This window comes from Paracoccidioides lutzii (assembly GCF_000150705.2).
Source record: "Paracoccidioides lutzii Pb01 unplaced genomic scaffold supercont2.28, whole genome shotgun sequence".
Taxonomy (NCBI): Eukaryota; Fungi; Ascomycota; class Eurotiomycetes; order Onygenales; family Ajellomycetaceae; genus Paracoccidioides; species Paracoccidioides lutzii.
Genome location: NW_015440974.1, coordinates 160,636 through 300,178, shown reverse-complemented (window position 1 = coordinate 300,178; position 139,543 = coordinate 160,636). Strand labels below are relative to the sequence as shown.

The window sequence follows — 139,543 nt, the reverse complement described above, 5'->3', positions numbered from 1 at the left end:
AAATCTCTTTGTATTGCTAACTACTATATAATAAAATATTAAAATTGATGAGAAAAAAGAAATATCATAGTCTGTTTAGATTATAAATAACTCATATGATCATATGACTGATTATAAATAATTCATATGATTATATAACTGAATCATAACTGATCTGCTAGATTATTATTAAATATTTAAAGTAATTATATTGATAGTCTATTTTAGAAATGCTATATACTACTGTATGATGTATTAATTCATAATAAAAAGTCTAGACTTTAACATTTTCTCTTGAACTAGCTACTGTATAAACTAGCTACTATTCTACTCAAATTAATCATATTCATCTTCTCTGTCAATCTATATTATTTTTCACTTACTGTATCTATTAAATTCTTTTCTTATTTTACCTATAATCTGACTGACTTTTTAAAATTTCTTCAATATTTGAAGAAATTATTATAAAAAATACTTAAGTTAACTAATTTATAAGTAAATTTTTTATATTTTTATTTTTACTTTTATCTTTATTTTAGTCTTATTTTTATTTTTATTTTTTAATATCTTAATACATTTTTTATTATATTTCTATTATTTAATACTTGTAAGATTTAAGTTTTTAAATTAGTAGTATTTGATAATATACTCTGTATTCTCACAGTAGTGATATTGATATTTATCAAATTATTCAATGATGACATTCATAGCAGATGAGTTAAAATGAGTTATAGTGATAGTGATATAAGTAGTTAATTGATTTATCAATTTATTAAAATTTAAATTCTGAATAGAACTTTATTTGATGATATAAAAATTATTTAGTTTTAATCTAATAAATTTTTATTATTAGTCTCTCAGTTTTAGTATAAATAAATTATGATAGATATTCTCAACTCAATTTTTATCTAAAAAGATAAGTTTTATTTTTATATTTTAAAAAGTTGTAAGATAGATGTGAAAATTATTATTTTTAAGCTGTAAATTTTTTAACTTCTTAGTGATTTAAAGATATTCTTTTATATAATATATAGTGTAATATTAAATAAGATTTTTTTATATAGTTGCTGCAAGATAAAGATTTTTATTCAATGATTTCAGAAAGTCATATACAGTTATATTTAAAGATTGAAAAATTCTTATATAAAAAAGTTTATATTTCTTATTTCAAAGCTCAATTTTTAAAAAAACTGTGATAGAAGATGCTATTTGTTATTTGTTAAGAGTATCTTTTGCTTGAATTAAATAAGCATTTGCAAGAATAGAGCTCTTTCATTTCAGATAATTAACTTCAGTAAGAATAACTATATGCTTTTCTTTCAACTTGATTTTTACATCTTTGCAAAATTTATTAACTTTATTTTGATAGAAATCTTAGTAGTATTTAATAAAGAATTTGAGTTTCTTTCTAGTTTTTATAAAAGTATTTCTATCTGTCTGTTCTATCTTTTCATATATTTTATCATCATTTACATTATATTCATATTGTTTTTATTTGTATTCATTTTATCTCTTTAGCCAATTTCTTCTCTAGGTCTAGAGGTAGATGTATTATATTCATCTCTATTTATATTGTTGCTTGCAGAGGTATGCAATGATTCTGCAGTTTGTGTTCTTAAAGATATCTATTATTTTCTTTTGATTCAATTTTTTACTTATAATCAAAGCTTTCAAAATAATTATTTTTCATCAAATACTTGCTGCAATTCAGTGATGCAGTCCACATGAGACATTTTATATCTCAGATAAAAGAAGAAGAAAAAGTAGTATGCAGAAGGCTCTTCAAAAAAAAAAGAACAAGCTATCTGAATCATAACCTGTTGGATGTCTGAAAGTGGTTGTATTGGTTAGCCTATCTCAGGGATGCTATATAATACTGTGCAGTGCGCTAGTCCATAATAGGAAGCCTAGGCTCCAACATGTTCAAGTTTCGGGGAGTTGGATTGCACGTAGGTCGGTCTAGTTATAAGTATAGTTAACTGGCTATACTGCCTGCTAGCTTTGTGGAGATCCACCTTCACCCTTAACAATCCAAAGAATACGCATAAACCATCAAGTTAGTTACCTAAAGATAGGTGTTTGATTGGATCTTCCAAGTTTTGCGTTTTCTGCCGTTGTAATTTTCCCTAGTTACCACCCTTTTCACCATACCCTAAGATTCATCATCACAAACTGTCACTGGAACCAATCTGTTATGAATGTGCCCAGATATTTAACTCACCAGAGCTTCAGGATCTCTACAGTAGAGCTTCCAAAGACAAAGAGCCATGTTTATATAAAAACACTTATGCAACTATGAAAATATATATATATATATATATATATATATATATAATATAATATAATATACGAGCTCTAGCATGGCTCAGCCGTGTACGACGCGCCTCACAAACTCCCCGGGGGGAGGGCCAAAATTGGCAAAAGATTGTCATCGATGGATCAATGCTACGACGTGCTCATTCTCTCTGCCAATGGCAAACGTTAAAAAAGAGAGATAAAAGGACATATTAACCAGCTGAACTTCTCCTCGCTGTGTAGAGTGTTTGGCTGGTTGATGCTCTCTCTGGTTCCGATTTTAACATATTCTTCCGTCCTTTTGCTCCGTTTCTTTTCTCTCTTTTTTTTTCATTTTGTTTTGGTGCTTGATGCAAGCCTCGTCTCCTGTGTTGCGCGGAATAGCAGATTTCGATTCCCCTGGGGTTTGTTTTGATAATCAAGCACTGGCGAGCTGTCTATCTTTTGCCAAAACATATCGAGCCACAACCAAGCCAATATGCGGTTCGATTGGGAAGAATTGAAAAGACGGGTGGTTGTGTAAGGACACTATCCATCTCCCATCTTCCTTCCCCCCCCAATTCATGAAAGGAACCTCTCGCTGAGCAGTAAACGGAGAGAAACAAAGTCCAATTGACGAAAACGCCTATTATGAAAATACCACCTGGTGCAACCGTGATCTGATTCCGATTCCTCCAGAGAGGAGAACATGGGGAATCTGGGGGTATTTCGGTATTCGCTTTTCTCATGTGTTTGTATTTTACGGTGACGGTGATGCGTACTGCAGCTCTCCCCATGGACAAGAGATATCCTAATCGCTGCAATGGACTATCAGGATACTGGACGGTATCAGGCTCATGCATTTCCGCGTGGACGATTGGAAGTACGTTGCTTGCTTTTGGCCTTAGTCCACAGCAGGCCATTGGATGTGTGGTGGGTTGGTTTAGTGTTTATAATGCTGCCCTTTTGGCTGCATAGAGTTTTTTTTTTTTTTTTTTTTTTCCTCTCTCCTCTTATTTCTATGAATTATTTCCACCATGGTATGGGAGATTCTCATACTCGATTATCCACGATATTAACGTCTCTATCAGGTTTCCGGCGGCATGATTACGGGAATCCTCGCGGTGGCCTGTGGCTGGATGGGAGAACGTCATCATATCGGATTCACGGTTGCGTCACGGTTTTCATGGGGCATGAGGGGATCATATTGTGAGAAACTCCCTGTTGCTTTCTGGTTTACATTCTTGGAATATATTTAGGCCAGGACTAATTTCCGTTTTTCTTTCTTGTTGGGTTACAGTCCCGGTTGTTATGCGAGCTTTTGTCGGATCGATGTGGTTTGGCATACAGTCCTACTGGCATGTAGTTCTTTTCATCCCCCTGAATATTGTCTTCTGTTATGTAGTGGATGGAGTCGTTGAACTGACCATTACCCCCTCTATGCTTGTTTATCTCAGGGGTGGGCAAGTAACTCGAGTCCTCATCGGGGCGGTTATCCCGGGTAGGCAGGTTTTACTAGGGCTTTCCACGGGACTTCTCGATCATATATCTGATGAGATTGAGTTGCACACTGGTTGATATCTAGGATTCGCACACATGAAAAACTTCTTCGCAGAGAATTCCCATCTGGCAACCAATGACTTTATCGGCATGATCGTCTGGTACGCGGCCTTCATACCACTTGTTCTCATCCCTCCCGAGCGCTTGCAGAGGCCGTTCGCGATTTCGTTTGCCTTGTTCGCGTCGTCCTGCATTGGGCTATTAATATGGTAAATTCTACCGCTTTTAGCCCTCTTAAAATAGCTGTCACCCCTCTCCTTTCCTTTCTTGACGCATCACAGGGCCGTCAGAAACGCAGGCGGTGCAGGATCCATGTTCCGCAAACCCGCCAGCACCCCATCTGTCGGCTGGGGAATGCTCTATGGCATCAGTGCTATCCTAGGAGGATGGGGTGCTGGAACCCTGGGCCAATCCGACTGGACTAGATACGCCAATCGGTCCATGGCGCCCACGCTTTCGCAGCTCGTAGCTGCACCAGTTACGATTGTGGTGACTGCGTTGTTGGGCATCATCGTGACGAGTGCTGCGAACGATTTGCTCCGCGAGATTGTGTGGAATCCTATATATTTGCTTACAGCTATACAGGAGGAGTACGATTCGAGTCCGCGGGCGAGGGTGGGGGTGTTTTTTGCGTCGGTGGGGATGGTTGCGACGCAGCTTGCGGTGAGTTAAATATATACATATATATATATATATATATATATTTGCCCTTTTTAAAAGGTAGTTCTCTAACGTTTGGGATGTTCTGCTTGGTCATGATTGTTATTTTTGCAGATATCTGTTGTCCTGAATTCAGTTTCAGTAGGGATGGATATGGCGGGCCTTTGCCCGAAGTATATCAATATCATCCGTGGAAGCTATATAATGGCTTTATTTGGATTTTGTTCTCAGTATGTATATTTGAAAAGAATTCCACCTTGTGTGCTATCAGTGCAAAGACAAGCACTTTCAGCGCCCTTCCAGCGAATGACCAATTTATATAAATGAACTTCATATTCCAGGCCCTGGCAACTCCTCGCGAATTCCACGAAATTCCTATCTGTGCTGTCAAGCTTCGGCATCTTTATGGCTCCCATGACGTCCGTGATGTCTCTCATACCCCTGTTGACAACATAACAATCGCTGAATCTAATCTGAGCATTTCAATATAAACCAGCGGTATCATGCTAGCCGATTACCATCTGATACGACGGCATAAACTTAAGTTAAACGATCTCTACACGGGAGATGCAAATGGCATATACTGGTATTGGCACGGTGTCAACTGGCGTGCTCCCGTCGCGTTTGTAGCCGGCATGTGGCCATTGTTTCGTGAGTTTTTATCACAATATTTCTTAGCTCAGACAACATTCCCCCCTATTCCTCAATGGATCGCGTCACGCATACACCTTTTAAATCTACATATATTGCTTCTTACTCTTTATCTTTTACCTACCTCCTTTTATTACCTCTTTATATTGCGCATCAACTGTTATCTTGTGCAGAATATCCATATCTATACTTGTCGGCTAACACACCGACCGTAACGCCGTCAAACCACAAAAGCGGGACTCATCGCTTCTGTCAACAATACCACACACCCTAATCTGGCAGGTTGGATCAAACTCTTTAATTTAACCTTCTTCGCTGGCCTGGCTATCAGCTTTGTCACTATGACGGGAATCTGCTACATCTGGCCTCCTCAGGGGCTGGGGGAGGAAGCACCGTCTGTCCACATCCATGTGCACCCCGTGGATGAGGCGGGCTCTGGTTCGGGCTCGGGTTTAGTTGATATGGGGGAGAAGTAGGGGGATGGATAGGGATCCGGGTTTGGATGTCGGAGAGAGAGATGGGTGGAAGGGGAAGTTGAAAGGGAAGGCGGGCTGTCTGTGCGTTTGTAAGTTTTAACACCGTTTTAACACCTATGCTCGACTCGTTGTTTGGCGTTTCTCTTGAATGGGAAGGAAGATCTGCCAGATACATTACGAAGCCCAACCCGGAAAAGGAGATGAGCGAAACCCCCTACGCGGCGGGAAGTTTGGCGGAGAGGGAATCGGTCACATCCAAATTCCAACTTTCCGGGAGTTCTTATTCCAAGTAGGAATATAATCGCAGTGGTGTCGGGGCAGTTACTAACATGGATGTACCAATGTTTTACGCAATCAATGCAACTGTCCTAATAACAACTCCTCAATCAGTCAAGGTGAAAAAAAGTACGTGGAGTTAACCCAGCTATTTGCTTCCCCCTTTCCTCCAATAGTTTGTCGATTCTCTTTTTTATCATTCACGTCCCATGCCCGGGGCAGTTTTAGCTATTGGCCATAAGTTTGCCCCGTTCCAAACACTCACCCAGCCGATCATTTCCAGCTAGGCCTCGCACTAGTAGTCTCCGAAAGCACTTCGTTGTTTGTATATCTCTGTGGAGAATATATCGCGGAGTTTGCTACATAACGGATTAATAAACAGGCAACTGGTTGGAATGATATTTCTTGAGCTCCGAGAACTCCCGACCAACCCATTTGTGGTTCCTTTTGTGACTGGCGGGCGCGGGATGCTGGAAGAAATGGGAAATGTCGGGATGACAGTGCAGGCAGCCGGTTGGTTGGTTGGGGACCCCAATCTGCATGATACTAGCGACTAGTTAATAATAATAGTTAGTGATGCAACCGGGGCACACGTAACTACCAGGCTTAACATGGATCTTAGGCACAAAAAAAAAATATTAAAATAAAATATGAGAACGGCAGAGGTTGGACACGTAGAAAAATGTAGCAGCTAGTTTCGGTTGCTATTTGTCAACTGGTAGGGAGACGGGGTGGTTTGCTGGGTGGATTGGACAATTTGAGTAGATTTAAAAGCCTAGTTTACTGTAAAAATTTTTTTGACAAAATTGCTTTGAATTGGCCCGAGATAAGAGTGGCCCCAAGGCCCTAGGTGGTTTTGCTATTTTATAATTAGATTATTATTTATTTTTGGCTGTCACTGAATAATGAATATAACTACTGTTTGGCCTGACGAGTGGGTATAAAATTATAAGCCCGCGGATACAATCGTGCCAAATATATATATATATATATATATTATATTATTTTTATTTATTTATTTGAGATACGTATCCTCAAAAAGCATACGGCGAGAGGAGGCGAAAGAAGGGAGGGGTAAGTATTCCAGAGCTTGGACAGGTTGACAGTGATGGCTATATATCAATCAAACCCCTATCACTACGGATCTCATTTATTTATTAGCCCCCCCCTGGAATCTGCGAAAAGAACCTATTGCCAAGAAGATATCTCATCGTTGCAGACAATTTTAATTTTAATAAACCTGACCATCCTAGCACTGCCGGAGGACGTGAAGAGCACCCGTCGGCAGCTGTTGATGCTTTCCCCACCTCTTGGTTGCCGGCTGTGTGCAGATCTGTTGGCACAAGGCATGGCGGAGAACGGTTGGTAATTCCCTTTCTCCACTCGTGCTGCTTTCCTTGGCTTTGGATCCCCTGCTTGACAGTGGTGCTGAGATTCCGATCTTGGTTGCCCGGGAGGGGGGAGGAGGTGGAAGGAGGGGGGGAAGCCAAGGTTGTAAAATAAGAGGCGGAGGTCTGCGCCCGATGGTGTACAGACGCAGATATATGCTGTGTGTAAGTCCGTTGTCGTACGGAATAGTAATATTTTACTTCAGAGAGAAGACTGAGAAGATTGAGGGGAAGTAGGGGCCTGGAGGACAGATCTGAACCCCTGGATCATAATTGGTGGTAAAGGGATGCAGGCCCAAGTGCGACTAGACGGGCCAAGAAGGTTCTGGAGAGCTCAGTATTGCCGTGAAGAGATCCCGCTGCAGCGGGAAGCACGCCAGATCTGGCGCGACGTAAGGAAGAAGAAATCTTCTGGTGATGTTTCCATTCCACATATGGATATTTTGGAAGACGGATCCTTCTCGGTGCAGGAAGGATAGGTGCATGCCAAGTATTATTAAAGATGCTCATTTTACTTTTGATGAACCTGCGAATTGGTCAACAAAGCCAAACCACATCCCATTCATCCATGATTCAGTCGCCATTCCACGCCGACATCGGATCAACGGGAGCCAGGCATCTGTTTTATAGATTTGCTCCTCCACCACAACGAAGACTTGAGCCGACTCTTGGCGGTGGAGATTCTTTTCTTAATTATCCCCCAGAGATATTCCGGGTTCCATCTCGTTCCGTTTTATATTCGCAGATCTGACATAGAGGATGCGCTGTTGTTGGGTCATCGTGGCACGGATGGATACCACAAGGCTAACCTTTTAACAATAGGGGGGTTCATACCTTCATCGGAACTGTTGAACGACGCCTTAACCGAGGTTCATTCAAGGATATCAATCAGCTTGGTGCCTTTTGCGAATAGTCGCATCCCGTGTCGGCCGGGAAACATAGCAGTCCTTCCGCTCACGGTTGGCCATTTCATTCCCGGATATCCCTCAATTGGCATAAAATGGCATTTCTCCACCGGAAGATTCTAGAAAGGACAGCCGTCAAACAACAGTATTTATTTCTTCTTGTGATAGCGCAGCATTTTAAATAAATAAATATATATGTTAAGCTCGTTAACCTGAGAAATAATAAGGCGGGGGGCGGGGCGCGGGGGGGGGGGGCCATCCCCCCAGGGGCCACCCCCCACCCCCCATTCTACCAAGGGAGGTTTGCCCAAGCATGGGGTGCATGGAGACCCGGACCTGCATGACATGCATGACATGCAAAATGCGAGACGCCGGACACGGCCTGTTGCAAAGGTGCACCTTTATGGCAGACGCGATGGCGGGCAATGCCTGGGGTAATAGGTTTTCTTTTCTTTTCGCCTTTCCTCCTTTTGGCATCATTGTTCTGGATCAATCGGATTGCCCAAGGGAGAGGGGAATGTGAATGTGGCGTGTTGCTTGAGGACGTGCATAAATGTGATCATAGCTCCCGTTCTCTCGTTGCAGCAGCAAAGTGATTTTGAGCTCTTCGAGGAAACCCTACCTCTCCGCCGCCTTTGTGGGCTTGAATTAATTGAAAAGAGCTGGTTCGCTCGTTGAAGGTTTTTGCTAAATATTTCGTAGGCGAAAACAGTTTGCGTGTCACTGTTTTCTGTTACTTGGAACCTCGAGTTTCATTTTATTCAGATACTTTTTAAAACTATTATCAGATTTGTGTTCATCGAATTATTTCTGCAACTCAAGAGATGCAAATTTCTTACTCCCAAACACCATCAATCCTCTGCTGTTCCCCTAGACTGGATTCACATGCTCTTGGTGACAAATATGTACGTAATAACGATAATGTCCATCCCGCCTATTACCAGTGGCAGTTTGGTTCCGGCTTATCATTCGACAGATGATTTTTCTTTTCTTGTCTCTTTTTTCCTCTCCCTGCTGTCTGGCCAGACCAGAGTTTTCACCTTCGGGTAAATGCGTGATTCTTCCGTCAAGGTGCCCAGCTGGGGGGTGGAAACTTCCCACTCCCTTCCGGGGGACCGTCACCCCCTGTCCCGGCGTTGTTACTGTGTGGCATGCCGACAAACCTTGGCTCGATTCTGCACAGTTACCTCCCTCCATGCGCTCTCGGTATGTTGAATGGTTTGAATATATGCCTTTTTCCTCGCTTGGTGTGCTGCAACGTTTTTTTTTTTTTTTTTTTTTTTAAACTAACCCTAAGCTAGGGAAAATTTTGTCAAGGCTGTTTGTTCAATAACCTTCTGGGTTTTACCAGTTAGAGCGCTCTCCCTGGCTGTCTACCACAAGTATGAGTGTTCATATTTTAAAAAAGCATATGATGGTTGCCAAGCAAGTTGCTTGCTCCAACCCCCCTTGGTTCTCTGGCAACCTTACTGCGGGGGGCTCCGTTGTCGGGGGGCCTATTTAGAGGTTGCTTGTCCAAGGCTGGCTGGCTGGCTGGCTGGCTGGCTGGCTGGCTGGCATGCATTCCCAAGTTTGCTCCCACCCATGCGAGCCAAGGTTTTGGGCAGATCTGATCGACTAGGTTTGTGGCTCGCAGAGCTTTCGGCTCCATGTCGCAAAATGTCAGGTTGCTGATTGGCGGGTCGTGTTCCTTATCGCTCTGATTAGAGTGGACAAAGCTTCGACAAATATCTTTCTCTCATAATAATTCAACCCACATCATCTCCATCATCTTGATTGCTGTCTCGCCCGAAGGAGGGAAGTTATCATAGGTAATAGTGAAGAAATCCGCGGAGGGGTAGTGAGATGGCCTTTTTACCAGGTTCGGTAAATCTCCGACATTCCGATTCCCTCTCCTTGTTGGTAATTATTCTCGCGAGCCTAGCACGATGGCATAGTTTGTCATCTGTTCCCTCTCCGCATCTAAGAGTTTTTTTTGTTAGTAGTGGACCGTAGAACCGGGCCTTGGAAAGATGTAACAAATATCCACACAACGAAGAATTGCTCACACCCGAAGATTGACGGGGAACGTAATGCTCTTGCCCAGTTTACCGTGGACAATAATAATTGCCGGACGTTTGTCCATTTGGCTGGCTCGTTCCATTCCGCTAGAGTAATACTTTTTGCCACTGGGAATCAATCCATGGATGTTGATCGGAATCCACACTCCACATCTCATTGATATTTACTTCTTTTTATATTTCCGCGCGGCTTCACCCCTCCTTAACCCGGTGGCTGATTTCAAGTTTCGTCTCTTCGTCTCCTTCTTCTCCTCCTTCATCTTTCTTCTCTTCCTTCCCCTTCTTCTTCTCTTTCCTTACACCATCTTCCCATCTTCGACCCAACGCCCCGGATAGCCGTCACACAATTGACATCACCAACCCATCACCTGTGCAAAATCAGTGTGATTTATTCGCTGGCCTGTGACGATATCGATCAGACAACCTAACCGTGCTCTCTCTTCCCTCTCTTATTTCTTGGACGCATTTCTAGAAAGTAAAAAGGAGCGAATCTCGAATCTATCCCAAGGGACAGGATAGAATCAGAAAGATATTCCGGAATAGATCCCTCTGTTAACCTGCTTAACAACGTAAACCCCAGATCATCTTGGAATATTTCTTAAACCCACTGCTAAGCATTCTCTGTCGGTCACCGACGGAAGAATGGGTTTCTTGGAACAAATCTGTGGTCAAAACATCGAAGAGCAACAGCCGCACGAGTATTCGGAGTACAAGCCGGAGAAGGGATATGGCTGGGCAGAGACCTTGCCCCTTCGGCAAGGTCTCTATAACCCTGAGCTGGAGAAGGATGCTTGCGGTGTAGGCTTCACGGCGTGAGTTGCATGTTCTCTTCTTTTCTGTTCGGATAATATCAATACTGACTGTCTGGACAAGCCATATCAAGGGGAAGGCGAGTCACAAAATTGTTAGCGATGGTAAGTACCTCGACGACCACATTCCTTTTGATGTAAATGGCGAAATGGTCCTAACGTGTCTTTTTTTTTTTTTTTTTTTCTCTCTTTCTCTCTTTGCCTAGCCCGGAACCTCCTCTGCAACATGACCCATCGTGGTGCAGTCGGTCTGATGCAGAGATGTGATGGCGCCGGAGTAATGACCAGCATCCCACACAGTTCTTTGTGAGCACTTCCCTCCAATGGGCCAGTACGCCACGGGTAACCTGTTCTTCAAGCCCGACCCTGAAACACTAAAAGAATCCATAGCTACGTTTGAAGAGCTGGCGAAAGAATTGCATCTGCGAGTGCTGGGTTGGCGCGATGTCCCCCGCGATTCCACCTTGCTTGGTCCTGCTGCGCTGTCTCGCGAGCCCATCATCATGCAGCCGTTTCTTGTGCTCCAATCCGCCTATGGCAATGGGAATAAGCCTGAGACCACGGATCCGCAGAATTTCGACGAGCGTACCTTTGAACGCCAGCTCTATGTCCTGCGGAAACGAGCAACCCATGTCCTAGGCCTTGCTAATTGGTTCTATCTCTGTTCCCTCAGCAACCGAAACATCGTCTACAAAGGCCAATTGGCTCCTGTTCAGGTCTACGAGTACTACCATGATCTGGTCTCCGTTGACTACGAAGGCCACTTTGCGTTGGTACACTCCCGATTTTCTACAAACACTTTCCCCTCCTGGGACCGCGCTCAACCCCTCCGCTGGGCTGCACACAACGGTGAAATCAATACTTTGCGCGGTAACAAGAATTGGATGAGGGCAAGAGAAGGAGTGCTACGATCTCATATTTTTGGGGATGACCTAGACTACCTCTACCCGATAGTTGAGGATGGTGGCTCCGACTCTGCCGCCTTTGACAACGTGCTTGAATTGCTCACTATCAATGGAGTTCTGTCTTTGCCAGAAGCTGTCATGTTGATGGTTCCCGAGGCGTGGCAAGACAACGCTGCCATGGACCCTGCCAAGGCTGCTTTCTACGAGTGGGCAGCTTGCCAGATGGAGCCATGGGATGGCCCCGCGCTCTTCACATTCTCCGACGGACGTTACTGTGGTGCTAACTTGGATCGCAATGGCCTGCGACCTTGCCGATACTATATCACGGACGACGATCGTATCATTTGCGCATCCGAAGTTGGCACAATTCCATTTGAGCCTGAGCGCATCATTGAAAAAGGGCGTCTCCAGCCTGGAAAAATGCTGCTGGTCGACACCATCGCTGGAAGGATCATTGACGACACGGAGTTGAAATCTACTGTCGCTAGTCGCCAGGATTTCAGATCATGGGTCGATAGCCAATTAATCCGACTTCCAAGGATCCAAAAGAGCCTGGAGGAGCAGAAACTTAACCTGTCTTACACCTTGGATGATGCGACAGTCCAGGGTGATGTGCGACTCAAGGCATTTGGCTATTCCTATGAGCAAGTAAGTCTCATTTTGGGACCCATGGCTGCGGATTCGAAGGAAGCTCTCGGATCTATGGGTAACGATGCCCCTCTTGCATGCCTAGCCCAGCAACCTCGACTTCTATATGAATATTTCCGTCAGCTTTTCGCGCAGGTTACCAATCCCCCAATTGATCCCATCCGGGAAGCAATTGTCATGTCTCTAGAATGTTACGTTGGCCCACAAGGGAATCTCCTCGAGATGGATTCTTCACAGTGCCATCGTCTACTCCTTAAATCTCCGATTCTGTCCCTAAGCGAGTTCAACGCGATCAAAAATATGACGGTTATTCACCAGGACTGGCCTGTTAAAACAATCGATATTACGTTTGAGAAAGAAAAGGGAGTTGAAGGTTATTTAGATGCTCTGGATGATATTTGCAACGCTGCAACTGAGGGTATCGAGAATGGCGATAAGGTTCTTATCCTTTCTGATAGGGCCACCTCCGCCAATCGAGTACCCGTCTCTTCTCTACTTGCCACTGGTCTTGTTCACCATCATCTCGTTCGCAACAAGTGGCGATCGCTGGCGGCCATCATCGTCGAAACTGCAGAGGCTCGCGAAGTCCACCACATGTGCGTCCTGCTCGGTTATGGTGCTGATGGTATCTGCCCTTACCTAGCTCTGGAATGTATCCTGAAGATGAACCGTGAAAACTTATTCCGCAAAAAACTCTCTGACGAGAAAATTATCGAAAACTACAAGGCCTCGGTTGATGGTGGTATCCTCAAAGTAATGAGCAAAATGGGCATCTCGACTCTTCAAAGTTATAAGGGCGCTCAGATATTTGAAGCCCTAGGAATTGACGACAGCGTAATTGACCGCTGTTTTGCTGGTACCGCTAGTAGGATAAGAGGTATGACGTTTGAGCAGATCGCGGAGGATGCATTCGCCTTCCACGAGAAGGGTTTCCCATCGCGACACATCACGGAGATCCCCGGCTTGACGGAATCAGGTGAATATCACTGGCGCGATGGCGGCGAACCTCATATCAATGATCCTGTTAGCATTGCCAACATCCAGGATGCCGTGCGAACCAAGAATGACAAATCATATGAAGCATATGCCCGCTCGGAACATGAGCAAATCAAGAATTGTACACTCCGTGGATTACTTGATTTTGATTTCGAACAACGTATTCCTGTCCCAATCGATCAAGTAGAGCCTTGGACTGAGATTGTTCGCCGTTTCGTGACCGGTGCTATGTCTTATGGCTCCATTTCAATGGAGTCTCACTCCACTCTTGCTATTGCGATGAACAGACTCGGAGGAAAGTCCAATACTGGTGAGGGCGGTGAAGATGCAGCACGTAGCAAGCTTATGGAGAATGGCGACACCATGAGATCTGCCATCAAGCAGATTGCTTCTGGTCGATTCGGTGTCACATCGAATTATCTTGCGGATGCTGATGAGCTTCAAATCAAAATGGCTCAGGGAGCCAAGCCTGGTGAGGGAGGAGAGCTTCCTGGTCACAAAGTATCTGCCGAGATTGGCAAGACGCGCCACTCCACTCCTGGCGTCGGCCTCATTTCGCCACCACCGCATCACGATATTTACTCAATTGAAGATCTGAAACAGCTCATCTATGATCTGAAATGTTCAAACCCACGATCTCGTGTTTCCGTCAAGCTTGTTTCTGAAGTTGGCGTCGGTATTGTTGCGTCAGGAGTAGCTAAGGCCAAGGCGGATCATATTTTGATCTCAGGTCACGATGGAGGCACTGGAGCTTCTCGATGGACCGGAATAAAATACGCTGGGCTTCCGTGGGAACTAGGTCTAGCAGAGACTCACCAGACGCTAGTTCTTAATGATCTTCGTGGCCGTGTTATCGTTCAGACTGATGGTCAACTTCGAACCGGCAGGGATGTGGCTATAGCTTGTTTACTGGGAGCAGAGGAATGGGGTTTCGCAACAACTCCTCTCATTGCCATGGGCTGTATTATGATGAGGAAATGCCATCTTAAGTAAGAATTTCCCTGCTCTCCCCCTATTTTATCCTTGCTTGGGTTACTTTTTCCAGAACAACCCGTCATAGAAGTAGTGCGAGATTCAAGATGTTCTTATTTTGTTTCAACAGTTGGAATATTTTCATGGCTAACCCTCTTTATCAATATAGTACTTGCCCTGTTGGAATTGCAACTCAGGATCCTGTCCTCCGGCAGAAGTTTCAGGGTACCCCTGAGCATGTTATCAACTTCTTCTACTACATCGCGAACGAACTACGAGCGATCATGGCCAAATTAGGCATCCGAACTATCAACGAGATGGTGGGTCGAGCTGACCTGTTGAAAATGCGAGATGATCTCCCCTCATCCAAAATGGAGAATATTGACCTCTCTCTCATTCTCACCCCCGCCCATTCTCTTCGACCTGGCGTAGCGACCTACAACGTTCGCAAGCAAGACCACCGCCTCCATGTTCGTCTGGATAATAAGCTCATTGCTGAGTCTGAACTGGCTCTAGAAAAGGGCTTGCCATGTCGCATTGAGTGCGATATTGTTAACACTGACCGCGCGTTGGGTGCTACTCTTTCATACCAGATTAGTCGTCGGTACGGAGAGGCTGGTCTCCCTCAAGACACAATCCATGCAAACATCAAAGGATCCGCTGGTCAGTCCTTTGGTGCATTCCTTGCGCCTGGTGTGACCCTGGAGCTGGAGGGCGATGCCAATGATTATGTTGGTAAAGGATTGTCCGGAGGCCGTTTGATCGTTTACCCACCACGCAGCGCTGTTTTCAAGGCCGAGGAAAACATTATTGTCGGAAACGTTTGCCTATACGGTGCCACACTTGGTCACTGCTATTTCCGTGGTGTAGCAGCTGAGCGATTTGCTGTGCGTAACTCCGGTGCTACTGCAGTAGTAGAAGGAGTCGGTGATCACGGTTGTGAGTACATGACTGGAGGACGTGTCCTTATTCTTGGGTCCACTGGTCGAAACTTCGCAGCGGGAATGTCTGGTGGTATCGCCTATGTCCTCGATGTGAATCAGGATTTCCATTCTAAGATCAACACGGAAATGGTGGAAGTTTCTGGGGTTGAAGACCCAACAGAGGTTGCCTTCCTACGAGGCCTCATTGAGGATCACCACCACTATACGGGCTCAGAACTGGCTGCTCGTATCCTTCTTGATTTCACTAGAGCACTTCCCCATTTCGTCAAGGTCTTGCCCACCGATTATAAGCGAGTATTGGAGGACGAAGCAGCCAAAACTGCCGCTTCCAAGAAGGCTGAATTCAGTCTTCCCATATCGTCCGGAAATCCTGCAAAGAAAACCTCCCAGAAAGTCCATGAGCATCGTGACGAGCCCAAGAAAAGTGATATTCTGGATATTGAAGACAGTATCAGCGACTGGAAGACAGAGAAAAAGCGAAATGCCCTGATCCTCGACAAGACCAAAGGCTTCATGAAGTACCAGCGGCGTAGCGAAAAATATCGCAACGCAAAAACTCGAACTCGTGACTGGGCTGAGCTGAGCACACGACTGACTGAAGATGAATTGAAGTACCAGTCTGCTCGTTGCATGGATTGTGGTGTTCCTTTCTGCCAATCTGATACTGGATGTCCCATTTCAAACATTATCCCCAAATGGAATGAACTTGTCTTTCAGAATCAGTGGCGGGATGCTCTTAACCGATTGCTTATGACAAATAACTTCCCTGAGTTCACAGGACGTGTGTGCCCAGCTCCTTGCGAGGGTGCCTGCGTTCTTGGAATTAATGAGGACCCTGTTGGTATCAAGAGTATCGAGTGTGCAATCATTGACAGAGGTTTTGAGATGGGTTGGATAATTCCCACTCCTCCACCAAGTCGTTCTGGCAAGACCGTTGCAATTATAGGCTCAGGCCCCGCCGGACTTGCTGCAGCGGATCAGCTCAACCACGTAGGGCACAGCGTCACCGTTTATGAACGTGCCGATCGCATTGGCGGCTTGCTGATGTATGGTATTCCAAATATGAAACTCGACAAGAAGATCGTTCAGAGGCGCGTTGATTTTATGGCGGATGAAGGCGTCAAATTTGTTGCCAGCACAGCTGTAGGACCAGGGGAGGATATTTCTCTGCAGGAAATACGTGCCAGGAACGATGCTGTCGTGATAGCCACTGGAGCTACAGTTGCAAGAGACTTGAAGATACCCGGCCGTGAGCTTGGCGGCATTCATTTAGCTATGGAATTCCTTCACCGGAACACCAAATCCCTGCTGGACTCCGAGTTATCTGATGGTCAATACATCTCTGCCAAAGATAAACACGTCATTGTCATTGGCGGCGGTGATACAGGTAATGATTGTATTGGTACCTCAGTCCGACACGGTGCCAAGTCAGTGACCAACTTCGAATTGCTACCTCAGCCTCCTCCAGAGAGGGCTCGTGACAACCCATGGCCCCAATGGCCACGTATCTACCGCGTCGACTACGGTCACACTGAGGTGAAGACTCATATGGGAAAAGATCCTCGTGAATATTGTGTGATGTCGAAGGAATTTGTCGGTGAGAACGGTGTTGTTAAAGGAATCAACACCACCCGGGTCGAGTGGACTAAGAGTGCCTCTGGTGGCTGGGACATGAAGACGGTGGAGGGGAGCGAGCAGTTCTTCCCAGCAGACCTCGTTCTGCTCTCCATGGGCTTTTTGGGACCTGAGGATAGGCTTCTTGGAGATGGGATCGAGAAGGATGCTCGGAAGAACGTCAAGACGCCTCCCGGTCAATATTCGACTAATGTCCCAGGCGTTTTCGCAGCTGGTGATTGTAGACGTGGACAGTCTCTGATCGTCTGGTACGTCTTCATTCCATTTTCTATTTTTTTCAAAGGAGGGTTTTTAGCTCACATATTTTCAGGGGTATTAATGAGGGCCGTCAAGCTGCCCGTGAAGTCGACTCATACCTTATCGGTACGAGTTCTCAGCTTCCTGTAACTGGGGGAATTGTTCGCCGCCCTGCAATTGACGCTGTCCCTGCTGTGCAGGCGCAGGCCGTCGGCGCGTAGAGCTGGGGTCAGTAGTGAGCTACACTCTCTGGGTTTATCTAACTTCCTTATCCTCCTTGTCGGGGTCTTTAATGGCGTTTTAGATGCTCTCGAGCCGTCAAGTCTCCCACCAAATGTACATTTTATCTTCTCTATGAGCGGACGCGACTTTATTTCTTTTTATTTATTTTATTTTACATTTTATTTTTTTGCTATTTATTGAAATGCCGAATATACCCGCCACCTTTCCATGTTTTTTTATCATGAGCATTTGTATCCCATTACTGCGTTATTTCGTTTTGAATTTTCTTCCTTCTGGTGGCATTTGTGACCTCAATTCAATCGTTCAACGTCTTTTACAGGTCGTGGACGGAATTTTGCTTGTGTCATAACTTTCATATTTTGTTTTGCATCTTTGAATCCACATTTCTCTTTTTCAGATTTTCTTTTGATGTGTCCCTTTTTGTAGCGGTTTTTGAGTCTATTCAACCCTGGAAGTTTTCGTTCGGGAATTTCTGCAAAGCATCGATTCAGAGCCGGAGGCGAATTGTCTTACCAAACCATTTATCGGCGCATGCCCTTGGATAACGTTTAGTTTCAGAGACTGTGGGGTTTCGTTTTATTTTATTGTACACACAGGGGACTGGCTGGCTCTTTCATGGCACCATGGTTTTGTTAATAAATAACAGGATCTACTGGTAGCTGTGGATGGTTAGCTTTGGATTCCGCATGGCTTTATTTCAATCTCTTTCACGTTATTCTATCTCTTTATGTCATTTACAACATTGCTTTCAGCTTCCAATTTTAAAAGTTATTGATTTTATAATTCTTTGTTCCAGGCAACTATTGTTAGGCAGCGCTAAAGGTCTATATTTATTTCATTTCGTTAATATTTGTTTGTGATCAGCTCTTTTTCCCAGCAAGCGCATAGTCCGATGTTAAAGAGTTCCCTTCTATACTGTTTCTAGAGTTGGCACTCAGTTTTAAGGGTTCGAACTCAGTAGTTGACACCAATCCAGAACGTAAGCCTTGATATTGGGCGTTCATATAGACAGAACATGAGCCCAAAATCCTGCTAGGCTTCCCGGGAGACAGGAAAGCGAGGAGAGGCAAAGCTATGCCCTAAATTTGAAGATTATAACGGGTGCAAAGATTCACAAGCTGCTAAACTAGTCTCCTGACACCGATGGGTATACTGTGAAGGGTTCTATTACGTTCTCGGAAAAAGCAAAAGGGAAATATAAATAGATCAAAAATAAATATTATACAGCACACCATCCATCAACATAAAATCTCGATCATTCTGTCTAGAAAAACTTAAATCCCATCATGCGAACCACACCAATATAAAACATTCTCAAAGCTCCTTTGCAGCCTTCTCCCTTTCCATAGCAGCTTTCATCATTTCCTGTTCCACCGCTCTCAGGTCCCCTTGAAATGCATCCCTCACGGGCTCCGTCCTGACATCCCATACATCCTCGCTACTGGGGCCAGTCTTATACTTGACAGCTTTCTTTCGGTAGCGGTCAGCTATCATTTTTGCTTTCTCCTCATCAGGGTACGAGCGGGTACGCATGCAAAACCAGAAATCAGACCAGTGCTCGCTACAAGAGCGCAGCTCGCCGTACCGGTATACGTTGACCCACTGACCACCAAACGACTGGCAGAAGAAAGCGTAATCGAACGCAGATCGGCAGGACATGGTTGTTGGATAGAGAAATTCAGGGGATATGTTTGAAGGTGTTTCGGATGTTTCTGCATTAGAGGTGGAAGAAGGCGAGAGAGTAGAAGGTGTATTTGTTGAGGATAGGTTGGTGGGGGGAAGTGTTGTTGATGATGATGATGATGATGATGGCGGCGAATGTGAGGATCGTGGATTATTATTCACATCTTCGAAGCCCCTTAAGAAAGATTGGAGCTCTGCTTCGGCGGGTTCATCGCGACTGGAGGGTTTAAGGCGAGCAGAAGGAGTGAGCTTAGAGTTCTCCGTCGGGGCAAGCGAAGGAGTTTGTGAAGGAGAAGTTTGGGTAGAAAGAGTATGTGCCGGGAGTTTCTCCGGATTCAAAGAGGTGTTCCACCACCAACCCATTGTCTGCTAGGAATGCGATTGTCCAAATTATGAGCTGATCAAGGGCTGCACGAGCTTTTGCTATGAGGGGGTATGCGGAATCGGTATATCTGAGCTTCAGACAATTAATTTTTCGGTGTTAGGAATATCAGCCCAACCAAATCGATTCTATGCGCCAAGTATGAGGATTTATGGGTGAGCAAATATGGGCAATCCCCTATCGATATCGGATTGAATAGAATACTTGGGCTTTCAGGGAATATCAAATCTGATATTCAAGTTGCGGTTCAGCCTCGAGGTTATTCGCTTCGATTGATCTAACGAAAGGAATAGAATTGAGGTCATGTGATATTCTTAGACCCCTTAGATGACTCAGCCCATTACGTCATAGTTACTGCAGACGTCCAAACTAATAGTTAGTTACTCAACAACAAGCCTTGGAAAAAAAGGCTGCGCAAGAAAGACAGCCTTGATACATAAATCGTAAAGGATGGTGGTGAATGTAACAACAATGAGCTATTGTATCCAGCAAATCTCTGTTTGTCTACACTATGATAGGTGCTTTGGGGAGGACGTGTCTGAGGGGGGTTGGCCGACTTCCTACGACTATCAGGCTGTCCAGGCTGTTAAGCACTGATTTATATCATGTCCCTGTGCATTCCCGAGGAGATGAATCCGGACATATTCAAGCAGGCCCAAATGAATCCATAGTCTATGTTGACAGTATGTATATATCTATCCGCCATAGGGATATGAACCACATCTCAGAGACTGATATATCATCGCCTCAGACTTATTTCCCCTCAAGCTGAAATGGCTACGTCCATTTTCTTTTGCCAGTTCAGATTCTTCTGTTTCTAGTCTCATTAAGAGGTGGATAAACAGACCTGATTTCGCTGTCGCGAATCCCGAGTCAGTAATCGAGAGAGCATTACCACCTGAGTTACGAATAGAAACTACAGAGATTATTTCTCGCTTTGACGAGGGTGGTGCTTTTGTTAAATTTACCCGTGAGCCTGGCGTTAGCGCCACTGAACTGGAGCGTCGACTGAAAGAGCACCTAAAAAAGAACCCTATCAGACCATGGTTTAACCCGTTTGGAGCTACTCGGGCTGTGTTGGTGCGAGGTCGACCGTGGATAGAGGACCTTTATCGTATTCCTAGCTGGAGACTCAAAGTTGAATTTCTTCCGACATTTCCTGAAGCGTCTGCGGCAGAATTGACCCAGGAAACACTTTATTCGTTGGCTAGACGGTACGGAAAATTAAGGGATATCGTGGTCCAACCGTCGAATTCCCAGGTTTTGCCGCGCTACGCATTCATCGATTTTCAAAATCTTCGATATGCGATAACAGCTAAGAATTGTCTACACGGATATAAAGTCTCAGAGGCTGAAGGAGGAGGAAAGTCAGGAACTCTGCTTAAGATAACCTATGAAGGAAAAGTAAAGGGGAAGTGGATACGGGATTGGCTATTCAACCACCCCAGGATTGTAATTCCCATTCTTGCGGCCCTTTTAGCTACTATTACAGTTATCATATTCGACCCCATTCGAACGTTTTGCATTAAAATTCGAATCAAACGACCTCTCCATCTGGATGACAATATGATCTGGCAATGGGTGCAACGACAAGCTAGCAAGGCGACTGATATCATTTCATTTCGACGCCAGCATGCAGAGTCTGGAGGACTCAAAGCAGTATGGGAAGATCGGAAAAGTGATATCGAACTCATCAAAAGCTGGTTGCTCGAAGCTGCTAGTACCTTCATTATTATTCAGGGACCACGTGGCACAGGAAAGAAGGAGCTCATTTTGGATGAAGTTTTGAAGGATCGCAAATACAAATTGGTCATAGATTGCAAGCCCATTCAAGATGCTAATGGTGATAGCGTTACTATCAGCGCTGCTGCCGCCGAAGTTGGCTATCGACCTGTGTTTTCCTGGATGAACAGTGTCAGCAGCGTGATAGACGTGGCCATACAAGGAACTACTGGTGCAAAAGCTGGCTTTTCGGAAACACTTGATGCTCAACTCGGGAAGATTTTGCAAAACACCACCAATGCTTTGAAGCAAGTGGCCCTTGAAACGAGAAGACAGGACGACAAAGACGTCAATTTGAACAACGAAGAGTATCTCGAAGCTCATCCTGAATGCCGCCCAATTGTTGTCATCGATAATTTCTTACATAAGAAAACCGAAAAGCCAATGATCTATGATAAACTGGCCCACTGGGCTGCAGCCGTAACGGCATCCAACGTTGCTCGTGTAATATTTTTAACTGCAGATGTTTCAGCTTCCAAACCACTGAGCGAAGCTCTTCCAAATACTGTCTTCCATCAATTATCATTGCGAGACTGCTCTGAAGACGTTGCGAAACGTTTCGTCCTTGAGCACATTCGAGCAGACACCGAAGGAGAGAAAGAAGGCAGTGGTAAGATAATTAAACATATGGAACAGCTTGACGCTTCTATCCAAGTACTGGGCGGACGCCTCACGGATCTCGAATTCCTGGCTCGCATGATTAAGGCTGGTGCAATGCCAAAAGGTTTGTGACTTCTTCCGACATTTGCGATTCATTATTATTACACTTGCTAAACTGGGACCACAGATGCTGTACAACGGATCATTGATGAGTCTTCTGCTGAGATATTAAAAATGTTTATTCTTGACCTCCCGGCCAAGGGTAGTCACCCCTGGACCGCAGAACAAGCCTGGTATCTCATAAAAAAACTGGGGGAGACTGGTACAGAAAATCTGAGATACAATCAGATTCTTCTTAACCCGCTGTTCAAGAGCGGTGGAGAGAGTGTGATTCAAGCCCTGGAACAAGCAGAGCTTATATCCGTTACCAGCATTAACGGCTCTCCATCAACCATCAAACCAGCAAGACCGGTGTTCCATGCCGCCTTCAAACAACTTACCGATAATAAATCACTGAGTAGTCGATTTGGCATGGTAATACTCTCACGGCTGATCGCAATGGAGAACGAGAATATCGAGACCTATGAGAAAGAGCTACAGGTGCTCGGGTCCCTCCCTAAACAGACAAGTGAGACGGGACCCCGGATCCGTTGGTTGCTGGGTAAGCTCAGCGGTTCTCAGACTAGAGTGGAGGAGTATGAGAAATCCTCTTCTTTACTGAAAAGAGTTCTTGATGTGGAGCATTAAACGCGACGACAGTGGTAGGCTAGTATGTAATTCTTGCCTTCCTGTCTACGAATCTAGGCGTGCGAGCTCTCTTTGTGAACGTAGTTCGCTCATTTTATTTTTCTTGACACTTTACACCAATATAGCTGTATGTTATCTCAATCTCTAATTTTAATGGATTCCATTTCCTGCAAGAAGCATGTATCAAAATTCCATAGCCGTAGGAGAAACTTGAGTAGTTCCTCCAACCCCCTTGCTCCATATTTTTAACTTGGAAAAAGAAGAAGAATAGTAAAGGGGTGAGGGCAAAATGATACAAAGCTGTAGCCAGTAATGGCTGAATATATCATAAGTAGCTGCCTGGTAATACCACCACTTCTCCCTATTCAATCTCCTCTGCTCGTACGCATAGGCCATGTCAATCAAGGCCTCCAAGTTCAATAGCTCGATGGCATTTGTCGGAATTCCAGAACGTTTCCCTTCGAGGACGAAAAGTTGGCAGGCAGAAACGTAGTCCGCACCACGCAACTATAGGGAAGTGGGAAACAACACCAACGGCTGGCTTAATACCGACAACATTGCTTTTCTCACTGGGACTAAAAAGGCTGCGGCTTGTCTAAGAGGGGGTATTAACGGAGGTCATGGTGTGCAGTGCCTCTGTCCCTAGGGCAGCAAAGGATAACCCGAACATCTGCCGCCACACTGCAATCCCACCTGAGCTAGTTACCACTCGGGTCTTGATTGCGAAGGTAAGCAGCAGTCACTTGGCCATCATAAGCTTTCTTCAGCCTTGCTGCAACCGTCGAGTCTTCATGAAGTTTTGCACCCAGAAGTGCATATGAACCGGTTAGGAGCAATGCAGTTCACAAAGGGGAAGTCCGCTACCGGAGAGGAATTCCCAGGAAGTATACCCGTGGTATTCGGCTGGCCAGCAACACCAATGTTGCCCTCTACCACGCAAGGGCCTGGAAAATATGGAGTCAACGTTGTGTCGCAGGTTGCATGGGAAAAACATTCAAGGTAACAAATCCGCAAAGTTGTCACATACTTTGCTCGGTCCTCATCCAGTCTCTTCACAATCGCAATGGTATCGAGATGAACTTTTTTAACACCACCTGTAAGCTTGAGTTTTACCTTCGCGATCCTTTATCATATACACCGGTTGCCGGAAGTACATGTAACATAAAGTATTCATGGATTGGTCAAACATGTTTGGCAGGACTGAGCAAAAGTTGCCCAAGCTATATTTAATTCTTGCATTCATCATCATGGGCGGACATTGAACGCGCTGTTTTTTTTAACATTTTGGCCAGAAAAACTGGGTTTAGTTGTAAGTTTGGCCCACTGCTTTTTTAAAACCGACCAACCAAACTAACCCTTGTCACCTCAAATCTATTGTAACCACATAGTTAAAAAAAGGATGTTGGACCCTTCCGTTACGGTGACCTATTTTCCACCATATAACTACAGTCGTTAGTTGTAGTTAGCAATCTTTGCAATCGATCAAAGCTTGCCATTCTGCCATAACAGCTAAACTACCTAACTAGTCAGTTAAACACGTATTACTCTAATACATATCACCACAAGTCAACGCCAGGGTTAGGGGCAGATTAGGAATATAATTAAAATTAGGGTTAAGAGCCTAGAGAGATGGGTGTTGAGTTGGGGCCTCTTGGGGTTGGCAGCTGTTAGCGATCAGCTAAGGGCCGAACTCAACTGGGGCTCACTCACTCGGCCACTGAAGTGGGGCTTAAAACCTTACTTTGACATTCAACGATCATCAGGAGTTGTTAACTTTACACGTTACAGCAATTATATAAACACCGTTTAATCCCTTGGAAACATCAGTATGTTTCGTTATTCTCCTCCTGCTCAGCCCTATTACACTATGTCCTTGTAAGCTTTCTGATTGGCCTGAATGTGGCTTCTCCCATCCACCACCACATCTGAGCTGATGAACAGACAGACAGTGGATAATCAGCCTGCCTAACAGCCCCGGACCTGTAATCAGCTAATTCTTTTTTTTTTTTTTTTTTTTTTTTTTTTTTTTTATCTATTTCCTTGAATCTATACTTCTGCCTTGTGAATGTTGAAGAATTATATTCCTCCCATGGAGGGGATGATTATATTCCCTTTTCTGACAGCCGGAAGTGCTCGAAAGTTCATCTCTGAATCACCTTTCGAACTTCTCATAGCTTCTGTGATATTGCTATGTATGATAACACGAATATGCAGTGACGTTCGGAGCCGTTTTAGGGATATTCAGACGAGCGAATCATGGAGACCTAAAACCATTCCATATTGGATCCCTTATTTTGGGCATGCTCTGTCCCTGGGACTCCGTCGTCGGAGTCTACTAGAACATGCTCGGTTAGTTTTATCTATCCTATATTGTCTTCGCATCGCGTTGCTAAAAGTATAGATAGAGACAACACTGCCGAACCCGCCTTTAGCCTCTATGTGTGCGGCCAGAGACATAACATAATAACATCCCCATCATTGGCGAAATCTCTTTTAGTGGAGAAGAAATCGTCCATCTCACCAAATTCTTTCATTAATCATGTCATGGAGCACGCCTTTGGAGCACGCAGAAACTCAAGGAAACTCAACCGGGCCGCATTCGACGCCGAATGCAGATCAATGGAATTTCAAATGCAAGAACCTCATGCATCCGACTGCTTGCAGGCTACTATTCGAGAAATTGAACGAAACATGCCAAACATGCTCTCATTTTGCCGAAGTATAGTCGATCAGTCTCTCTGGGAGCGGATGAGCAGGGTGTCCATCGTTAGCAGTGACGGCAATAACCAGGTTTGCGAAGTAAATCTTTACGCATTGGTCCGGAACTTTGTCGCTGTGACCATCATGACGACCATCATGGGTGGAGACTTTATGGAGGCCCTTCCCAATACTCCAGATGATCTTTGGAAATTTAACGGTAATTTCAACGCCATTGTGCTGGGCATTCAACGATTTGTTCCCTTCCCAGGACTCCCAACCGCATACCGATCGCGTCGCAGACTTCTACAAGGAATGGAGGCATTCCATTCTGCCTTCGTAATCGCAGAAAACGGCCACGATCCTGGCTTCGACTGGCGTGAAATGGATAGCGTCTCTGAGTTCATTCAAAGTCAGTGTAGGGCATGGAAAACGGCCGGGCTTTCAGTTAAGTCAATGGCTTCGGAAAGCCTAGCGATCTTATGGGCTATGAACACGAAAGTGAACACAATCGTATTTTGGAACCTCATTCACATCCTGGAGGACAGACAATACTATTCTCGAATAATGAAAGAAATCTCTCCCTACTCCCGCGCTAGCCGACCAGGTGCTGAGGAGACAGGCTTCCGGCTACCAGAGCCCCCACGATTATCGCTGGATGTTGATCGCCTTGTTGATTCTTGCCCCTTACTGAAAGCTGCCTACTACGAGACGCTTCGCCTACACTCTTGCCCGATAACTTACAGGAAGATCATCAAGGATTTTCAATTGACTGAATCCGAAGCGGATGCGGATATGGCGGGTCGGAAGCCGCAGACATACCAATTCAGGCAGGGGGAGTTCATCGCCGTACCTCACAGTCTCCACAACACAGATTCGCATTACTTTAAGGACCCGCATGAATTCAACTCGGAAAGATTTCTGGCGGAGAAGAGTGTGGACATCAACGAATCGTCAGAAAAGGATGCAGAAATTACAAAACAAGACCCTTCTTCCATCACCCAACCCAAGATTGCTCTTCAGATACCAGAAACGTGGACAGCAGAGAGCGGGAACGAAAATTCTATAAGCACGGATGGGAAATTTGCGGAACGTACCACATTGGCATTCGTTGCTGGTCTGCTGACGATGTGGGATATTGAGCCTGCGAAAGGGATGGGGTGGAAAATCCCCAAAAGGAGAATTGGTGGACTTGTTTATGAGCCAAAGACGGAGATTAGAGCGAGGATTAAATCCAAAGTGGTATGAGAGGATAGAGGACGGTTTCTTTTCCACCCCCCAACCTCTCTTCATAAGCTGTTCACTTTCATAGAGTTCTTCCTTATTTATATTTTTGCGGTTGTCATTTAAGAGCTACCAAATGGGGTTTATCGTCGATTCATGGAAAGAAGATGTCACTTGGGAAAATTTTTCCGCTTTTACATATCTAACCGTCCCTCGAGTGATTTGAACGTTAAGAGTGAACATTTTACGATAGACGATCTCTCACCCATTGATTTACGGGTTAGGAGTACGTCTTCCACACCTGCGAAACTAGCACATGGAGTCTGAAAAGCTGCACCTGCAACTGGCATCTTATCTGGCCACACCACCCGGATCGACACTGGGATATGTCGTCACGAATGATCATGAACGAATTCCGGGACAGAAGAGAACTGGTTTCCAGCTGCCCAAATTATGTAGTCACGTCCGACAATAGGGTGCATAACTCCGGGGGAACTCTTCTCCAGCCTGATCATGACTTGAACACAAAAACCGTGGTCTATCAATACAAAACGATCTTCAGTCTCATGAGTTATCTGAATATCAGGCCCCCGATATAGGACACTCTAATGCTCAGGGGTTGCAGTTGAACGTGGGTTTAAAGAAGTTGAACATTTGGTTTAAAAGTTGGGGCCCACTTTTCGTAAAACCTTGATCCGCATCACCCCAGCCTTTATGTACACTCTGCACATAACGTACTTCACCAAGCGGCGGATTCTCTCCGAAAATCATCAAATATTCAATGTATTCAACAACCAACACACTTAAATATTGAAAATGTTAATAAATCAAGACTATCTTATAGTTGAATATGGCTATTTATCAGGGCAACTGTGAAATACTATGTTAATAGTCCCACAGCCACTGCAGTGTGATGGAGCTCGCTGATGAGACATAGCTTCAATGAGCTTCAATCTGTATATCAAGCTGCTGAACATGCCCACGATCTTTCTTTATAGATAGAATAGTATCCAGACCTAGTTTAGCATGTCTCTGTGTCTTTTCTTTGTCTTCCGCTCATTATCCGCTTGTAGAATCTTGATTTCTTGATGAAAAAGAAGATTTGTATTCATAGTTATTTGTGCAGCCTTCTCAAGATGTCAAAGATGAGATATTGAGCTACTAGATAGCTGTTTCTTCTTATTAAAATTTCACTACAAGTGATGAATTTTATGATCAAGCTGATAAGTGATTTAAGATGTTTGAAATACTGAAGATATTGAGCTCTCATTATTAATTAAAAATAATAGTAATGATGTTAATATATATAGTTGAAAGATATTTTTTCATAAAACTTTCTCTATATCTAATGATTTAAGCCCTGCTTTAGCAAATTCATTATAGATATTTTTTTATAGAGATTTTCTTATATGCAGATAAATAAAAAGAAAGAAAAATATTTTTATTAATATAATTATTTTTGCAATTATTATTTCTTCAATCAACTTTTTATATATGAATTTTAATATCCCAATAACATCAACATCTAGTAATTGAAGAAGATGAGATGTTGTTACGGCACAGCTGCTTGTAATATGAATTAAGGTTGATTCACTCCCGCTCCAAAGGTTGATCTGTTCCAATCGCCAACCACCTCTATATATTCAGCTGCTCGTTCATTCCATATTCTAATCCCCAGTTTAGTATTCTCATCACAGTTGCCTAGTTAGATAGATGAATTGAAGCTTTTGTCTTGTTATCATCTTGACTCTAGATTGAGCCATTATATTTGTGATCATTTACATATGTTTCTGAATGTGATTTGATATTAGCAAATTATTTGCACACACAGGTTAGTTTCAGAAACCTTTATATATCTTTGAAGTTTTCATTTTTGATATATATATATATTTGATTTATATACAGCAATGGCCAATTGTAAAAATGTGAAGAAATGATGTGTTGAAGATATTTGAGTTGAATATTTTGATTATTTCAAAGAGAATCCGCCGCTCGGTGAAGTACGTTAGTGTATGTGTCAGGATATCTCAATAGCTAATGTTGCATCAAATTGAGCTGTATAATCTCTGCATTCATCTTCTAAGTAACTGCTAGTAAAATAGGTGTAAAGAACAGAAGAGAATGTGCGCATCTGACTAAGCGACTAAGCGAATAGTTACATGGATCATTGCCAGATCCCTATTGCTCAATCTGTTCCTGAATGCCCCTTTGATTACGTATATAAGATTTCCGGGGCTGTTTAGGCGCTCTTGTCCCTATGCCGCATGCGGTCCTTTTCTTCTCCAACTTTTCCATCAACTGACGATCTAACCTACAGCGATGGAAGTCAATAACAATGGCACGCTTGAGCTCATTACTCCATAGGATATTGTCCGGTCGAAGATCCCCATGGATGACCCCTAACGCACGAATTCCCTTCGTCGACCTTGAGATTTCCTGTTGCAGCAACGGCCACCGCTCAAGATTTGCGATGCTCTCACCTCCCCAAGCCATCAGCAGCATATGGCGGATGGGGCCGAAGCCATGTAGGAAGTAAGTCTTCGCCAAGTCAATAGAGCCAAGGAAGACAGGGACAGCGACTCCCTGAACCGTCTGTAGGATCCGATATATTTCAGCTTCCCGTGAAACCTCCGCCCAGAAGGCGGAAGTTGTTCCCTTTCCAGCTACAGTATAGCCGTGCTCCGCACAGGTCAGCTTAAATATCGCCCCGTATGTTCCCTGGATACCCAGTGGCGAACAGTTACGGTCAAGATTATCATCTAGCTGCTGGTTGAGCAAGCGCAGAAGGGACGCATCATTAATACAATGCCTTTCAACATTTTCTCCGTGCTGGTGCCGTGCCACGTTAGGACAATTGTGGTCTAAAAGGTCACCGGAGCGGAGACCACGCAAACACCGTTGAGTGCAGAATTGCGCGGCTGCCTGTCGGAATTGGGGCCCTTGAGCATTGCGCGAGTCGGACCGACCGGTCCTTTGAGTCGGCGGAGACGACGTAATCTGGCTAAAACCTCGCTTCCGCGCTGGGGCATTTTGATTTGAATCGGAATCAGAAGAGTCTGTTCGTTCCGTGCTATGACTCAGATCGGGCGGCGAACATCCAGGTTGGGACCTAGTGGGAATGCCACGACGCACAGGTGTTTGCGTAGGGGACGACGGTAGATACTCGGACCCGGTATACTCAGAGCCGCTGTACTCCGAATCTGGAGGTGCCTGCCGTAATTCCTCTTCTGGTATTTCAGATAGGGTGTAGTCAAAGCTGGTCTTCCATATGTGAAGCTGCGCCCGCGCAGCATTCCGCCACTCCTGGTCACGGGGGGGGAAATCAAAACTCATCAGGCAAAGACACAGCGCTCTGGCAATTGCGGTATTCGGTTGGTCAAAGCCCCTGTTATCATCTATACCCAGATCCAAATTTGGCTCGCACAGGTAATAGTAAAGCGTACTAGGGTCGTCGTATGGGACATGAAGCAGGATAAACGCCAGTCCGTTGGTCACGTACGCATACGGAATACCATCTTCTATCATGGTATGATAATGCTGGACTACCGCAGATCCTGATATTTGTTGCGCATTATACTTCAATTTCTCTTCTTTGTCGACAGGTATGGTCCGTGGCTTGACTACAGTTTCCCAGAAATTCATGGGCCGCAGGCCAACTCGAAGATTTTCTACAGAGAGCTTGTGAGGTGGTTTATATTCCACTGTTGTGAGGAGAGTATTCATGTTGTTGTCGAGCCGATGGATGCAGAACTGGTCGGGTCTGGTACGCGGCGAGTCAGATTGATCCGTATCAAAGTTGTCCATCGCGTTGGCATGATTCTCAAACCGAATTCCATCACCAAGACAAAACTCATTTCGAGCCTCAGGTATTTTACATAGCTCATCGATTATATCCACAATGTGATCTTCCACGGCTAGACGCTCATAGGTCTCAAGGTCCCGCTCACTACTGAGTGGGCGACGGCTTACGCGTCGGGAAACTTCCTCCAGCGCAATAATAGGCGGAAATGGGCGCTGTTCAGCTCCTCCAGCTGGCCCTAGATAGTTGCAGACAGAGGTGTAGATGTCTTGCTGCTTGGCTGGCAAGTCGACCCAAGGGAGGAGCTTTGTCGGGCAATATTTTCCCTTCGGTGGCTGTATTGCTCCCTTTGTAGAGTGGGATGGTTCTGCAACCCTCAACGGTATAGAAAGTAGAGTATGGCAGGCACGAATAAACTCGGGAAGGGAAGTTTGAAGACTTCGCCCCTCTGCATGTCTGCGCCCCTCCTCTGCACGTCTGTGTTCCTCCTCTGCATGTCTGCGCCCCTCCTCTGCACGTCTGCGCCCCTCCTCTGCATGTCTGCGCCCCTCCTCTGCACGTCTGTGTTCCTCCTCTGCATGTCTGCGCCCTTCCTCTGCATGTTTGCGCCCTTCCTCTGCACGTCTGTGTTCCTCCTCTGCATGTCTGCGCCCTTCCTCTGCACGTCTGTGTTCCTCCTCTGCATGTCTGCGCTGCTCTTCCGCACGTTTCCATTCTTCTTCTGCTTGCAGAAAGAGGGCTCTGTAATCAGGTGAATTGCTGTTGGCCATCGTAACTCTTGGTACAATTCTGACAGGCTGATGATCGAGTTTCTGCTGTAAAGAAGTTCCAGAACTCTACTGAAGTTGTCAGTGATTATGACCTGAAATGGGCTCCGACGGATGCCTATCACAAGAAGACTTTCCTCTGTTGCACTAGACCCAAAAGCTCCTTGAAACACCCAGCCCTCTTGTCGGATACAGTGGTGAAACTCGCAAGGAACTATCTAAGCAGATCAAAATAATATTTTATCAGATCAAAAATCTATCTGATTGATCATTCTTATTGTTGGCATTCCTGACCTTTTCAGAATTCTAGGGGGTTTATATACATGAAAATTCTGATGACCTAGGCCCAAAACAGCAATTTCAACCACAAGCACTAAATTGCAGTCATGTTCGTAAGTTGCTTTTACCAATTCAATACCATATCTACACTCGTTTGGCTGCATGATACATGACGCCCAAATTGGAACAGTAATCTTATTTTTCTGATCATGATACTCTCGCTCTGCCATCTTTTCTTGCTTTGATGTGTTAACAAGATTCATATTTTTTCTAAGATATGACACTGGATTACCAATCCATCTTCCAGAGCGTGTTGTCTTCTGCTCAACCCAATTATCCCTTCGTCACTTCCAGTCTTTTGTCCAGCGGCCAATCACCCAAGGTCACGAAAAAGCCTTCTCTTGGTCAGCATTTCGTATCAGCTTGGAGTGGCGAGGTGCAGCTGCCAAGCCGGTGGATGTAGCAACCGTGAGACCCATCCAACAACAGCATCGATTGAGGGGCTGGGGTGATATCATACGAAATCGCACGTCCCGGCCTAACCACCCGCACCTGGCCTACTGTGTACATGCACACAACATCCACCATTAACCCATTACAGTGACATCCATGCGGGTTGCTGGCCACGATTAAGCCACTCGCCGGCCGGCTAGTAGTTGGGTGGCTGGCTGTCCACCAGCTAATCGCCATCTGTCGTAGGTTTTTTTTTTTTTGGCCCTCATTTTTGGGCCCTCATTTTTGGCCCCCCCCCTTTTTTTTTCTTTCTTTTTTTTCTTTTCTTTTCTTTTTTTTTTTTTTTGCACTTTTGAAATGGTAGGGGGGATATGAAGATCAGCCGTTGGAGATAAACAAAATGGAACCCCTGAATCAACAGCTCAAGAATCCGGAAGCTCCTAAAACTTAGTTAACTATTATATAACTAACTAGTTAACTAGTTTAGTTAGTTAACATCCGTGAGAGATTGGCAATAGCAAAAGGCCAACAGCGCCTGGTTTGAGGCGGGTATCAATCTCACCGAGAGTTTTAACGGATTCCGGCAATCGTCCGAGATTGCTTGCCCATGTATGACGGCTGGACCCCATCCGCCTTGAAGTGTATCTGTCAGTTGAATGCAGATACATTTAGCCACATTTCCACAGCATATGAGTTCGGAGAACGGAGGGAATTAGTCCACTTGGAAAGAAGTTGTGGATTCATTGCGTTGCACAGATTTTATTTCGGATGTTGAAATTAGTTAGGGTTAAATTTCCGAAACTGAACGTTCCTATGACTAAGCCACCGGGTATGATCACATCTCGCGTTAGTTAGTAGCCCAGAAGGCGACGCGACGAGGTTGGGATTGAAGTTCAATATCGACATCACTACTACGGAGTACATACGAACAACGGGACGATAACGACGACTTTGAGCACAAAGGATCCAAGTGAATGGTTTCCGGCATTTTATACTATCCGGATTCTTGCCTGGAATAATTCACCCAACCTGCGCAATCGTATGCTACGTATCTCTCCATATGGCTTCAGAAACGGTCCGGTTGAGAGGAAGACCAGCCCGTATGTGTCCCGCATTTCCCAAATTGCAATTGAAATTGGCAGAGATATGAAGCATGTCCTTCCTGTTTAATATCTCAGTTCTAATAAATTCTTTTCTCTATAGATACTCCGGGAACTACTATTCTCAGCTATACGCCTAATGGCCGACGAGTCATAACCGCTGGTTCCAACTCTGCCATTCGAATATTTACGATTGGAGAAAACGATGAACCAAAAACAGTTGATGATGGTGTGGATGGGCGATTGGGGATTGTTGCAACCGTATGCTTAGTGCCTTTTGCTTAATCAGGGGACAGGATGCTTGACATATAGTGCTAATTGTCCCATCGATTGCGAGGTAGAACGATTCGTTTATCATGGGAGGGGAGGACGGAACGGTCTGGAGATACGAATTAGAAACAGGTCAGATGGATAAATTGCTGGTCCGCTGCGCGTTACCCGTACGAGACTTGTCACTGTCAAAGGATGGGGATTGGGTGGCCGTTGCCAGCGAGTACGTGTTCCCTAGATTTTGAATGTCAAAATGTTCCCAAGCTGATTCCGGCATATGTTAATTGCAGTGACCTCGTGGTCAAAATCGTTAATATTCATGATATGACCATTGTGAAGTATTTACGGGAGCAGAGTAAAGGTGTTAAGCATGTGACCTTCGACCCCAGCGGACGATTTATTGCCGTCTCTGGCTCAGATGGAATCATCTACGTATACTCCGTCGATGGGCCGCAGCCAGAACTGGTGAAGAGAATTGATGGCATAATTGGCAGACTGGAAACAGACAATGAAGCCACAACACGGGCAGTGTGGCATCCAGAGGGCAGAGCATTTGTTGCCGTTGAGCCAACACGAGATATTGCGATAGTCGCTGCGAGCGACTGGACGAAACAAAATGTGTTCCCTGCCGGCCATAATGCAGATATTACCGCGCTTGCCTGGTCCCCGAACGGAGCCTTGCTGGCGAGTGCTGGGGCAGATCGTCAAATTGTGCTTTGGGAGACGAAGACGCAAAAGATTCTGCGGAGATATGATATACCAAACGTGATAAATCTCGCATGGCATCCCGTTGATAACACCCTCTCTTTTACCACATCTGATGGTGAACTATTCATGTTTGAAGATTTTGTTCCTGTAGAGCATAGGTCATTGCTCGATAAACCATTAGAAAGTGCACCTTTGCTCTCTGGAGCTCCTCAAAAGCAAATGGGTCTCCCTACCAGGCGTTTGACGAATGGCTTACAGACTAGCCTGGAAAATCAACCAAGAAGGAGCGGTACTCCGGACCCTTTAGATGATATTTTGGGACCCATGGAGGAAGACGATGGATTCATCGAGGATGACGATGGAGCTGGTTATGTAGAAATCAATCAATACGGAAAACGCACAACTGGTTCTTGTGATGAGCTAGATGGCCATGATGATAAACGGCGGATGGGTATGTTCTTACAACCAAAGCAACACTCCCCATTTCAGCCCGGCAGTACTCCCTGGAGAGGTAACAGAAGATATCTATGTAAGTATATCGAGATATGCGCATTTTAAATACCATCTGCTGAATTCCGAGACAGCTCTCAATTTAATCGGATTTGTTTGGACGGTTAATCAAGAGACACACAATACTGTCACTGTCGAGTTTTACGACCGGGAGCGGTTTCGGGACTTCCATTTTACCGACCCCTTTTTGTACGATAAGGCCTGTTTAAGTATGTCAAGCCCCCTGCATCTGCGGAGTTATACACACTAACTCCTTCCAGATGAGAAAGGAACATTATTTTCATGCCAGCCGTCGAACGGGAATCCGGCTACTATATTCTATCGCCCTCACGAAACCTGGACAGTACGGGCTGATTGGCGAACTCAACTCCCTGAAGGCGAGAGTATCACTGGTTAGTGCTACGGAGTATAGTCCACCTGATTAGTTGTGTTCTGTTCACTAATGGCAAATATATAGCCATCGCACTTAGCCATTCCTATATTGTTGTGACTACCTCTGCGGATTATGTCCGAGTTTACACCCTCTTTGGCACCCCGTACCGAATTTATAGGCAAAAGAGTCAAAGTGTTACTTGTGCGGCGTGGAAAGACTATGTTCTAACAGTAGGAAACGGGCCTGTCGGCAGCGATGGTATGGCCCAACTAACCTATTCGATTGAAAATGTTAAACGGGATGAAATTTGCCAAAATGAAGATCATGTCGCTTTACCCGACTCTGCCGAGCTTCGAAGCGTTTTCTTTTCAGATAGTGGGGTATGTTCCTAACAACCCCTGTCTTCAACAAAAAAATGTGAGACTGACAATTCTAAGGATCCCTTCATATACGATTCTACAGGGGTGCTGTTAGTATTGCAACACTGGCGAAAACCCGGACAAGCACGCTGGGTCCCACTTCTTGATACGAAACGAATGGATCGCCTTAGCAACGGACGGAAAGAAGAGACGTACTGGCCTGTCGCAGTGGCACAAGATTCCTTCCACTGTATCATTCTCAAAGGCGGAGATCGCTACCCCTATTTTCCCCGACCACTGCTCAGTGAATTCGAATTCAAAATCCCCATCTCCACGAAACCGAACAAAAACCTCACCGCGGATGGTGAGGATGAAACCATGGACGAGTCCACGGGGCAAGACTCTATTAACAAACTGGAAGAAGCGTTTATACGTTCCAGCCTTTTCTTCAGCCTGCTGGATGACCGTGTCGCCGCATCCGAAGCCACAGGTGGTAATGGAGATGTGGAGTTGCACAGGAAGGAAATTGATATCGACAAGACTATTTTGCAGCTGCTGGCTATTGAGTGTCGGGAGGGTGAAGAAAGGGGTATGAAGGCTCTTGAGCTCGTTTCTATGATGCGAGATCGTAGTGGAAAGATGTTGGATGCTGCGCGCAAAATTGCACTGCGGTATGAACGGACTGTTCTGGATGAGAAGATTAGGGAACTTGCGGAGCGGAGGCTTATGGGTGAAGACGATAATGAGGATGACAATGATGAATTTCTCTAGCTCTGGGTATGCGAGTCTGGTAACGCACGGAAAAAAATGTCTTTGCTTTTTAACTTTTTGTCGCGGTTATGGCATTCATGATTATTTAGATTTTACCCGTTAGGGATATACTAGGCGTGCATGGTAGTAGGTGCAATATATGGAATATTTCTATTTCTGGATATTACGGCGAATCTGAAGACCATCGAACAAGCCGATATAGGCCACTTGGCAGGGAGAATTTACCACAAAGTTTCGGAAGGCGACTTGTCTAAATCAAATCATGTTGAGCTATTGTAACATTGAGGTTGGTTAATGTAGCCCAAAACATAGATTTAAAGCGACGTCATTCCGCCAAGATGCGCTAATCCCAATCCGCAAACACATAGTTAATTTCAACCTTCGATTATTAACTGGTTGTTAATTCTCCACAATCCTAGCAAAGAGCTATATGAAAAGTCCACAACACAGTACACCACTCTCAGCAGATATCATGCACTCTCCGTACGCTTTGAAATGACTCACTGGCCTCCTGTGATGAGCCATATGATGCCGTAACTCCACAGCCATGCCCAAGGTTCGTTTCCTGCATCTCCGCCAGAACAGCGTCCTCTACTCCCATCCCAGTTCCCCACACGGGCCTCAGGGCGGCAAGTTATGTCCTGAAATGATACAGCTCTGTGCCCCTCGCCGTGCGCATATACGCGAACCCCGTAGATGCCTAACCCAGATCCGCCACTATGCCTCTGCAGAGCTGTGGTTCACGGCGAATACGCCAGATTACTCGTTTACAAGCAGTCCCCAACGATGGAGTATGGGGCTAGGCAATGATGATGGTAACGGGGACCATAAGCCGCCGGATAAACGTATATTAAATCTTGGGAAAAGTATGGACTCTCATTTACTATGATATATATATACGTCTCTACATTTCATATATTGCTGTTACGGCTCCATGGAATGAATAATTTACTAACTATTCCCCCTTTACCATCATAGCTCTCCGCATCCTCTCTTCCCATCTCCCAAGTATTCTCGTCAATCCACTACCCCAAGAGATTCTTTCTCCAAACGTATCTCTCCATTTATTCCCTTCAACACATCCCCACCTCCCCACAGTCAAAGGCAGAGTACCCTACCGCGCAGCACTCTGGACGGCACCAGTGGCCTGGGGAAGTGTTCCCATAGTTGGCAATGTTAGGCTCGAGATCATGAGCGAGCGGATGGTTAACGCACCATCCATCGTAGCCTATGATGACGAACATAGATACGGAGATGAGAAACTAGTTGTCCGCTGGCGAACAGAGGGCGGCAGCTCGGATTCCCCCAGCTACTTTAAAAAGTCGAATGATAGCGATTCACCACCTACCATTGGAGCGACGACGAGGAATTCTACCACTACCAACGGAGAGTCCGCAAACAAGTCAACGATGTCAGCATTATCATCTTCATCGAACGGGACGAATCGTGGCCTGAGCAAGTTGCTAGGCGGGGACGCACCGATTTTCAAGCTGGGCAAGGAAGAGCAATTTAGCGGCCTGTTTATTTTCCTGTTCGATGATCAGGGCCGTATTGCCAGCCACACCATTGAACATGCGGATGAGAATAATGGGTGGGATAGAACAGCTAGGGTTGTCACCTTGACGGACTGGCTGCTGGGGAAGGCCAAATGGGGGGGTTCCCGCGGTGATGCTGGCCCCACGCCGGCGCTCGCTGTGGGTTTGGAGCTTTCGCAGCGGAATCAAATGATGTTCAAGTAGAGGTCTGGACATATTTCTAAATGATATGCCTTCAACCTCGAACACAGGCGATTGTGCCACCTAATTAGCAAGCCGCCACAGCTAGGGTCGTGGCCAGCACGATGCCATGATTGATTTCTTTTTTCGAAATAGCTTTCAAATTCTTGGTCTTTTGCATTCTTGTCTACACTGGCGTCCTCGGGGAAATGTATTCCTTTTTCCCTATCATCCTCCTTTTATTTCATACTTTCACATCATTACCTTTTCTTTAATTCATTGATCAAATTCCCTGCTTCCATTTTAATACTGATATGGTATTCCCGTGTTGAAGAGATGGAAAATCTTTGAAACCTTACAATTGGAGGGCGGTGGCTGCAATCCGGGAAAAGGAGAACATCGTTCAGAACTACTGCCTGCGGACTTTGCTGTGTTTCCTGGGCTGTTATCAGAAGTAACTGATAACCTGTACATTACTTTTTACGTGTCTTCTCCTTCCAATGTCCTCTTCTTTTTGTAGTGTATCTTGAAACATCAGCGCGGCGACTGAAAAGCTTTCTGATTCCAATCCATCTGGACGGTCATGCTTTCATACATATACGTACACATCCACTCTATCAAGGAGAATCAAAATCTCTCCGCTTCACCACAATGATCTTGCTTTTCGTCCATATAAGTTTACTTTTCAACATGGAATGCAGTGTAGTGATAGATCACCTCTCCACAACCCACAGAGGGCCGCAAGAAGTTGATATCTAGACAATCCCACTAAGCTATGCAGATAGCGCAATATATATTCAGGTTCAAACCTATTTTACCCCACTGTCCGGAGGATCTCCCTTACATTATTAGCTACTAATCCTGTCCTGAGTAATGTCGTTTTCTTCCTGATATATCAAAAGATGCATGATATCATGAGAAGACCAACAATAGATTTCCAAACGGGCCTCCACAACTTCAGGAGTTTGTTAATTATTTAGCCGCACCACGCCGTAAATCCTTGACGTAATCAAATGTCTCGTATATACCATTTCTTCAAAATTTGTCCCAAGGGCCTACGGGCTGCATCATTCATGTAAGCACAACGGCAGCTTAGAAGCTGGGCTCCAAATTGGTTGGGCGAACTAGCCTCGTGTATACACTCGCTGAACCACTTTGCCCTCGTTTAGCTTCAGCGGCAGCGCCTCATGTGTGGAGCGTCCGAAGTTCTGATGGTGAGTAGGTTGTGGTGAAGGTCTGCAGACTCGACACGATAGATTTTAAAGCAAATTTCCAGAGAGAGATCACTCAATCTCGGAAGTTCAAGGGAAGCACGTCACATCCGACAAACTATTGGATATTATCAGAGAGGAGGCGACGGACAAGGAGGAGGTGTATCGACCAAGCAATAATGCTGGAATGGCTCTCTGAGATGTTGTGAGATGCCCATTCAAATGATCACCTACCTAGCTTCGATCTTTCAGGTATTTTATGAAAGATTATTATGAAAGATGCTCTGCAAGGTATTCCAAAAGCTGTACGACAAAGGGTTATTCACCTTGGTTCGACTTCACCCACAGGCTCTGATTCTCTATTTCTACGGATAATAAAATTATCCATGTGATCCGAACATTAAAACCCGGAACGCTAGACTTTGCGGTACTGAAGCGAAGTTATCTGATCTCCGATCAACATGAGCTGTCCCCCGCCTTCCGTTGGAGTGGCATAGCCATGGCCTGCCGCAGTCCAGAAATCCTGTTTGATTTGCAGTGGTCCAAGGAGGTCAATATCTGGGACTGGGGGAGGCTGCATGTCTGTTAACTATCCAACAAAATATGTTAACTGTTCCTAAGTGCTGATCTATAAAAGCATCTACATATGATCCACATACACCTCCATCCCATATCTGAGGACTGTATGATCCATTTCCCGATGAGAGGGCCGCTGACAAGAGTCAGAAATACGAAGACAGAGTCCGGTTTGACATATTTCACACTTTTCGACTCAAAACGACATCGTACTATCAACACAATGCAAGGAACGCTGGCCTGAGATCGACCCGGAGAGAGAAGAAATCACGCGAAGGGTGATCTTGAAGCATTTTTTAGTTTTCAGAGAAGGACATTCAGTAACTAGAAAACGTCCTCGTCCCTGACCCTGGGACATGACCCACTGATAAGGAGAATATATGCAATGGGTAACCTGATACAAAAAGACAGAGATCAGCGTATGCGAGTCGAGTGATACACGCCTTGACAAATAATTCAAGTTTATCGTGACAACAACAGTTGTACCATCAGAACGAATGTTGATACTCCCTTTGTGGAAAGACGAGATGAAGCACAGCCTCAGGAAGAAATAGCGAGCATGCGCCGACTTTGTAGCAACAGGTTCAGCAGCACGAAGGGTCAGCTGAAATTGCAGCTAAATAGAATAACGGTGCCAGTCACCCATAAGAATTTCTCATTATAGACAATGCGACACGTAACTTAGCGTCTGATACACCTGTCTGATTGGAATACGTGAGGTCCTTTTTACCCGACATCTTTGATAGTGATACCCCCCCGTATATACATGTTCGTTGATTGTGTCAGTTTGCGCTTATTTTGAGCTGTAGTTGGGGAGTGACCAATAGAATAGCTCTATTTTAAGCTTAAATTTAGCTTTTCCGTCGTGAGATGTGGAGGTAGCGGAGCAGCAAAGTCAATTTGCTAGCATGCAATTATAACTAGGTACACTACAGAGTGGCTATTTAGTTGCAGATAACCAAAGGCGACAGTTAGAAGGTAGCTCAAACAATTGATCAGGGTAGATTTTTTTTTTTTTTTTTTTTTTTTTTTTTTTTTTTTCAGATGAATTATTTATATTATTCTATATTACATATATTACACATAACTGACGATAAAATGCCTGCGCTATGCTCAATGCGGAGGTGGAGGTGTAGTGTTCGTCTATACCAGCAAAAAGGATTGAGTAGGGGTAGCCAAAGTAAATATATCCGAAATCCCAAGATAGGAAACAATCCGCCCGGACATTATTAAACAATGAGCCAGATTGCACCCTACGTACCACTCTCAGATCGGCCTTTCCTGCATCACCACGTCCCTCACCGGAAATGCGATATACCCGGAAACCCAGTCTAGGAAAGCCCTTTCGTCCAAAAGGAAGAGTAGATAACAACACACACGCACACGCACACGCACACACACACACAGAGAGAGAGAGAGAGAGAGGGAGAGATTCATATCCTCTTCTTCGAGGTAACAGGCGCCCTCAACCCCCCAAATACAAGCGCACAAACCCCCAACATCCCCACACCACCAACCAAATACGCCAGCTCCCTTCCGGCCCACCAAAACAGCGTGCAAAATGCAACCGGGCCCGCTGCCCTCCCCACCTGACCCCAACTCCTCAATCGACCCAAAAACACCCCCCGCTCTTCCTCCCCCGCCTCCAAACTGCCCAGGCCATTCAGACCAGTGACAACAGTTGCGCTGGTGACTGCAAGCAGGCAGCCGGCAGCGTAGAGGCCGGATAGAGTGGAAACGCGAGAGAGGAGGAAGAAAGATACGGTGCATGCGACAACACCGATGCGCACGGTGATAAGAGGGGGGAGACGGCGGACTAGGGTGCCTTGGAGGAGGGAGGCGAGGAGGCCCATTACGGATAGCAGGCGGCCGTTTAGGGCAGAGGGGGAGAGGGTGGTGTTCGTGGAGGTGTAGAGGGTAGCTGTTAGGAAGGGGAGGGAGAATTCGAGACCGGAGAAGGGGAGGAGGAAGAGAAAATGGGTTATGTTGAGGAGGAAGGGGGGGTTCGTGTATTTTTTTGGTGTAGACGTAGATGTTGTGGTGGTGGCAGTGAGTGGTTTTTTCTCTGCTTCCAACCCATTTTTTTCAGGCAATTGGTCACCTTTCGTAGCCGTAGTTGTAGCATACGCACCTTGGGTCTTGAACTTCGCGAAGCGTGGATGTGTTTCCGGCAGACAAAAATACAGGTATACCGTCTCCGTCACGATGAGCAGCAACGAACACCCCGCCGCCGTGGCAAATGGATTGTCCGTCACTGTAACGATTCCTGACAACGCAGCCCCCATCGCCGGCCCAAACGTAAACGCAACACTAAAACACGCCCCAACCAAAGCCATCGTCGCCCCCCTCTGCCCCTCATCACTTATATCCGTCGCAATCGAATTAGCAATCTGCACATTCCCCTCACTCAAACCCCCAACAATCCGACTGCCCAGGAACGTCCTGAAATCCGTCGCCGCAACCCACAATGCCACACTGGCAATGTTTCCGGCCATTGAGCAGAGGAGGGCTGTACGGCGGCCGCGCTTGTCGGAGAGACTGCCGATGAAGGGGGCTGCGATGGCTTGAAGGAAGGAGAAGAGGGAGCCCAGTGCGCCGCCTAGGAGGACGATGTCATAGCGCGAGTCAATGGGGCGGGCGAAGGCATTTTTGTAGGCATTTAAGTAGTGGAGGATACGGTGGAGAAGGGAGGTCGGGGAGGGGTTGCGGTTGAGGTAGAAGGTTAGGAGGGAGGGGAAGAGGGGGAGGATGAAGGTGAAGGAGATCTGGACAATATGAGTTAGCTATTTTGGTGCTCCTGGAAATATATATATGTGTGTGTGTCAGCTTACTAGGTCTAGGAGGAGAGATATAAAGAGGACTTTGAGGATCTGTTTCCGTTGTGATGGTGATACGGTGGTTGCGACCATGTCTTTTGGATGTGGATGTGCTTTCGAAGCAAAGCAGCGAAAAGCGGAACAAGAGGATTAACAAAGTTTTCAGGACATTCTGAGATATATAGATACATAGGGGGATTTTTAAGCAGTGACAAATGGCGTGAAACGCAGAAGACACAGGTCGTTTTGAAGAGCTGAAGCTGAAGCGTAAAAGTAGAAAGAAAATATTTGGTATGGTCATCGCGGCTGGATGGATCGGCATCGGGACACGTGGCGATTAGCCTGAATCGACGGAATGGAAAGTTAAAAACCTCGATAACTCGAAAAAAAAAAAAAAAAAAAGACATTTGGATATACAGAGGGGGAGGTGAAATAAAATCTTATTACTTTTCTGGTCGTATGGTTGGTTTAGTTTCATCTGCGGAGAATTGAATACTTTTAACATTTCTACATCTACATTTGTATCTGCATCTCCAACCAATCCCTCTTCAAACCAACTCAAAAAGGCAGAAACAAAACGAAAATGTAAGATAGCTTCTTGAACCAAATCGCAATTATCTTTTGGTATGTCAGATCAATACCGCTCGCTAAACAAATGCCGTAAGTCATATAAACACACACCCATGAAGAAACTGGCTTTTTTCAGGGGCGGAAAGAGAAGGAGAGAAACAGAGAAGGGACCCTTATAAAACGGCCCGGGAACGGGAAGTGGAAGGGAACAGAATTGGGTCTCTAATACCCAATCATATTTTCCAAATTCCCCAAAATGAAAACGAGAAAAGAAGAAAAGGCAAGAGAGGCAAGACCCAAACAAGATGCATTTTCTTTTTCCTTTTCAACATCTTGTGTTGAGGTGAGAAAGGAGAAAAAAAGGGAACAGATATATCCATCTCCATGCGGCACCAGCCATCAAATTCATCCCACGTGCTCTAATAAAGCAGAGCTGGGGAGGGGGAAGTAAACGCTCGGGAGGGAAATAAGGGTAGATAAAACTACAGGGAGAACATATGTTTGAGCGGCGGGGGAAAAGACGAGTAAAATTGTGGGAAGACGAAACGCTGGAAAAAGGGATCTCTTTTTTTTTTTTAACGTCGGTATTGAATTAGAACGTAGAAGGAAGAGTGTGTATAGAAGATTTTTTGAACACGAAAAAGCAAGAAAGAAAAATGGGCAAAATGCGCGCTTGAAAAACACAAGATAGAATTCAGAGGAACAAATCAGAGCGCCTATTTCTTTTTTGAAATTTTAAAAGAATCTCTCCACTGATGAAATCAAGGAGCCAATGCTATCGAAGAGAATTATTGGTAAGAGGCATTGAGGGTTTGGAAAGGTTTTGTTTTTTTTCTTTGATTTATTATTCATCTTCCAGTTTCGATTCGTTGACTTCGTGAATAGTCTTATTATTGAAAACGTTGTGTTCGCCACTGGCGACGAGGAGGGTGAGAGCAAGGGATGGAGAATGAATGACAAAGGCAAAGAGTGAGATGGATATGAGAAAAAAGGGATGCCCGTCCAGGAATCAAAAAATGGTTATACGGTAGAAATTGAAGCGCAATGCATGTTTTGATATGATGTCAAAGCAAATAGAGAGCATTGGAGGTGAAAGATCGAGTCACAGATAGACCGTATGCGACTTTTGTTCGTTACCCTAGCCTAGGGATCAGAAGCTTCCTAACACGACTGCTTAAGCAGGGATGCTTATGCCATGCGCTCCGCAGCATGGGGTGCCGGTTGAGTTTGGCCGTTGTTACTATACCCGCCACGACCACGACCACGGTATTCTCCACCACGACCACGACCGCGGCCACGATATTCGCCCCGGTCACCACGGAAACCTCCACGTCCACGGAATCCCTCACCACGAGGTCCACGACCGCGGAAACCTCTGCCGCGTCCGCTGTTTTGCCGGGTATGGTGGCTAACAACTGGCTTGAAACCGTCATTTGGTTCTGGAGTTGTTCCATCTACGGAGGCTACGGCCGGAATATCCTCCGCCCAGCTACCAGAGGTTGGTGGTAGTGCATTTTGCGTCGTGGTGCCTTCCACGTCAGCCTTCTGGACTTCGACCCAACCCTCAGCAGCGGTAGAGGCAGACAAGTTTGATCCTTGGTTATCCCATCTCATTTGAGCTACGGCGTTTGCGGAGTCGCTACCAACGATAGATTGCATAGGAACAGACGAGATTTCTTGGTGTTGAGGGTTTCCGGAGGCTGAGAAGCCATTGGTGGTTGGGTGTTGTGGGGCGGACAAGGAAGGATTATGTAGTTCGGTCAAACCAGCGTTGACCAAGGTAGGGTCGCTGGAAAAATTGGCCTCAGCGTTAGATGCTGACTCAGTTGCCGGGGCTTCCTCAGTCCATGCGTCAACAGCAGGGGGAACATAGTCAAGAGATGCTTGCTTAACCCTCGAGTCTGTTGTCTCATAGCATTAGCTCCGTAATATATGTAAAAATCAAACATGAATCGCCAATTGGAAGTGGTCCTTACAAGGAACATCAAGTGGCTCAGCATCAACACTTGGAACAGTGTCTTCCGCGCCATCAATCAGTTTAACCATAGCATTGACAGCTTCCTCAGTTCCTCCATAAACCTGGAACAGCGCACCTTCAAAGGCACGGCTGTCGCTGGAAGTCTCATCGCCAGAGCGTCTCATAGCAGCCGCAGCGCGTAAAAAGCGGCTGAGCACCAGCAATCTTTCTCTGAATTCCTTCTCAGCGGATGCCAATGTTTCTGCCACGACTTTATCTTTGAGAGCATCCAGATCACCCTTGTGAGCCTTTTCTAGGTCTGCTTTCTGGTTAACGAGGCGGTCTTCATAGTATTGTCCATATATTTTGTACTGATTTATCTGTTCCTCAATCTGGGACACGGCTGCTTGAAGGCCAGGTTTCTTTAAAATCTGGGCCTTTTGGTCTGCATTGATCTTCTTGTCAGCAACCAAGTCATCAAGGGATTTGCTTGGGTTTTCAGCAACAATTGCATCAACTTTGGAGGTAGCATTCTAGAGAAACATGTCAGTGAATAAACAGTAAACAAAACATATCAATCAGCAGCAAAAGATATTCATTGAATCACATACAAGTTTTTTAACAGCATTCCGGAGGCTCCTACGAAATTAAGAGAATGTCAGTTTTGCATTAGAAGAAAATAAAAAAGTTTTCTTTCACAAAGCCCTATCAATGAATGTAAACGTACTTGTACAGCTCTTTCAGAAAGGCAGGCTCATGGGTACCACCAGTCACGACATTTGTTGCTGTTTCCGCAGCGGCGGTTCCTGGATTTGAGGTATCTGCAACAGCAGCGGAGGCGCTGGAAGAGCTCTCGCCTTTGCTACGCTTCTTCTTGGCTGACTTGGACTCCGATTGGGGAGAATTGTTGGAAACAGGAGCAGACATGGCTGGAGGGTAACGTGGAGTCGTGTGACTGGGAACGCTAGGAGGGATTCCACCGGTTTAGATGAGTAGTAGAACAGAAAATCGCGGGGGACGCGTTGAAGTGTATTTAGAGTGTAGCAGTGGCTAACTAAACAGGAGTAAATAGCAGGCAGAGGGCTTGAGGATTGTTGTAATCGTTGTGGCTGTTGTTGTGTTGAAGGAGGAGAAGTAGAAGTAGAAGTAAAAGAAGACGTGAGAGGTTGTTGAGGTTTGCGGAGAGAGCTTTTAGTCACAAAGAGAAGGCGGCAGAATCTGCTCGACGGTCAGGCCGGGGTTGTCCCAACATCGGATCTGGCTTGAGAGGATCTGATCAACTGGGGAACATTTAACAGAACCCCAGAATGCAATGCAATCCTGCTTTTCTTCTAATGGATCGCGGAGATTGAATTTAATTAATTAATGTAAGCAAACTACTGGAACACTATTTCATTTCAATCTGAATCTATCAAATCTTCAATATGCTCATCAAATCAAAAGAATCAAGCTTTCAACCAGAAAAGAAGCCCAGTTTTAGTCATTAGAGCGTATGAAAATAAGCAATTTTCAAGCATGCAAGAGACTGTCAAGGAGTATGATGTCACTCTCTCGAACCTATTCTATCAATTATCAAGGTAATCAAAAGCTGATTTTTAACAAAGAAGAACTTCTAGTTAGTTTATTTAAAAAAAAATATATATATTTATAAGCTCTTGCCAAGAGTTAATTGAATCTCGTCAAAAGTGCTGTCAAGCTGAGCGCTGCTTTACTTGAGCTCTCGTCTGTTATAACATCTCAAGCTTAGAATTAATCAGAGCTTTAAGATTAGAAGTTTTCATCTTAGAAACATTTGAATGATAGGCTTTAGTTGCTAGTCATTAGCTCTAATCATGCACTTTGTACCTGAGGCTATAAGTATTAAGATAAGGTTTAACTATTATCAAATTTAAACATATACTCTGTCAAGTTTATTTTTTTCTCTATGAAATATTAATTGAATAATATTTGAGAGTATATATTTTTGTATCATGTGACACCCCTATCAAAACTTGATTAGAGCATTTAAAGCAACTATAATATAAAAAATTAATCTTGTTATGTTATAGTATCTATATAATATTTTATAATTAGTTTAATATTTTTGATAACTTTTTATTAACTATTAATCCTATTATATTTTATAGATTAATTTATATATGTTTTTATTAAATTATATTTAAAATATTAATTAAAAATTTAAAATTTTTTTAATTTAATAAATATTAATTTATAATTAAAATAAAGATTAAAAATATAAATATATTAAACTTAGTTACTGATATAAAATAATAATTATATTTAATTAAATAATTTTATTAATAATTAATAATTTTAATAAATTAAAATTAAAAATATTATATATAATTTAAAATAAATTATATATTAAATATAAAATATAATTGACTTTAATTTAAATTATAAAAAATATTAAATATATATAATAAATATATCAATAATAGCAGATATTTCAAAAGAACTAGAATGTAATAATAATATGTGAAATTATCTCCAACAAACTTGTATGGAAAAGGTAACACTCTGAAGATAGAGGAGACTTAATCAACATTCCATTCAGGGTATCATATATAAGGGTGCCAGCTAGCCGATTAGCAAGAATTGGAACGCCAGGAACGCATTAGCTCATGCAGTTCTCTATAATCCAATCCACTCAAGAGATGACAAAGAGAGAAACTTTAAAATTTCTATCCTTTGAATTTCCGTAATGTGCCCTAAAGGAAGAGAAAGAGTAGAATCCAGGATATCGAGGTCAGCCAGTGCATTGCAAATATAGATGGGGAGCACACCCACCTCAGTCACTTTGCGGATGTTTCTAGCGGAGATAGCTTTCTCCCCACTTCTCCTCGAACGAATAAAAGCCTCGCGCATCAGTCTGAAAAATCAATTATGTAAGTACGCAAATGCTCGGCGGGTTGAAACGGACACCCCAGCACAACTTCGACTTCTAGTAAAGGTTAAAAACAACTAACTCTTCCATAAAGAGTATATAGTCTAGGAATATCTGCAGAATTCAACGAGGGAATTAGAAACCTGATTCAAGAGAGTACCGGAATATAACTATCTCTCTATACAACATCTTATGCGCAGTAATGGTTCGAACTCACCAAGACATCCGCGTTTTTGGATATATTTCGCTTGGTATGGGCTTTCACGATGCGCTTCACTGTTGCGCGAGGATAGATCTTGGGAGCAACCACCATGGTTAATTTGCAGATACGAACAGAGTGACAACAACGGATTCCTCTTTGCTTCGGCTGAAAATGGCACCGTCAGAATTGGAATACTGAGAAGCGACTTCGTCCCTCTTATACACGCAACTGTGTGTCTCGACAGCAGATGATGGTTTTGAGTTAAAACATACCTGCTGGCATCGATGGTTGGTTTGTTTTCACACGAGCCTCCTGCTTGGCTCTAACCAAATGGACGCCAAGCTATTTCACGTGATACAGCGTCAGCGGTTGCGTCATAGCGGAGTATATATAGTCCGATACTTGTTCACTTGAAACCCCGATTCGGAATAATATATCGGAATGGGGCGATACAAGCTTCTGATTGGCTGTATGATTCCCCGCCATCGCCAATTACCAAATCAGGAAATCAACGAAGCTTCATCTTCCATCTTCATCTACGAATTGGCAGCGAACAACGACACTCTGCAACTGTCTTTGGGCTCAAGAAGCTGTATCTGGGATTGGATGAAGCCTCAACTGGTGTGCTTCTTCTCTGTCTACTCTATTCGGTCTCGGAAAAAGCAGATCAATTCAAGTTGCATGAGATCGAGCTTGTCTCTCTGGGCACAACTTCCTCACCGTATCGTTAACTTCACACCTCGTCAAATCCCTGGGTAATCGATCTGTTTATACAGCTGCAATCCTGAAGATATTTTCCTCTATTGCGGCTGCCATGCGTTTCGGTCATACCCTGGAAAAGTCTATATACCCGCCTTGGAAGAACCACTACATCGACTACAACAAACTAAAACGACTGCTTCGCGAACATGAAACTAAAGGCAGCTCACAGGATGGAAGCGACGATGAGACTCCGGAATGGACTGAGCAGGATGAAGAAAACTTTGTGCAGGAGCTGATTAACGTTCAGCTCGACAAAGTCAATGCATTTCAGGTTAACACCTACAAACAACTGCGGGATCGAACCTCGCAGTGCGAGGCAAAACTGGAGCCTTTGGTTACAAAGGAAGATGGAACCCAGGTGGAAGATGCGGACAGGAGAAAGGAGATTGCTCGGAGTGCCATGAAGGATCTTGATTCTATTACCAAGGAGGTCAGTGAGCTGGAGAAGTTCAGTCGTATCAATTTCACGGGCTTCCTTAAGGCGGCGAAAAAACATGACCGGAAACGAGGTACCCTCTACAAGGTAAAACCGTTACTTCAAGTGCGCTTGTCCCATCTGCCATTCAACTCAGAAGACTATTCCCCACTTCTCTACCGCCTTTCGACCATGTATTCTTTCATCCGTCAGGATCTCGGCCAGCGACCCTCCGAACAATCTGCTGAAGGGGGTCCCGCTGTAGATACACACTTGGGGCAGGATGCGTATACCTCTCATAAGTTCTGGGTACATATGGATAATGTTTTGGAAGTGAAAACATATATTCTGCGCCGTCTACCTGTTTTGGTTTACAACCCCAATGTTTCTTCCAAAGAATTCCATATGGCACCGAAGGATCCCACAATTACCTCCCTCTACTTTGATGGCCCTAAGTTTGAGTTGTATAACCAAAAAGTCGCTAAGACTCCAGGAGCTAGCTCTTTGCGCCTTCGTTGGACTGGTCAGTTGAATGATCAGCCAGAGATTTACTTGGAGAAAAAAGCGATGGTGGATGGCGATAGCAGTAACGAAATTAGAGTCCGAATCAAGGAGAAACATATTAAACCGTTCCTAATGGGAGAGTACAAAATGGAAAAAACGATTCAGAGGATGGAGACCAGGGATGGCGGGGATTCGGAAAGCGCTGAAACTTTGAAAAAGAACGTTGAGGAAATCCAGTCATTTATTAAGGAGAAACAGTTGGAGCCCGTTCTGAGGGCTACTTATACTCGAACCGCGTTCCAGATTCCGGGCGATAATAGCCTTAGGATATCTCTTGACACCGACCTGGCCTTAATCAGAGAAGATTCACTTGATCAGGAACGACCATGCCGCGATCCCGATAATTGGCATCGCACAGATATTGACAGCAGAGAAATGGAGTTTCCTTTCTCAGAAATCAAACCTTTCGAAATCCGTCGATTTCCCTACGCTCTGCTAGAAATCAAAGTCCGTGGAGGCAACCTACGGAGAACAAATAAAGAATGGCTACTCGATTTAATGTCATCCCACCTAGTTAAAGATGCCCCCCGATTCTCCAAATTTGTCCATGGTGTGGCAGAACTCTTCGAAGACTACGTAAACAGCTTTCCATTCTGGCTCAGTGAGCTGGATACAGACATCCGTCGGGACCCAGAAATCGCATTCCAGGAGGAACGGGAGAAGATGGCAAAACAAGCCGAAGATGAACTTGCAGTGGGAAGCTTTCTAGGGAGCCGACAAAGCCCCGCAACCCGCCCCATGATTGGATCACCCATCCACAAGGACCTTTCCGTTGGGTCTCCAGTGGCAGTTGCAGCAGTAGCAGAAAGTTCAAAGGCAGCGAGGGGCCCAGCAGCAGACACGAGGCCCCTCGCCTCAGAATCCCTCCCAATCCCCATCCCAGAACCAGGAAAGGTCCCCTCCACATCCCACCTGCCACCCTCACGCCCATCTGGTCTCCTCTCCTTCTTCCCACGAAGAATGTCCCGCTACGCTGCAGCGCACAGAGCGCCCTCATCCCCTTTACCCCCCGGTATCCGCGAACCGGGGACCTGGATAAAGGATTCCGGCCCGGTCCGCGTCGAGGGCAAAGTCTGGCTCGCCAACCAGCGCACCTTCATGAAATGGCAGCATATCTGCGTCCTGCTCGCCTCGCTCTCTGTAGGGCTCTATAATGCTGCAGACGCCAATAATAACATCGCGCGCGCGCTGGCGATCGTGTATACGTGCTTTGCGGTCTTTGCGGGCGGGTGGGGGTGGTGGATGTACGTGCAGCGGGCGCGGTGGATTCGGGAGCGCAGCGGGCGTGATTTCGATAATGTGGCTGGGCCGATGGTAGTTTGTTTGGGACTTGCGGTGGCGCTTGTGTTGAATTTTTGGTTTAAGGTATTTATTTTATCCCCGCACGTTGTTTTCATTTTTATTCCATTGTGTCCGTATGACTAATTATTCGAATCAACGCAGTTTACCGCGACGGTATGGAAAGCTGATAAACCTGGTTCCTCCCCAAGTCCTATACCTGCAGCAAATGTTACCACGCACGATGCAGAAGGTGCGTGGATGCTGGTCAAACAAGCTGCCGCTGCTGGTCGAGGAGAGATGTAAATACGAACTTCCACCTTTGACATAAAACAACACGGCCGGAGTGAATGAACCACACGTGGGACGTGGAATATGTATCCATTATCTTTTGTATATGTAAATGAGCAATTCTAACGCTAGCCAGTGTTCAGTCAAGTTAGCTGGTGAATTCAATCAAGGAGGAAACAAAAGCAGAGTACAGTAACAACTTAGCGTTTTAATACAATATCTTCAAAATGAACATAAATGAAGAAGAAATGGAATAGCAATCTTGAGAGAATCAATCAATCAAAAATTACTGAAGAATAACATATACCCACATATACATGCACATACACAAATACACTTTGACTGATATAACTGCACCCAGTATGACCATTCTAGAATGAAACATAAATAAAGTAGCACAATGAGAGGGAGAAGAGAAACAGAACACACCTACACTGAAGACACGCATATGTGAGAGAACGTAAGAAAACTCCAACATCTTATTTTATACCCACACCCAACCCAACCAGCCCCATCTTAAAAAGGCTCGTAAAGCAGAAAGCGGGGAACAAACAAGTAAAAACATAAAAAGCAAACCTCCCATGTGCTTCGGGAACGAAACCAAATGCATCGTAGTAGAGACATAAATGCAAATACACGAAACGCGCCATACCAGTCACAAAAGAAGTGCCTAACCTAACCCCACCATTCTTGGGAAAACAGAAGGAAAAAAAGGTCAAAAGGAATGAGAAAGAAACGCCACGCCAAAGATCCCATACCATAAGAAAAATACATGAGAGTGGGTAGAAATTCAGAGACAATAGGAAAAGAAAGTCACGGCCATGGGCACTCTTGATAAAAAAAAAAAAAACGAATACTCCCATGTCCGTAGTTTTCTGCATCACAAGCCAACAGCAATCACGTTGGCTGGTACGAAGGGGTGTAGAGTACAAAGAGGAACAGACAGAGAAGTGAGAAGGGTACGTTAGAATAAGTTGGTTTAGGCGAGATTAGTCGATTTCTCGCAATTTCAACAAATGGATAAGCAACAACAACAACAACAAAAAAAAAAAAAAAAAAAAAAAAAAAAAAAAAAACAACGCTTGTTGTCTTTTGCGTTTTATCTGTGGTGTCAATTTCGTATTTCTTGCATCCCCTCTTATCTAGGAGGAATGATGGATCCGGAAATTCGAAGGGAAGTCATGATAGAAAGCATGCGTATGCGTGGCGCATTGAAATAAATGCCAATCGTTTCGTGCAAGTGAGCAGAGTAGAAAACCTTGTATGTCGAACGTGATAATTCTTGAAGAATTCCGAATGAAAATTGACGGAGGAGTGTGAGTTTATTCTCTGAATTTGTCAAATTTGTTGAACTTGGCCGTAATTAGATGCAATTCTGCGTGTTTCCCGCCGTTTGATGGTTGATATCTTTCGTAAGAAGCGGGTCGTGACGTTGTTAAAAGTAAGTCACCTGCCGCAGCTCATAGTCGGGAACGTAGTCGAACCAGTCTTTTCCCGGATTATATCTATATGCTTTGAACTCCACGCCGTAGGGTTTCTAAAAAGATCAATTAACACATGAAATAAGATAAAAAGCAAAAGAAAATCGAACAAAGCCCTCGAAAGGACTATACGTAAGTTCGTTTCGTTGTTCCGGAAAAGACAAAAACATACCGGCTCAAGCATATACAATACACCAAGCGGAACATCCAAATCCGCAAGTTGCTCCCTCTTCAACCCACGAAAATACGCCAGCAGCACTCGTGCCACAGACCGATGCGCAACTAGCAGCACACTATCCGTCATCCGCTCAACCTCCACAATCACCGCCTTTAATCGGTTAATGACATCCAGATACCCCTCCCCACCGGGTCCAGGGTAACGGTAGTGCAACTTCTCCCGCTTGCGATTGGCATATTCCTCCGGATACTGCTTGCGGATTTCCTCATACGTCATCCCTTCCATCTTTCCCGCGTTCAGCTCATCGAGCATGCGCATCTGTTTCACATCATATTCCTCGTCATCGAAGTATTGTACCGTCTGAATCGAGCGGATGAGCATGGATGACCAGACACAGAAGTTGCGCTGGCGCTCCGCGTTCTGGCCTGCGTATTGCGGATTGGGTGGAGTACTGTCACCAGGGCGTGGGGGGAAGTGAGTCGATAGGGCTTTGGTCTTCTGGTAATCTTCCCAGACCTTGCGCTGGTGGCCGATAAATCTTGTCAGAGCCTTTGAGAAAGCAATACCGTTCTTACTGAGGGATGAGTCTCCTCCTATCCTGCCAGCGACGTTGTCCAGACTTTCACCGTGGCGGCAGATCCAGATTTGGCGGGGGGAGAGGTTGAAGTTGACGAGATAATACATGACTTGGGATGAAAGGAAGCCGTTAACTTGGTGGGCAATAAGTTTACGGCTAACATCTATCATCTGTAAATAAGGCATGTTGTGCTTCTCCTCATAGTCTCCAAGAGATACGTATGATTTCTCATACAAGGAAACACGTTTCTTGAAGTCTTCCAGGGCAATGGTGGGGTCTTGATCCTTGTAATCGGGACCCGAAAGCTTGAGGCGCATATTCGATTCTAGAAGCTCCTTGTCGAGACATTGGCTTTCAAGGAACAGCACGTTGAGTTCTGGTCCAGCACGTTTCCTAATATGGTCCATGATGGCCTTGCGACGTTTCAGGGTACTGTTCGTCGCATCTAGGATTCCTATACTTCCCCCCTGCTCAAGGATGTAATCCAAAAGCTCATCCAGAGTCTCTAGGGCAACCTTCTCTCTCAGTCGAACCGCCTGCTCGTTTTCGGGATCGAAAAATTGAGCCGATTGGTCAATCGACCCAGCTCTTCTAGAATTTAGAGCTCCCTTTTCTGATGACAGGGAACTTGGGGTGAGAAATTGCACGTCGCTCATGGGGCTAGGGTCACGGTGGGTATCCTGTGCTTCTTCCGTCACGACAGCTTCTCCATTCACAAGAATAGCGGCGGGAGGCAACATCTCATGTTCGGTATCTAATTTATTCGAGGCACCACCATTCATGTTCATTTCGCGCACGGAGTCTCTCAATTCTTCCTCGATAACCGAATCCTTTTCCTCAGAGGGGGGAGGATTCGCAGCAGCAACACGTCGACGCTCGCCCACGTTAAAGATTTTGGTATCATGTTGCATCCAATTGAGGTACCGGCCCAGTTTCTTGGTTATGTAGCTTTTGCCACGTGCGGGCAAGCCCACCATAACAATGACCAACTTAGAGCCGACATCTCGTTGCGCAATACGGCCATCGGGGGAGACTTTCGACCTGGTTAAGCCCGGGATGTCCAGGGTGGTTGCACGATGTTTTCCTGGAGTGGAAGCACCGGAGGATTGGGAGCGAGCACCACTAAATTTAAGCACAGCAGCGATCAAAGCCGCCGGGACACACAGTAAGCTTGTGGTTAACATCCAATTATATGCAAGGGTTAGCAGAGGGGCAGTGGGGACTCGGGAACCCCCGAGGTCAGGTTGTGAATATGTGGCTAGATAAAGGGAATAGCCGTAGGACCGGGAGCTAGAGGGGGGAAATAGTTGCTTTCCACCCCTCAAAAGGGCCCCGCAGAGCCTACCAAGGCAAAGGCTATATACAACTAGCCAGGCACCTTCACCCAGCTTCCAACGCTTGGACAAAAAGGAACAGGAAAAGAAAGCAACTGAACTGACATTAGCGGGGATGGCGGTGCGGTTGAAACCGGAGTATCTGTCAGGGCAACCCCTACACCGTCTCGGCACACGAGTGCGTGGGTCGCCCCAAGGCTGCGAGGGGCAGCATGATGATGATGATGGTGGTGGTGGTGGTGATTGTGGTGATGCTCGGGAGCAAGGGCCCTCCCCACCACAGTTTTGTACGGACCTAGCATCACACTGGGATCGGGGAGACTGCTGGTATCGCTGTAGCTGGAGCTGAAGCTGGGAGGCCCAGGGACAGCAGCAGAAAGGTGATCTTCCACGTCCATTGATGAGGTCTAGTCGCAGGTTGGAGCCGGGAGCCGCAGCCTCGGAGGGGAGGGACGCGAGGCTCGAGGCTGTTGGGGGGCAAAAAGGACAGAAGGCGCTGACTGGCCGGGCGGGGCAGACTTGGCCGTGACTCGGTGGGGGAAAAGCAGCAGCTGAAGCAGTCCGGTCCTGGGGGAGTTTGAAGCACTGCGTAGCAAGTAACTGTTTAACATGAATATCTGTGTGCGTGCGTGCGAAAGGATGGACATATAATTAGGAAAAATTGATTGTAGAAACAAGGGAGGTAGATCGTAACTTTAACTAATTTCTGTGCCTGTGATGTAATAGATACGCCACTCCAGGCGTTTATTCCAGTCTTTTTAAGCTTCATTCCCAAAGTTACCAGGAAACAAACAGTGGAAAATATAAAATCAGCCAAACAAAAATTATTGTATGGGCAAGGAATCCATCTACTGTTTGAAATCTTGTTTTCATTACCACAGCATTCTGTCCAATAACATAGACACTGTTCGGTTTCAACAGACACAGTGAATCACTCTTTTCACACAGAACACAAGAAAGAAGCATTCATGGACAACATTTTTGCATCTAGATGTTTGACAGCAGAACTTTTGATTCTCTCAATGCTGTGCCATTCGGAAACACAACACCTTCCCCAATATCATGTTGCGGCAGCTCCGGCTCTCTTGCGGGGTATGCTGGTGTACCTTTCCATATCAAAACCAACGACAGAACAGACCGTCAAAACCCCCTCTCACCCATTTCCCTTCCAAAAAACCAACTGACCCATCCAAGATTCCACAAGATTCCACAAGATTTCCGTAAATATGTGAAATATCTGGATCTGGGCAGAAATCCAGATATTCACTTGGATCACATCTTGGTTATATAGATGCATGCACACGTGTGCTGGCGGTATGTCCGTAATACTCAGAGATCTAGCCGCGGGGCTTGTTGGGTTTTCCCCATCTGAAAACCAGTTGTCCTCCAATTTCCGTCCTGGAAAGACGCTGCAGATATCTCCCCCTCCATTTCCATATGAGATTCTGGGCCTAGAACCATTTTCGAACCAGGTTTTCCAATCCATGCTCTATAATAAATCACTATCTCTGCTGCAATCGTGTAAAAATTATCAGACCCAGCTCCACTCCCGCTTTAGAGACAACGAACCCATGACCACTACTGGATATAGTCTGGTAGTGCATTCAACGCCATGAGCTGAAGAAACCCAGAGAAATTAGCTGGACTTGGGTTTGAACTGGTCACCTCTCTGCTTCGATAGGTCAGGCGCTCTTGTCTAGGGTTAGGGCCTTGCAATGGCATATGAAGAGCATGCGACAGGAAATGTAGTCCGAAAACATACGTCGTTATATGCGTGGATCGTGATTCCCGAATGATGTTTACGGTGCTCTATGCACCTTGGCAAGTATGAGGCCCTAGCAAATTCCCCAATGCCCGGGTAGCTCCCGTCAGGGAGCGAATGCCAATTTCGGCAAATCCGTGGAACCATCCCAATAAGCAGCTAGTCGACGATGACCTGGAGGATGACCCCCAGAGAAAGTAAAACATCTCTCGACAAGATGCCAACTCTGTCCAACCTAGAAGCATCCGGACACCTTATATGTAGGACAGCGGTAGTAAGGCATATATAGAAACTCCCCAAGAAAGCTCATATACCTTCCCACCACCCGATTTCCAGTTTCCATTTCCCATACCATCTCCCATCACTAAACCAACCGCAACCGCCACCATCACATCTTCAACGTCAACGTCAACACCAACAAACACGCATATGCCGCAATACTCAACGCAGTCAACACAAGCACCACATTCCCACTCGTCCGAAACTTACGTCTCTGCAACCCATCCTCGCCCAGCTCGTTGAAAAACTGCCTATTACCCTGCTGGCGGCGGAACAGGCCTATCGTCAACACCCCCGCGCCGTACACGGCAAACAGCGCTCCGATGCTGTAGAACTCTGACGTGAAGATTTTGAGGATGATCAGGGCGAAGGAGAACTGGGAGAGGGAGGTGCGGATGTAGGCGCCTTCGAACGTGCGTTGGGCTGCGCGGACTTCAACGATTTCCTCCGGGGTGAGCACGACAGAGCGGGCACGGTGGAGGCGGAGGCGGTAGCGGTCCGCGGCGCGGCGCTGGAGTGGTGCAGATTGGTTAGTTATTGGAAGTGTTGGGAGGGGTTAACGGGGAGGGATGGTGTTGGGGAGGTTTGGTTGGTTGGTTGGTCGGTTACCGGATGAAAACGAACCTCGAACATAATGGATATTCTGGGGTGGGTACGTTGAGTGAGCTAAATTACCTGACAGCGGTCAGCTTTAGTCTGGGGTGAATGGCGTACGGATATCCTCACTCGACCTTCTAAGGACTCCTTCGCCAGCCGAAAGTGAATCTGGATACGAACAAGGAGCGAGTTAACCTGTTGGATGAGATCGCATCGTTTCGATTAGTCAGCGGCTCAGCGGAAAAAACTACAAGCGATGCAGAGAGCTCTGCATTTTGCAATATTCTACTCTCTGTATAGTTGCTTTTTACTTATTTTCGAGAACGGAAATCCTATTTCCAGCTGCTCAGCAGCTCTTCTTGTTTACTAGTTAGTTACCTTTCATTGTTATTTTCCAAGTTTGAAGATATTCTTTTAAACAAAGGGGAAATAGTTCTTCCCAGTTGGCAGTCGGCAGAGTCTCCTGGAGACATCATCGTTCCCTTCAGCTTAAAAGCTTTAACCAATTTCAGTTAAACTTAAGTAAGTTTGCCGCTAACCTCCAGCTATCCAACGCCCAAACTGCGGTTGATGGCGGCTGTGGGTTTGCCTAGAGTTTGGCGCTCCCCATCGCTGACGGCTACGTTCTGTCCACTTCTCGGAAACACTCATAACTCCACCCAGCAGATGCTCGCGGACAAGTGATATAAATTAATGTATTCGCTGGTCATAGCACCCATCTACACAATTTGTTATACCTCTTGTACAATAGAGATCTTTTTGAGTTGAATGCCTATACTCTGATATAGTTACCACTCATTTTTTCTGATATAAACCGCTCAAGGGCGTGATTGCAGGACTGTAAATATATAAAGACAAAAATCAGCATGGGTGGTAGGATTCTGAATGCTGCCGAAGGTAAGCAGAGTCCAATTACAGAGCAGTTAAATTATCTGAAGCAGAGGCTGATATCCCGTTAGTGGCCAAGCATAACACTAGAGACAGCTGCTGGGTTGTGCTCTACGGAAAAGTCTACGATGTTGGCATTCCTATATCACTTCCTTCATCTCCCATGTTTGCCATTAGGGCTTAGGAACTAGTGGGAGCATACACCTGCATTTACTGCATGCTAATAGGAACGGCATGACGTCCGGAAAATGTAATAAATAGGTTACGGACTTCCTCCCAAGTCATCCCGGTGGCGCCAACATCATCCTCCAGCTCGCCGGCAAAGATGCAACAGAGGAATTTGACCCCGTCCACCCCTCCGGCACGCTGGAAGACAATCTGAAACCAGAAGCGTGCCTGGGTCCTATCGACCCAAAGACATTACTGCCCAAGGCGGCCTCTTACAGCGCGGAATCCAATCACCAAACGGGTGCAGAGCAGGCATTCAATGAGACGCCTCCCATGTCCTCGCTCCTAAATATCGACGATATTGAAGCAGCAGCCACGCAAAAGCTTAGCAAGAAGGCATGGGGATACTACTACTCCGCCGCAGACGATCTCATGTCCAAATCACTAAATAACACCATATACCGCTCCATCCTCCTGCGACCCCGCGTCTTCATCGACTGCACCAACTGCGATCTCTCCACCAGCGTCCTAGGCTACAAACTCGGATTACCAATCTACGTCTCCCCAGCCGCCATGGCCCGCCTCGCACATCCCGCAGGCGAAGCCGGTATTGCAGCAGCCTGCTCCAAATTCAAGGCCATGCAACTAATCTCCAACAACGCCTCCATGACCCCTAAAGAAATCGTCGCCGACGCAGCACCAGACCAAGTCTTCGGCTGGCAATTGTATGTTCAAACAGACCGGAAAAAGAGCGAAGCAATGCTCGCCCGCATCAACAAGCTCAAATCTATTAAGTTCGTCTGTCTAACACTTGACGCCCCCGTGCCTGGAAAGCGCGAGCATGACGAGCGCACGCAGACAGTCACCCAGGCATCGTCAGTAACGGATATCGTCAAGGCGTCCGGTGGCACACCGCTCCCAAGCGCCAGCGGGATCGGCCAGCAGCTCTTCGCCGGCACGGACCCGTCATTGACCTGGTCGAAAACACTCCCCTGGCTCGCGCGCCATACGGATCTACCCATCGTGCTGAAAGGGGTGCAGACGCATGAGGATGCGTATATAGCCTCACTGCACGGACCGCAGGTCAAGGCGATTATATTGTCGAATCACGGGGGAAGGGCGATGGATACGGCGCCCCCTGCTGTGCATACGCTGATGGAGATTCGGAAATATTGTCCCGAGGTTTTTGACAGGGTAGAAGTGTGGGTTGATGGGGGAATTAAGAGGGGGACGGATGTGGTGAAGGCGTTGTGTCTTGGGGCTAGGTGTGTGGGTGTTGGTAGGGCGCCGTTGTTTGGGCTTGGGGCTGGTGGGGTGGAAGGGGTCGAGAGGGTGTTGGAGAGTATGTTTATATATCTTTCTTTTTGTTTTCTTCTTTCTCCATCTTCTTTCTTTCATTGAATGTCCCCCCCAGACGCCATAGAGAGTGATAACTGATAACTGCTAACACCTCCGCACAGTTCTCTCCTCCGAAACCAAAACGGCCATGCATCTCTTGGGCGTTGGAAGGGTTGAGGATCTAGGAATGCAACATGTAAGTCTCTTCATGACCCTTATATAAAAGGAGAACAAGGTTTCAATGCATCCGCCATCTAACTCACCATACGCCAACAACACAGATCAACGCCCGTGCAGTAGAACAACAGATATACGATGGTCCCGCGGGACTACATGTCTTAGGTCACTTTGTAAGACCCAAATTATAATTTCGATATTTGGTATGTTTTTAGACCAGCTGTTTTGGAAAGACATATATACAGATTTGAGACATCTTCGGGATTATGATACTACTTTACCTCAAATCTAGATCTATGCAGAGAATACAATACAAAAAGGCCTTCAGATCAACCGAATAATCTTTGAAACGAAGAAAATGTCGGTAACAATCTCGGGTATAGGTTGAAACAACAAAACCAGGGGAGGATATCTGCGTTTAACCAAGAAGACGTAGATCCTGCAATTGAAAATGACCTTGGAGAAAGGGCAGAAAATGGAAACAAATCGCGTTAAGAACACAGACGACAAGATATCTCTCAAAATCTTTGTTTTGAATGGCGTACAGCGACATAAGATATCTCATACGGGGACAAAAGGCATGCGCCCCTTAAAAAATGGGAGAAAGGGGAAAACAAAATGGAGGGGAGGAGGTAGGGGGGGAGGGTAGCTTTCAGAAGCAACCCATTTACTTCGTTCACGTCAAGTGAATCGGACTGGGGATTTTCGCTTCGGCGGCGTACTCTAACTCTACTCCCAGAGAGGCGTTTAGAAGGGAATTGGGGAGGTCTTAAAAAGCAAGAGGCCCAATACCTTGATCTCTAGAAGGGAACTCCCCGGGCAGGTATTTTGGGTCGTCCACCGCGACCACTCTAGAGGTTTCATTTGAGGTTAGCCTGATGGCACCCGATGGCACGATGAGAGGGTTTTTTATGCTATAGTAAAACCGAACACCCGCCTTCTCTTCAAGGTACCCGTCCAGCTGTTCGTCATCGTAGGTAGCTTATCTCAGCATCAGTGGAAAATTTTCGGTGACATTGAGTTAGTAGAATCCACGGCGCTTGGGTTTCTATAATGAATGCCAACAGCACGCAGAGGTGGAAGTTCTGACGAGATACGAAGGTGGTTGGATATAAGAGCTGGACGCCGTAAGCAGGTGTTGAACAGGGCTGCGACATCACTAATTAGAGAGTTAGGTACGGGAATTGAAATGGGGTTGGTTTGACGTCTTAATCGTGTTCTAGTTACTACAGGAAGGTTGTGCATAACATCTATCCCACCGTACCAGCCTACCAGGGTTTGCTTGGGTAAACCCCCCCCCCCCCCCCCCCCCCCCCCCCCCCCCAAGGCTGGGATATTTAATTCTGGACAAAACAATCCTGGACTGCTGCTAAAATAACTAATAGCCTTGGGTGGTTACTCCGAATCTAAAACGACGTGTCGACAGAATGTTAAAGAGCACAAACAGCATGCTACAGGCTACAGATAAACTCTTCCAGGTTATCTATCCATGTCAAGATGTCAAACAAAGTGTACTACATTCTTCTCTGCTTTCTCTGTTTACTCATGTAAACTTTTTGCTCCAGTGACAGCAATGCCAGGCTAATCGATACAAACATCAAGCTATTACCTGCGCTGCTGCCTTGTGCTGCCCATGCCACCCGATTTGACGGAACGGTTGGCTTAGTCCCTCCAACGTCTCGAAATATTTATTATTTAAATTCACAAAATCTCCAAGACTAACTCGGCATGTCTGCGTCATGTCCTTGCCTTTGTTAAACTTAAGTCGGTTTTTGAGAATGAACAACCCCGATTATAGCATGGCTCTGCCCAGGTGGAGATGTCTGGCTATCAAACAATATCTTATACTCGGAATTGGTCGCGCCTCGTCTCCAAATCATGACGCGGGAAGGACCCAGCACAAGTATCGCAGATTCCAGGGTCCTTACTCGAAGAGTCTGGTTTGGAAGAGGACGTTCCAAATGCCATTTCCAATGATGCAATACAGTTGACATTAGCAACAGACCAAAAAGCGGAAAAGGCTTTTGCATTGGAAAGGACGAAGAGAAATTGTGATATTTTTCTGTCAGACCCAGAACATACGACCCGCACCAGTATGCGGCATTGTTACCTTCAATTTGACAACCAGCATCGGTTAATTCTACGGGACGAATGCTGTGTTGGAACCATCGTTGGTTACAACGGGGCTAGAAGGGAGAAGCACCGCAACTTCACCAGGATACTTGATGAGGGCATAGAAATCTTAATCCGAGCGGATATAAAATCCTTGTTGAACTGGACCTCTACCTCGTATTCCAAATTTTCATCCCCAAGCGCGAGACAGGTTTCACCGAATACGCACGCTACCAACGTTGAACGATTTCGCGAGATGATGCCCGCGGAGGATGATGTGCCTAACAGTGGACTCAACGTCTACAGCTGACAATCGACAGAAGCCATCAGTGAGGTCCAAACATTCCAGGACCCAAACCTATCCTCCTCCGTCAAGGAAAACTCGGCAAGGGCTCCTTTGGAACCGTAATTCATTTCTGTGACGTTATCACCGGAATCAAAATATGCGCGCAAGAAGCTTTTCGCAGCTCATCCGTTCGATTTAAAATCGTGGAAGCTGGAGATCGACGTGATGGCGCGAATCAAGCATGTATGTACATGAAAATAATAATCTATAATAACCATCCATGCTAACCCACTCACCAGGAACATATCGTTCAGTTTATTTTTACGGGTGCAGACCATAATCCCTGTTGTATCTGAATATCTTCCTCATGGGAATCTTGAACAGAACGAAGCGTTGATCTTTTTTTTTTTTTTTTTCCACATACAACGAGACGTTGATAATTCTTCAGCAAGGTCTAGAAGCAGTAGGCTATCTCCATGGACAATACCCTCCAATTATGCATCGGGATTTGAAACCAACATTCTTGTCAAAACCTGTGACCCTCTCCATATTAAGTTTGGAGATTTTGGTTTTATTGAAGTGGGTACGTTATTGGAGACTTCTGTAGTTGGAGCACTACTACTCTCATGAAATTGCGGCCACTCTGGAACTCTCCACGGACAAAAAGACCACAAAAGCGGTAGACATCTGGTCACTCGGGGTCGTTATACTCAGGTACGCATACAAACTTTCTATACCACGAGGAATATACGCCATATGAGAATACAATGGTGTGATATGAGGGTCGATAAAGCCAGAAACACGCGTCGGATGACCTAGGTCACATTTTATCGACCGCAATGCTTTTCATAAAACCAGCATCTCGATATTCAGCACGTGTTTGTTTGGCTGAAGTCGAGGAGCTTACGTCTTCTCAAGAGGGTAGTCAAATTCCGACTCAAACTCCCAGTACGCCAAAACCTGCTTTAGAGAGGCAACAAGCCTAGTCGAAGGGTGTGAATGCAAGCAATGCTCGAGTGAGCTATATAACCATAAGGGCGAATAAATAAAGCTAACATATACTACTTTGATAGATTATTTCTTTTGAAATTCAAGAATATATAAGTCAAACTTCGCAAGTTCAGAATCGCGAAAGAGGCCAACGCAGTCATCAACATCCTCGGTATCAACCTCCATGCCACCAAGAAACCCGTAAAGGAAATACTCGTCGCCGGCTTAAACAAGATGAGTCCGAATACGCCATATTTCACTCAAACTGGCTGTAGGATTCGAAAGTGGTTGGATCCAATGTGTCGCTGCACTGGGGCGGAGGAACCCAAGCCCCAGGGACAATGACAACAGTTGGGGCCCTGACAAGATAACGCCCATCGAGGAGAGAACGAGCTCCTCAAAGCAGGCCGGAAAATATGATGGAACAGAAGAACAACAATTCTCAAGTCCTGGTCCCTGAGGCCTCCTTTGACGAAAAGTGAACAGGAGTTTGCTTGTCAACTTCTGTTTGGCGACGAGATATCCGATCAAGTTCGCAGTTTTTCTGCATTTTCCTTGTTTTCTCCTTTCTGGTTTTTCTCTTTGTGTTTTCTGTTTTTACCTCTCCTGGAGAATACATCTTAGTATCCCAGCTGGCAAGGGAGTACTGTACTGATATTTCCCACTCCACTCCTTGCGGATGAGTTATGTCAAATCTGTTTAGATGGGTTAAATAATTTTTTTTTTTTTTCCACGGTCCGCTGCTGATCTAATGCCGTAACAATCCACCGGGAAAAACAGTATATTTCTAGCGATATAGTTAAATGTAGCAGCCATTGTGATTCAATTTATTTTACTCGTATGCCATGAATTTATTTCATCACAATAAAAGCCAAAGGAAGATTCTCCCCTTTAATTTTTGTTGTTGTCGCCTGTCCCTGCTCCTGTCCCAAAAAGGAAATATTCCCCGCCAACCCCCTCCTCCTCCTCCTCCTCCTCCTCCTCATCCTCCTCTTGCTCTACGCCCCTCTACTCCCCACGACACCAACATCACCGACCGAAGACAGCCTCTGCATCTCTCCACATCCAACATCTTTCTTTCGCCAACCCTCGCCATCTCTCAATCTCTGCCAATGCCTCTGGTTGGCACTGATACCTCTAGATAGCACGTCTTCCATGCAGTACTATCCGTAACGCGTTTCCCCTTCCATGGGCTAAACGAATTGTTTGGTATATTCTCCACGATCCTCGCTCCCAAATTCTCCTCCTCAAACCCCTCTTTTTCCCTGGTCAAAACGTCTCCTGGCCTCCATTAAACCCTCCCTCCTACTCCTCCTTCTACTCATTCGCTTCCCACCAACAAATAACGCCCACCCGCCTGCGAAACCTGAGCTCTGTCTCTTCTACCCTCTCCACTACCAGCACCGCCTTCCACCACGAAATTCCAAGTCTCTCAAGCTCTGCTTCCTTTGCGGAAGTTGAGGATCTTTCTTCCTTGCATTCGACGTAGGGACACTGGTCGGATATCAGTCGCTTCCACTGCACTTCGTGATCTCACAGCAACGAGGCTGACATACCGGTTAATGACTATGGCTGCGGTCACCCCAACAGCTGCTGGGAATGGTGCGAAGAGTCCCACCACCCCAGCATCACCAGTGGAATCAACCACTTCACAAACCTCAGGTGTAAAACGAAAGCGAACAGCAGAACCCAAGTTCTATGCAGTGAAATTTGGATTCCAGCCCGGAATCTATCACACATGGAATGACTGTTTAACGCAGGTGACCGGCTTCAAAGGCGCTGTCTGTAAGATATTTTTACATCTATTTTTCTCTCCCATTTCAGAGCGTTCTGGATTATTTCACCGTCATCGATTCATAATGCTAACTACCTTGCTTCTGATTTCTAGTCCAATCCTTCCCTACACACGAAGAAGCAAATGCTTTCCTTACAGGCACGCAAACCCCTACCACATCTAACAGTACCTCTACGGGCACAAAATTCTATGGTGTACAGCGGGGACGAAAACCAGGCGTATACACAGACTGGGCAGTGACACAGGATCAAGTGCGGGGATTCCGAGCACCAAAGTTCCGCAAATTTGCTACTTGGGCAGAGGCAGATGAGTATGTTCGACAGGGCACACAAACCCAAGATGAGATGCAAGCTATGCAGGATGACAACAAAGACTCATCTTTCAAGATGAAGCTACCTGGAGCACCTGGGATGACATCAGAGAGACCAAGAGACGCAGATGGGAATGAGTATCCGATCGGAACAGGCCCGTTGCCTCCCGGAGCTGTTGATGGATTCGATCCCAACGTTGTTCTCGATCCCGAGACAGGAAGATTGAAATACAGATCGGCGCATGAAAAAGTACAGACGAAGCAGGTGCCGGGGCGACCGGGACCCTTGAGAATCTATACGGATGGCAGTTCCTTGAGGAATGGTAGGATGGGTGCCAAGGCGGGAGTTGGAGTTTATTTTGGTCCGGGAGATAAGAGGTATTTTGATTGCAGCTTTCTTGATGTGCTTCTTATATACTCCAATTTCTACTTTTATTCCACCTTATTCTTCCAGGGAACAAGCTCTTTTTGGCTAACGCCCCCTTCTCTCCCAGCAGGAATGTCTCGGAGCCACTGAAAGGTAGCCGACAAACAAACCAACGCGCAGAGTTAACGGCAATCATACGCGCCCTGGACATTGCGCCACGACATCGCGACGTGACCATATTCACTGACAGCAAATATGCCATCAACTGTGTAACAGTCTGGTTCGTCAACTGGCAACGTAACAAATGGATGACGTCGGAGGATAAGCCGGTTGAGAACAAAGACCTGATCCAGTCGATACTGGAGAAGATCCAGGAGCGGACTGTATTGAATGTCAAGACGTTGTTTGAATGGGTACGTGGACATAATCGGGATCCCGGTAATGAGGCAGCGGACTGGCTAGCGGTTAATGGGGCGCGGAGTGCCGTGATCGAGACCGCGAATATTGAAGATAACGATGAGAATTTGTCTGATGATGAGGGCGGGGGTCAAGTTGGGGTTGGAATCGATGGTGATTGACATGTGAAGATCGTTTTGCGTGGCGTATATGCGGAATTCTAAATAGGGATGTGGATTGTTACGGGCTGTTTGCTGGGTATTTTCCCTATGATTTCCAACCGTATTGTCTCGAGTGATTTGTTTTCAGTATTTCCATTATGCCGGACTGTATGTATAATTCCTGTTGCATATTCCCTTTCCTTATCGTCTTTTTTACATTAATCATTTTTCAATTCCTCGCCTTCTCCAGCCTATTGTCTTGAATCACGATTCTGGATCAGTTTCTGTTTCTCATCCCAATCCTCCTTTCCCCCTCCTCCGGGCCTCCTTTCCTTCATAATATCCTGATATTATCGGTCGCGGAGTTTATCTTCTGTGCTATGACTATATAAGGCTATCTAAGTAGGATCCTAGCTGTCGAGATATATTCAGATATGCAAATATTTTCTGTAAATACATATATATTCAGGTTTATACTATCTTTGCAAATAATTTAATATTCTCTATGTACAGTTATCGGTGGGGAAGCTTGAAATATCGCGTCATCGATAAGGGGAGGGGTTGCATGCGTGCATATCCACACTTCTCTAGGTTGGTATAAACAGTCACGCGCTATGGAAGAGTTATTTTGATCAAAGATTTCGCTAACTTATGGCAGGGGACAAACTTGCCTTTCATCATATATTTTAATCCCCTCAAGGTGCTTTGTTAGGCATACAGGCCAGACGTAAACCAAGCGGTGTCGATACGGAATCTAAAATCACCCACTCCGATAGAGTTAAATAACAGAGACAACGGACAATTCATCTTCATCTCCAATCAGGACGGCTGCCTGGATTTCTTGCATATGCGGGAAACACCTGGGCAAAACCCCTTTGGAAGTTCTTTAAATCCGCTGAAGCTGCAGACCAGTTGGTTTAGTTACATGGTGGCGTCTTCGGCCCGCGAACGGTTTAAGCTTCACTTAATTAGTCCACACAGAGTTTAAATAAAAGTTGTCTGAGATATTACGCGGCACATGCTACCACTCTTCAGCTTGTGTGTCTAGCTAATGATGAGAGATGGGGGAGGGTTTTACTAAGTTTACCTTTGGAGAATCTTCGCCTGTGATGCTAACTAGAAAATGTATGATTCAAGGGAAACCCCAACTGGATGCTATCATCTGATATTTATGTTGTCACAAGAATCCCATCTACCATTCAAAAGGTATCTCTCATCGAGAGGATTTATTCTATCCATGGATATACAGTACTCCAAGAAGGAGAAGAATCCTGGTGGTAAATCCATTTCCATCATGCTCCAAACACAGCAAAGTGGTGCATTATTTCTTTTTCACAAGTTATCATCGACTTATCGGGCTAATTCTTCAGCTAGCTAGTTCGCGGAGGTAACCAGCTATCTAAATAATGTCTAAAAAGCGGAGCTTAAGATCTTCGGAGGAACAGCGGTAAATTCTCGGGTGTTCTATTATTTTATGGAGGGAGATCTCTAGTCATATATTTTCAACCCCCGCCGCCCGGCGCCCCCCCCGGCCCAGTTGTTTACGGTATGCCTCTTTCTATCCCGATATATATATGAGACCTCACCGTGCTTCTTGAAAAATATTGTCGCATATATTTGTTTCCCATAGTGCTAGACAATGGAAACTAGACTCATGAAGGTCCGTCTTGGGGAAAAAGATATATACACCCCTTCTCAGGCGTCATCCCTCACAGACGACAAGGAAAAAGAGGCATCTACCCTATTCCATTGAGCAGATGATGTTTCCTCAGGATTGTGGGATTAACGATGATTTTCCACCTGAATAGCACAGGCTTAGGATCCGTTCCGCCTCATTTCACAACTGTGTTCAGCGTCGATGTAGATAAAAGGTCCCCACTTTTATTTTGCTATATACACCAGGTACATATAAATAATACATTCTCTATTCTGCTGATTTGGCAAACTGGTGCCCGGTTTCTCCACACTTCTGTCTGCCTGGTCCACCAAATCTGGGGCTTCCCGCTCCGATTCCGTCTATTGTGTAATCTCCGAGTCCCGCTCCGATTCGCGAAGTCATAGTTCCTCTCGGGCTGGATATAAAGTCCCCGCTGCCCGTTTTGATTGGCCAACCCTATTTTTGACGCCCGTGAAAGCCGGGAACTTGATTGGTTAGAATAACTAACCACTCGGCATGCCGACTCTTGGAGTTACTGAACATCGTATGTGCAGCGCTGGGCGGCTTCATCAGCTTGTTCGGCCTGGTGTCATATCTCTTCAAGGAAAGCTCTATTTATTGGAAGCTTGTGATTTATCCTAGGTTGCGGGAAATCTAACTTGAGTTACTCTTTTTAACCAATTCAATGTCCATGGTTTAGATTTTTTATTTATCATATGCACTTACTTATAATGTACCCAAACAGCACATTATATCTATTTAACCCAGACAATTCTCTTCCTGATACATAGACACATCTTCGAAATGCATCTTACCAATCACCCAATCCGCAGTAGTCTCCCTGATCTCCGGAATCTTTCTCTCCCCCTCCTGCTGGTGCCCGACATGCAGGCCATCTGGCTCTGTAGCAGCCTAGTGATCTTCGCGCTTGGTGCCGAATTTGCCACTTCTGCATGCTGAAGCTATTGCGGCATGCGTTACGCATGCCGACTCTGTACTGTCAAATCCGATTGTCAAGTGGAAGTTTGCAGATAGGAATGTGCCTCGTCGGCTGTAGAGGGTCATTATTGCGAAGTCTGGGGCTAATGATGGGCTTTGGTGTCCTATTTTTAGCTTTCTGCGATTTTATCATATTCCGATTGTAGGTGCTGGAGGTGATGGCAGCGTTGGTGGAGGACAATTTGAGAGAGGATTGAGAACGGCGGTAACACTTTGGTTTGGTGAGATGTGGGATACACCATTTTGCTGAGTATATTGTATGGGGTGGTTGTAGGCTGTGTGGCAAAGGAGATGCTGCATGAGAAAGGGAGAAGAAGTACATTGACCGGGACATCTAATGTTTGCAATTGCGTTGGCCGTAAACTTACCCCTTTTTATCCTCCGATGTTTACCCCAAGTCGCCTTTTAAAAAACCATCACTTTCACATTTCCTTTACTCGCCAATTGTTATCATGCTATTTCTATCCCTTACTTTTTATTGTCGGTACCTGCGGGATCATAGGCAGCGACGATGCCCTTACCTTCTTCATCGCCGGCAACGTATTTATCTTTGAGTGAGCTAGCATTCCCTTAAAAGTCTCTAACTCATCAAATGACTCTTTATCCCAACAAACATGTTCCCCAGCCACTGGTTCTGCCTTGAGACACTCGATGACTCTCCAGCCCACCGTCGACATACTTCTTAACGCCTCCGTCTTTATGTGGTACAGCGCTGTATGCCCTTGGAACAAATTTCTGCACAACATCATCACCATACACCGACTGTCCACAGCGTTTGTGGTTTTTTTTTTTTTGGTCCCATCGGTGTCAGTACTGTTTATTATCTGTATATGAGCAGGGAGCATTTGGCGATGTGGATTGTGCCAGATGGTAGTGGGAGTTGGGAGAAGATGCAGCTGCATTGTCGGAGGAAATTGAGGAGATTGTGTGGTTTTTTTGGTTATTTTGAAGTATCGTATGTTGTTCGCAAACCCCCCGTTCTTATCCTCTTCTCTTTCAATACCTAGTTATGGTGGGCTAACGGTATAATCTAGGTCATCCGCGGCCTCACAATACCCGTGGCAAAGCTAGGTATGCAGCTGCCTCACTCCCTTTCCTCTGCCCGAAACCACAACTGAAACCCTGGCGACAACGATAGCCATTCCTCCCGCCCATGGCGCGCTTTTCTACCATCAATAAACCTCGTTTAGTTCCAGCCGCAGAAGGCACCGCGATTGTGCTGATCCACTTAAAAAAGGGAGGGTTGGTTTGGTGGAAAAGGACATTGCCATCCAGCAATCTTCTAGCTTTGTCGTATATTTAAGAGAAATGTGTCTTAGAAGCACAGCTCAAGATCCCCATGGATGGGTTACGGGCGGGAGAAGGATGTTTTCGGATATATCTTCTTTTGATTTGCGTAATCTTCTATTACTGCCAAAAACACTACAGCGCTTCCTTTTCTTTTATCCCAGATTTGTTCACTTTTGCTTTTTCGCTGCTTTTATAGGCGGGTATTTGACTACCTATTCATCACCGATATAGAGAGGAAATGAAGTAAAATAGGTCTGATCGGTGGAGGGATAAAATGGTTGGTGGCATAGATTTGCTCAGAATGAAACATACAACTGTCTGTCTCCAGCTGTTTTATAGTTACTTCATTATTTTCTGCCACCATGCTATGCCATCGCAAACGGATCTGATTCTTCTGGCAGCATGACAAGAATAGGTTTTTCTGTGGAAGATGCTGAAATCCTGAACCACTTTCGGGGAAACCAGAAATGATTGAATCCAGAAGTCCTCTCTCTGTGTTTTGCCTTGTACCCTGCATTTCTACGCACAGATGGCGGTGTCATCTACAGCAGTAATTATGTCAATTGATCATCTTTGTGCTCCGGTAGGAGTTTCGTGGCATATTACGTATGCCGTGGTAACTAACTTGTTACAGAGCCTTGAGGGGGGAGGTTTAAATTATAAGATCATTGATCTCCAGCTGCAGCTGTAACCCCGCCAGTCATCCGTAACTATCTACTCCATGTTAAGTGCTCATTCAACTGCTTCAGGGAGCCTTGTGCTAAATGCATACCATACTACCTTGGAAGGGAGCGGAGACACAGTACTGACTGACCGAAGCCGGTGGCGGCCTCCACATCCAACCTGCATTCAAAGGAAAAAAGACGTCCGGCGAACAGAGGCGCAGGACCCCTTCCAACACTCTAATTCCTCTCTGAATGGAACCGTCCCCGCTCTATGCATTCTCGGCACACCCAACGATCATCCGGCGTCTTGCATAGTGCCAGCCTGGTGGAGAAATGGAGAATGTTTGTTCATCCTGAATTTGCGACTTGCGAGGTAACAGCAACGGGAACCTACCTTGATGAATGTCTTCTTTTGTGTTCAAGATAGGTAAACAACTGGAAGAAGCGGTCCATCGGCCTGCGAAACCAGCTCCGACAATTGAGGCCGTCTTGCGACGAAAGAAAGTATCACTTGGTTTTCCAGGCTGCTTGGTCTATAGAGACAATGAACCATCTATGAAATAGGCATTTGGTCGACCAAACATTGGAACGGGGCTGCAGACTCCCAAGTGTTTCAACGGGGCAAAGTCTGGATTTCAGTCACATGAATTCTTTCTTATCCGCAGCTCTCGCTCGGTGCAGAACACCGGATGCGGGGGTAATTATCAATCATCCTTTGAGTTAACTTCGAGTCCCAAGATCCAATCGTCTCCATCGGAACCGTTTTTGCTTTTCTTTGAACCAACCGACTTGAGAGATGGCAAACGATCCGGAGCTTTCCACATCCAGGGATCTATGAATGGTCCATAGACCCCAAAATCGACCCTGGCTCCCCCATGTGATATATGTTTCTATTTCATTATTTCCTGTTTCCATGGAGGTTGATTCCTCTATGCTTTATCCAGCATCAATATGCACTAGTAGTTACCATAACTGTTTCATACAGAAAAAATGCAGCATGGGAATGGGAATGAGCCGCGAAAAATCCAGCTGCTGCATCGTTAATGGATGATTGGGAATCCGCATCTTGAACATGTAAATAGCATGAAGTCCGTTTCCATCGATAAATACAAAGAAAGCGTCTTCAATCCCACCATATGAAAGTTTGTCTAGAGTCCTAAAGGATCGGCCCCGTTCTCCGCCAGACCTCGACTGAACAAGATGATACCGTCGAAGGAGGCCACAGTTCAAAGCATATTTAGAGCAGACCTTGAGCATCTCAGCCACATTCTGTCCACGTTCCAAAAATCTCACACATCAAGCAGGTTGAAAACCGCCCAGAACCAGAGTAGAAGCTTTCTTCATCATAAAGCCACAAATCCATTTTTCTCCCAGAAGTCCCCTGCAGGAAAGGCCAATGAGACAATATATTTCCAAAACTTGGTAAGCTTACTCTGTCCAGTTAATGACCGACCACTTTTAACTGTTCAAGAAGTGCATTGTTTATGCAGCCTGGAAAATGCAATGTGTATGGTAGTCGAGCAATTGAAAAAACAAGATACGTGTCGCAACATTAAATACCCTTTCCCTCCCCTTTGAAATTACTATTTTAAATCATCCCCTCATTCTTGAATAACAGATTGGCATTTTTCAATAATTTCTCTTTTCTTTTGCCGGGCCTATCTTTGGTTTATATATTCGGAGAACTTATCCTACTTAGGTTGAGACAATCTGAATGAAGCCCCTAAATCGCATCACCGACTACCCGCAGGAACCAGACCTGTTCTTTGCGATCAGGAAATCGAAACAGCTTATATTTTTGAATATTGTTCTGCTTTTTGTCGTTTTCTTATATATTTTCTATCTCTGGCGGAGATTTCAGCATTATTAAAATCGAGGGCTAGCCTGCCCCCCCCCCCCCCCCCCCCCCCCGAAACATCCTTTGTTTTTTATCATTTATCATTATTACAATTATCAAAGATGTGATGGCCGAGAAGACCATTCCGAGCGATGCTATTGAGGTGGAGGTGCGCATTGAACCTGATGTATGGAAGCCGTCTTCTTCTATGTTCTTTTCCAGGGCAAGAGAACCAGGAGATTTGCTATGATGAAAGAGGGCCCAAATTGCTGACCCCCTTTTGTGGAATGACAGGAACACCAGTCAGACTCAGAGGATGAGCCACAACTGGGAAATCCGTGAGTTAGTCCCGGGGCTCTAAAACCGCTGTACCATCCCAGTATGCTCACATTTCTTTATTCAGACTTAGCACTGGGACATCATTAGCTTCCACAGTGTTCAACTACAGGTGTGGAAAATCTCCGTGATCAGAATCAAGCGTTACCTTTGTTAGTGACGAGGTATGGAACTAAGCTAATATCTCTCTACCCTATGTTGATTGCAGATCTGAGGTAAGCTAGGAAGAGCTATAAAATACCTAGAAGGGGATATGGGTGTGTTTGGAACTTGGGCTTGACGATAAGCATTTGGCAAACATTTTAGAATGGCCGAAGATATCATGGACTGAAAGACGGGGCATACCTTTTGGTGCAGTCACTCTTCCCCCTTCTTTTTCTATATATGTTCATTGCTACATGCTAATGTCCTACTGCGCAGCCAAATGACAGAAGAGAGCAAGATCGCATGGACTTGGTATGGCCATGTAACCTTTTCATCCTTATCGCATATTTTGCAGTAAAAATCAAAAATTTACTATCCTATTTTCTACAAAAATATAGCAACACTTTATCTACTGTCCGGTATTAGACGGTCGACTGTATTGCGCTCCGCTGAAGCGGGATCCCGGACGAGAGCTTGATCTAGGCACAGGAACGGGGAGTTGGGCGGTTGAGTTTGCTGAGTGAGTACCTATGAACGACCTAGATGCTGTGACGATTGAGCCGCGTGTGGTTGCGTGAGAACAGGGGATGGGCATAGATTAGGGAAAGGAAAATTAAATGCAAGCAAGGAAAAACATGGGGCACTGTGAACATAAATATGGTTCAGATTAGCTAACTTGAGATTTTTCCTCTGGAACACGGCAGTCAACATCCCACAACAGAAGTTCTCGGTTCGTGTTTTGAAAGAGATCCGCCACTTCCACTCCATCCCCATCTCCATCTCTGGAGATATTCCAACATCAAGGAAAAAGAAGAGAAGAACAACCCAACTAAGCCCCATCCAATGCCCCTCCACCCCACCCCACAAAACTGCACTTTCGATATCGACGACTTCGAAACAGAATGGACCTACCCCACCAAACCACAAACAGGGCTCTACGACTACATCCACGCACGCGAAATCACCGGCTCAATCCAAGACTACCCCAACCCTTCGCACAGGCATACCGCCATCTAGCGCCCGGGTTTTCTGGAGATGCAGAGCATGGAGACGAATTTCTTCTCGGATGACGGGACGCGTGAGAGGGCTGTAACAGCTGTGCGGTGGCAGGAGATGCTGGTGGGGGCGAGTAGGAGGTTCGGGAAGGAGTTGGGTGTTGAGGAGAGGTGGACGGTGGGGATGGAAGAGGCTGGGTTTGTGGGGGTTAAGGAGATGGTTTATAAGGTGCTGACATGCATGTTAAATTGATATGAAGAGAAACACACACATACACAGCTCCGTGCGCTCCCACCGCCTCTTTGGTGGAAATGGAGAGAGTGTTGGGAAAACTGGATGATAAGCTCTAAAGCTAACCAAGCCCAAAAAACGAAAACCTAGATCCCCCTATACGCATGGCCAAAGGATCCGCACATGAAAGAGCTGGGCCGGTATCAGGCAGCCTGCACGCAGGAGATGTTGCAGTCGTATTCGCTGGCGCTCTTTACGCGCGTGCTGGGCTGGAGTAAGGCGGAGCTAGACGCGTTGCTGGAACAGGTTGGGAATGATTTGAGGGATCCGAAGAGTCATTTGTACGCGAAGGTAAGAGTTGTGTACGGACAGAAGGGAGAGTCGGAGTATATGTGACGGCGACTTTGTTACTGAAATATGAGATGAAAGCTTTTTTTTCCCCTTCCACCCTCCTCTTCTGGGTTTCCGGGGCTGCGTCGCAATGGGATAGAGTAGTAAAACGAAATTAAAAAAGAACTAAAAATTGATATATCATGAGGGAGACTAGATGGATGAGTAGTAAATTTCTAACCAGCTATCTTTTGACATCGTTAAAATACTTTCAAGCAAATCGAGCTATGGATCCGATGATTTCCCCTTTTCCAAGGAAAAAAAAAAAAAAAAAAAAAAAAAAAAACCAAAGATAAGAAACAAAACCCGAGACGGAGGCATCAGATTAAATGCCACCACTATGGGTGAAATATAATACACTGAAGGTAGGAAACTGTTTGGGTAAGGTGCGAGTGCGGATTGGAATAGAAGAGAAGAGAGAAGAGAAAAAGGCACGAGGACTCCCTAGATTTGCATATCCTCAAGGACATGGGGAAATGGTATACGAGAGGATATATATATCATCTGCCGAATTATATAACATACTGAACGCAGTCAACCTTGTCAGCACGTTTTTAGGCGAAGAAATTGCCAGGGTGAGACAGAGATCCACTCACAGGAATAAACAAATAAGGCACCTCCTTCTCATACTGCGTCCAGGCCTCTCCATACTTCGCCCTGCAGCGCTGAATATCTCTGAGTGAGCGATGGAAGATCATGCAAGCGAAGAAGATGGGATAGAACCAAGGGAACGGGCTGTTAAAGCCGGTCACCAAACCCCAGGCCAGGGCGAAGAACATATCACACGTGTAGTGGATCTTTCGTGCATAGCCATCTACAAAAGAAACCAAAATTTCAAATATCAGCCAAAATTCAATTAGGAGATAGTACAGCATCTGTTGGGCCAGGGTTTAACATACACCATCCATCAACCAATATCGTGTAGCCCTCTTTGGACGTGATGGTGCGGGGATTTTTGAGGGTTTGCCAGGGGAGTTGGGGGAAGGTGTTTCGCAGGATCATGCATCCCTCTCGCTGTTGACGGAATCGATTCTTCTGGCTATTTGTGGTATCCCATACCCAGTAGACGAACAGGTAAACGATATACAGCGCTGCAAGTGCGTATCGGTTCCATCTGTAGGTATCCGGATGGTGGTTGGCAAGATAGATGGTGCAATGGCAGTAACTCAGAGGAACGCCAGCAAGGTTCCAGAAGATAAGCATGAAGCCCCATTTTTCGTAATACATATCCCTATTTGTAAACGTGTTAGTGATTTCAATTTTGTATTGATACCGGAGCAAATTTGGTATCAGAAAGGAGGGAGGTGGGGCGGAGGGTGGAGAGGGTGAGGATATCGAACCATGTGGCAATGATGCACTCTTCGCCCTTCGAGCATGCATTGGCGTACAGGTAATGCGCCACCAGCAAAAACGCAACCTCACCAGAGACATAACCATAAGTCTCCCACTGCCTTGCCGCAGCACCCAAAGAGACCAGGAAGAGAATATACCAGGGCAGCCGGACCTCGAAAAACATCTTGAAATCCAGGATCCCGAACAATCTAGGATTGAGCTCAGCGCCCATGAAGAAGTCATAGATGGGGTAGCAGCTCATGCGATGCTCAGCACCACGCATCCGCGCAGAGACGTAAGCGATGATCGAGATGATGAAGCCGGTCAAGATGGCGACACTCATCAAGGGTCCGAATTCATCAATGATAGTATATAGCTTGTACACACCGCTAACATGAAAGGCAAGAGCAACGACAATGGTAGCGTAAAATGAGGCATACGCAGAGCAATAGTAGGGCAACTGCTTACCGCCAAGATGCTCCAGCTTACGGCCCTTAACGTGGATACCGGGCAGAAACATATAGCAAAGCCCCTCAAAGATGAAGAATGACCAGAATGTAATCCACGCTCTGGCCGTGGGGAACGCACCCTCCCGCGTCAGATTAAACAAGTGAATTGAGAAATCCTTCGCACTTTGCCCTTCCTCGGGCAATGGCAGCTGTCCGTCATAGTACGTCGCGCCAATCCACATATAGTACATCAGCAGCGGAAAGCCAATCATCATACTCAGACAGCCAAGGGAGCCCCCGAACTCGAAGTGGCCCGAGTCATCGATTTTGTAACTTTTGGGAGCAGCTGTCGCATTTGCGACGCTATTGCTATTGGCATGGCTGTCGACAGGGGTGTCGCCATTCTGCTTCTTCTCGCTGACGCGCCTTCGGGTTCTAGGCGCCTTGGACGTCGCTGGGTTCTCCAGGATCTGACTTGAAGACGCAGAGTCGGGGGCGTCTGAGGTTTCGTCAGGAGTCATGGACGAACGGCTCCTTGTGACACGGCGGCCAGGAGTCTCGACATAACCCTCACGCTGGATTTTCCTGTATAGGCGCAAGCGAGATTAGCTTGCTCTAATTCACAGAAGGAACTTTTTATGATGAGATCTTAGATATTGGGGAGATCAATTGGACAGCAATGTAAGATTGAACTTCCTTTTCAAGATACCTTCAATAACGCGGGCAGCAACGGGGCACACTTACTTGGGGGTCTTCCCGGTCTGCGAACGGGTGAGGGTCATGGCCGTGTAGGGATTGACGCTGATGGAGGAAGAGAGATGTCCAGCTTCGAGAAGAAGAAGGAAAGCAAAAAAATGAAGCTGGACAAAGAGGCCAGAGAGCGAAGTTCCCCCCCAGGAGGCTCTAACGACTCAAATATGGGCCACTTCGCCCAAAAGGGAAATGTGATGGCAAAAAAATAATTTGAAGTTTCGAGGGAAGATATGCAATACGGTACGGGAGCTAATAATTACAAGCGACGGTGGGGAATTCGCTTATATAATTCTACAGAGAATGTATTACCCCTGTATTAGGTGTTCTTACAAGTCTCCGATGGTGGCTCGTGGCTAGTCCCAAACAGGAAATGTGTTTACCCCTGGGAACCTTGTAGCATCTCCGAATGACTTGAAAAAGCCATCTCATCAGATACGAGGGAATGTGATAATGTACATTATTTTCGTGAACTGGTAGCAGGGAATCCGCAGAGCATGTATGGAATGTAAAACATAGAGCGCTATATACAGATATAGATCTAAATATCAGATCATGCGTCAAGGACATGCAAGTCCCCAAACAACGGGTTGGGCAATGGATTAACCAGCAAATCACGATGCAGAGTTCTCAGGATGAGCAGAGAAGAAATTGAAAGCGGGTAGGGGTGGACCACCCAAGCCAACCGCCCCCCGCCACCGGTCTGGCTGGGGGATGGGATTGGGTCAGCGTGGTGCTGGGAGAAGGATGGAGGTATGCATGTACCGACCGTTAACTTGATCACCACCTCCAGACCTCCAGATCTCCAGATAAAGCGGTAAACACATACATCCTATATCATAGCTCCAACACCCAAGACCAACATCTACATACGAAGCACGCCTCAGTGAACCCAAAACGTCCAATATCCCCCCAAAAAACACCTCTCATTGGTTGAAACGGGGTGATAATGACATAATATCCTCACGCCGCACGCCTTGCAGTTGTACTCATAAGCGTAATTTTCTTATATTTCTTCTTGCCTCCCGTCCCACTACCAGTGCCACGAACACCACCACCACCACCATTCCCCGCAACATTCGTCGCATCACCTAGCACACCTCTTTCCCCCTCCACCTCCCACCCCTGCAACCACCCATCATCCACCCCACCCTCCACGCTCTTACTCTCCCCCATCATCGTCGGCGCAACCGCCGCCGTCCCCCACACCGTCCTATAAGTACCACCACCCGCACCCGCCCCGCTAGTACGAGGAGCATCCGGCGGACTACCCGCTGGCGACGCCAGGGCTGCGAACGAGGGCCAATTCCTGCTACGCGAGGAGGACCAGGGCGGAGAGGCGGAAGAGATGCTTGGGTCGAAGACTGGGGTTGGGGTTGATGCGGATGCGGATGCGGATGGCGTTTCAGGGCCCACGCAGAGAGGTTGGAAGTCACTTGCGTCGAAAGGGCTATTGCGATCACGATCGCGCAGCATCTGCTGCTGCTGCTGATCCAGACTGTATCCAGGTCCTGATAAACTATCCCTCTTCCTCCGCGCTGCCGCCGCTGCCCACCTCTGCTCCTCCTCACTCTTCTCGGCCCGAATGCGCTCCTTCTCCTCCCTAGCCGCCTTCTCGCGATTACGCCTCCGCCTCCGCTCCAGCTCAGCGGCAAACTTCTCCAGGACGGCCGGACTGACGATATCGTGCCAGTCACATTCCAGGAAACTTACTTCGCAGCCGTGGGGAAGGTGGCTGAGGTATTTTGTGCGTTTGCGCAGGTCTTCATCAACGATGTGGCCGGTTGAGATGCGCTCTATGCGCGGGAGGATGGTGGAAGGGAATTGGCTGTAGTCACCAAAGGCGGTTTTGAGTATGCGGATGTCTAGGGGGGAGAGGTAGAAGTGGGGAAGGGCTTGGTAGAAGTAGAAAGGGTGGTCGATGAAGTGGGGTGGGGAGTGAGAGTAGTGTAAGGGGTCTTTTTGTTTAATGGGGGGTTTGGAGGGGGGAGGTGGGTTCGCAGGTGTTGTACAGGAGTCGTGGGTTTGGAGAAGTGAATTGATGTCTAGTTTTGAGATGGCGGATGAAACGGTGTCCGTTTCGACGGGGTTGGAGGGATTTGTTTGCGGAGTGGTTTGAGGATTCGAGGGTGTTTGTGCATTGCTGGTTGAACTCTGTTCAGACTTTGTAGCATGTTCGATTTTATACATCTCCGGGACACCGTCTGGCAGTTCCTCAAATATGATGGGGGCTCTGGCTTGCCGCCGCTCAGCTGGTTGGCGGGAGGGAATTGGTGGATTACCAATATCCTTAACCTTTTCCTTCGCCTCTTTTATTGCCGCAATAGCTTTCCGGGTCCAAGTGGTATCATCACCGAAAAGCAATTCATCCTCCCGTTCCTGTCTCTCCAGATCTTGAATTTCCTTATTATACTGGGAGGTCATATAATCCTCACCCCCCTTCATAATATGGGCATAGTCGGGCACATCTGCAATATGATACCAGGGGATATCATCGTCGAGACTAATAGCCTCAACACCATCCCGTGGAAGAGCAAGGGTGCTCCGGGGGTGTCGCATAACCAATCTCAGAACCACATCGCCACCTTCAACGGGGAGGTCAGATTGTCCTATGTTCCAGCCTACTGGTCGTGTCTCTGATATGTAGATGGTATCCCAGCATATTGGGCATTTCTTCCACCGAGCCTTCTTTTCCGGGATGGGATTCGAATCATCAGTCGAGTGCATGAACCGGATAAGGCATGGCAAGCAAAAGACGTGCCCGCACTTAGCCATACGGGGAGCAATGGGGGTTGAGAGACAGATTGGGCAGCTGGCTGCTTGGGTATCAGTGGAGACTAATACTTGCAGAACTGAGTTCCAGTCAAGATGGACGTCAGCGTTGGTGGCTTGGGCATGGTAGCTGTTCTTTGGATTGACGATAAAACGATAATTTGCATGGACATATCTACATAACAAGCATCAGTAATGAAGGACTGATAACAAAAAAGAAGCAAGGTAAGATAACTAGGGAGTGGAGAGGGGGCCATAATAATTACCTAGCTTTATCAACTGCGTGGTGGCCAGAACGGGGTGCCCAAGTATGGTTCCGCCGTTGGCTACGAGGATACGAATGGTGATTATGCTGTGGTCGAGGAGGAAGAGAAAAGTTCATGAGATGAGTGATAGAGGTTTGCCCCTTGCGGCTCATTGTCGATCTCATCGCAGCCTACAGTCACTCATTTGACATATGAGTAATAGGATCAAGAGAGCATTTTAAAAGCTTCAAATAATACACAATTGATCAACAGAAAGGAATAATGACATACTGATTCGGCGAAGACATCCTCGTCATCCAGATGAGGGCGACGATGGCGCTTGTGCTGACTCTTCCTGGCCTGATTGTTCCGCGGAGCCGACAGAGACTTGGAGGAGGATGTTCCGGCAGCCAGACCGGCGTGGACTCTTCGTTGAGAAACGAGGTCAATGCCGGAGCTTGGGGCAGCTTGCAACGACGAAGAAGTCTGACTGGGGATATTGACAGGTTTTGACGGGGCAGAGGGTTGGCCTGGACCTGACGACATTATCTCTGGGAACAGGGCCACCAGGAGTGTCGTCACTGGACAAGATGAGGAGGGGATTTGCGTAGATAAGCTGATTTCAGTGAAGGAATGTCCTGGGGTGAATGTAGATATACGATCATATAACTCAAAGGGGGATGGAATTGTATGTATATAACTCCGAGTCCAACCAACTCTGCATGGACATAACTATAGATACGCAGGAGGAGTAGGGCAGGTGGAGGTGGAGGTGGAGAAGGTGGAGAAGAAGGAGAAGATGGAAAAGGATACAAGAAACCAACGCCAAAAAGCACAGCTGTAACTAGCCTGATAAAGGACAATGAGGATAGACAAGACCCCGGGGGGCCATTGAAGAGGAAGAAGAAGATGACCTTGAAAGTGGTCGAAGGCAGAAGGAAAAAGAAAAAGGAAAGCAGATGAAGATGAGATGAAGATGTAAATGTGAAGTTTAATCTGTTTGAGGGGGGAATGAAACGGTATGGTCACGTATGGAACAACATATATTACTAATACTCGATACATTTTATATGTTATTTCTGTAATATACAACTGTATGCAACCATCAATTACCATACCCTACAAGGACATGGTCTCTGCTGCTGACTCATCCCAGCTTGGGCCGCCCCAAAAGCAGCAGCAGCAGCAGGAAAAAAAAAGAAGAGAAGAGACAAACCCTTGGACGACAACAACAACAACACCATCACCACCACCACCAACAGCACCAACAGCAAACATCTGCTATATACGAGGATCCTGTATTCCAACATCCCTCATTCTGGATCTCTTGCTGCCTATAAATCTGTTTCTGCCTGTCCTTTGCTCCCCTTTGTTATCTGTCCTCTCCTCTTTGACTGCATTCTGAATATCCTTGGTCCTAAAAATTTTGCCCATTTGCGGCTGCGGCCGTGGTGAAAAAAAAAAAAAAAAAAAAAAAAAAAAAAAAAATCAAGATCTGCCTGTGTCTCTGCCTGTCAGTTTCCAACTTCAACCTTTCAACCTTCAACTTTCAGCCTACCACCAATATCAACCACACCCTTTCACAACCACCACCACCACCACCACCACCACAACTCCCAACCCATATACATCCATTATCTGTCATCTTTTGGCAATGGCTTTGTAACAACACCCTTCGCAAAGTCATCTCTTTCCTCCGCCCCCCTCCTCTCCTCGGCCCCCCCTTCTCTGCGTCCTGCGTTCCTCTGTATGGCTCCCATCTAGGTCAAGTTTGACTGTACGGTAAACGCAGTGACGCCCGTCCGCACCCTCTCCCACCCAAAACACCTCCTGGGGGCGCATGATGAACCATCATCTACCCCCAATGCCCCACGGCCAGACCCCTATCCCGCCTCCCAGAAGGCAGCATGACCTCTCCTACGTCTCTGGGCCGCCTGGCATCCGGCCCACTCCCGGCTACCTGCCCTACCACCCACCGCCACATGTTGCCCATACAAATCATACAAATCATACAAATGGCCCTCCACAGTCACAACCACAACCACCTCCTCCCCCTTCTTCCTACTCAACGCAACAGCAGTTCCAGCACTGGTATCCCTACCAACAAACCTCCCATCCGCCTCCTCCGCATCCCCAGCAGTTTCAACCCTATGCGCCTCTAATTGTCTCGTCCTACCCTCGGTCGCAACAGCAGCCCCCGCCGCCTGCGCTTCCTGGCCCTCCACCCCTTTCAGGACAAACACCATCAACAGCACATCAACAACCACCACAACAACAACCACAACCTCCACCGACAATGCTCCCACATATACCCCCTCAACCCAGTACTGCTTCATCAACCCCCTTACATTCTTCCTTCTCAACTCCAACGCCAACCCCTTTTTCCGCTCCAAGTTCAACCGTAACGGATAACAGCCACACGAACACTTCCGGCAATCCCTCCGTCGTCAAAAGCGCTCAGTCTGTCCGCGCAAATGCGCGCAGCATCAGCAGCAACAGCCCCGTGCCTCAGACTCCTGCACAACAAGCCACCCATACCCATGAACGGATAAAGTCTGCAACGCTACTATCAAGGCAGCTATTTCAGCCACCGGTAATTTAACAAAACCTTTTACATTGTCATTCCAGACATAAACATCCCAAGATCTCAAGGCTAACTCCAATACCTTTTCAGCTTCCTTGGCTTTCCGTACCTGAAACCCCCTTTCCTGCGAAGGCCCCGCGACGACGACGAAAACCTCGCATCCTTCAGACTTCTGCAATACCCGTCGAGTTCCCTACAAAGCCTGGCGACGCTGACGCGGAACCCCAAGAGAGAGCATCCCTCGAAGAACCGTTGAAGCTTGCTTCATCAAAAGCAGAACTAGAGACCTTTGCAAATTCTCAGCCCTCCTCCCAAACCGGTCTTAACCAACCTACTACCCCGTCTTCCACCATTGCTTCTTTTCAAACCTTAGCAAAAACAAAAATGCAACAAACTCCAACACAACCAGCCATCGCGAGGCAGGCAGTTACCCCCATCGTCCCCGTTGTGCCAATATTATTCTCTTCAAGTCCCAGCACAACAAAACACCCGTCTACCAACCCGGATAAGGGAACCTCAGAAACCTCAAAACCGGATGGATCCGCTCCAACCACATCCTCTGAGAACCAGTCGCAGTCAACAGCAAACAATGCGTCTTCATCTGTGGAAAATACCACCGCAACACAAGAATCCTCTACACCAGCTCCACCAGCTAAACCTCCTCCAAAGTCCTGGGCTGATCTTGTGCGCACTAAAGCCCCAGCATCGAGCGCTGACGCCGTCACCACCACTGCTGGGATTGGCTGTCTCGGTGTATCCAAGGGCGAATCTCTTTTCGATGTTATTAACAATCTAGGCTCTGATCCTTGTCAATACGGCAATAAAATTGCCTTTATTGAGCCGCGCGGGCTTGTAAATACTGGTAATATGTGTTATATGAATTCTGTAGGTGTTTTCCCTTTTCTCTCCTATCTCTTCAAACACAGCGGTTTTGCTTTTGATCCAGAGCTGACAATTCTGCTTAGATTCTTCAAATTCTGGTTTTTTGTGTTCCTTTCTATGAATTTCTTGACAAAATCAGTCGGCGTGCTGTTCATAGTATTAAGAGCGAGCTTCCACTAATTGATGCGATGTAATAAATCCTCTTACTACCCAGGCTCGAGTTATTTTGTTTCATCTCCGCTAACTCTTTTTCCCTCCTCCAGGATCATGTTTATGAGAGAATTTCGGGTAATTGACGCTGCAACATCCGTTGAGAAATTGAGGCTGCGTTTGAAGCAAAATGAATTAGAACAATATGGCGAGTCATTCATTCCGGAATATGTTTATCAGGTTATTCGACGTCTTCCCCGCTTTAGGGACATGCGGGTAGGTCTTTCAATTTTTTCTCCTAAAATAAAGGTCTTGTCTGGAACTAATATCCAAAAGCGCGGTCACCAACAAGATGCGCAAGAATTTCTTGGTTTCCTTCTAGAAGAGCTCCACGAAGAATGCACCCAGGCAGTTAAACAAGCCACATCCACTGGACCTGATATCCCCACACACGTGGACACCGATTCGGCATCCGCAGCCTCCGAACCCTCCGTAGAAGGATGGCTAGAAGTCGGCCACAAACAAAAACCCTCCATAACACGCTCATCAGGCCACGTTGCCTCCGAATCCCCCATCACAAAGATATTCGGCGGCAAACTGCGCTCCGAATTCCGCGTCCCAGGCAACAAAAACTCCGTAACCCTCGAACCCTACCAATCCCTTCAACTAGACATCGGCTCGCCGCAGGTAACCAACATCATCGATGCGCTGAAGGGCCTCACAAAGCCCGAAACGATGCAAGGCGACTTCAACTCCTCCCGTGGTCCCAAAGTAACTGCTACAAAACAAGTGTTCATCGAGACCCTGCCGCCCGTACTCATACTGCATCTAAAACGTTTCCAATACGACAGCGTAACCAAGGGGACACAGAAGATCTGGAAACGGGTCGGGTACCCGCTCGAACTCGAGGTGCCGAGGGAGGTGTTTCCACCACATCGGCGGAATAACTTGCTCTCTGCGCAGGGTAGCGGAGGCGGTAGTGGATTACCTAAATACCGCCTGACGGGCGTGATATATCATCATGGTAAGAATGCTAGTGGGGGCCATTATACGGTTGATGTGCTGCGCCAGGATGGACGGGAGTGGGTGCGGTTGGATGATACTGTTATTCGGCGGGTAAGGAGTGAGGATGTTGCGGTTGCGGGTGCAGGGGTTGGGGGTGAGGAGGATTCGAGAAATCTTGCTGCGGCGCTTGAGATGCAGAGTCGGGGTGGTGGTGTTGGTGCGGGTGTGGATAGGTATGGGAATATCTTTGAGAGGTTTGGGATTGATGGGGTGGAGGGGGAGGAGGGTGAGGGCGGGGAGAGTGAGGTTGGGTGGAGTCAGGTTAATGGAAATGGGGCGGGTAATGGGGCGGGCAGTGCTGGTGCTGGTGGGTATGGGTATGGGAGCAGGAGGTTTGGTGTGAATGGGAGTGTGTCACCGGCTGGGAGGGAGGAAGAGTCCGGGAAAAGGACGCCGAGAAGTCGGTTTGCGGCAGTGGCGGCGGGGGGAAGAAGGGATAGTAATAAGGTTGCGTATTTGTTGTTTTACCAGAGGATTCATGGGTCGGTATAGGGTGTCCCGATCTTCACCTGTCTACCAATCCACTGTCATCAGTGATTACTCCTGCTACTTACGCTACCTTCTTACGCGATTATCCGTTTTCGGTTTCTTGCTTCCCGCTTCACCCGCTCCTCCATCTCCTCCATCTCCAGCTTCCCGGAGCTTTCCCATTTCCCTACTTTACCATATACGCATATCTACCTGATACCTCGACATTAACTAACCATTCAAGCTTCAGCCGTGACCCAGAAAAGGGGGAGTCGCGACGCGAGTCCTACACAATTTAAAAATATCATTTATGACCCATCCACCCTCTCTCTCATCCATCTAGCCGTCATCCCTTACCTTTCTCATCATCAACCATCGTTATCTTCCCCCACCATTCTCATCATCTAATTTATCTATTTATACCATCCGCAAAAAAATATGAGAGATATATCTACTTTCCCGCGTTTCATTGCTGTTATTTGTTAAGCTAAGGTCGAGGGAGTGTGTGCGTGTATGTATGTATGTATGTATGTATATATTGTGTTCATTTCCTTATATCCTACCCTACCTCCCTATCTGCTTATCTACCTATCTAAGCGTATAGACATAATATGTCTACATTACATACCCGGCTTTACCTGCCCTATTTCATCCTACCCCATCCCATCCAATCCTATCCTTTGTGAGGGCATGAAGGCTTAAGGTGCGTTATTTTGGACCCTTTCCTCACTTTTTTCAAAAACGTCTTTTTATTTATTTTGTTGTTCATAGTGTGGAGGCTTTTAGTCGAGACAAAACTGCCGTGAAAAGGGAGAAAGGAGGAGAAGTGAAGAGAAGAGAAGAGAAGAGACTTAATAAAGGGGAAGGGGAAATTATAAATGTTGTGGAAAAGATTGTTATGGTTTTGTTCACCTTTGGTTTCTTGCTCTCTCCCCATCAACCCTCTCCCTTTTTTCCTCTTGTGCCTAATTCATTTCGTCGTCTTTTTTACTATTCTTTTTGATTCCCCTAAAATTATTTTGAGATAATTTCACCATTCCCTACACACACACACACACACACACACACACACACACACACACCAACCCTTCTTTCCCTTTTATTAAAAACAACCTTCTAAAACTTCTTAATCATCGCCCTGCCCAAAAGTCCAAGAACACATCTTTTTATTTACATCTCTAGCCCGTGTCTTTCGCAGCAGAATTGGCATTGGTAGAAGAGCGTTGTCCGTTCTCCGTTCCGCTTCATATTGATTTTTGTTTTTGTGCAGAAAGGTCGGATTGAGAATTAAGAATTGGGAGTCGAGAGTCGATGGTCGATGGTCGATGGTCGAGTGGTTGGGAAGAAGTAAAGGAGTATTTGAGAATCTTAAAAAGAAGAGATTAGCGACATATACCATTTGTTATTTTTTCTTTCCAGCGATTTATATATGATATATGTTTTAGCCAAGTGGCCTTTTTCTTTGCCTATGTTATGATTTTCAATAATGAGGTTAGACGTTCTGTTGTAGGTAGATCATGGATTGATTCGTTTAGATTCTGTATCTTCCTGGAGATTTCTTTGATTAACGATCCTGCTTCCCAACGAAAAGGGGCTGCGTTGGTTGGCAATAAGCAACAAGCACCCGAGCCCTCATCCAAAAATAAATAAAAACCAACATCCACCGTTCTGACAAGAGTGAGACTCGAACTCACGAGGGTTTCCCCATACCGGCACAGGAAATCCTTTATTTGGGAATTTCCAAGTGTTCATGTGACTTGAACGGTACGCCTTAACCACTCGGCCATCTTGTCTTGATTTACTCTGTTAGGAAGGAAGTGGTGGAAGATAGTTAAGAGGTAAATGTGACTTTTTGTGGCAAGCACCGGAGATCGGACTTGTGCGTGACGTTGAACCTTTGCTTGAACAAGGGAAATTTTTCATTGCTACTTTAAAACCTTGTTCAAAAGAGACCGTGTATATAGTTAAACATATTTGCCCTTCCTGATCCTTATTCATACTCAATATGGACTGCACTGGTAGAATCGGCTAGGGCAAGCACAGATGCTACGTTGATCAGCACTTCTCTCAAACAGACATGACGGAGCGGTGAGGCAGGGAAGGGAGCAAAAAGGTTGATCACTCCGCTCCAGGTTAGTAGTGACTTGCGCAAATTGATGGTGCTGGATGGCATGATATGTATATACACCTCTCCGAGCTGTATATAGGAAAGTCGATATCCCCTTTCTAGCCTTTAAACACGGAACCAATGCTGTATACAATGTTCGGCGTGTCGTGCCATCTACTCCTAAAATGATGGTAGTTAGTAGTAAATGGGGTAGATGTCCAGGCATTTTCCGAGACATCAATAGTTAGAGAAATTTAGTGCCACGCATTCCCAATAGGCGCATATTTTGCTTCAGCAGCTTCTGCGAACGACTGTCTGATCTCATCTCGTTGTAAATCAAGGTGCTGATGACTTTACACCGCAATTCCAGAGAGAAAAAGCATAGTGGCTACCCGCATTGACGCAATATAGTCTGGAACCAATGCTAATTTGAAAAAAAAAAAAAAAAAAAAAAAAAAAAAGAGTTCGCCTGGGTCACGAAGAAGCTGATATTAATTTGTGTGGCGGAGCTACTCCGTATTGGAGTTGTATCTCGGATAGCGGAAGGCGAGGTGCTTAGGTTTGATGGGATGGCGGCGTTATTTGTAATATTGCAGCATTCGCCTCCAGAGCAGGAAAGCAAGGGGATGAGGATGGAAACCTTGGGGGCCATTTAATATATCTAGGTAAGTAGATAGGAAGGCTGGAATAGAATGTCACGTCAAAACTCCGCTCCGCCCGTGGAAGTTGACACGTCCAGCTCATCTTCCTTGAGACCTGCTCTAGGTCGTTGGGGCGTAGTTAGGTGGCTGGACCATGCAAAACTCCTCACAAGCTTCTCCGAGGGGTTGCTGGGCAAGAAGTAATTGAGTTGGAACCATATCCCATATTGCCATTTGCATCGTTGAAACCCACTAGCAACCAGCTCCTCAGCTCGATCTGGCGGAGATCTTGCATCATACCGCACCATTGGAACCGCAGCTCCTCAGGCCTTGCTTGTCTTCTATGTCTTCATATTTTTTGAGTGTTCAAATGCTGGCCTGTGTCATTGTGAAAGATCTGCAATCAGAACATTCCTTGATTTCAGGGACTGTGAAGCCTGCACAAGCAAGATGATTTTGCTCTCACATTTCTCTCAAATGATGAAAGCTTCAGTGCTCCAGTGACAAAGGATAAGAGAGCAAAATTAGTAACTTATGATATCTCAAACACAACTTGATATTTAGATTCAAAGATTGCATCTCTGAATCTCACTAAGTTGTGATCAAACAACAATTCATTCAGATCAGACTCATGTCATTCGCCAATCGGCTGTATTAATGCATACAAATAGATCTTTGTCACTCACAGTGTTATTTAATAACTTCATATCCAACTCTTCCAGGTCAAACTTAGGCCTTTTCCCCTAGAGTCATGTGTGCAGCAACTGGGCTCTGCTGGAGGCCCGGAGGGGTTCATCGCAGGGAGGCTGCAGCCAGTCCAGTCCACATCTCTGATTCCCTCATCCGTTGAACAAAGTCGAATAAACTCCATCTACACAACATCCAATAAAGCGTCTGAGTCAAGAAGTCTTCGAAAAAAATAAAAATAAAAATAAAAATAAAAAATAAAACTAAAAATAAAAACGAGATGCCCTGATTCCAACCCGATCGTCAAATGTAGGGAGTGCAGTAAGTTAGGTGGATATAATTGATTAAAGTTAAATGTAATTCCCCACCCTGACAGACACTTAACGGAGTGAGATCACAAAATTCTAAAAAGCATATTCTATATATTTTAACCTGAAATATCTACATTTAACAGCAATTAAAATGGCACCAAATTGAAATATTTTTATATGCTTAATTGTATCACAATTAGCTGTATTTTTGTGATGCTCTTAAACATGATCTAGAAACTTGCTACTAGTTGTATTAGAAATTGAATAATAAATTATTTAATAGACTTAGTAAATAAAATAGAAAGTTAAACAGCTTTATTGTAAATAAATCTTCTTTGTATTGAAAAAAAGCTTGTAATTAGATTTTTTTATATTTTTATTTATCTTTTTTATTTATAATCAATATATTTTATTATTATTATTTTTTATTATTATAATATTAATTATTTTATATTTATAAAAATTGATAATTTAATTAAACTTATTTCTTAAACTATAAAATAAAATTTTAAACTTTTATAAATTTTAATCTTATTTGTTTTTTAATTAATAACTATAACTAAATTATTTAATAAATTATCTAAAAATAAAATTTTAAATTAAATATTTAATTACTGAATAATTTAACTATGTTAATTTTAAAATTTTTATTTCAATAGTTATAAATTTTATTAAATATTTTAAATTTAAAAACCTTTATAAATACTATCAAATAAATATTTAAAAAATTAGTTTTCAATAACATTAAAAATAAGTTATATTTATTTATTATTATTGTTATTATTATTTTATATTTATTTTAAAATTATAAAAATACTTATATAAAAACCATTAAAAATAAAATAAATATATAAATATATAAATAAAGCTATTATATTTATATAAATTTAAATTTAAATATTAATAATTATTATATTATTTAAAGTTTTAAATTATTTTAAATGATTTTTTATTTTACATTTAACTTAAATTGTGAATTATAGCATCTGAAGTATTTTCAAGCTCTGTATTTAATCAGTCTTGAAATTCGGTTTTTATCAATTTATAATGAAGATCTAATAGAATTTTATATCGAGAGAAGTAATATTCTTCACAGCCTGAGCCAATCTTTGCCAAGTTTGACATATTAAATAGATGCACAGATTCACACATTGAGGGTTTTTATCATTTAAAATAGCATTTATTGTGGGTTCAAGTCTTTCCTCTTGTTCAATAGAATTTCTTGCATTTCCTTTTTAATGTGATTTGGTGGCTTAATTGCATGTTGAGGTAGGAAATTGAAGATACTTAGAATTTGGCGTCTCGGTCGGCAAGAAAGCACGTTAACTAATGGTGTTTGTGAAAGAATCACCAGGAAGAAAGCTGTGCCAATGCGGGAGACATCACAAACACAACAGGCAGCATTTGTTCAAGAGAGCAAGATTTCCCATGACTGTTCGAATGAGAGAGCATTTGGTTCCAAATCGTGCAAGTCGGGCGGAGCAGGAACCAGCCCAGAGCGTCAAAGTGGGGATTGTTCGTGATCAATAACCAAGGTTAAATAACTATTTCCTTTGATATACTCGATAATATGAAAAGCCAACGCATCATTATCATGTTCATAAGATCGGAAAAAGGAACCTTAGAAAAGGAAGAGGGAAAGGAGCAAACAAGATCAGGGTTTCACAGTATGCGATATATTTACTTGAGCCTGTGGCCCAGGATCCTTGTAGCTGTCGACCTGCGGTGTACCACACGGGAACTGCAGAGTGCTCTTCAGGAATAATAATTAATACATCCAACGGGGAGGATAATTCAGTGAAAACCCTTCGGTTGCTACAACTGATTCGCCAAGATAGAATTCCCTGACTAGGCCACTACATCCATGGATAGACAGACCTACTGAACCGTGGAGACTCCGATATTTGGCGAGAGCATTTCTCCCACCCGGGTCCACCGTCATGACCCAGGGATATTTGGTTATTTAACTTAAGAAGGGAAAATAATATGAAACTGAACATGATTCAAACTCGCGGGTCCGGCACGGCGGGGGGGCCATTCCATTCTTCTCTGCCGCTCTGTGAATTAATCCGTATTTCAGCAGCTTGTTAAATAATTATTGGATGCGTGGGGAAAGCCAGGGCTTTAAAGACAGGAGAATGCGGTCTGGTTGTTACATCCCGACTCATCGGTCCACAGTGATTCCAGAGCATCATTTTAAGAAATCACTGCACTTATTATCGACACTGGTAACTGTTTTATAGCTATTTATAGACAAAGCTCGACCTGATAAATGGTGGTCCTATGCATCTTCAATACTTCCCCCCTTCAAGGATATGATATGAGGGAAAGCTGCCCATGAAATCAATATATGTGTCGTTTCTTGAATCTCATGCTGAGCGAACCCTTGCTTCGAGGATATTAGTTGGCAATACTGCATCTTGTAACCTTCCAGCCTATTCCCTGCTCGTTTTTAAATTAGGGATAAGATAATCAGATTGGCTCTGTGTCCTGAAAGCCAGTCCAAGGGGTAATTCCGCATTTCTAACTGGCTGGGAAATTCTCGTCCTTCTATGCCCTGAATTCCTGGAATGACAACGGATCCATGGAAATCGCCCGTTCCTCCGTCCGACAGCTGCTGATGTCTGATTTGCTTTAAGGCTTCCCCGCTATACCAGGGGTGTTTTGAACAGGAAAAAAAAAAAAAAAAAAGGGCAGAATTCAGTGCCATCGTAGCCTTAAAGGGGCCTTGGAAAGCCAATCTGCCTTCACGGTAATAGCAGCAGACGGTTGGCTGGTAACCATATTCCTCAACCATTAAACGCTCCTCTTTGAGTCGTCTCTGCCCCCGTCCTTGTCCTCGCTTCTCTCATCTTCCTCCCCCCAATCCCACGCCTTGTTTCGCTTTGAGGAGCTAGCCCCGGAGGCTAATTGAATCCATTTCTGGCACCGCCTCCCAGTAGTAACACCCAATCCAACCCCATCTCGTCGCTCCATCCCATCATTCTTGCGTCTCTCCGTCGTTTGATTGTCGTATGTTGTTGTCGTCGCTGCCACCGATCCATCCATGACAGCACCCCCTTTGCCGTGAATACTCATCCGCGATACCTTAGCAAGGAGAGTCGAATCCTTCTCCTACCTGCGACTCTTTTTCATTGCATCCCCTTACTTCCTCGGCCTGTTGTTTCTTTTCAAGGGTGGTTGAGCGTCGTTTGTGTTCGAGTGTGCAGTGTGTTGCAGTGTATTTACTGTCCTGTCCTGCCCAACTGCCCGCATTGTTGTTTGGCAACATTTCCTCCCACTTGGAATCGATCGTTTCTCGCAGCAATCCCAATCCATCCACGAAAACTCCAGCTTCGATAACCTGACAAAATCCAACTAGTGGTGAGTCAGCCCGAACAGGTTTTTACGGCTTAGCGACGGTGACACTTGGTGACAGCAACCAAGGGGAGATTAATCCAGTACACTCCATCGATCCACGATGGGAACGAATCAATTCGGCAAATTTCACGTACGACCCAATCATTCCCGATACTATGCTCTCTCTCTCTCTCTCTCTCTATATATATATATATATATATATATGCTTCTACTACCTCTAATTTAGCCTGCTGACATTTACTGGTTGGATGCCTTAAGGACCTCTGTCGAGACGCGACAATCCCAGTATGCAACGTATGTATAGCTCTAGCAACCCATTCGCCCTGATTCAATTAGCCATCGATGTATCAGCAACGGATTATCTCATTGTTATACACACAGCTTTTGGTTGCGGATAACCAGCCTCCAAACGCGAAATACGGTGGATGCGCCCTTACGGGGATCCGTCTGAGTGGTGGCAGGAACCTCTCGAACCTGGGTACGATATGAACCCAATCAACCATCCAACCGAACACATTGAAATGGGGAGATAGAATGCAGAACACGGAGTGGAGAGGACAAAGAATGCTGACGGTGAAATAAATCAATTGTGAACATGAACAGGAGTCATTCTTTTTGCGGCGATCGCCATTATGCTCGGCGCCTTTTTAATATGGAAATCCGAATTGAAGAGAGCTGCAGTGGGACGAAGGTACAATACATACAAAATGCTCCTATAATGATGCGATGCGATGCGATGTAATCGATCGTGATAAGATGTGTAAACTCGAGAAACTAACTCAACCTCTGCGACTTCTTCTTTTCAGGGAAATACAAATATTCCTAGCGGGATACATTTTAATTCAGATCTGCGAAATCTTCACCATTGGCGGCATCCCTCTAAATGACGAGGTCAGAAGAGTATGCTTGAGCCGACACCTTCTCTCGCCCAAACCATTCATCGATGCAAGAAACATACTAACAACGCCTGTGTTTTCGGCTAGGGATTTACCGCTGTCCACCTAGCTGCCATCACCGCGACCGCATGGATATTACTCCTCAACGCCGTTGTTGGATATCAGTTGCTTGACGACGGCACGCCTGTTTCAGTTGGTCTTCTCATGTCGTCTGGACTTATCCTATTCATAGGCACGGGCTATATCGCTCTGGACACCGCTTTCCGATGGACCGGGCACTTCGACTCGAGCCTCGGCGGTAACAATCGAAATGTAGGGCTCTACGTTCTATATCTTCTATTCCCCCTAATCTGCATCGTAGCCTTCTTTGCTCTGGAAGCTGTACTGGTTGTGCGAATACTGGGTGAGCTAAGACCTTTACGTATGTATTATCCCTCCATCCATATGTGTAATTTACCTAATCCTTCCTCCAACTCATCCACACACCTCTCCCCATAAAGCTCAATTGAACTAGTCAACAAAACTCTTTATCTTGCTACCCGTGATTATGCGCCTTGTGGGACATTGTTCCAGCTAACTTTCTCTGTCTTTGATATAATCAGTGTACCTTTCCACAGCAGGCCTGCTTTTCGCCATTGGTCAAATCTTTCAATTCGTCGTCAGCACCCATCTATGTCAGGTATCCAACGGGAAAATAAACGGGTCCATGTTCGCGACTCTCTTCACGGTTCTTTCTGTAGGTGCGGTCTGGGTGTTCTGGAGCAGCATCACGGAAGATGACTGGCCGATGACTATTGGGGTTGGAGGGTATAACTAAATAAAGAGATATGATGGGGGGGAAAATTTTAACAAAAAAAAAGTGAAAATACAAAAAGAAGTGATAAAAGTGCAACCAGGCACTTTTAAAGGATATGAGAGAATGGATGAAATGCGGGGTTTCACAATGCACGAGAGGGGGAAAGAGAGGGAGAAACATTGCCCATTTGCATCCTAAGCTTGGACACGGGGAGAAAAAAAAATATCTGCAAAAAACGAACCCAAAAATTATATAACGGAACGCGATACAGTGCAAATCATGAACTTCTTTGGTTTATCTAACTCCTCCACCCCGACCCACGGTTTGGGTTCGGCTGGATTGGGAAAAAGAGAGTAGGAAGGAAAAGAAATGAAAAGGAATAAACAGGAGCAGCAGCATATCGCTTGTTTCGGGAGATATTTGGCTATTCTGAGATACTCAAAAGATTTATTTGATCATGCGGTTTTATGCTTGCTTGCTTCGTCCCGGATACTTCTCAGTTTCGCCCCATTCCACTTTCGTTCGATCCTACGCATTCCGTTCTTAGCGTTTTTCACTATTGTCGTGGAAGCTGTCTCTTGATCTTCTTTCGCGATATTCCTGTATAATCGAACTCTGGATACCCCGTCCTGCCATCTTGTGTCAGCTGCCTCTGGACTGTCCTCCCCTTCCCCCTCCCAGTTTTGTCTCCTCTTTTGTCTGTGTTTTCATTTTTTTTTTTTTCTATGATATTCCTTTTTCTTCTCTCCATCGAATTATGCCTTGGTATGTATGGAATATCCATACCTTTTTTGCTGTTTATCTGTTTTTGTTTCTTTGTCTTGGTTTTTACTGCTAAGCAAATCTTCTACTCCTTGATGTTTAAAAGATATCCCCACCTCACCCCTGGAACATGTATACACGTTTTCCTCCGTCCCTTAACATTTAACGCCGTCTGTTCTTCCTCTTTAATCGTGACTTATTCTTTGCACTTCATATTTTGTCTCCCTGACTGCTATCCCCTAACTAACCGACTACACTCCGACCTTTTCTTCTCTACCTACCTACCTACCTACCTACCTACATGACATACCTATCGTCTTTCTTCTACAATTCTTCATTGTACAATTTTTCCTACCTTTTCGGATCCCCGGACGGTGCGGCACATTATATTTTTTGTTCTTACGATGATAATTATAAATGAGAGGATAATGGGAATGACGGTCAGACCTCGTGAGGAAAATAAAACGTTGTTTTGTTCTTATCTTTACCTTCATATTTACAAAGATTATGAGGCTTCAAGTTACCAGATTGTCAACAAGATATCAGTTGCTGCTATCAGGGTAATTATCTGATTCGTCCTGGGATTGGCATATTTTCCCTCTCACCTCATATATCTCTCGGCTTCACGATGTGATTTTGGTGGATCATCTTCATATACAAATAGAGATGTGATTCCATGGATATAAAGAGCTTCCAGGACAAAAAAAAGTACATCATGATTCATACAGAACAGCATCTGCAGTGTCTCCCCAGGTGAGTTGTGCAGATCCCATTTTGTACGGCATTCTTGAGAAGTGTCGTTACACACACCTTGGGCACTTTCTCCATTCTCATTCTCAGAAAACAGCATGGTTGATATTTGAGCTAGTTTAACTTGCATTGACTGCCAGTAATGCGTCGTTCAATGGGGATTTCGATCCTTTCAAGCTGGCAGAATAAGCTGGGCATGAAACATCCCCCTTAGCAAAGCAGTCTGAATGTCGAAGGGAGAGCGACGAGCTGTGAAAGCGAGCCACAGCTCTAAAGACAAATTTTGGATCCCGGGAGAAAGATTCAAGGGTCCTTTTAGACAGGAAGAAGCCCTCAGGTGCTCAGGAAATTGGAGGTTCAAGGGAATTATTTGCCAGCATTCGGGCTACTTCTCCGACATTGAGTCAATTAACCATGAATTCCACGCTCACCCCTTTATCTCGAATAAAAGCTGGCTTCTCCCGCAGCTTCAGTATTTTCTTTCTCTTGTTTCTAATATCTTCGTAACAACTCACCCAGTCTGTACAGATAATGGGCCTTGGAATCTTCAACGTACCGGGAACTGACCAACTAGCCAACTCTTAGCAATAAATATATATATATATTTGGTTGTAAAGAAAATCGCTCCTTTCCAAACAATGAAGCTCTTCTTTCTCGAAAACCCGTGTTGTATTTGTATTTATATCAGGTTCTTCGGCGTTTCGCTCACTATGAGAATTATATTTACGGCAAATTTAAATATCGCACGGCTTAGCAGCAATAATGAAAACCCCCAGAACGGCGAGGTCGTCTGACTTCAGACTCCTCGAAGATAATAATGACAAAGTAGTTACTGTCCAGCCATTTACCAATGAGCTGCATGCTTTCGAATTGTTGGGGGCTGGCAACCCAAATGACAAGGGACACCATTATGTCCCATCTTATTTGGATGTATATACCATTAATGTACCCAACGGGGAACACCTGTGTATTGTGATAGAGACAGCTGGCTGTCTTGTGGCGAGATTCTGCAGGTTCGCTTGGACCTTTGCGCCCCCCCTGAAAAGCAAGGACGATTACATCCCAATTTCTTCATGGGCTGGATTATATTCATTCTTGCGGAGTCTTCCACCAACGTCAGTAGGTTTTAGTGTCTGGATGATCCCAGTATTATGACGCTGAAATGACATTAGGCTTACATCACTGCAATATCGAATCCTCGAACATTGAGGACATCCATCGTCAGCTCTGGGGACCGACAAACATATCCACTGAGAAGGAAGAGTCTCGCAGAGTTCGATACGTCGTCTCCCCTATCCAATTAGAATTTAGCGTGGAATGCTTTTCATCTCCAGCTTGAAATCGTGTTTATCGATTTTGACGTATCCCTTGTCTCGGATCCCCCCCTCCCCCCAGTGTGGATATCCCGAATATTGAAGAACCTGTCACCGCTCGATTCCGACAACATTCCCCATCCAACTCCTCATGGGCTTCAAAAGGACATGTGGATGGGCGCTTCGACGGCATACTATCTTCTCTGTGGTCACGATTTATTTCAAAAACAATTTACCAGTGGTGATATTTTCTTGAATGTCATACATAGTCTCGGACACTTGTCACTTCCGCACGTTCGAGAAGCGGGAAAAGGAGAGTGATGATATCTTACGCCAGGAAGATGGTAGCTTGTCAGAGCCACTGACGAATACCGTTGAATTGGCGTGGGCGATACGGCCTAGAACTCTGAGGGAAAGAATATCTAGTATATTTCCGGCCTCGCGAAACGGATCCTGTTGAGGCTTCATGTTTGCATATGCTGTTGAAAACTATGTTGGAATATGAACCGGACAAGCTCGTAGACATGGCTGAGGTGACCCAGTTACGTTGGATGAAGAGATTTGATGGTCCAGCTTTGAAGGGAATTGGAAAGGGGCTGGTGGAAGAGAAATCAATCTGCACAAAGTGAACAACAGTGTAAAACCGCAACACTTACAACAGCATCACAGTTTTATCTTGTTCACAGGCCAGCAACGAGGAGAATGGATGAATTCAGGGGGTAGGGGGGGGGGGGGGGGGGGGGTGAGTTGAGTTTTCGATGCGAGAAGAAAGCTTTAGAGATGCTTTCGTGTTATGCTATATTGAGAGGATATAATCCCGTTCTGCAGCAGCAGATATCCTCGGTCTGTCATTGCAACACCTGGACTGAGTAAAGCAGAAGACCATGGATCTATCTTACATCCTATATCATGATCCTACATTCCCACATTAAAATTACAGCGTCCAAATATATTTGAAATAGACTATAGTTAACAATGGAACCGGTCAATGCATTCATTCAGCAATTTTAAAATAAGTACACACAAGTCGTATCAATAACATAATGCACACATACGTGACATACATCAAAGCCTCTGAAATCACTTCCACCAGCCCCTCCCCGCCCCGCCCCGCCCGGCCACACCCCTAATCGGAAACAATTTCTCGTCCCCGCGTTCCCCCCCTCCCCTTCTTTGCCTCCTCCCCAATCTCTTAATCCCCCTTCTTCTTACTGAAAACGCCACTCCCAACCCAATACCTCCAATGCGTCCAGGCAGGCCACATGCACACAGCCTCGATATTATTGCCCATCGGATCCAACACGAACGAGGCGTAGTAAAGTTTGTGATACTGCGGGCGTGGCCCAGGCGGACCATTACATTTTCCACCAGCCTCTAGAGCCGCAGCGTGAAAAGCGTGGACGAAGGCACGGTCTGAGCGGCGATGGTGAGCATGGGGTTTCAGGGGAAATGCATTATATATATATATATGTGGAAACGGAGCAAGATTGTATAACTACGTACTATTGGTATCAAACGCGACATGAACCGGATTCTTTGACACATCGCCATCTTCTCCTCGGTTATAGTCTTCTGCTTTAACGCCCGTGATCCAGAAGTCAGGATAATACACCCCTAAGCCCACGACGTTTTCCACAGGCCGCATGTGCTCTTTATATCCCAGTGGAGCCAGGGCGGCCTTGTAGAAGGCGACAACTTCTTCGAAACGGGCTGCAGGCACGCAGAGGCCAATATGGGAAAGACCCATTGTTTTTTTGTTAGTTAGTTGGATTTTGTTTTGTTACTTTGTTATTATATGGGGTATAGAGGTTGGAGATGGGATGACGGGTATTGGGAGTTGATGTCGACGTAGTGTGGGTTTTGAAAGTGAGGTTGGGAAGGAGAGCTGTTATATATAACTAGAGCTGCTCTCACTCACTGCCTGCCTGCATGGGTTAATAGCTGCGTACGTTAGTGACAGCTGTAAGTTTGGACGAGTTGAGTCTAGATATAATGTGTTAGCCCTGTCTGGAGGAGCCGCTCTCAGAGCTGTCGGGCGAGATTATCCGCATCCTGAACTGACAATGTACCCTCCCCTCCTTAAAACAAGATTTCCAGCTGTGCCTTGATGATTGGCCGTCTGCATGGGGATTTGCCAATCAGGATCGCCGCTGAGGATTGGGATCGGACGCCTTCTGAGTCATCCTCGTATTTTCCTTGCGGTAATAGTTATTTCTTCAAGACATTGAAGCGTCCTTCTTTCACCGAGATCAAACCTGTTCCGTTGGTCGAATCTCGAAGACTGTGACTCCAACACAAGGTATAGGCTTATTGTCCATGTATTAACTAATACGCAGATTCTCTTCAAGGCTTTTCAAAGCCAAATTTGAAGTTGATGGCATTAACCTGGGATAATCATATGAACGAGCGACAGCCCATCAAAGCAAGAAACATGTGTGACGGATAAAATAAAAACATCGGAGTTAAAACCCGCAGAGAAAAATAACCATTTGCACTTCTATTCCTCATTTTTGTTGTTTTTTTAGGATACTTCTTCTCTTCTGAAAGAAAAGAAAGAGAGATATAAGAAATTGAAAAAAGAATTAGCAGCACGCTGCAAAATAATTCTTCGCAACGCATCATCCATCAGATCAAAAATCCTTTTGAACATCCCGTTTAGCCATTATCCCAGTTCCACCAATATCAGTCCCAAATCGAGCCCAACTAGCCAGTAACAACCGACATTGATACAAAATAAGGAAGTTTTAAAGTAATCTAAAGTAAACACAAGGGTTTCCCCATCTAACTCCGCCATCCTCTTTTTCATCGCTAAAGTACACGGATTTCAAAGTACAGCATGAATAAGAAAGAATGGAAGAAATAGGTACGTTTGCAGATGGTTGATGAAAACTAAGCTTGATGAAAGGCATTAGGGGGGTAGAAGGCAGTTCGGGGAAACGGGGCCGGGAAATTAAGATACAAGCGTGACACACTTCAAGGGCGACGTCGGATCATCCAGAGACAACAAACAAGATAGGATTCTGCGAAAGTAGCGCAGGTCAGCAGAATCTACAAAAGGGCTAGCAAGACATATTAAGATCGTAGGAGCTGATGTGCCGGGTTTGCTGGTGCTCGACAGTTGTATTTATTATCCTATCAAATTAATTACACGTCTCTGTTCCGGAAAAAAAAAATCCGACCAAGCAGACCATGCAATTTATCGGTTATATTAGATTTGCGATTCAGTGACGATCGATTAGAAGATTGTGGTCTCAACAGCTAATAAGATAATTAAATTGAATCAGAGAGCCGGAGTTTCAAGAATGCTGTTGTAAGCTTCTTCAACCTGAATTCACTGGTTGTGTGCTTGGAGGTCCCTGGCCCATCGGGTTAAACGAGGAATCCGGCGGAGGATGGGATCATGAGGAGTGTTCTCCGCAATGGCCATATAAAGAGCTTCAAGGCGTTGGATAAGAACATCCATGATTTTCGGTGCGACTTCATAGATCTCGGGATCCTACGTAGTAACATTGTGTTAGCAACACGGAACACGTTCGCTGTGTAATCGTGGATTTGTAAGAAATTGTAGAATTACCTTGATATTAACAGTCTGGAAAACAAGTTCAAGCCAATTGAGACGATCCATCACGTTTGTTTCAAGAGACGATGTCACAGCGGCGCTGACAGAAAGAACTACAAGCGGTGAGAGTTTGGCAAGATATGAGGGATCAAAGTTGACAAAGAGGTTGTTGAAAAGATCTGCTTGATGGGATGATTGAATCCACTGCATTGACATAACCTATTAGAGGACTGGAAAACGTTGTGAACTATCCAAACAAAAAAAAAAAAAATGAATTGGTAACTTACTCTAATAGACCCTTCCTCGTATCTTGCACTATTCATAAGGCTGCGGATTTCCTCCAGCTCGATCTGTTCTGGGGTCGATTCTGCTTGAGCGGGTGGAACCTTACTTCCAACCGTAGTTGGGCCGGAAGATTTTTGGGGCGACTCCGCCTTTGCTCCAACCTGACGATTGAGCTCTAAGATTTCACTTTGGAATTGAGATTGAGCAGCTGCCATGACTGAAACAGTCTCGGACAGTGAGCGAACAAGGGTTGTAAGCTGATCGATTTTGGTGCTAAGCTGCTGTTGTCGCAACTCATACTGGTGTAGCTGAGCGACAAATTGTCTCTCAATTTCCTTGGTCGTCAATCTCGTTTGCTGGATTGACTGGATTGATTCTTCTCTGAATGATGGGATTATCTTTTCATGAAGAACCCTAGAAATGTCTCTCTCCACACGGGTTGAAACGGAAGAAGAAATCAAATCAGAAATGCGACTCAGCACATTTTCATTCAGGACCGTTTTCTTTACAGCTGCTGGGAGAAGTTCTCTCATAGCATGTGGAACCACAAAATCAAGCTGTCGGCCGAGCCCCTCTTTTATTTGCTGGTCCATAGACTTGGTCGTTGTTTCAAGAAGTGTTGGTACAACCGTCGTCTGGACATTGTTGGCAATAATGCGGGACAAATTCTTCTCCACATTGTCAGAGAGGGTTGACGAGACAAGCCGCAAAACTGCATCTTGCTTCGCATTAGCAGCCTGGTCTTGCGTACGACGATCCTGATCAAAGCGAGCATACAAGGAATCCATCTCACGACCAAGGCACTTCGTAAATTCGGCAGAAACAGCTTTCTCGATCTTCTTTACCTCCCGGTTTAGGAAGTCAGACGACACACCTAGATTAGTTGCTTCCGCAGCGCTAGAATCGGCAGAAATCTGAGGGAGCGCAATAGGAGTCTCAACTACCGGCACAGGTTGAGGAACTTCTGGCTGGCACTGATTAACATCTCTACTTAGGGTTTCCTTTGGTTTCATACTATCATTTTTCTTCTTCCGCCTTCTATCACTCTTATCTGTAGAAGTAATCACTTGATCATGTTGATCGGAAGTAGAGACAGAGTCACCTGCCTTCTTCTTCGGCGACTGTTTCGAGGGGGACTGGTTACGGGAGGATTCAACCCCAGTAACTGATTCTGCAGAAAGACCAGCGGCTTTCTTAAGGGGTTCCTTTACTTTCGGAGCACCCTTTAGGGCTACATCTCCGTTTACCGACTGTTCATCGACCGGAGCAGGGAACGTCTGCAGGGCATTGACATCTATGAAACCGTTCTGCAAGGCGTTAACGGGATCAAGGATTTTGTTGTCATTGCTCCATCCAAGGTCTGACTTCTTAATATTAAGACATGTGACTCCCAGAGAATGCATGACGTACAACTCGAATAGCCCTGCCTCTTCATCAACACTACGTTGCGAAACGGACGGCCGGTTGAGAGGCAGTAGCTCAAGGCTTCGCAGCTGCCCCTTGCTGCCAAAGGATAGCTCGCGGATTCCACTCATACAAGCTGTTGACTCCGGTTTTGGAAGTCTTTCATCCTTTTCGGCCACTCGCTGAATATACGTGCCCTGCGACATCGGAGGTAGGGAGTATCTCGGTGCAGACAAGTGCACGAAATATATAGAATTACGCGTAGGGTGGCCAACAACAACAATTCCAGAACTAGGATGGTATGCAACACTGCATATAGCATCGGATTCATTATCGTGAGGGAAGTTCAATTCTTGCACAGCCTTGCCCAGCCCAATATCCCAGAGCTGCAGCGTGTGGTTCTGTTTTAAACCAACAAGAACATAGCGAAGGGCAGATGCTTTCACGTATGGCCGCAGTTTATCGATAAATAAAACAGAAGTAGGCCAAGACTTCTCCGTAGGCGAGCCAGTCACAAGAGTCAAAAGTGGGATTCGAATGTCAGTCGACACCTTCGAAGTGCCAGCATTAGGGAAGTCCCCCACCTCACGAATGTCCCAGAATCTCATCCTGCCAGTTTTGTCAAGGGAGACAATAACCGTGTCATCATCGCTGAATATGAAGTCCTTACCGGCCTTGCCTGTAGCGATCTTTAAAGACTTTTCTTTGAAGAACTTTTCCGTGTCAACTTCGCGCTGGGTTTTCGTCACCCCATACTTTGGAGACATAGCGGAATGCGGCCATACGATGTGAATGGACTTGCCACGACCGATCGCGAAGAACTCAGGATGACGTGAGCTCCGTCTAGCCCGCGTTTTCAGCTGGCCTCCAGAGGTATTATCATCCGAGGCGGGGAATGGAGGAAAAATTAAGCTGTCACTTTCGGGGGCATCATTATCAAAGAGATCGCTGTCTGCCTTGGAAATGGTCGCCCAGTAGACTGCGCCACTGACACCGATCCCAATAACGGCTTGTTCCTTGGTCGTTGAGGAGCCGGCTGCAGTAGTAGATAGAGTTACATTGAAAATCCGATCATTGGTAGATCGAAACACTTGTCTATCTTGACCGTCATCTTGTCGAACTATTCTCATGCCACCACTCTTAGCCAATGCGTATACGATGTATTCGGAGGTAGCTGATGTAAGAGAACGGTCCAATTGGTCGAAGTCCTTCTTGAGACGGGCAATGTCCATTATTCCGTCAGTCCGAAGGGAAGAGTGCTTTACTGTATTCCCCTTCCAGGTGATGGACATGAAGGGCTTCAATGGAAAGTTGTACACAGGGACAACGCGACTTGTTTCGGACTCCCACGAGTCAACAACGGCATTGTTGATATCATCAGGAGACTCCTTTACATCTGAGACAACTGGAGGAGAGCTCTTAGGGGTAATTTCAACACTGATATCTTTTTGCAACTCTTCCTGCACAGTAATTGCGGTCTTTTCCAGTTTCTCTACTACAGAGTTCAAAATTTCCTTTGTATTTTCTCCCTCAGATTCTTGTTTAATGTGAATGGATTCGTCCAGAGTGGCCTTTGCTAAGGCATCCTCCACTTCTTTGTCGACCTGCCCAGCAATTTCTCCAAGCGCATCAGGAACTGATTCTCGTTTTATCTTCATCTTCTTCTGATCGGGACCCTGGGAGTCTTGTGCCCCCGAAACCGACATATTCTCACCTGATTCCAAAGGCAACAATGATGGATCAATGTCCTCGGAGGGTTCTGGCCGTTTTCGCTGGCCATTGGTCCTGCTGAGGCTTTGTGACCCGTTTTCCTTGCTGAAGGTATCAGCAACAAGGTCAGTATTAGCATTTCCTCGTGACTCATTTCCCTGTGGAGTTCGGTTGCGGGGAGATGCCGCCGCAAGTTGTTCGAATGGATTAACATAGGTGAAGATTGAGTCCTTCGGTTGTTGTTGAATCGGTGGCTCAAAAGGGGTGGTTTCTTGACTCTCACCAGTCCCGAACAGTCTCATTGGGGACGCTCCACGCCCCGCAAGTGATGGGACGACTGCATCAGCAGAACGTTCTCGGGGAGGATTTGCAGCCTCAGGCGATTTCGCACCAACAGTAGCTGCCACTTGCTCCTCCGGTTGAGACGTTTGCGGTTTCGGACGATTCAATAGCTTCAACAGCATATTTTGAGCATTATCAGCAGACGGGGAAGCGGTGGTGGGCCGTTCAGAGGGTTGTCCGCCACCGTGACCACCGGATAACCCAGAGGCAGCAGAGGATGAAGTAGTTGGTTTCCCCATGAACGAGGCCACAATATCAGAAGCAGATAGGCCTCTTCTATGGCTAGTTTGGGTCGTACCAACAGGCCCCTCACCTTGTGGCCCCTCCGCTGCGGATGGCTCGTCCTGTGGCTGCTTTGGAGGGGATGGACTCTGGGAAGTCGAACTGAACTTGAGCAAGTTCAACAAATTGGAAGTGCGATCCACGTTCGGAGTCTGCTGTGGTATGTGGCTGGTACGTGGCGTATGAACATTGGGGCCGAGAACGTCCGAACTATGAAGAGGAGTTCCGGCATACTGAGGACTGTATAGAGGCGAGGACACAGTAGCTTGGAACAAACCGGCTGAGGATGAAAATGAGTATTCATCAGATGGGAAGCCATTCCGACGACGGCTCTGAGCCTCAGAGGCCAGAGTACTGGATGCAGTATTTGGTGAATGCCTTGGTTTGATGTTGGCAAACAGGGCCTGGAGTTCGGCCGGAGTGGACATTTGTGCCTCAATCACCTGAATAGGTGAGCTCCAGGACACGTGAAAACAAAGCCTAAAAGGACCGAAAGAGAGCAGAAAGAGCAAATACAACTCCGGAGAACCGATGAAAGATGAGAAAACAAGGAAGAAAGGAGGGTGGTGGAAGAGGAAGGAATTAAAAGAGCAAAAAAGCAACAGTTAAAATGAGGTGTGAGGTTAATTTGAACTTTGGTGGACTCGGCAGCGAATGGGCGGGTGACTAAGAATCCTACTTATCATGAGGGGGTAGTCACGTGCCTCCGATCTTCGTAGTTTGCAACTCGGCTAGCTACGAATTGGAATAACTATACCTAATCCAACCATTCCATTTCTGCAGCCACACACCGCGTTCATCAACATTGTTCAATATGTCAACAACAATTGGCAGTCAAGCCTTCTATCAGGAACGTAGAATTCTAAGAGAGAGGTCATTCCTCTGCTTTACTAAATTATTCATCGGTTTTTTTTTCAGACTCAATGTGGTTGATTGACCTCCCAGTCACAACTACGGTTTATAGCTAGTTGAGATATTATTATCATTATCAATTAAAAAGGTGCATCAAAAGATCCTGCCAACTCCTTTTTGCACTAGTAAGCTTGGCTATGTCAGTGTGTATCTCACTGTCATATAAGATATCAGAAGAATGCAGTATAGTGATCTCAAGAAAGATTCTGAGAAGATCAGATATGAAGTCAGAATATCAATAGAATACAATTATTATTATAGATTTATTGACAGAGAATTCAAATATGAAGTTGCTGAAAGAAATGAGATCAGAGAACTAGATAACTTATGAAAAGAGTCAATCTCTAGTCTTGAAAGAATAACACTTATCAGAGATGTTGTCTTTCATCATTATGAAAAAAGTGAAAAGTCAGAGATTTTCATTTCAAATCTATATAATATAGATTAAATTATTGAAAAAAAGAAAAATATTATTATTAATATAAAACTGAAGAATGAAGAGATGATTAATGAATAACTATTAAAAAACTATAAAAAATTCTATGATATTCTTTTAAAAGCTATTTTTGATGAATTATCATTATTCTAAAAGAGAGTAAACTATAAAATTAAGTTTGAGAAAAGAGCTGATTCAAATAAAGTTATCAGTTACATATCATTATATTAAATAAGCTTGAAAAAGTTTAAAATAGTCAAGTAGTATCTTGAGATTAATTTAAAAAAGATTTTATTTTATCAGTTATTTCTTTTTTTATATTCTTAATTTTTATAGCTTATATAACTGATAAGCTGAAGTTTTACATAAATTATCATCAGTTTAATGCAATCTCAAAGAAGAACTAATATCTGATTTCACTAGTTGATGAGCTTATAAAGCAGTTAAATATAGTAAAATTCTTTATTAAATTGAATATTTGTCAAGACTTTTATTGAATACATATGCACTTCAAGACTGAAGATCTAACTATTTTTAAAATATATTATAAAATCTATAAATATAAAATTATATTCTTTGATTTAAATAATGAGCTAATAATCTTTCAATATTTATTAATATTACTTTTTTTAACTACTTAGATCAGTTCATAATTACTTTCATAAATGATCTATTTATCTATAGTAAAATATTAAAAGAATATATGAAATATATTAAGAGAATATTGACTAGAATATGAGAGACTAAACTATAGATAAGTATCTTAAAATGTAAGTTTCATATTCAATAAACAAAGTACTTAAAATTTATTATCATAGATTAAGAAATTAAGATTAATTCTGAAAAGATTACAGTGATATTATAATAAGCAGTATTTAATATAGTTAAGAAAGTTCAATTATTCTTGAGATTTTATAACTTCTATCAGTATTTTATCAAGAAATATAGTTAAATTATAAAGTTATTATTTAAGCTCAATTAGAAGAATTAATCTTTTGAATAAAATAAAATTTATCAATGTGTTTTTAATTAAATGAAAAGTGTGATAGTGTAGAACAGATTTATATCTAATCTTCTTAACAGCGTAATTACCACAGGTCGAGACCATCAGTTATCGCACAGGTTGAGTGATCAGGAATTGCAATTGCCTAGGCAATGGCATAGTAGTCAACCTCATAATTACCCTGAATATAAATAATATATAAACATAGAAAAGAGTACTAAGGAAAAGAGCTATATAAACAGAGCCTTCTCTGAACTTATTTCTTAAGAATCATCTTAGTATTTACTCAGATAGTTTATTTAGTTGACAATTAAACATCTATTCATTTATATTTAGATTGAAGCTATGATATAATACTAAAATTAAATATTTTTCTTATCTTTTTTAAAATAGATTTTTAGGTAAAAAACTTTTAAAAATTTTTATTTACTTTTGTTTTTAAACTTTTGAGAAGATTGCTAGGATATCAGAAGCAGTTAGAGAGTCTGACAGTTTATGAAAATTAAACTGAGATATGATAACTCTGATTAATAAAAATATAAAATTAAGAAAGTTTATATTAAAGGAATAATTTCTTATAATAATTGAAAAGAACTCAGATCAGATATATTAAGAGATTATTAATCTTATAAATAAGATAAGAAATACTCTAGAAAGAATTATAGCAGAATAAAATAAGTAGAAAAAGTAAATAATTGAACTTGATCAGTAAGTGAACAGTTTTATAAAGAAATGAAATATTTTATAGTAGATTGTAAACTCTTTAGTCTTTTAAATAAGATTGATGAATACTTAACAGATATAATAATTAATTAAACTCAATAACTTTAAGTATTTTATTAATGAGAATGAATCAATATTTGAAAACTAACTCTTCTAAATGAAATATAATCTAGCTATTAATATAGATCACTTTTCAACTGAAGAAAGCTATATTACTTATATTGAAAACTATATTAATGATGAAGTTATCAGATACTTAGTCTCAAAAATAAAGAAAAATTATTCTGAGAAGTTTGAAATAGCTGAGAAAATGTTCAAGTATCTATAGAGAATATATGAGAATGTCAATAAGCTTGAGAATGCAAAAATGAAATATCAATAACTAATAATGAGAAATGAAGATGACTATCATATATTTATGATCAAGTTCTTGCATCTGACTGATGAAGCTTAAGTTCATAAGAAAGATTATAAAACAGATTTTTTTATAAGATTTTCTTTAATTTTCAATATATGATTGCAGCAGTCTGCATCAATTGCAGTATTTTTCATAAGATTTAAAAAATTTGCACTAGAACAGCTTACTATTTTAAAGATATATCTAGTTAAAATAATTAATAGCTACTTAACTGTGAAGAAACTTCTATAATTCAAAACAGCTATGAGAGAACTCTTTTAACTTGAAATTATAAATTATTTTAATCACACAAGTACAGATAACTGAGAATAGACTAAAGAATAAGAATTAGAAAAAGAATATAAAATATTTTAATTATTAAAGTAAAGATTATATAGTATAAAATTACTTATATAAATAAAAGATAAAATTAAATAAAGTAAATATTAAGACTGCTATTATTAAGTCAGAAAAAGATCAAATTTGAGAGAAGCATCCTTTTCAGATAAAATAGTTACATCAAAAACTTTAAATATAAATCAGCTGATAAGTGAAAATTTTTTTACTATATATATCAAAGTAACTTTTAATAAATATACTATTTCTACAAAAGTATTAGTGGATTCTGAAGTAAATTACTATTTTTATCAATATAAGCTTTATATACAAATATATTAAAGTCTTAGAGATAAATTTTGAGAAGTTGATATAAGATCATTAGATTATAAAATTTAATAATTAGAGAAAAACTTTAATTACAGAAGTAATCTTTTTATATTTATGAGTAGATGAATAAAGATTTCTCAATATATTAATACTAATAACAGATTTGAAAAGTACTGATATAATTCTAGAATAGTTCTGACAAGTAAAATAGAAAATATAACTAAATATAAAGAATTAACATTTAATTTGATTAAGTATACAGATAATTGAGAATAGAATATCAGAAAAATACAATAAAACAATTTTAAGAAAAATTTTGAAGAGATTAGTAGTAAAGTCAGAGTATTAATAAGATATAGATTACTATGATAGATTTATTAATGAAGAATTTAAATAAAAAGTTACTAAAATGCCTATAAGAGCTTAAATAAGAAATAAATTAGATAAGTAGCAAAGATTAATATTCATTGAGAATATTATCTTTCATTATTATAAGAGAAGCAAAAAGTTAAAGATCTTTATTTTAAGTCTCTGTGAAATAAATAGAATTATTGAAAAAAAGAAGATCATTATCATTATAGAATTAAAGAATGAAGAGATAATTAATAAATAGTTGTCAGAAAACTATAAGAAATTTAATAATATTTTTTTAAAGACTATCTTTAATCAATTATCACTCTTTTAAAAAAAAATAAACTATAAAATTGAGCTTAAAAAGAAAATTAATTTAAATAAAGCTATTAATCATATATTATTATACTAAATGAGCTTGAAAGAACTTGAAATGATTAAACAATATCTTGAGATTAATTAATAGAAGAGCTTTATTTTATTAATGACTTTCTCAATTACATTTTTAATTCTTATAGCTCATATAGCAGACAAGTTAAGATTCTGTATAAATTATTATCAGCTTAATGCAATCTCAAAGAAGAATTAATACTCAATTTCACTAGTTAATGAGCTTATGAAGTAGTTAAATAAGATTAAATTTTTTATTAAATTAGATATTTATTAAAACTTTTATTGAATACATATATATATATTTTAAAATTAAAAATCTGACTGCTTTTAAAATATATTATAAAATCTATAAATATAAAATTATACTTTGTGATCTAAATAATGATCTGATGATCTTTTAATACTTTGTGAATATTATTTTCTTTAACTACTTAAATTAGTTCATGACTGCTTTTGTGAATAATCTACTTATTTATAACAAAATTTTAAAATAATACAAGAAATATATTAAGAAGATATTAACTAGGTTATAAGAAGCTGAACTGCAGACAAGCATTTCATAATATAAGTTTCATATTTAATAGATAAAGTACTTGAAATTTATTATTATTGATCAAAAGATCAAAGTGAATTCAGAAAAGACTATAATAATATCAAAATAAGTAATGCTTAATATAGTTAAGAAGTTCAATTCTTCTTAAAATTCTACAATTTCTATTAGTGTTTTATCAAGAAATATAGTTAGGCTGTGAAGTCATTGTTTAAGCTTACTTGGAAGAATTAATTTTTTAGTAAAATAAGATCTGTCAGTGTGTTTTTGATTAAATAAAGAAAGTTTTATCTGAAGTCTTAGTACTCTATTATTATAACTCAAATTGAGAGACTCAAGTAAAGATAGATATTTCAGATGATATTATAGCTGATGTTCTATTTCAGTTATATGAGAATAAGCAGTGATATTCAGTTGTCTTCTACTTAACTTCAATGAATAAAGTAAAAAAAAACTATAAAATTCATGATAAAAAGATACTAGCAATTATTAAAGTATTAACAGAATAATAAGCTAAGCTAAAAAACCTTTAAAGAATAAAGAGATTCAAGATCTTGATTAATTATCAGACTTTTAAGTACTTTATAATAATTGAAAATCTCAATATCTAATAAGTATACTGAGCATAGTTTCTCTCTCAATTCTACTTTTTAATTCAGTACTAATATAAGTGTTAGAATATACTAGCAGACATAATAAGTCAGCTGAAAATTTAGAAATATAATAAAAGCACTCAGATGTAACTATTTCTTATGTCAGAGAGATTGAACTCAAAGATTATCAAGAAATTTATTGAGATCAAGACTTTAGATATAGGCACACATATTCTTGATGAAGTCAAGAAAAGAAACAAAGAGACAAAATCACTAAGATCATGATGTAAGAAAGTATAATAGAGAAAACAGTACTGAGAGCTGATGAATAGACTTTTATATTTTGAAAAGTACTTAGTGATATTAATTGAGAAAGATTCTACTCTCTGAGTGTATTTTCTATAGAAGATTCATAAGCAGTCATTAAATCAATAATACATTCTAGAAAGAAAAAGCTATACTTGCTAGTAAAGATAAAATATTACTGAAATAACTGAATCAAAGATGTTGATCAGTAGGTAAACAATTATTTGATGTGTTAACAAATAAAGATCTTTAATAATGAAACTTCAGAACTGCTGAAGCCACTATCAATTTTTAGCAAAGTCTGACAGCACATCTTAATGAATTTCATAACTTTATGATGAAAAAAGATCATGATGCAATATTGATAATTGTCTATTAACTAAGCAAGAAGTTTATATCTATTTCTATTACAAGAAATATGTTAGGGAGCGAATGCGAGCTGCATAAGAAGAAAGACTCTCTGCGTTGCTAACTGCTATATAACGAAATACTAAGCTTGATGGGATGAAAGGGGGTGCTGGGGGCCTGCGTGGATTATAACCACCTGCATGGTCGTGTGGTCACGTGATATGGATTAGGCCTAATCGGGCGCCGCGCTTAATCCGACGTCGAGTCTAACCGGGCACCGGCCTTCGGTCGGGCTCGGTCGGACGCTGAGCCTAACATCACCCCCCGGTCTAGGGGCAGGCATGTCCTCATGCCGGTAGGTCGTCATCAACCTCGTCCTTCAGGTAGCTGTCTGTCTCCCATGCCTTCAGCCACTCATCTAGTCGCCTTGGGGGTCCAGCTTTTGTAGGGTTAGCCTCATGGAAGTCGCGTATGGCGTGTGGTGATCCTTTGAAGTCGCGAGCGGGGTACCATGAAGAATCCTCATCAAACCCCTTCCAGCGCACCCGATACTGCAGCTTGCTCCGGCTTATTCTACTGGCCAGTATACGATCTATTTCCCATTCATTCTCACCATCTATTTCAATTGGGTCTGGTGGTCTGATAGTCTGGCCAGGTAGAGGGTCTCTGGAGTCCTTGCGTAGCTTGTCTGGGGAGAAGATTGAATGAATTTTCATTGTTATGGGGAGGTCCAGTTTGTAGGCATTGCCCACCTTTTCTAGGATTCTGAAGGGGCCGGCATTCTGCTCTGCCAGTTTACGGCTTGGTCAATCCATCTTGTATGATTTCAATGTTAGATAAACAAAATCTCCTACTGCAAAGTCAGGCTCTCAATGGTGCTTGTCAGTCTGCCTCTTCATCTGTTCCTGTGCTGTCTTTATGCCTTTACTCACCTGGTTCCAGATCTCTCTCATTTGGTGAATGAAGCTCCTTGCTGCTTCTTGATTTCTTTTCTCATTCATGTCCAATTTCTCCGCCAGTGGTTGCCAGTCAAATGACATTCAGGGTTCATATCCATTTGCTGCGAGGAAGGGGGAGATCCCTGTGGAAGCATTTGGGGTAGCTGCGGAGGCATGGTCTATAATGGGCAGCCACTCATCCCAGTTGTCTTGGTAGTAACTGACATAGGGGCGAAGACAGGTGGCAATGTATTGATTCACCACTTCTGTCTGTCCATCAGTTTGTGCATGATGCGCCTTTGAGAGTTTCAGTTTTATGCCCAGGATCTGTGTAAACTCATCCCAAAAGCTTGATATGAACTGGGGGCCTCGGTCAGAGACAATTGAGTCAGGCGCCCCATTGTATGAATAGTAGAATTGAATGAATAGTTGGGCCAGCTCCTGGGCTGTAACTCCCCGGGTGGTTGGAATGGAGATTGTCTTCTTGCTTAGCCGGCATACTATGACCAAAATGGCATCATAACCTGTTTTGCTTTTCAGCACGTCCATGAAGTCCATTGCAATATGCTGCCATGCCTGTTCTGGTATTGGTAATGGCTTTAGCAAACCAGGAGTCTTATCTCTTGGAATTTTACTGATCCGGCACACATGGCAGTTCTGAATATAGCGTAGGACGTCTGTCCGCCAGGTGGCCCACCAATAGCGTGATTGCACCAGGGCCAGGGTCTTTTGTCCTCCAGGGTGTGCTGTTGAAGCTTGATCATGAATTTCCTGCAGTAGCTTGGCTATCAGGGTTTCCTTTTCCTGAACAGGCACCACTAGTCTTCCATTGTACCGTAGCACATTGTCCTCCATTGTATAGGGACTATTCTCATCATCTGCCTGCTGCCGCAGGGGCTCAATTGAGGTGGCTGTCTTGTTTAGAGACACTATGCATTCAGCAATGCTCTCTTTCTCTGAGGAGTTGATGCTAGCAATGTCTGTAGAGGGAGTGATCTGGGGGTCAAGGGTCTCTGGTCCTAGGAGAATCTGCATACGGCCGTCCTGTTGCCTTCTAACCTGCTCAGGCCTGCTCAGTGCGTCTGCTAGCAGGTTGGCCTTGCCTGGTCAATACTTGATCTCAAAGTAGAAACGGGAGAGGAACTCTGCCCAGCGGGCTTGACGTGCATTCAGCTTCTTGGTAGTCATGAAGTATTCCAGTGCACGATGATCAGTGAGGATCTTGAATTGTTCCTCCCGTTGTAGTCCCTCAAGCTCTGCCCGCCATTCTTGTAAGGCCCGGACTACTGCCAGCATTTTCTTATCATGAACTTCATAATTAAGCTCTGCACCATTCATTGTCTTTGAATAGAAGGCTACTGGGTGCCAAAGGTCATTTTCAAATCTTTGACTTAGTACCCCAGCCACTACTCTGTCAGAGGCGTCAGTCTCAATACGAGTCTCCCGCTCAGGGTCATAGTAATGCAGTGTTGGAGCCTCCACCAGCTGCCTCTTCAGTTTTTCAAAGGCTGATTTGCATTCTGATGTCCACACAAATGGGGTAGTCTTCTTTGTCAATTGGTACAGTGGCTTTGCGATTCGGCTGTAGTTCCTTATGAATCTTCGGTAGAAATTGCCAAATCCTAGGAATGACTGGACTCCTTTGACTGTGGTGGGGGCCTGCCATCTCACAATGGCAGCTGTCTTCTCTGGGTCTGCCTCAATCCCTTCTGTACTGATGATGAACCCTAGGTATTTTGTCCTCTGGACTGCAAACTCACATTTCTGGATGCTGGCTTGCAAACCCGCTGTCTTTAGTCGGTCTAGCACTGAGTTTACCTGCTGCTTGTGCTCCTCCAGATTCTTGCTATAGATTAGAAGATCATCCATGAATGCTGTCATAAACTTGTCCAGGTAGTCAAAGAAGATACTGTTAACAAACCGTTGAAAGCAGGCAGGGGCGTTTGTAAGGCCAAAGGGGACCACCCGATATTTATAGGTCCCGTAGCGGGTTCTAAAGGTGGTCAGGTCCTCAGACTCAGGGTCCATTCGGATGCGATGGAACCCCTGCCGAATGTCCAACTTTGTAAAGTATTTCGCCCCATTGAGTCGGTCCATCAGCTCATCTATCAGGGGCAAGGGATACTGATCTCGTTTGGTTATAGCATTCAGCTTGCGAAAGTCAACACAGAATCGTAGCTTCTTCCCACTACGGGCAATCAGGATTGGGGAGGCGTAGGGGGCTGAACTTGGGGTGATGAAACCCTTTGCTAGGTTGGCTTCAAGGTAGGTCTTCACTGCCTCTAGTTCCTCTAGATTCATCTTATATAGAGGCGCATGTCCAATGCCCTGGGTGAGGTCAACATCAGGCTGGAGCTCTATTTTAAAATCAACATTCTTCCGTAGGGGGGGCAGTTCATCTGATGCTTTCTTTGAGAAGCAGTCCTCCCGGCCTTTCAACCATTCTGGTAAGTTGCTGATCAGCTCCTCATCAGACTCATCCTCAGCTCCCACTAAACCCCGCTTCTCCTCAAGCTGTTTATCAATTTCATACAGACTGGTTATGAAGACTGTTGACTTCTTGTTCTTCATATAACCATGGAAGGAAGCAGCCCCAATGAAGTTCATATCCATCATCTGTGGTGCTGTCTCCTCCCAGGTCAGCCCCTGCCTCGTCTCAGGCATCACGACTGAGCTGGTCCCTTTCAATCTGCGGAGCTGAGCCTGATGCTCCTGTCTGATCTCCTCATCCAGCTTGATCTCTCTTCGTTCCACATCCGCCTGATGCTCAGGCTTGGGGTCTGGGCGCTTCAGTACTGACCAGGGTACTATCTTCAACATCGGCTCCGCCACCTGTTCAGGGATAGACCGTTCACTCGGCCAAACCAGGCGTTGGTTTTTAACATCAAGCCATATATCCTGTGCTGCCAACCACTTCCGTCCCAGGATGACAGGGTGCTGGCCTAGGTCTGTTACCAGCAGAGGGACATTCTGAAATCTCCGGCCATCCACCCAGAGGTTTAGGGTCAATGTGCGGTCTATCACCCCGCCGGGGGCGCCATTGTATCCCTTCATGCGGCATTTGAATGGGAGTTCTTGAAACTTCCTATCAAAGAATCTTGCCAATTCTATGGCATATTGGGTATCAATAAAATTCACTCCATTTGCTCCAGTATCAGCAAGAGAATTTGTAGAAGTAGCAATTCCATTGTAGGCTAATTTGATTGGCACATTAAAGCTTTTCCCCCCAATCAAGTCCTTCATCTCAAACCTCTCACAGACTATTGAACTACCTGAGGTGGAGTCTTCTCTCAGGCTCACTCTTTTCCCGAATCTGCTGAAGGCTCAGGGGCATCATTCCCTGTGAGCTCAGCAATCACCTGCTGGGACTTCTGCTTTGCAGGGCAGTTCCTGGCAATGTGGCCTTTTTCCTTACAGTAGTAGCACTGAATATCCGGACGAGAGCTCAAGGCCTCCTTCACAGTAGGGGATTTTGTTGTAGAGATGCTGGGGGGTGTTTGACTGTTGGCGGTCCGCAGGGTGTTCTGCTTGAAGGTATTAGGCCCATTTCCCCGCGAGCTCTTTGATTTCTGGGTGGCATTGATTGCCTGGAGGGTGTGAGCTGCCTGCGCACAGATTTTCTGAAACTCAGCATATGTATCAGTGGTCGCATTGGCTACTGCTACCATCTTCTGGAGGTCAAAGGACAGCTTGTCATTGAAGTCTGTCTTGTAGTCCCCCCTGGCAATCTTGGCCTCACCTGCCAGGTGTAAGAATTTTGTGACAAATTCATGATAATTGTCCCCATTGCGCATAATCAGCTTGTGATAATCACTCTTGGCATTTTGCAGCTTGTTAGCATCCTCATATATTGACTTGAGGTGCTCAAATATCTCTTCTGCAGTCTGATATCGCTCGGGGTGGTCCTCTTCCATACAGGGCGCAATGTGACGTGCCGCGTCCCCATCAGTCTGGTTTTCGATGTATGCAATCCTCATGCGTTCAGTAGGGTAGTGGTCAGCGTTCTCCCGGAGCTTGTTCTTCATCCGGGAGAGCCAGTGTTCAAATTTTGGCTCCTTGCCGTCAGTGAGGTGTTTTGGGTCATCAATCTTGACAGACCTCCGGGTAGTCTCAGAGGGGGTGACACCTTGACTTGCTGCTTGGTTGCTGACTGTCATGCGGACCAGGGTGTGGCTAAGTTCATCACGTTCAGCAATTAGCTCATCAATCTGGCTTTGCTTGACAGCGGCCTGGTCAGTGGCGTTGTTCTGTTCCATCCTCAGACGTGTGATTGTATCCCTTAGTGTTTTTTCATTGTCAAAGATGCCATTGAAGATCGCCGCCAACTCATTATAAACACGGTCGCTGTCTGAGTGGATTGCCTCTCTGAATTCCTCAATTGAGACACGTGGTTGGTCAGTTGGTCTTGTTAGGAGGTATTGCCAGTCCTTTCGGCCCCTTCCAGGGGGTTGGGAGCCTGTGGTGGCCATCTGATGTTGGATTGAGCCGTTGTCTTCAACAGTGCTGTTGTCTTAGCAGTTGATCTGACGCGTTGTCAGGCTCTGAACTAGCATGTTCTAATTCAACTGAGGCACTCAAGTTTTCTGCTGAAACCTGAGTGAGAAGGTAGAAGGGAAGCTTAGTATTGTGTTAGGGAGCGAATGCGAGCTGCATAAGAAGAAAGACTCTCTGCGTTGCTAACTGCTATATAATGAAATACTAAGCTTGATGGGATGAAAGGGGGTGCTGGGGGCCTGCGTGGATTATAACCACCTGCATGGTCGTGTGGTCACGTGATATGGATTAGGCCTAATCGGGCGCCGCGCTTAATCCGACGTCGAGTCTAACCGGGCACCGGCCTTCGGTCGGGCTCGGTCGGACGCTGAGCCTAACAAAATACAGATATCAAAGAGCTGATAAGATTGTTCTTGAAGCACTACTATGAATATTATAAAGCATTAGATTTAATTATATCAAACTGTAGACTATAATTCATCTCAGACTTCTGAAGTAAGTTTATTAGGTAATTGAAAGTTAAACTGAAGCTATTATTAGCTTATTATATATAAACAGATGATCAAACTGAGATTGTCAATTAATATTTAGTAATCAAGCTCTGTTTATACATAAATTACTATCAAGATAACTAGGATGAGTGATTATAAATGATAAATCACATGACTAGAGTCTTGATAAATGAATCAATTGAGATAATATTTTTTTAAACTGCTTATAAATATGAATCTCAAATGTTCTTTAATTGAAAGTCACTGCTAAAGATATTATTTAGAGGAGAGAAGCTTAAACAAGAAGAGATTAAGTAGCATATTATTCAAATAAAGGAAATTTGAAAGCTAGCAGAAGACAATATGGAAAAGATATAATAAATCATGAAATTACAGGCTAACAAGTACTGCTAGGAGTCAAACTTTGAAGTAGAAGATAAGATCTTCTTATCACTCAAAACTATAGAATTTAATAGCTCAGTAGAAAGCTTATAGAGTAAAATAAAGACTTTTTTAAGATTATTGAGAGAGTGAGCAATAGCTATAAACTAAGACTATCAAATAACATAAAGATTTACTCAATATTCTTCTCTAATAAACTATAAAAAGCTGTGAATGACTCTTTATCAGAACAACTAAATAAGGTATCAGAATCAGTCAATATACAGAGTAAAAATGAGTAGAAAGTTAAAAATGTTCTAGCAAGCTAAGTCTCTCATAAGAAGCTTCAATATCAGGTAAAATAATTAGAATTTGATGATAATTCAATATGATATTCAGTATAAAATTTTAAAAAAATCTCTGCATCTGATTTGAGAGTTTCATTCTACAAATTCAATCAAAGCATGACCTTCAAAGCAATTGAGTAAATGACTAGAGACTTGAAAAAAGAATAATTATCTAGCAGATAAAGTAGATGATAATCTACTAGCATGAGAGCATACATAGATTTTAAGCAAAGGTAATATGATAGTATAGAATAAGCTTCATAGCCTTCTTAACAGCATAAGACTGAGATAAATAGTAATTGCAGTTGCCGAGATGAATAATAATTACAAACTGTTTAGATATTAGTATAGCAATCAATTCTATAATTAATTCACATATGAATAATATATAAATATAGTAATCACATGACAACTGTGCTAAGAAAAGTACTAAGAAAGAGCTATATAAATAAAGCTTTCTCTGAACTCATTTTTTAGAAACTATATTAGTATTCAGTCAGATAGTTTATTTAGTTGACTATCAAACATCTGTTTTACCTGCGTCTAGATTGAAACTGTAATATTTTATATTATTGAGAAAGATGAATAGAGCTCATTCTGCAATATTATATTACTTCATATAAAAAAAATTTAAAAATATTAAAAAAATATAAGTTGAATATAAACTTATTTATATCTATAAGTAAATAAAGAATATTTATTTTAAAAGTATTTAAATATGATAGAATAATTAAAAAGAATTAAATAATTTATATATTAGCTATTAAAACTTGATTAATAATAATAATATGATATCAGATAATATAGATAGCTACAGAGATTATACTGATATAAGTAAAATAACTCATATAAAATAAGTAATCATAAAACTTCAATATAAAATTAACTAGAATAGAGCTAGTAGAGTTAATAGAGTCTCTATAAATAATAAAAACTTTAATTTAAATCTAGTTAAATATTTACAACAAATGCGAAAAACATTAACTCTAATCAACTTAATTGAAGAATTCAGATATTAAGAAGATCAATCAAGAAGTCTATCATATTGACTGATACTGTCAATTATTTAATATATAAAAAAAAAAAAATTCATCTTATAGTAAGTGTTAGGCTCAGTGCTAGGGCTAGGTTAATCTCCATCACGTGACCACACCTCACATGTAACCTAGTGGATTGGCTGTGACTCAGTCATGTGATCATGTGAGCTGTTTATAATTTGAGCAGATCCTTGTTAGGCTCAGCGTCCGACCGAGCCCGACCGAAGGCCGGTGCCCGGTTAGACTCGACGTCGGATTAAGCTCGGCGCCCGATTAGGCCTAATCCATATCACGTGACCACACGACCATGCAGGTGGTTATAATCCACGCAGGCCCCCAGCACCCCCTTTCATCCCATCAAGCTTAGTATTTCGTTATATAGCAGTTAGCAACGCAGAGAGTCTTTCTTCTTATGCAGCTCGCATTCACTCCCTAACACAATACTAAGCTTCCCTTCTACCTTCTCACTCAGGTTTCAGCAGAAAACTTGAGTGCCTCAGTTGAATTAGAACCTGCTAGTTCAGAGCCTGACAATGCGTCAGATCAACTGCTAAGACAACAGCACTGTTGAAGACAACGGCTCAATCCAACATCAGATGGCCACCACAGGCTCCCAACCCCCTGGAAGGGGCTGAGAGGACTGGTGATACCTCCTAACAAGACCAACTGACCAATCACGCGTCTCAATTGAGGAATTCAGAGAGGCAATCCACTCAGACAGCGACCGTGTTTATAATGAGTTGGCGGCGATCTTCGATGGCATCTTTGACAATGAAAAAACACTAAGGGATACAATCACATGTCTGAGGATGGAACAGAACAACGCCACTGACCAGGCCGCTGTCAAGCAAAGCCAGATTGATGAGCTAATTGCTGAACGCGATGAACTTAGCCACACCCTGGTCCGCATGACAGTCAGCAACCAAGCAGCAAGTCGAGGTGTCATCCCCTCTGAGACTACCCGGAGGTCTGTCAAGATTGATGACCCAAAACACCTCACTGACGGCAAGGAGCCAAAATTTGAACACTGGCTCTCCCGGATGAAGAACAAGCTCCGGGAGAACGCTGACCACTACCCTACTGAACGCATGAGGATTGCATACATCGAAAACCGGACTGATGGGGACGCGGCACGTCACATTGCGCCCTGTATGGAAGAGGACCACCCCGAGCGATATCAGACTGCAGAAGAGATATTTGAGCACCTCAAGTCAATATATGAGGATGCTAACAAGCTGCAAAATGCCAAGAGTGATTATTGCAAGCTGATTATGCGCAATGGGGACAATTATCATGAATTTGTCACAAAATTCTTACACCTGGCAGGTGAGGCCAAGATTGCCAGGGGGGACTACAAGACAGACTTCAATGACAAGCTGTCCTTTGACCTCCAGAAGATGGTAGCAGTAGCCAATGCGACCACTGATACATATGCTGAGTTTCAGAAAATCTGTGCGCAGGCAGCTCACACCCTCCAGACAATCAATGCCACCCAGAAATCAAAGAGCTCGCGGGGAAATGAGCCTAATACCTTCAAGCAGAACACCCTGCGGACCGCCAACAGTCAAACACCCCCCAGCATCTCTACAACAAAATCCCCTACTGTGAAGGAGGCCTTGAGCTCTTGTCCGGATATTCAGTGCTACTACTGTAAGGAAAAAGGCCACATTGCCAGGAACTGCCCTGCAAAGCAGAAGTCCCAGCAGGTGATTGCTGAGCTCACAGGGAATGATGCCCCTGAGCCTTCAGCAGATTCGGGAAAAGAGTGAGCCTGAGAGAAGACTCCACCTCAGGTAGTTCAATAGTCTGTGAGAGGTTTGAGATGAAGGACTTGATTGGGGGGAAAAGCTTTAATGTGCCAATCAAATTAGCCTACAATGGAATTGCTACTTCTACAAATTCTCTTGCTGATACTGGAGCAAATGGAGCGAATTTTATTGATACCCAATATGCCATAGAATTGGCAAGATTCTTTGATAGGAAGTTTCAAGAACTCCCATTCAAATGCCGCATGAAGGGATACAATGGCGCCCCCGGCGGGGTGATAGACCGCACATTGACCCTAAACCTCTGGGTGGATGGCCGGAGATTTCAGAATGTCCCTCTGCTGGTAACAGACCTAGGCCAGCACCCTGTCATCCTGGGACGGAAGTGGTTGGCAGCACAGGATATATGGCTTGATGTTAAAAACCAACGCCTGGTTTGGCCGAGTGAACGGTCTATCCCTGAACAGGTGGCGGAGCCGATGTTGAAGATAGTACCCTGGTCAGTACTGAAGCGCCCAGACCCCAAGCCTGAGCATCAGGCGGATGTGGAATGAAGAGAGATCAAGCTGGATGAGGAGATCAGACAGGAGCATCAGGCTCAGCTCCGCAGATTGAAAGGGACCAGCTCAGTCGTGATGCCTGCTTTCAACGGTTTGTTAACAGTATCTTCTTTGACTACCTGGACAAGTTTATGACAGCATTCATGGATGATCTTCTAATCTATAGCAAGAATCTGGAGGAGCACAAGCAGCAGGTAAACTCAGTGCTAGACTGACTAAAGACAGCGGGTTTGCAAGCCAGCATCCAGAAATGTGAGTTTGCAGTCCAGAGGACAAAATACCTAGGGTTCATCATCAGTACAGAAGGGATTGAGGCAGACCCAGAGAAGACAGCTGCCATTGTGAGATGGCAGGCCCCCACCACAGTCAAAGGAGTCCAGTCATTCCTAGGATTTGGCAATTTCTACCAATGATTCATAAGGAACTACAGCCGAATCGCAAAGCCACTGTACCAATTGACAAAGAAGACTACCCCATTTGTGTGGACATCAGAATGCAAATCAGCCTTTGAAAAACTGAAGAGGCAGCTGGTGGAGGCTCCAACACTGTGTTACTATGACCCTGAGCAGGAGACTCATATTGAGACTGACGCCTCTGACGGAGTAGTGGCTGGGGTACTAAGTCAAAGATTTGAAAATGACCTTTGGCACCCAGTAGCCTTCTATTCAAAGACAATGAATGGTGCAGAGCTTAATTATGAAGTTCATGATAAGGAAATGCTGGCAGTAGTCCGGGCCTTACAAGAATGGCGGGCAGAGCTTGAGGGACTACAACGGGAGGAATGATTCAAGATCCTCACTGATCATCGTGCACTGGAATACTTCATGACTACCAAGAAGCTGAATGCACGTCAAGCCCGCTGGGCAGAGTTCCTCTCCCGTTTCTACTTTGAGATCAAGTATCGACCAGGCAAGGCCAACCTGCTAGCAGACGCACTGAGCAGGCCTGAGCAGGTTAGAAGGCAACAGGACGGCCGTATGCAGATCCTCCTAGGACCAGAGACCCTCAACCCCCAGATCACTCCCTCTACAGACATTGCTAGCATCAACTCCTCAGAGAAAGAGAGCATTGCTGAATGCATAGTGTCTCTAAACAAGACAGCCACCTCAATTGAGCCCCTGCGGCAGCAGGCAGATGATGAGAATAGTCCCTATACAATGGAGGACAATGTGCTACGGTACAATGGAAGACTAGTGGTGCCTGTTCAGGAAAAGGAAACCCTGATAGCCAAGCTACTGCAGGAAATTCATGATCAAGCTTCAACAGCACACCCTGGAGGACAAAAGACCCTGGCCCTGGTGCAATCACACTATTGGTGGGCCACCTGGCGGACAGACGTCCTACGCTATATTCAGAACTGCCATGTGTGCCGGATCAGTAAAATTCCAAGAGATAAGACTCCTGGTTTGCTAAAGCCATTACCAATACCAGAACGGGCATGGCAGCATATTGCAATGGACTTCATGGACATGCCGAAAAGCAAAACAGGTTATGATGCCATTTTGGTCATAGTATGCCGGCTAAGCAAGAAGACAATCTCCATTCCAACCACCCGGGGAGTTACAGCCCAGGAGCTGGCCCGACTATTCATTTGATTCTACTATTCATACAATGGGGCGCCTGACTCAATTGTCTCTGACCGAGGCCCCCAGTTCATATCAAGCTTTTGGGATGAGTTTACACAGATCCTGGGCATAAAACTGAAACTCTCAACGGCGCATCATGCACAAACTGATGGACAGACAGAAGTGGTGAATCAATACATTGCCACCTGTCTTCACCCCTATGTCAGTTACTACCAAGACGACTGGGATGAGTGGCTGCCCATTATAGACCATGCCTCCGCAGCTACCCCAAATGCTTCCACAGGGATCTCCCCCTTCCTCGCAGCAAATGGATATGAACCCTGAATGTCATTTGACTGGCAACCACTGGCGGAGAAATTGGACATGAATGAGAAAAGAAATTGAGAAGCAGCAAGGAGCTTCATTCACCAAATGAGAGAGATCTGGAACCAGGTGAGTAAAGGCATAAAGACAGCACAGGAACAGATGAAGAGGCAGACTGACAAGCACCATCAAGAGCCTGACTTTGCAGTAGGAGATTTTGTTTATCTAACATTGAAATCATACAAGATGAATTGACCAAGCTGTAAACTGGCAGAGCAGAATGCCGGCCCCTTCAGAATCCTGGAAAAGGTGGGCAATGCCTACAAACTGGACCTCCCCATAACAATGAAAATTCATTCAATCTTCTCCCCAGACAAGCTACGCAAGGACTCCAGAGACCCTCTACCTGGCCAGACTATCAGACCACCAGACCCAATTGAAATAGATGGTGAGAATGAATGGGAAATAGATCGTATACTGGCCAGTAGAATAAGCCGGAGCAAGCTGCAGTATCGGGTGCACTGGAAGGGGTTTGATGAGGATTCTTCATGGTACCCCGCTCGCGACTTCAAAGGATCACCACACGCCATACGCGACTTCCATGAGGCTAACCCTACAAAAGCTGGACCCCCAAGGCGACTAGATGAGTGGCTGAAGGCATGGGAGACAGACAGCTACCTGAAGGACGAGGTTGATGACGACCTACCGGCATGAGGACATGCCTGCCCCTAGACCGGGGGGTGATGTTAGGCTCAGCGTCCGACCGAGCCCGACCGAAGGCCGGTGCCCGGTTAGACTCGACGTCGGATTAAGCTCGGCGCCCGATTAGGCCTAATCCATATCACGTGACCACACGACCATGCAGGTGGTTATAATCCACGCAGGCCCCCAGCACCCCCTTTCATCCCATCAAGCTTAGTATTTCGTTATATAGCAGTTAGCAACGCAGAGAGTCTTTCTTCTTATGCAGCTCGCATTCGCTCCCTAACAATCCTGATACCTCTTTTCCTCATCAATTTTAGAATTTGTTACATAGCAGTTAGCAACACAGAGAGTTTCCTTTTTATGCAGCTTGCATTCACTCTCTAATATAATTCTAAGGTTCTGTCTTCTAATTTTTCACTCAGGTTTTAGTGAAAAACTCAAGTATTTCAATTGAATTAATATCTACTAGTTGAGAACCTGATAACATATCAGATTAACTGTTGAAGACAACAGCTCAATTTGACATCAGATGACCACTGCAGGCTCTCAACCTCTTGAAAGGAATCAAAGGAACTGATGATACATTCTAACAAGATCAACTAATCAATCATACATCTCAATTGAGAAATTCAAAAAGGCAATTCACTCAGACAGTGATTGTATTTATAATGAGTTAACAGTAATCTTTGATGACATTTTTGATGATGAAAAATCATTGAGAGATATGATCACATGTCTGAGAATAAAATAGAACAATGCTACTAATCAGACTGCTGTCAAGTAAAGTCAGATTGATGAGCTAATTGCTGAATGTGATAAACTTAATCACACTCTGATTCACATAATAGTCAGTAATCAAATAGCAAGTTGAAATGTCATCTCCCTTGAGACTGCCAGAAGATCTGTTAAGATTGATGATTTGAAATTTCTCATTGATGACAAGAAGTCAAAATTTAAACACTGACTCTTTTAGATAAAGAGCAAGCTCTGAGAGAATATCAATCATTACTCTACTGAATGCATGAGAATTACATACATTGAAAACCAGACTGATGAAGATGTGGCATATCTGTAGAGGGTTAAGCTCTAAGAACTAGAGGCTAGTCCTACTATATAACAAAGACGAATTGCTTGGAAAAGGGAAGAAAAGAATGAGATGAGAACACAAGCTTAAGCAAGCTTGTGTAGCATGATCACATGCACATGTGTAAAATGATGACTAGGCTGAGTCAGTCAGTCAGAGTGAATTTAGGGGTTCAGCCTCTTATAATACTCCTTTTCTCCCTCTTTGTTGTGGGTTTTTACAACTATTTAAAGCTCTTTTTACATCTAATTTTGCCTGCTGAGAGGCCTTTCAAGTGTCTAAAGTCTTCACTTCTTGTAGGAGACTTATGTCATTTCATGTAGGCTCAGCCCAACCTACTCATTTAACAAGGTATTGCTTTTTCCTCTGGTAGGTTTGTTCATCTCAAATTTCCTCAATCTCAAACTCAGGTCCTTCTGAGATCTCTATAGTAGGTGGCTGCTAGTCAGTTTGTCTCTGACTAGATAGAGAATCTGTCACTGCAGCATGTAGAAGCTTTACATTAAAGACATTGTGAATGTCAGATGGAACATTCAGTCAGTAAGCATAAGATTCTATCTTTTCTAGCACAGTATATTGATTATATTTTGCATCTAGCTTCTTGCACAGGTGATTAATTCTCATATTCTCTAAGCTCAATCAGACCTTATCTCCAGGTTGAAAGCTTGAAGCTGAGTCTTTTTGTCTATTTGTGTAGTTCTCTTGAGATTGCTGAGCATCTGTCATTTTTACTTGAGCTCACTTCAACACTTTACAGGTCATTCTCATATAACTATCTGCAAACTCAATGAGATTATGTGATGTTTCAACAAGGAGTGCATTGACTATATCAATGAAGAAGATATGAAAAAGATGTGTTAAAAAGAATGAGCTCATACCTGTTGAGACAGCATCTCTATTATTGATGATCAGCTCTGCCAGAGGAAGTCATTCATATCAGTCATTCTGTTGAAAGCTAATATACTTGTATAGATAGATTTTCAGAGTTTGATTCATTCACTCTGTAGCTCCATCAGTCTCTGAGTAATAGACTGTGAAGAGTCATCTTTTAATGTTTAATTTCTCACATATTCAGATTCAAAGTATGCTTGTGAAAGCTGACTCTCAATCTGACACTACTGCCTTAAGAATGTTATATTGAGAGATGATGTTGTGAAGAAACACTCTAGCCACTGTCTTCATATCAGTTTTCTTAACTGCTTTTAATATAATTCCTTTGATCAGTCTGTCTGTTATAATCATGATATTTGTGTATTCTTTAGAGCTTAATGAGTTCACAATAAAGTCCATAGAAAGCTTCTGCTATATGCATTCAGAAATGAGAAGAGGCTTAAGCAGTTTCTGATGTTGATCTCTTTATGCAGTGTTTGATTTGTAAAGATGACAGTTCCTGATCATTCTTCTCATATTAGCAGCATAGCCTGGCCAGTAGAACTCATGTCTTAGAACTTATGCCATTTGCTCTCACCTGGGATGGTCAGTAAGAGGTGAGTCATGAGCCTTGTGCACTAACCTAGTTCAAAGAGGTTCAAAGTCTGGCACTCACTTACAACCTTAAAAGAGAAGCTCTCTGTTCTCATTTAAAGAGCACTCAGAGACAAAGGCCTTAATGCTGAGTTCAGAAGAAAATCTGAATCTTCTTTCACAAAGAGTCTGCTTCAGATGCTTCAAAATCTTATTATTTTTGTGAGTCTCATTTCACTGAGCTTGAAGAGACATCTCAGGTTCTATATTGATAGTAGTCACTTTTGATTCCATTTCAGATGCTAGTATATTAAACTTAAGTAGTTGAGCTTGTCTCTGCTTGATTCTCTCATCATCAGTGCTCTGTGACATGTCCTGCTCTCTTTGTGATAGAGCATCTGGTCCAGCATTCAACTTTACTGTCTAGTAATCAATTCTGAAGTTGAATTGATAGAGAATATCCATCCAATGTAGCTGTTTTTCATTTAGTCTGTGTATAGTCATGAAGTATTCTAGATTCTTATGATTTGTGAGAATTTTGAATTTCTTTACACTTCATAGCTCAGCATCTCATTTCTTTAAACACTTAATTATTACTAATAACTTCTTATTATGAATCTCATAGTTACATTCTATAGGTGAATGCTTGCAATAAAAGAAGGCACATGAGTGTAGAATGCTCTGCTCATCATATTGTAGCAGCATTACTCCTGAGGCATAATCTGAAGAGTCTGTTTCCAATATAGTCTCATGGTCAAAGTCAAATTGAAGCAGGATTAGAGCAGAGATAAACATTGATTTTAGACATTTAAAAGCTTCTTCAGCCTTGCTCATCCACAAAAAAGAAATATTCTTATGTGTAAGAATTGTTAGTGAGGTCATAATCATTGAGAAATTCCTGATAAATCATTTATAGAAATTGGCAAAGTCTAAAAATCCTTATACACTTTTAAGAGTAGTAGGTGTCACTCATTTTAAAACAGCTTTAATCTTCTCTGAATTCATTCATATACCCTTGCCTGCTTCAATGATGAATTCAAGATATTTTGTGCTATTTATCTCAAACTCAGTCTTTTTGATGTCTGCCTGCAGACCTGTTTCTCATAGACATATAAGCATCTTTTGTACATGCTCATGATGCTCCTGTAAGCTTCTTGAGGAAAATATCAAGATGTCATCTAAATAGACTGAGTAGAAGTTATCCAGATATCTATATAATGTCTAGTTGATATATTTTTGAAATGTGCTCAGAGTATTGGCCAAATCAAAGGGTGTAATCAGTCACTCAAATAGCCTGTATCTGGTTCTAAAGACTGTCATCTACTCATCATCTTCTATGATTTAAATCTTGTGAAAAGCTGCAATAATGTCCAGCTTAGTGAATCATTTAGCCTGTTCAATTTGCTGTAGAGTCTCACTGATTAATGGTAGAGAATATTGATTCTTTCAAGTGATTTTGTTAAGAGCTTAATAGTTCATATAGAATCTTAGTTCACCCCTAGGCTTCTTTGTGAATAGTATGAGAGCAGTCACAGAAGAGTTGCTCACTTTAATAAAACCCTTATCTAGATAATCTATAAGAGTCTTTTGCAAAGCCAGTAGTTCCTCTCAAGATATATTATATAGTAGGCCTCAAGGGGGTTGTTCCATGCTATCATCAGCCTTTTTAATCAGTTCAATCCCATGATCTCTACCTGGGCCATGAAGTGGGGGTAGAGTATCAGCGGCTTTCTTATCAAATATGTATAAAACTCATGATAATATTTAGGTAGCTTTTCTCTAAGGTCAATCTTTGATTTCACTTCTAGAGTCTTTTGAATGTCAGTCAAACTGACAATGAAGATCTCAATGTTTCACTTCTCTCAAGTGCTCACAAGCCTAGAGAAGCTTATGGCAGAGATAGAAATCACATCAGCTTTTGCATTTGAACTAGGCTCTACCTCTATGCCACTCTCTTCAAATCTTATAATTCTTTGATGAGAGATCACGGTCGTCTTTTGCTGGGCCAGCCAGAGGTCATCTAGATATATATCATGACTATGTAACCTATTCACTATGTAGAGAAAGGCCTGTTCAGTTACATGACTGCTTATATTAATTCAAATGCTAGTCACTATGCTTGTGGAGAGTCTCATGGAGTCTTCAAAGCAGTCATTTTAACAGAGGAAATTTCAATGCATAGGAGCTTATGCTTGTTAATGTAGAATTGAGAAATAAGACCATAGATATTACATCCACTGTCTATCATTGCTCTAGTTGAAAAGGCATTATCTACTAGAGCATTGACAGTGAAGGGTTTGAATATCATCTTAGATTTAAATCTTTTTTATTGCTTCTTCATAAGCTTTTTATTTTGCTTCTTTCAATGTCTTTTGATTATAGCTACTCTTTTTCTGAATCCTCACTCATATCCACATTGTTGTCATTCAGTACCAGCTTGAAAATTATCTTAGCTATCATGAGAATGGCAGAGTGTCTGAGAGATTTGAACAGACAGCTCTTAATCATATGACCTTCTGCTATGTATCTTAGACACAGGTCTTGCTCTCTTCATCAATTAATTTCTGTCTGATTTATCAATTTGATGTGATGAGTGCTTGAAGTCACAGCACCAAGAGAGAGATTCATCAGATTATCAGTGGAAGCTTGAGACTAGTTTCATCAATCAAGGATAGCATAATGAAGTAGAAAGTGTGAATTAGATATTGTATGATCTGAAGAAGATCTACTCTCACAATGTTTAGATCACTGTCTTAAAACCTTAAGCTCAGAGAGTTGATGATCAACTAATCTAAGCTCTTTACAGTAATTTTTGTAGAGAGATGATTCTCTTATATTCATCATGCCTTCCCTCAGCTTCATGCTTAGAGTGAATTTCAAATACTTCTTTTTAATATGATCATTCTATCTGTGACCATCAGCTTCTAGCAGTAGCTGATTAAATTCAGACAGAAAGTCAAAGAGAGCTCTTCTACTCTGTTGTAGATTGTTGAGCTTTTGCATAGTCTTTTTCTGTCATGCAGAATCACTAAAGAGCATGTGTCTGCTTCAGTAAGCTCTCTATCATAAAGTTGATCTTGTTCTTATTATTCTCAACTCAGGGGTAAACTCAAGCTGCTGTCATTCCTTCCAGTCTCAAGTACACATATTAAGCACATTTCTCATTATTATGTAAAGCTTTTCTATTGATCTTAAGTTTTGATTGAAGCTTTAGCTCTCATTAAAAGTAGTGCTCCAGATTAGAATCATCATACTTCTTACAGTCTAGTAGCTTGGTCTTTGGTCTTCTAACTGTAATGAGTGATTGCAGGTTCAATTGAGAGAGAGTTGATGTCAAAGTGTTCAAAGCTTGTTGTAGATTAGCTATTTCAGCTTGCTGAGCTGCTATTAAATCTTTATTCTCACACTGAACCTGTTTCTGCTGTTGGAGAAAGGCCATTCATTGTTGTTCAAAGCTGCTGAGAGTGTCACTGCTCATTGCTTCATATTGATCTATTTGTGTATTTGTTGTACAAGTCTGTCACTTTATCTTGTTCAGCTAGATGTTTTCAATGTTGCTTGTTCATTTGTTAGCATAATTGCTAACCCAGTCTATTTATATACTAGTGCTATCACTGAACTTAATGATACAGAATTTAAGGCTATCAATAGTCTATCATATATCAGCACATTTGCTGAGCTTCATGATACATAATTAAGACTTTCAGTGACCTATCAATGAAAAGAGTGAAGCAATTCATAATATAAAGGGTTAAGTTCTAAGAACTAAAGGCTAGTTCTCCTATATAACAAGGACAAATTGCTTGAGAAAGGGAAGAAAAGAATGAGATGAGAACACAAGCTTAAGTGAGCTTATATAGTATGATCATGTGCGCATGTATAAATGATAGCTAGGCTAAGTCAGCCAGCCAGAGTGAATCTAGGAGTTCAGCCTTTTATAACACTGCATCACTGAGTCTTTTCAACTTCAATGACATGGAGTAGCTAATTAATCTGAAGGATTCAAATACTGATACCTTCATTTTGTTCTCATCAATCTGACTATTCATCATTATACTGAAGCAGCTACTGATTGATAAGTGATATCAGTGATTGAGTCATATTAGTGAGAAGAATTTAATTAAAATGTCACAAGAGCCTCATTTTGAAATTGTCATCATTAGTCTGAAGAAGCTCTCATTCTGCACCATGTGTGTTAAAGCCAAGCATAAATATGCAAGTTATAAAAATGTCTCATTATGCTGTGCCACCTGCAAAGGTCTTAAGATCTGAGTGGACCTATTTATAGGTAGAGAAATGCTTGATAATGAAGAAGATATACCATCTTATGCAGGTAAGAAGCTTGCAATGATGATCACTAACAATGCCACATGAATGCAATAGACCTTTCTATTGGAGCACTGCAATGAGACTCTAAAATGTATATGGACTTTTAATCAATTTATGAAGAATCTGCTCTATCATAGTGAGTTAAATTCAAACACTGCAGCTGCTTATATGATGAGTGAGAGTATTAAATAGAAATCAATCTCACCTCACACTCTGCAGCAAGATAGTATGTCTGAATATTCTATTGGCTTGATTATCAAAAAAGCTCAAATGTTATTAATAGATTTCTCCTCTTCTTTTCAGATATAATGTGAGGCAGTAATTGTAGCAACTGAAATGCTTAATTTTATGTCAACATCAGTCAAGCTCTATAACAGTGTAGAGGATCCAAATCTGAAGCTGGTTACCTCATATGAAGCTTGGCTTAGAGCCCTGCCCTCTGCACATGAGATTCACCAATGAGGGTGCAAGGCTTATTTAAAAATAGTGCTCAAGTCAAATATGAAGATGGCTTTGCAATTGCAGGAGCTTATATTTACAGACTATGATGACTTTACTAATTATAGATTGATTGATCCTTCTGATAGTTATCTTTACACATTGAAAAATGTAATATTTCAAGAAGATCTCTATTTGGCAGATTCTCTGGCTCTGCCTGAGCAAGGTGCCAAGAATCTGTCTTCTGCCACCTGTGTGGCTGCAGTTGCAATTACCTCCACTCAATGTGATTTATCAACAGACAATTTCATAGTGAATGAAGAGTTTCTATCTGCTCCTTCAGTATTTCTACACTCTACAAATAATTGATAGATAGACTATGAGATTACTATTATAAGGGGTTGAACCCTTAGATTTGCTCTGGCTGGCTGACTCAGCCTAGCTATTGTTTGCACGTGCACACATGATCATGCTACGTGAGCTTGCTTAAGCTCAAGTTCTCATCTCATTCTTTTCTTCCCTTTCTCAAGCAATTCATCCTTGTTATATAGGAGAACTAGCTTTTAGTTCTTAGAGCTTAACCCTTTACATTATGAATTGCTTCACTCCTTTCATTGATAGACCACTGGAAGTTTTAATTCTGTATCATGAAGCTCAGCAAATGTACTGACATATGATAGACTATTGAGAGCCTTAAATCCTGCATCATGAAGTTCAGTGATAGCACTGGTATATGAATAGACTGGGTTAGCAATCATGCTAACAAATGAACAAGCAACATTGAAAATATCTAGCTGAACAAGATAAAGTGACAGACTTGTACAACAAATACACAAATAGATCAATGTGAAGCAATGAGCAGTGACACTCTCAGCAGCTTTGAACAACAATGAATGGCCTTTCTCCAACAGCAGAAACAGGTTCAGTGTGAGAATAAAGATTTAATAGCAGTTCAGCAAGCTGAAATAGCTAATCTATGACAAGCTTTGAACACTCTGACATCAATTCTCTCTCAATTGAACCTGCAACCACTCATTGCAGTCAGAAGATCAAAGATCAAGCTACTAGACTGTGAGAAGTATGATGATTCTAATCTGAAGCACTACTCTCAGTGAGAGCTAAAGCTTCAATCAAAACTTAAGATCAATGGGAAAGCTTTAGGTAATAATGAGGAATGTGCTTGATATGTGTACTTGAGACTGGAAGGAATGGCAGCAGCTCAAGTTTACCTCTAGATTGAGAATAATAAAAACAAGATTAACTTTATGATAGAGAGCTTACTGAAGCAGACACATGCTCTTTAGTGATTCTGCACAACAGGAAAAGACTATGCAAAAGCTCAATAATCTATGACAGAGTAGAAGAGCTCTCTTTGACTTTTTGCTCAAATTTAATCAACTACTGCTGGAAGCTGGTGGTCACAGATGAGATGATCACATTAAAAAGAGGTATTTGAAATCCACTTTAAGCATGGAGCTGAGAGAAGGCATGATGAGTGTAAGAGAACTGTCTCTCTACAAGGATTACTGCAAGGAGCTTAGATTAGTTGATCATCAACTCTCTGAGCTTAAGACTTTAAGGCAGTGATCTAAATGTCATGAGGGCAGATCTTCTTCAGATCATACAACATCTAATTCACACTCTCTACTTTGTCATGCTGTTCTTGACTGATGAAACTGATCTCAAGCTTTCACTGATGATCTGATGGATCTCTCTCCTGGTGCTATGACCCCAAGCATCTGTCACACCAAATTAGTAAATCAGACAGAGGTTAATCAATGAAGAGAGCAAGGCCTGTGCTTGAGATGTAGAGCTGGAGGTCATATGATTAAGAGCTGCCTGTTCAAACCTCTCAGATGCTCTGCCACTCTCATGATAGCTAAGATGATCCCTGAGCTGGTACTGGATGACAATGATGTGGATATGAGTGAGGATTTGAGAAAAGAGTAGCTCCAATCAAAAGACACTGGAAGAAGCAAAATAAGAAGCTTATGAGAAAGCAATGGAGAAGATTTAAATCTAAGATGATATTCAAACCCTTCACTGTCAATGCTCTAGTAGATAATGCCTTTTCAACTAGAGCAATAATAGACAGTGGATGTAATATCTATGGTCTTATTTCTCAATTCTACATTAACAAGCATAAGCTCCTGTGCATTGAAATTTCCTCTGTTAAAATGACTGGCTTTGAAGACTCTATGAGACTCTCCACAAGCATAGTGACTAGCATTTGAATTGATATAAGCAGTCATGTAACTGAACAGGCCTTTCTCTACATAGTGAATAGGTTACATAGTCATGATATATATCTAGATGACCTCTGGCTGGCCCAGCAAAAGGCGACCGTGATCTCTTATCAAAGAATTATAAGATTTGAAGAGAGTGGCATAGAGGTAGAGCCTAGTTCAAATGCAAAAGCTGATGTGATTTCCATCTCTGCCATAAGCTTCTCTAGGCTTGTGAGCACTTGAGAGAAGTGAAACATCAAGATCTTCACTATCAGTTTGACTAACATTCAAAAGGCTCTAGAAGTGAAACCAAAGATTGATCCTAGAGAAAAGCTGCCTGAACATTATCATGAGTTTTTGAATGTATTTGATAAGGAAGCCACCAACACTCTACCCCCACTTCATGGCCCAGGTAGAGTTCATTGGATTGAACTGATTAAAAAGGCTAATGATAGTGCAGAACAACCCCCTTGGGGCTCATTATATAATATGTCTTAAGAGGAACTACTGACTTTATGAAAGACTCTTACAGATTATCTAGATAAGGGTTTTATTAGAGTGAGCAACTCCTCTGCAGCTGCTCTCATACTATTTGTGAAGAAGTCTGAGGATGAGCTAAGATTCTGTGTGAACTATTGAGCTCTTAATAAAATCACCTGAAAGGATTGATATTCTTTATCATTAATCAGTGAGACTCTACAGTGAATTGGATAGACTAAATGATTCACTAAGCTGGACATTATTGCAGCTTTTCACAAGATTTGAATCACAGAAGGTGATGAGTGGATGACAGTCTTTAGAACTAGATACAGACTATTTGAGTGGCTGGTTACACCTTTTGATTTGGCCAATGCTCCAAGCATATTTTAAAAATATATCAACTGAGCATTATGTGGATATTTAGATGACTTTTGCTCAGCCTATTTAGATGACATCTTGATATTTTCCTTAAGAAGCTTACAGGAGCATCATGAGTATGTACAAAAGATGCTTATGTGTCTATGAGAAGCAGGCCTGCAGGCAGACATCAGAAAGAGTGAGTTTGAGATAAACAGCACAAAATATCTTGAATTTATCATTGAAGCAGGCAAGAGTATATGAATGGATCTGGAGAAGGTTAAAGCTATTTTGGAATGAGTGACACCTACTACTCTTAAAGATGTATAAGGATTTTTAGACTTTGCCAATTTCTATAGATGATTTATCAGAAATTTCTCAAAGATTGCAACCCCACTGATGATTCTTACATGCAAGAATGTTTCTTTTTTGTAGACAAGCAAGGCTGAGGAAGCTTTTAAGTATCTAAAATCAATGTTTATCTCTGCTCTAATCCTGCTTCAATTTGACTTTGACCATGAGACTATATTGGAAACAGACTCTTCAGATTATATCTCAGAAAGAATGCTGCTACAATATGATGAGCAGAGCATTCTACACTCATGTGCCTTCTTCTCTCACAAGCATTCACCTGCGGAATGGAACTATAAGATTCATGATAAGAAGTTATTAGTGATAATTGAGTGTTTAAAGAAATGAAATACTGACCTACAAAGTGTAAAGGAATTCAAGATTCTCACAGATCATAAGAATCTAGAATACTTCATAACTACACACAGACTAAATGAAAGACAGCTATGTTGGATGAATATTCTCTATCAATTCAACTTCAGAATTGATTACCAGCCAGGGAAGTTGAACACTGGACCAGACACTCTATTGTGAAGAGAGCAGAACATGTCACAGAGCACTGATGATGAGAGAATCAAGCAGAGACAAGCTCAACTACTTAAGTTTAACATACTGGCACCTGAAATGGAACTAATAGTGACTGCTGTCAGCATGAAACCTGAGATGTCTCTTCAAGCTCAGTGAAATGAGGCTCACAAAAATGACAAGATCTTGTAGTGTCTGAAGCAAATTCTTTGTGAGAGAAGATTCAGATTTTCTTCTGAACTCAGCATTAAGGCCTCTGTCTTTGAGTGCTCTTTAAATGAGAACAAGGAGCTTCTCTTTCAAGATTGTAAGTGGGTGCCAGACTTCAAACCTCTTCAAACCAGATTAGTGCATGAGGCTCATGACTCATCTCTTATCAGTCATCCTGGGTGAGAGCAAACAGCAGAAGTTCTAAGACATGAGTTCTACTGACCAGGCTATGCCACTGATGTGAGAAGAATGATCAGAAACTGCCATTTTTGCAGATCAAACACCACATGAAGAGATCAATGTCAGGAACTGCTTAAGCCTCTTCTCATTCCTGAATGCATATAGCAGGAGCTTTCCATGAACTTTATCATGGACTTACTGAGCTCTAAAGGATACATGAACATCATAATTATAATGAACAGACTGATCAAGGGGGTTATATTAAAAGCAGTTAAGAAAACTGATACAGAGACAGTGGCTAGAGTGTTTCTTTGCAATATCATCCCTCAACGTGGCATTTCTAAAGCAGTAGTATCAGATCAAAAGTCAGCTTTCACAAGCATGTTTTGAACTCAGGTGTGTGAGAAATTAGGCATTAAGAGATGACTTTCCATGGTCTATCATCTAGAGGCTGACAGAGTTACAGAGTGAATGAATCAGACTCTGAAAATCTACCTACGCAAGTACATTAGCTTTCAACAGGATGACTGGTGTGAATGACTCCCTCTAGCAGAGCTGACCATCAATAATAGAGATGCTGCCTCAACAGGTATGAGCTTATTCTTTTTAATGCACCTTTTCTATGTCTCCTCTATTGATATAGCTGATGCACCCCCTGTTGAAACATCATGTAATTTCATTGAGTTTGCAAATGATTATATGAGGAAAGCTCATAAAGTGTTAAAGTGAGCTCAAGTAAAAATGATGAATGCTTAGCAATCTCAAGAGAAATATGTGAATTGATGAAAAGACTCAGCTTCAAGCTTTTAATCTGGAGATAAGGTCTGATTGAGCTTAGAGAATATGAGAACTAATCACCTGTACAAAAAGCTAGACATGAAATACAATCAATATACTGTGCTAGAAAAGATAGAATTCCATACTTACTGACTGAATGTTTCACCTGATATTCACAATGTCTTTAATGTAAAGCTTCTACATGCTGTGATGACAGATTCTCTACCTAGTCAGAGGCAAACCAACTGGCAGCCACCTACTATAGAGACTCCAGAAGAACTTGAGTTTAAGATTGAGAAAATTCAAAATGAATGAACCTACCAGAGGAAAAAGCAATATCTCATTAAATGGGTAGGTTGGGCTGAGCTTACATGGAATGACATAAGTCTTCTATAAGAAGTGAAGGCCTTGAATGCTTGAGAGGCCTCTCATCAGGTAAAATTAGATGTAAAGAGGGCTTTAAATATTTGTAAAAACCTGCAACAAAGAGGGAGAAAGAGGGTATTATAAGGGATTAAATCCCTAGATTTGCTCTGGCTGGCTGACTCAGCCTAGTCATCATTTGCATGTGTATACATGATCATGCTATGTGAGCTTGCTTAAGCTCGAGTTCTCATCTCATTCTTTTCTTCCCTTTTTCAAGCAATTCGTCCTTGTTATATAGAAGGACTAGCCTCTAGTTCTTAGAGCTTAACCCTTTACAACTATATGGATTCTGATATTTTTGATGTAAAATACTACTGCCCTTCCAGGATCTGCTTTTGAGATAGAGGATTCTTCAATGCTCATTGAGAATATTACTTCAGTGAGGGAGGTCTCAGTGAGAGATTTCACTGATAATTTAACTGACATCTCTGCAGACTTTGGGATCACTGGCTTGCCAGTTCTAAAGAATCTCACCTAGGCTCAGACGTCTGCAGATTGAAAATATTACTTCCATACCTATGTTAAAGAGATTAATCATCTCAAGCAGATTAGTGCATGGCAGCTAGTTAAAAGGACCTCAGATATAGTGATTCTATATAGTCAATAGGTGTTCAACAAAAAGATTAATAATGCAGGTAGAATTGAATGATATAAGACTCACTGAGTAGTCTGCAGCAATTATCAAAAAAAGAGTATCAATTATTCAAAGATATTTACACTAGTTGTATCAGCCTCCACCTTCTGAGTACTTATAACAATCTTGGTATTCTGAGAATAGCATGTTCTGCAGATTGACATGGTTACAGCATTCTTAAATGCCCAGCTTCCCACTAATGAATATATATATATGCATCAACTCACCAGGTTCTGTAAGGGATGCAGTGATCTGGTATGCAAATTGATGCAGGAACTATATGATCTGAAGCAAGTAGCACTATTATGATATAAGGAGCTGTGAAAAATGCTATTGAAAACAGACTTCCACATCAGTTCTCATGATGTTGATTTTTTCATAAATGACATCTGCAAGGTCTATATAATCATCTATATGGATGATGTTCACCTATATGGCCTAAATATATCAGATATTAAATAGACAAAAGCCCAGATCACTGCTAATTATAAGATCAAGAATGTAAGTGAATCAAACCAGTATTTGAGGATGAAGATTAATCAGAATATTGAATTTTTATCACTGCTCCAGTTACTGTTCATAAAGAATCTGCTTGAGGAATTCTCAATAGATGACTACCACCCAACATCCTCTCCTATAGAGGAGAATATTGATTTTATGAGTGATAATAAAGAATCAATTGCTTATACAGCAGAATTTACATTACATTTCTATCAATCAGGAGTTGGCTCTCTGCAATATCTTACTGTCAACACACACTCTGATATAAGCTTCACCACTGGCTTCTTAGAGAGATTCAGCTTTCACTTTATCTCAAAAAATTGAGCAGCATTCAAGTGAATTCTTAGATATCTATAAGGCACACCTGACATAGGTGTGTTTTACCAAAAAGATGCAGATATAGAACCTGTGATGTTTACTGATGCTGATTGGGTGGGCTGTGATCTGAGTTCCTACTCCATCATCAGATATATCATTTATATGGCAAAGAGTCTTATTGCTTAGTGAAGCAGCAAGCAGATAGATGTTTTGAAATCATCTACTGAGGCTGAATATATTGCATCCTCAGAGGCTGCTTATGAGCTTGTCTGCCTTTGGAAATTACTGAAGGATGCTAGCTTTATATTATCCCAGCTCAATAATCTTGATGATAATAACAGCTCAATCAAATCATCAATCAATAAGCTGATATATACAATTTGAGTGGATAATAAATTAGTGATTGAACTGACCAAAAGTGAGGCTATTCTGTGTTGATTTAAGCATATAAAGGTCTACTTCCATACTCTTTGGAATTTTGTTTGCAAGAATAATATCTCAATTAATTATATTCCATTTGCTGAGAATGCAGCAGACAGGCTGACCAAGCCACTTGAGATGACTAGATACACTCTATGACAGCAGATATTAGAAGATACAGTAAGCAGGCAAAAATGATTATATGGAGGAAATAACTGATTTTTCAACAATATGGGTTTTCCAGTCAAATTATGTACTGATACTTAGCTACAGGCTACTTTTTGTATATAATCTCAAGTATAGTTACATCAGTAAGTGGGAGTGTCAGGCCTATCTGCCTTCTTATGTAATCTGCACTGTATATAACTTCCGCGTAGCTAGCGATCGCTATATAATCAATCAAGCAATTTATCCTTCACAGATAACTGATGATCTGAGAGTATTATAAAATGAGATCTTGCTTGCAGAGAGATTGAAGATAATATTCAATTATAGAGACATATATTTCTTTCAGTCTAAAAATATT

General features: G+C 43.6%; 34 protein-coding genes and 1 non-coding gene across 35 annotated transcripts; 19 read left to right on the top strand and 16 right to left on the bottom strand.

The window, feature by feature from the left end:
• Window positions 1–3,076: 3,076 nt before the first annotated feature.
• On the top strand, window positions 3,077–5,600 carry PAAG_12485 (hypothetical protein; the record flags this gene model as incomplete). The annotated part of the gene is made up of 11 exons (XM_015847965.1): window positions 3,077–3,136; window positions 3,345–3,462; window positions 3,554–3,615; window positions 3,659–3,666; window positions 3,711–3,754; window positions 3,839–4,022; window positions 4,095–4,476; window positions 4,588–4,703; window positions 4,815–4,892; window positions 4,970–5,124; window positions 5,359–5,600. 11 exons carry the CDS (start codon window positions 3,077–3,079, stop codon window positions 5,598–5,600), a joined length of 1,449 nt encoding a protein of 482 aa, XP_015702432.1.
• A 116-nt stretch (window positions 5,601–5,716) lies between these two features.
• PAAG_12484 (hypothetical protein) lies at window positions 5,717–6,433 on the top strand (the record flags this gene model as incomplete). Its single annotated transcript, XM_015847964.1, has 3 exons — window positions 5,717–5,889; window positions 5,991–6,005; window positions 6,259–6,433. 3 exons carry the CDS (start codon window positions 5,717–5,719, stop codon window positions 6,431–6,433), a joined length of 363 nt encoding a protein of 120 aa, XP_015702431.1.
• A 1,118-nt stretch (window positions 6,434–7,551) lies between these two features.
• PAAG_08001 (hypothetical protein) lies at window positions 7,552–7,743 on the top strand (the record flags this gene model as incomplete). Its single annotated transcript, XM_002790069.2, has 1 exon — window positions 7,552–7,743. One exon carries the CDS (start codon window positions 7,552–7,554, stop codon window positions 7,741–7,743), a length of 192 nt encoding a protein of 63 aa, XP_002790115.2.
• Window positions 7,744–8,264: 521 nt separating this feature from the next.
• Window positions 8,265–8,607, top strand: PAAG_08000 (hypothetical protein; the record flags this gene model as incomplete). Its single annotated transcript, XM_015846394.1, has 2 exons — window positions 8,265–8,314; window positions 8,397–8,607. 2 exons carry the CDS (start codon window positions 8,265–8,267, stop codon window positions 8,605–8,607), a joined length of 261 nt encoding a protein of 86 aa, XP_015700829.1.
• Window positions 8,608–10,871: 2,264 nt separating this feature from the next.
• Window positions 10,872–17,596, top strand: PAAG_12483 (hypothetical protein; the record flags this gene model as incomplete). The annotated part of the gene is made up of 5 exons (XM_015847963.1): window positions 10,872–11,041; window positions 11,103–11,143; window positions 11,339–14,576; window positions 14,729–17,386; window positions 17,449–17,596. The coding sequence occupies 5 exons, from the start codon at window positions 10,872–10,874 to the stop codon at window positions 17,594–17,596; spliced, it is 6,255 nt and encodes a 2,084-aa protein (XP_015702430.1).
• Window positions 17,597–18,932: 1,336 nt separating this feature from the next.
• On the bottom strand, window positions 18,933–19,664 carry PAAG_07997 (hypothetical protein; the record flags this gene model as incomplete). Its single annotated transcript, XM_002790065.1, has 1 exon — window positions 18,933–19,664. One exon carries the CDS (start codon window positions 19,662–19,664, stop codon window positions 18,933–18,935), a length of 732 nt encoding a protein of 243 aa, XP_002790111.1.
• A 530-nt stretch (window positions 19,665–20,194) lies between these two features.
• Window positions 20,195–22,812, top strand: PAAG_07996 (hypothetical protein; the record flags this gene model as incomplete). The annotated part of the gene is made up of 3 exons (XM_002790064.2): window positions 20,195–20,366; window positions 20,435–22,189; window positions 22,253–22,812. 3 exons carry the CDS (start codon window positions 20,195–20,197, stop codon window positions 22,810–22,812), a joined length of 2,487 nt encoding a protein of 828 aa, XP_002790110.2.
• A 2,089-nt stretch (window positions 22,813–24,901) lies between these two features.
• PAAG_07995 (hypothetical protein) lies at window positions 24,902–26,757 on the top strand (the record flags this gene model as incomplete). Its single annotated transcript, XM_015846393.1, has 2 exons — window positions 24,902–25,161; window positions 25,218–26,757. 2 exons carry the CDS (start codon window positions 24,902–24,904, stop codon window positions 26,755–26,757), a joined length of 1,800 nt encoding a protein of 599 aa, XP_015700828.1.
• Window positions 26,758–28,911: 2,154 nt separating this feature from the next.
• PAAG_07994 (hypothetical protein) lies at window positions 28,912–31,302 on the bottom strand (the record flags this gene model as incomplete). The annotated part of the gene is made up of 1 exon (XM_002790062.2): window positions 28,912–31,302. The coding sequence occupies one exon, from the start codon at window positions 31,300–31,302 to the stop codon at window positions 28,912–28,914; it is 2,391 nt and encodes a 796-aa protein (XP_002790108.2).
• A 1,789-nt stretch (window positions 31,303–33,091) lies between these two features.
• Window positions 33,092–37,861, top strand: PAAG_12482 (hypothetical protein; the record flags this gene model as incomplete). Its single annotated transcript, XM_015847962.1, has 11 exons — window positions 33,092–33,131; window positions 33,235–33,392; window positions 33,473–33,624; window positions 33,692–34,638; window positions 34,694–34,828; window positions 34,880–35,011; window positions 35,077–35,372; window positions 35,430–36,081; window positions 36,393–36,446; window positions 36,668–36,988; window positions 37,101–37,861. The coding sequence occupies 11 exons, from the start codon at window positions 33,092–33,094 to the stop codon at window positions 37,859–37,861; spliced, it is 3,648 nt and encodes a 1,215-aa protein (XP_015702429.1).
• Window positions 37,862–41,057: 3,196 nt separating this feature from the next.
• Window positions 41,058–42,533, bottom strand: PAAG_07990 (hypothetical protein; the record flags this gene model as incomplete). The annotated part of the gene is made up of 2 exons (XM_002790058.2): window positions 41,058–42,389; window positions 42,456–42,533. The coding sequence occupies 2 exons, from the start codon at window positions 42,531–42,533 to the stop codon at window positions 41,058–41,060; spliced, it is 1,410 nt and encodes a 469-aa protein (XP_002790104.1).
• A 1,665-nt stretch (window positions 42,534–44,198) lies between these two features.
• On the bottom strand, window positions 44,199–45,894 carry PAAG_07989 (hypothetical protein; the record flags this gene model as incomplete). Its single annotated transcript, XM_002790057.2, has 4 exons — window positions 44,199–44,911; window positions 44,987–45,500; window positions 45,579–45,606; window positions 45,695–45,894. 4 exons carry the CDS (start codon window positions 45,892–45,894, stop codon window positions 44,199–44,201), a joined length of 1,455 nt encoding a protein of 484 aa, XP_002790103.1.
• Window positions 45,895–47,651: 1,757 nt separating this feature from the next.
• On the bottom strand, window positions 47,652–48,542 carry PAAG_07988 (hypothetical protein; the record flags this gene model as incomplete). The annotated part of the gene is made up of 5 exons (XM_015846392.1): window positions 47,652–47,678; window positions 47,758–47,839; window positions 48,068–48,221; window positions 48,329–48,398; window positions 48,459–48,542. 5 exons carry the CDS (start codon window positions 48,540–48,542, stop codon window positions 47,652–47,654), a joined length of 417 nt encoding a protein of 138 aa, XP_015700827.1.
• A 328-nt stretch (window positions 48,543–48,870) lies between these two features.
• Window positions 48,871–51,381, top strand: PAAG_07987 (vacuolar transporter chaperone 3; the record flags this gene model as incomplete). Its single annotated transcript, XM_002790055.2, has 2 exons — window positions 48,871–51,162; window positions 51,241–51,381. 2 exons carry the CDS (start codon window positions 48,871–48,873, stop codon window positions 51,379–51,381), a joined length of 2,433 nt encoding a protein of 810 aa, XP_002790101.1.
• Window positions 51,382–52,801: 1,420 nt separating this feature from the next.
• Window positions 52,802–55,334, bottom strand: PAAG_07986 (6-phosphofructo-2-kinase; the record flags this gene model as incomplete). Its single annotated transcript, XM_002790054.1, has 3 exons — window positions 52,802–52,903; window positions 53,020–54,772; window positions 55,042–55,334. The coding sequence occupies 3 exons, from the start codon at window positions 55,332–55,334 to the stop codon at window positions 52,802–52,804; spliced, it is 2,148 nt and encodes a 715-aa protein (XP_002790100.1).
• Window positions 55,335–57,086: 1,752 nt separating this feature from the next.
• On the bottom strand, window positions 57,087–57,610 carry PAAG_07985 (hypothetical protein; the record flags this gene model as incomplete). Its single annotated transcript, XM_002790053.2, has 2 exons — window positions 57,087–57,488; window positions 57,602–57,610. The coding sequence occupies 2 exons, from the start codon at window positions 57,608–57,610 to the stop codon at window positions 57,087–57,089; spliced, it is 411 nt and encodes a 136-aa protein (XP_002790099.2).
• Window positions 57,611–58,440: 830 nt separating this feature from the next.
• Window positions 58,441–60,567, top strand: PAAG_07984 (cytochrome b2; the record flags this gene model as incomplete). The annotated part of the gene is made up of 6 exons (XM_015846391.1): window positions 58,441–58,471; window positions 58,534–58,592; window positions 58,724–59,972; window positions 60,091–60,164; window positions 60,250–60,318; window positions 60,529–60,567. The coding sequence occupies 6 exons, from the start codon at window positions 58,441–58,443 to the stop codon at window positions 60,565–60,567; spliced, it is 1,521 nt and encodes a 506-aa protein (XP_015700826.1).
• Window positions 60,568–62,240: 1,673 nt separating this feature from the next.
• Window positions 62,241–62,567, top strand: PAAG_12481 (hypothetical protein; the record flags this gene model as incomplete). Its single annotated transcript, XM_015847961.1, has 1 exon — window positions 62,241–62,567. The coding sequence occupies one exon, from the start codon at window positions 62,241–62,243 to the stop codon at window positions 62,565–62,567; it is 327 nt and encodes a 108-aa protein (XP_015702428.1).
• A 2,534-nt stretch (window positions 62,568–65,101) lies between these two features.
• PAAG_07983 (ribonuclease H) lies at window positions 65,102–66,583 on the top strand (the record flags this gene model as incomplete). Its single annotated transcript, XM_002790051.1, has 3 exons — window positions 65,102–65,318; window positions 65,422–66,016; window positions 66,133–66,583. The coding sequence occupies 3 exons, from the start codon at window positions 65,102–65,104 to the stop codon at window positions 66,581–66,583; spliced, it is 1,263 nt and encodes a 420-aa protein (XP_002790097.1).
• Window positions 66,584–73,137: 6,554 nt separating this feature from the next.
• PAAG_07981 (hypothetical protein) lies at window positions 73,138–74,507 on the top strand (the record flags this gene model as incomplete). Its single annotated transcript, XM_015846390.1, has 8 exons — window positions 73,138–73,197; window positions 73,305–73,348; window positions 73,414–73,458; window positions 73,571–73,603; window positions 73,664–73,697; window positions 73,767–73,802; window positions 73,889–74,010; window positions 74,195–74,507. 8 exons carry the CDS (start codon window positions 73,138–73,140, stop codon window positions 74,505–74,507), a joined length of 687 nt encoding a protein of 228 aa, XP_015700825.1.
• A 27-nt stretch (window positions 74,508–74,534) lies between these two features.
• On the top strand, window positions 74,535–75,113 carry PAAG_12480 (hypothetical protein; the record flags this gene model as incomplete). The annotated part of the gene is made up of 2 exons (XM_015847960.1): window positions 74,535–74,714; window positions 74,868–75,113. The coding sequence occupies 2 exons, from the start codon at window positions 74,535–74,537 to the stop codon at window positions 75,111–75,113; spliced, it is 426 nt and encodes a 141-aa protein (XP_015702427.1).
• Window positions 75,114–75,661: 548 nt separating this feature from the next.
• PAAG_07980 (Delta(24(24(1)))-sterol reductase) lies at window positions 75,662–77,670 on the bottom strand (the record flags this gene model as incomplete). Its single annotated transcript, XM_002790048.2, has 4 exons — window positions 75,662–75,921; window positions 76,007–76,338; window positions 76,448–77,473; window positions 77,633–77,670. 4 exons carry the CDS (start codon window positions 77,668–77,670, stop codon window positions 75,662–75,664), a joined length of 1,656 nt encoding a protein of 551 aa, XP_002790094.2.
• A 931-nt stretch (window positions 77,671–78,601) lies between these two features.
• On the bottom strand, window positions 78,602–81,201 carry PAAG_07979 (RING finger domain-containing protein; the record flags this gene model as incomplete). Its single annotated transcript, XM_015846389.1, has 3 exons — window positions 78,602–80,585; window positions 80,677–80,846; window positions 80,947–81,201. 3 exons carry the CDS (start codon window positions 81,199–81,201, stop codon window positions 78,602–78,604), a joined length of 2,409 nt encoding a protein of 802 aa, XP_015700824.1.
• A 1,297-nt stretch (window positions 81,202–82,498) lies between these two features.
• PAAG_07978 (hypothetical protein) lies at window positions 82,499–85,828 on the top strand (the record flags this gene model as incomplete). Its single annotated transcript, XM_015846388.1, has 5 exons — window positions 82,499–83,248; window positions 83,330–84,124; window positions 84,205–84,311; window positions 84,385–84,547; window positions 84,608–85,828. The coding sequence occupies 5 exons, from the start codon at window positions 82,499–82,501 to the stop codon at window positions 85,826–85,828; spliced, it is 3,036 nt and encodes a 1,011-aa protein (XP_015700823.1).
• A 1,645-nt stretch (window positions 85,829–87,473) lies between these two features.
• On the bottom strand, window positions 87,474–87,597 carry PAAG_12479. The gene has a single exon. It is a non-coding gene; the product is annotated as a tRNA-Leu (tRNA).
• A 1,014-nt stretch (window positions 87,598–88,611) lies between these two features.
• PAAG_07977 (hypothetical protein) lies at window positions 88,612–88,860 on the bottom strand (the record flags this gene model as incomplete). The annotated part of the gene is made up of 1 exon (XM_015846387.1): window positions 88,612–88,860. The coding sequence occupies one exon, from the start codon at window positions 88,858–88,860 to the stop codon at window positions 88,612–88,614; it is 249 nt and encodes an 82-aa protein (XP_015700822.1).
• A 3,486-nt stretch (window positions 88,861–92,346) lies between these two features.
• PAAG_07976 (hypothetical protein) lies at window positions 92,347–93,001 on the bottom strand (the record flags this gene model as incomplete). Its single annotated transcript, XM_002790044.2, has 3 exons — window positions 92,347–92,637; window positions 92,699–92,907; window positions 92,995–93,001. 3 exons carry the CDS (start codon window positions 92,999–93,001, stop codon window positions 92,347–92,349), a joined length of 507 nt encoding a protein of 168 aa, XP_002790090.2.
• Window positions 93,002–93,010: 9 nt separating this feature from the next.
• PAAG_07975 (hypothetical protein) lies at window positions 93,011–94,623 on the top strand (the record flags this gene model as incomplete). The annotated part of the gene is made up of 7 exons (XM_015846386.1): window positions 93,011–93,040; window positions 93,169–93,204; window positions 93,292–93,388; window positions 93,514–93,601; window positions 93,717–93,810; window positions 93,894–94,227; window positions 94,409–94,623. The coding sequence occupies 7 exons, from the start codon at window positions 93,011–93,013 to the stop codon at window positions 94,621–94,623; spliced, it is 894 nt and encodes a 297-aa protein (XP_015700821.1).
• A 434-nt stretch (window positions 94,624–95,057) lies between these two features.
• On the bottom strand, window positions 95,058–96,149 carry PAAG_12478 (hypothetical protein; the record flags this gene model as incomplete). The annotated part of the gene is made up of 2 exons (XM_015847959.1): window positions 95,058–95,301; window positions 96,091–96,149. 2 exons carry the CDS (start codon window positions 96,147–96,149, stop codon window positions 95,058–95,060), a joined length of 303 nt encoding a protein of 100 aa, XP_015702426.1.
• A 727-nt stretch (window positions 96,150–96,876) lies between these two features.
• On the top strand, window positions 96,877–97,887 carry PAAG_07974 (hypothetical protein; the record flags this gene model as incomplete). Its single annotated transcript, XM_015846385.1, has 5 exons — window positions 96,877–97,044; window positions 97,128–97,233; window positions 97,287–97,387; window positions 97,449–97,635; window positions 97,697–97,887. 5 exons carry the CDS (start codon window positions 96,877–96,879, stop codon window positions 97,885–97,887), a joined length of 753 nt encoding a protein of 250 aa, XP_015700820.1.
• A 732-nt stretch (window positions 97,888–98,619) lies between these two features.
• PAAG_07973 (glyoxalase/bleomycin resistance protein/dioxygenase) lies at window positions 98,620–99,174 on the bottom strand (the record flags this gene model as incomplete). Its single annotated transcript, XM_002790041.2, has 2 exons — window positions 98,620–98,840; window positions 98,931–99,174. The coding sequence occupies 2 exons, from the start codon at window positions 99,172–99,174 to the stop codon at window positions 98,620–98,622; spliced, it is 465 nt and encodes a 154-aa protein (XP_002790087.1).
• Window positions 99,175–100,758: 1,584 nt separating this feature from the next.
• PAAG_07972 (hypothetical protein) lies at window positions 100,759–105,437 on the bottom strand (the record flags this gene model as incomplete). The annotated part of the gene is made up of 3 exons (XM_002790040.1): window positions 100,759–100,923; window positions 101,002–101,190; window positions 101,274–105,437. The coding sequence occupies 3 exons, from the start codon at window positions 105,435–105,437 to the stop codon at window positions 100,759–100,761; spliced, it is 4,518 nt and encodes a 1,505-aa protein (XP_002790086.1).
• A 6,597-nt stretch (window positions 105,438–112,034) lies between these two features.
• On the bottom strand, window positions 112,035–112,727 carry PAAG_12477 (hypothetical protein; the record flags this gene model as incomplete). Its single annotated transcript, XM_015847958.1, has 2 exons — window positions 112,035–112,469; window positions 112,620–112,727. 2 exons carry the CDS (start codon window positions 112,725–112,727, stop codon window positions 112,035–112,037), a joined length of 543 nt encoding a protein of 180 aa, XP_015702425.1.
• A 7,457-nt stretch (window positions 112,728–120,184) lies between these two features.
• Window positions 120,185–121,144, top strand: PAAG_12476 (hypothetical protein; the record flags this gene model as incomplete). Its single annotated transcript, XM_015847957.1, has 1 exon — window positions 120,185–121,144. One exon carries the CDS (start codon window positions 120,185–120,187, stop codon window positions 121,142–121,144), a length of 960 nt encoding a protein of 319 aa, XP_015702424.1.
• A 53-nt stretch (window positions 121,145–121,197) lies between these two features.
• On the top strand, window positions 121,198–121,695 carry PAAG_12475 (hypothetical protein; the record flags this gene model as incomplete). Its single annotated transcript, XM_015847956.1, has 1 exon — window positions 121,198–121,695. One exon carries the CDS (start codon window positions 121,198–121,200, stop codon window positions 121,693–121,695), a length of 498 nt encoding a protein of 165 aa, XP_015702423.1.
• Window positions 121,696–139,543: the final 17,848 nt, after the last annotated feature.